Source organism: Chelonia mydas, chromosome 1 (genome assembly GCF_015237465.2).
Source record: "Chelonia mydas isolate rCheMyd1 chromosome 1, rCheMyd1.pri.v2, whole genome shotgun sequence".
Classification (NCBI taxonomy): Eukaryota; Metazoa; Chordata; order Testudines; family Cheloniidae; genus Chelonia; species Chelonia mydas.
This window is the reverse complement of record NC_057849.1, coordinates 183251727-183379583: the sequence shown is the minus strand read 5'-3', so window position 1 is coordinate 183379583 and position 127857 is coordinate 183251727. Positions and strand designations below refer to the sequence as shown.

The window sequence follows — 127857 nt, the reverse complement described above, 5'->3', positions numbered from 1 at the left end:
ACAGCACCACTCAGAGAGCGCTGAAGGGAAACTGCTGTTGTGTGTTCACACTGTCAGCTGTCCGCACAATAATGTATTCACACTTTCAGCGGTATTCAGAGCAGTGCACTCTGGGCAGCTATCCCACAGAGCATCTCTTCCTCTTCCGCCACTAATAGTTGTGGGAAGACGGAGGGGGTCATGGGTCATCCTTGGTCCTGTCCCAATGCCCCATGATGCATTACTTCGCATCCCAGCAATCCCTGTGCTTCCGTCCACATTTGGCGCCATCTTTCAATGGTTTGTGTACTGCGTGCTCTGCCTCTTCGGTCTGCAGGAGTCGATTCTGAATTGTTGACCAGTATGCTGCTTGCTCTGACTAACATGTCATGAGTGGCACTGGAGTTATTCCTTAAACTACAAAGGCAAGAGGAGTGCAACATTCATCTCGCCATGCGTACTAGCTACGAAACGAGATTGCTTGTGGCATTCATGGGGGTGCTGACCACAGTGGAATGCCGCTTTTGGGCTTGGGAAACATGCCCTGAGTGGTGGGATCACATCGTCATGCACATCTGGGATGAAGAGCAGTGGCTGCAGAACTTTTGGATGAGGAAAGCCACATTCATGGGACTGTGTGGTGAGCTTGCCCCAGCCCTGTGGTGCAAGGACACGAGAATGAGGCTGCCCTGCCGCTGGAGAGTCACGTGGCGATTGCACTGTGGAAGCTGGCTACTCCAGACTGCTACCGATCGGTTGCTAACCAGTTCGGAGTGGGAAAGTCGACCGTTGGACTCGTGTTGATGGAAGTGTGCAGGGCCATTAATTGCATCCTGCTCCGAAAGACCGTGACTCTGGGCAACGTGCGTGACATTGTGGATGGCTTTGCACAAATGGGCTTCCCTACATGCGGAGGGGCGATAGATGGCACACACACAGGCGAGTCTCATCTTACGCGGGGGTTTCATTCCGCAGTCAGCACGTAAACCAAAAATCACGTATAGTCAAAATTATATTGAGTGTAATGGCAGACGGAATCGCCCACGCTACAGGTACAGTATTTAAATGATTATTTTTCTCTTTTTTTTATTTTTTGTTTTATTTTTGCCGACTGCGCAAAGCTGAATTTGCGAATGTTAAATGCGTGTAAGATGAGATTCGCCTCTATTCCAATTCTGGCACCAGATCACCTAGCCACCAAGTACATTAATTGGAAGGGGTATTTCTCAATGGTTCTCTAGGCGCTTGTGGATCACCATGGGCGTTTCACAGATATTAACGCAGGCTTGTCTGGAAAGACGCATGACGCATGCATCTTTTGGAACACTGGCCTGTTCCGGAAGCTGCAAGCAGAGACTTTCTTCCCGGACCAGAAGATCACCATAGGGGAAGTTGAAATGCTGATTGTGATCCTGGGAGACCCGGCCTACCCCTTAATGCTGTGGCTTATGAAGCCATACATGGGGCAACTTGACAGCAACAAGGAGCAGTTCAACAACAGGCTGAGCAAGTGCAGAATGACTGTTGAGTGTGCTTTTAGCCGTTTAAAGGCCTGCTGGTGCTGCCTATATGGGAGGTTGGACCTGGCTGATGACAATATTCCTATGTTTATAGCCGCGTGTTGTATGCTCCATAATATTTGTGAAGGGAATGGTGAAAGCTTCACTCAGGGCTGGACCACTGAAGCTCAGTGGCTGGAGGCTGAATTTGAACAGCCAGAGACCAGGGCTATTAGAGGGGCTCAGCACGGAGCCATAAGGATCAAGGATGCCTTGAGGCAGCAATTTGAAGCTGAAAGCCACTAATATTTGTTGCTATGCTTGGGAGTGCAGTGCTTGTAATGCTAGGAGGTTATTGTGATTGGTGCAGACTATGCAATATTCAGTTTAAGATAACTGTCTGTTGCTTTGTAGAGCTCTGTTTGCTTTCAATTAATAGAATAAAGATTGCTTTCAAACCAACACACCATATTAAAAACCATATGTCTTTTATTAAAAAACAACAATTGGAGGAGAATGTCAAAGAAAAAAACACATCAGCACTAAGAGGGATGGGAGAAGGGAAGGTCCTAGGAGGAGGTGGGGTCCCGGGACAGCTAAAGGTTTGTGTATGTCCAGGGATCATATCCAATCTTCTCTTTTGGAGTAGAGTGCAGTGGGTACTGTACTTCAGCAGGGCCAAACTGCAGAGGGATGGGTGTTGAGTGCAGTGGGTACTGGGAGTCCGCAGGGCTGGACTGTGATAGGGGAGGAGTGGAATGCCGCAAGTACAGACTGGAGCCAGGAGGTTGATAAGAGTGTGTTGTCAGTGTCTGGGGGGCGCATGGGAAAGAGTTTTGCAACAGTGGCTGCAGGGGAGGGCTGGGTGTGGAGCTGCTCGGTTTGCAGTGCTAGTATCGCCTGGAGCGTGTCCGCTTGGCGCTCCATAATGTTTAAGAGCCGCTCCGTGGCTTCATTTCTGGCATACTGCGTTCTCTTTTCAGTCCCTTTTCTCGCTGTCCCGCCACTCCTTCAATTCCTGTTTTTCGGCGGCAGAGTGCATCATAACATCACGCAGAAAGTCCTCCTTAGTTCTTTGTGGCTGCTTTCTAATTCTGCGCAGCCGTTGAGCTGGCGATAACAAAGAGGGAGGCTTGGCTCCCAAGGTCATCTATGTGAAGCCAAAAAGCAACATTTTACAGAAGCAGTATTGTTTGCAACACACAGAACACTGATTCAGTGGTTTAAAACACAGCCAGTATTCACATACCTATCACTAACTGGCTGACCCCAGGCAAGCACACATGAGCCAGAAGACCCCCAAAATGGTGAGTAGCCCCAGAGGCAGGGTAAATCAGTGTTCCTGGACCCTACTGTACACTGGGCATGTGGCTCTTGGGGAGAGCCAGCACTTTAGGGGGAGGGCCTGATAATGATTCCTGTCCCCACATTTTCCACAGGCTATGTTCATTATGGAAGATATCTCATGGCTGAGGGTGAGCAGGGAATCAAAGGAGGGTCTTCTCTAAGACTGCAGCTTCCACCCTGGCCCTTATGCGGCTCAAATGTGTGCAGCAATGGTCCTCCCCCTAGCCCTCCGTGACGGCACAGTGGTGCGGGAAATATACCATTAATGGAGCAAGAAACAAAGCAGCTCTGCCAAAGAACCTGCGACAGCGGATTGCCCGGTATCTCCATGAGAGTTTCCTGGAGATCTCTGAGGAAGATTCCCGTGAAGTGAGGGAGTCAATCAACAGCCTGTTCTGCCACTCAGACTAGGCATGTGGTGGTACGTGCATCATACAGACACAACCCTGCTTTCTGCAACCCTCCTGCCCGCAACAACTCGCTTCAGCGATTCCCAAAACCAAATCCACTTACCAGGGGCCTCCTCTCCTGTTTGCACTTCGCCAAGATTCGACAGCTGTGACTGGCTAGCCTCCTCCGGGGTAGAAAAAAGCTCCTGACTGCATGCATCTCTGACCTCCGAGTCATCCTCTGCCTCTGAGTCCCCCTCCTCCTCCTCTTCCAAGATCTCCTCCTGGCTCAGTCCACTCTCAACTGGCACACGAACCACCGAAGTATCCACAGTGGCCTTCGCAGTGGAGGTGGGGTCGCCACTGAGTATCACGTCCAGCTCTTTGTAGAATCGGCAGCTCATGGGCGGTTTGCCTCCTGAGCCTTGTGATAGGTGTTCCACAGCTTCTTCACTTTGACCCTGCACTGCAGTGTGTCCCGGTCGTGGCCCCTTTCTGTCATGCATTGTGAAATCTGCCCACAGGTATCATAATTCCTACGGCTGGAGCGCAGCTGGGACTGGACAGCCTCCTCTCCCCAAATGCTGATGAGGTCCAGCAGCTTGGCATTGCTCCAAGCGGGGGCTCACCTGGTGTGTGGAGCAGGCATGGCCACCTGGAAAGATGTGCTAAGACCACTGCACGCGTCACCGAGCAAACAGGAAGGGGACTTTCAAAATTCCAAAGGAATGGACGGGGTGGGGATGACGGTTGGTCACCTAAGGGCAGGGCAGTAGAGTTCAAACCGATGAACAGAGAGGCAAGAACAGGTATTGTGGGACGCCTCCCGGAGGCCAACTGCAGTGCTGTAATTGACCAGGGTATCTACACTGGCACCGCAGTGCTGTACCCCCAGTGCAGAAAGCTGTATGCCTCTCATTGGGGTGTTGTTTTTACAGCGCTGCAACTGCGCAGTTTCTGCGCACTAAGTGGCTTGGCAGCGTGTACACCTCGGGAGTTACAATGTAGAAAGCCGTTTTACTGTGCAGAAACTTGCCAGTGTAGACAGAGCCTAAGTTAGGAAGAATTAAACCACAAGAGCATTTTGCTAAGGTCTCACTTTCCATACAGATTACAGAAATGTCAACTAAACAAATTCTTATCATGCCTGTTTTAGCAGCCCTCATGCCCATGCGCCAACCACAGAATATTGATCCCCATTTACAGAGATCAGTGCAGAGGATCAGATTCCCACCTACAGAGAAGAGTGCAGAGGAATTTGGAAAGACTTTTTTTGGGGGGGGAGGGTCAATTGCAGGGTCTCCATCCTCCAGAGCTGGGAAGTGACACAACCCGCTGGACAGTCCTGTTTCATAACTCTGCCTCAAGGACAGGTGAAAGAAGATTTAAAAGTATTTTCTGAAAGCCAGGTTCAAGATTTAAACCTGACCATCCTCATGGTTGTGGTGATGTTAGCCACCTAGATGCCATCAAAGCATAACTATATGGCAGGATAGCATACTTATGTCTTGCCCTATTAAAGTGACTGCTTTGCATACAAACCCTCTTATTGTTTAGCAGATCCTGGAATAAAATAGATTTAAGTCATGATATTTTTACCTCTTAATTACAGTATTGATGAGCGCTAGGCTACTCTGTGACTCAGAGTATGTCTACACTGCAATGTAAGCCCAGGATTTGAACTCAAGATCAAACCTAATACTACTTCCATCCAGACACAATCTGACCCAGGGTCCCAGGACCCCACAGAAGTGGAGGGTCCAAGCCTGAGTAAAGCCAGGACCAGGGTTCAAACTCTATTGCTTTGCAGTGTAGATGGAGCCCCACTGGACTCGTGTTCTGGGAGACCACCAAAAGTATGTCACAATCCTACAGGCCAACTTTCTTTGTCTTGCTAAGACAGTCAAATTTTCCCATACTGCACCATGAACAAAGGGCTAGAGCAGGAGGGTGTTAGGAAATCTGCAATATGATTGGTTGGACTCAGGTCTGCGTACAGCAGTGTGGACGCTAGAATCTCAAGTTCAGGCCCAGGTTAGAAAATTCCTAACCTGGGGTTGACAATCAATGTAGATGCTCAAGCCCTGTGTTCTGTAACTCAAGGTCCGCTGAATCGAGTTCCACTAACCCTAGGTTTACATTGCAATGTAGACATATCCTCAGCTACCATCCAGCAAAAAGCTCTCAGAATGGGTGCTCGAATTGCCATGGGCTGGTCCCAAATCTTGCAACTCACTGGATAGTTAAAGAATCAGCCCCGGTTTGTTTTGTGACTTGATTTGAGTTTTCAGGTCATGGCACTGTCAGCATGTGATAATACTTTCACTGATGCAGTGGGAAGACGCAGGACCAGATCCTGGGCAGTGCCTGGCAAACACAGGGCCGGCTCTAGGATTTTTGCCGCCCCAAGCAAAAAAAAACACCACCCGGAATGCCGCCCCTGGAATTGTGCTGCCCCTTGGTTTGCTGGTGCCTAGAGCCGGTCCTGGGCAAACAGCTGACCCAGGAACAAGGATGTGCAAAGCATCAGCCCCAACCTGCACTGTACGTTCTTTGGGCAAAGTAGAGGATCTGGCTTATAGTTGTTCCAGCATGATTATTTGATCCTGGTACAAATACAAATAAATAGCAGCCATACTGTTTCACTGTCACTTCAGATGGCAACATACCTACAGGTATTAGTAACTTAAACTCTAGATATAATAATACTTAGTTCTTTTATAGCGTTTTTTATCAATAGATCTCAAAGCACATTCCAAAGAGGAAAGTATCATTCACAACAAATACACTTCACTTGAATAACACACACAAACCATAGCCATACACTAACAACTGTAAATGCAGAGGGGATTGGTGCCATGTGCAAAATGCATTGGTGGTCTCTAGTCACTAGGTAGTCAACAGTGTGACAAGGTCTGGGGTATTAACTGGTTCCTGATGAATAAAAGATTAACTCCAGCTCTGCTTCCCCCTTCCTTTGCACAGGTGGTATGGGGGAAGTGCTAAAACAGAGGTTGCTTGGAAATCAGGGAGGAGAAAGCCCATGGGAAGGTATGTCTCCACCCAGCAGAGGGAATAGGACTGGGTTGCAGCACGTTTTCTGATTATTTTAATATATTTTAGTTTTTTCATGCAAATACTGCTTCTATCCTTCCAGAGTAAATATAGGGGGAAGAGACTCTACTAACTAAAACTGGCTATTGGCTGGTGAATCATTCCATTAGCTCATACCTCCATATCACAACAAACCACTAATGCTACAACTGGAAGCCTCAGCAAAGAGACTAAGAATTGAACAGGATGTTGAGACTCAACTCCCCTCTTACTCCTAAATGGTCCCTTAAATTGGCACATGCTTGCAACTTAAGTTGGTCCCTTAAGTTACCATTGATGGAGGAATGTAGGGGGGCACTTTTGCTGTTCTTGCTGTACCCATTCTGGTGATAGCAAGAGGACTTAATCCTCCATGGATTTCAATGTGACATCTTTCACCTGGGTTTGTTGCTGAGAAGTCTGTCCAATAATAGGCCTTCAGAAACCACACTTCTCACCCGAATATAACAATTGCTTCATCTCACTGAGGCTCTATTTCAGCGTTATTCTTTCTGGTTTGAGGGGGATGTGTATTGCAAGAGGGTGTTTTTCTTCTTCACAAAACAGGGAGCGGAAGTTGCCAGCTGAGGTCTATGAAAAAGGAAACGGTTAGGCAAAGATAGTATCACTTCAGCCGTATTTTCAAAGTGAAGATAGCTGCAACTGCCCAGTATCAAGTCTACTTTGTTTGCCTTCTGTAGTTATCCCTGCAACAAACTATCACTCCACAAGGCAAATACTGGCCCTTCTCTGGTCTTCCTACAAACAGGATTCCCAAACAGCAGTTTAAATGCAAATACTCTGAGCACAGTCCAGCATCTTCAGTATAACAAAGAGAGGGTTTTCTTTTTGAAGAAGCAGAATCTGAACATGTAGAATCCTGGTGGACGTTGAAGTTTCAAGACTGGAAAATGTGAAGTATGCTCTTGTTCTAGAATCCCTTGTATAAATGGAGGTTTCTGGATTGAAAACCACTAGAAAATCTGAGCCAAACCAGCCACGCTCGTTAATTCTGTAAAGTCTTCTGGCAGAAAGTTTGGGAAGGGCAATTATAGGCTGTAGGGTAGGGGAAGGCAAGGGGAATTGTGTGCCCTTACATACTGCATGTGTGAAGAGGCCGACAAGTGAAAGATATCCTTGTGTGTACCTATCTGCCACATTGTGTATCTATTTAGTTATGGATCTTCTCAGGGTACAGTAGTGTTTCCGGGTCTGTCTGATGTGTTTGTATATAGAAAGGAGCATGTGAATCTTTCTGTTTCTGTTCTGTTCAGCAGAAAAAAATCTAGCTGTCGCAAGTATCATGAAATCAGACTCTGGTGAAGAGGGGTTAGAAAATAATTTTGTTGTGGTCCATTTGGGCTTTGTAGCTTCCCAGCTGATCAATACTGCAGTGGGAGAAGGTCAGTCCAGAAAGCTCACTTAGGGCCTAATTACTGCTGTTCCTGTAGGAGTGCACAAAATGTAGGGGAAAGGGTGCAAGGAGCTCCTTCCTTCCCTCCCAGGACACCCATGGAGGAGGCAGCATAATTAGCCTAGCTATGCTCAGGAACACTTTGCACAGTGTTTGCTGGCCTCCTGGGATTTTGGTTATTAACCCTTGAAAGGAGCTCATATACTGTGATGATGGGTACCATTATAAGAACCTGGACAGATAGACGATATGCAGGGATATGACAATTCTATATTCAGAGACTATCTAAGAAGGAAAGCGTCTACATTTTGAGTTTATCTGTGAGACCCTGTGACTTAGCTGTGTATGTCGGTGCAGCTATTTCATTTGGGTGTGTCTGTGAGGGCAGTTAGTCTGGGAGTATATGTTTGTGAGAGTGGTGAATTATTGTGGGGGATAGGGGTGTCTGTGTGATGAATTTAGGAAGCTGTTTGTTTAGGATTTGTAGAAGCATTTAGTTCAGGATTGTGTTTTTGTATTTGGCTGGCTATACACACCACTTGTCAGCAAAGTAGAAGTTGTGGCCAAGTTTCCTTCTGAATCTCTCCTGTTCCAACCCGAATGTTTAAGTCTCAGCAGAAGAAAAGGCGATAGTGCAGTCATGGAAGAGACTGCTTTTCATAGCTTAATCAACTCTAAAAGCCAACATCCTGTTTGTATGTAGGGGCTGTGTACATCAGTGCCTGTAACCCTTTTGTGACAATGGCACGTTGACAGGAAGCAAATGTGAACAGCCTTTTTATATGGGACCCTTGCTTTTTTAACCTTGTGTCCTGCTAACTGTGTCCCGAAATCTCTCTCCCCACTCACCCCTCCAAACCCTTTCCCATCCCTCACCAGTAAACTAACAGTGCAAGCTCCAAACCTCACCCTCCTCTTCAGGGACTTATCTGCAGGAAATGAAGTCAGCTGGAACGCTTTGTACTATTGACATTTTTGCTCTATTTCTGCAGCTGCACTTAAGCACATTTGAGCACACACAAACCCAGCACTAACTTATTGCTCAGGATATCCAGGACCTGCTGGAATTGATGGGAGAAGGGGCAATTGAGGCCCTGTCACCACTGAAGCTCAAACTAAATTAAGGATGTTTAAATTTGAGCTAAACATGATTCCAGCTAAGCTGATTCCTAACACATTCTGACTGGCCCAAGAGCGCAGGACTTTACTGAGTTTGTAGCCATATACAAAATAGCTAACGGATGGATCCTAACCCTGTGAGTGTTTCAAACCTTCCTGTGAGCTGGGCTGTAATATGATTGTCAGGCAGTATCTACTAACATGGTGGTTCTGCTATGCAGAGGCCAGCACTGTGTAACCAGATTAGTCAGTTTTCCTTCCTAACTCTCAAGTTCTTCTGTGAAGAAGAGTATCCCCAGAATATACTAGGAACATAGGAATTGCCCTACTGACAATACTTGATAGGGAGTATTTCACCATATGAAAATAAATCCACAGTTGTCTGCTTTGGTTTTAGAAACAGTATTACATTGCAAGATGTCTTTTCCAACAGCATTGCACTCTCTAACACCAGGCAAGGCCTCAGTATTCAGTGGGAAAGAGTGACATTGTGACACTTCCCAGAGGTACCCAGGGCTGTGAGGCACCTCGCTAACACCTGCCCATACTGCGAGGAAGCCTTGTCTGTGTCTGCCAGGGGTCAGGTCCCCAACTCCATCAGCGACAGACAACACAAGCACTCCCTTTTCAGCCCAGGTGGGCTCTACTGTTCTTCATGAATGCTAGCAATAGGCACACTCCGTCCATTGAGCATTGCCCTGCAGTGTCCAGCCCCTTATCCACTGGAGGGGTGGACAACCTGAGCCTGAGAAGGAGCCAGAATTTACCAATGTACATTGCCAAAAAGCCACAGTAATATGTCAGCAGCTCCCTACCCCGCTCCCAATGCCTCCCACTCACTGGCAGCCCCGCCGATCAATGCCTCGCCCTCCCTCCCCAGTTAGCTGTTTCATGGTGTGCAGGAGGCACGGGGGGGGGAGGGAGGAGCGAGGGCATAGCAGGCTTGGGGAGGGGGCGGGAAGAGGTGGAGTGGGGGCAGGGCCAGTGGCAGAGCCAGGGGTTAAGCAGTGAGCACCCCCCGGCACATTGGAAAGTTGGTGCCTGTAGCTCCAGCCCCAGAGTCGGTGCCTGTACAAGGAGCCTCATATTAACTTCTGAAGAGCTGCATGTGGCTCCAGAGCCACAGGTTGGCCACCCCTGCTGACTGGACACTCAGGCCGTGTCTGCACTACCCGCCAGATTGGCGGGTAGTGATCGATCTATCAGGGATCGATTTATCACGTCGAGTGTAGACGCGATAAATCGATCCCCGATCGCTCTGCTGTCGACTCCGGAACTCCACCACGGTGAGAGGCGGAAGCGGAGTCGACGGGGGAGCGGCGGCCGTCGATCCCGCGCTGTGAGGACGCGAAGTAAGTGATTCTAAGTCGATCTAAGGTACGTCGACTTCAGCTACGCTATTCTCATAGCTGAAGTTGCGTATCTGAGGTCGATTCCCTTCCCACCAGTGTAGACCAGGCCTCAGAATTATCAGATCCTCTGTTCCCAAAGGAACAGTACACACAGCTTACCAGTTACACCTTAGAACACAACTCTGCTGAACACACAGCCCTTAGATTTTATAGAGAAAGCAAGTATAAGTTTATTTAACAAAGAACAGGGATTCAAATGATAGCAAACAAGTATTGGAAACAAAGGGTTACATATAAAATACATTCATAACACGCATTCTAGAGCCTCAACTCAGCTAACAAGATGTCCTCTTGTCTGATAAGGTACTGCTTACCCCAATGTCCTTCTCACAGCGTTTTCCAACGAGTAGCTGAGACCCTCTTTTCAGGAGAACAAGCCCCACTGGCAGCTTGTCTTCCCCCAATGAAGGAAGCCAGGGTATCTTTCTGCATCCCTAGGTATACTAGACCAGTCCTTTGTTCTTCACCTCTAAAACAGAGTCCCGTCTCCCTGCTGTTTACCTCTTTTTTTCCTTTCTGAAGTCTCAGCAATCTCTTCATTAGCATTTGACTCAGTATGCTAATAGACTTCTATTGTAAGACCCACCAAATGCCATGGTCACCTAGGGGTACAAAGGTTTCTCACCTCCTGTCTGGTGGAATCTGTCTCAAGGTATACTATCTCTGGGTGACCCACCTTTAACTACATGGCCTTAAGACCATAGTATCTAATATATATACATATCTCCTTACATAGTATCCACACATACATTTTGCAAAAATTATGATGACCAATGTGGCACAAGCTTTCAGGAGAAACCTTACATGACAGTCTTTAGTGAACTAGTATGTGAATACTAGACCCAGGGATTCTTGTAACCTTTATGCATCCCTGTCCCCTCTGCCAGTTGGCATCAGGAGGTCCTTGGATCACAGAAACACCGAACTGCCATTACTGTCTCTTACAGCACCTAAATTTCTTGGGAGATCTCCCATTTCAGAACTGATTCAGCTATGTCCATGTAGCATGAGAGAACAAAGAGAATGGGAGCACAAAGTGGTTAGGTTGCAAGCATATGCTATACTGTACAAATACAGTCACTGGACAAGCTCACCACCAGCACAAAACTCATCCTGTCACTGGCCATGGCAAAACTGTTCCAAATAAAATAAATCACCAGTTTAATATACAGCAAGCCTTAATTTAGATATCATTTAAAAAAATACAGTCAGAGCCCAGGAGCTGGGCTAATCTCTATATATTGGTACCAGATGTCAGCATGTCTCTGAATTTGGTGCTATCAGGTCCAATTCCTAGTGGACAAACACCAACATCACAGAAACTGCAATCACAACTGGCCTCTTTTTCGGCTGTTTCAACAGAGAGGCCAAGAACTGATTGGATCTTGGAGACTGAACCACATGCTCAGTCCCCTGAGGTGGCCCCTTCTCCAGGAGAGGGCTTGGGGCACATGGGTAACTGTGAGGACGAAGTTTGTAATGCCATTGCCCGTGCTATGACTCTTGTATGGATAAAGATGACTTCAGGCTCTCTGACTGTCAAGCTGGCACTTTTAACCAGCACTAAATTCACTTTAAAAAATGTTTAAAAAGCACGTCACTGGAAGCTGTGTAAGTTAAATACACATAGTTTGAACTGGGACCTTTTCCTGAAAAATAAATACAGGCTTATAGTTCTAACATGCAATATTTTTATGTTGCAATGTTTAGGGTAAGTTTTATGCAATTTCCTAATTGTAACAGAACAGGAATTGGCTGATCTGTTGGGGCTGTTACCTGACAAACATTTTTAGTAACAAATTTGCATGGAGGCTCTCACGTGGCTTTGAGTGGCTGGTACTTCAAACCTTGAATATTTTAGTTTTCTGACAGAACTCTATCAGAGGTCAATCTTTTCTGTCGTACACAGCGGAAAAGTGACTTTAATCTCTCTGCTTGTCACTTGAATGCACAGAGCTGGCTCAGCTCACAGACTGACCATTATCAAGCAGAGATTGCATAGCCCTCAACAAGAGTTAGCCAGACAAAGAAAGGGTCCTGTTCATGGAGAGACTATATGATCTAGACAGGAAGCTTGACCCAGCTCACAGCTAGCCTGTGGTATCTGAAGAGAATATTAGTCTAGCCCACAGAAAGGCTAAGAGTGGCTCAGTGCAAAGATGGACTGTGTTATCTGCAGAGAGGGCTGGTTGTTCCCACAGACAGACCAGGTAGGATGGACAGAAATCTTGCCCGGCTTATAGCTAGACCGGGGTGGCCAACCTGTGGCTCCGGAGCCACATACGGCTCTTCAGAAGTTAATATGTGGCTCCTTGTACAGGCACCGACTCCAGGTGTGCCAGGGGGTGCTCACTGCTCAGCCCCGGCTCTGCCACAGGCCCTGCCCCCACTCCACCCCTTCCCGCCCCCTCCCCTTCGCCTGCCATGCCCTCACTCCTCCCCCACAGAGCCTCCTGCATGCCACGAAACAGCTGATGAGGAGGTGCAGGGAGGGAGAGGGAGGCTCTGATCGGTGGGGCTGCCAGTGGGTGGGAGGCACTGGGAGTGGGGCGGTGTGGGGGGCGGGGAGTGAAGGGGAGCTAATGCGGGGCTGCTGACATATTACTGTGGCTCTTTGGCAATGTACATTGGTAAATTCTGGTTCCTTCTTAGGCTGGCCACCCCTGAGCTAGACTATGCTATCCAGAGATAGACAAGGCCCAAGCCCAGCCCCTGGAATGAAACCAAGACTAATTCACAACAATGTTATCTGGACAGAGGGATGGCCCAGCCCCCAGGGGAGTAGATTATCTGGACAGAGGGCTGGACCAGCCCATGGAAAGACTGTACTGCATATTTGTTATTTTTACAAAGGGGGTAAGAATGTGAGTTAAAAACAGAACTAGCAGCTGGCAGTGTTCCCTCAACCTCATTATGCAAGGGCTTTGGAACCCCAAGCTCCTTGTGGAGCAAGAGGAAGAGCCCTTCTCCTTTCTCTAAGAAATATTTGAGGAAGAGAGAGAAGCCCAGATTTATTTCAGATGAGCTGTTGATCTGAACTGGCTGGGGCTAGGGGTGCTAATGACGCATCAACTGGCACTGCAGCCTCCTCTTCCTGATGTTGGGACTATTGCCATTGCTTTTTGACACTTTCAGCAAACAAGCCGTCAGTAGACTCACACAGTAATTGTCCTTGCCCACCGAGTGCCCAAAGTGACTGCTCATTAAGTGTCTGCCCCTAAGGCCAAAGTTCAGGATATTTTGCCAGCATTCTTCAGTCCAATATACCTTATCCAATACAGTACACTCAGAAAGCACTGTGCAAGTATGAACCCCGTTGGGTCCAAACTGGTACATTCTGGAAGCACTGTTCAGCCTGGTAAATCCTATTCAGTTCAGTACGTCCAGCAAGTAATGTTCAGCCTGGTACACTCTGTTCAATTGGTATACTGTATCCAGCAGTCTCTCATTCATCTAGTACATCCAGGGAACGATTCTACAGGCTCAATCCATTTAATTAACTTCTGCAATTCAAACTACCAAAGCTGAAAGAATAGCACCCTCTTGTGACTAATGGGGGGAAGCAGAATGAACATTTCAAGTTTAAAGTAAGATAAACATTCAAAGAAACCTCTAGACCAGAGGTGGGCAAACTACGGCCCACGGGACCGTCCTGCTCGACCCCTGAGCTCCTGGCCAAGGAGGCTCGCCCCTGGCCCCTCCCCCGCTGTCCCTCCTCCCCCTCAGCCTCAGTGCGCCACGCCGCCAGCGCTATGGCCCGCTGCTCCTGCTGGGCAGTGTGGGCGGTGTGGTTGGCTCCGGCCGGGCGGCGAGCTCCTGCTGTTCTGAGCTGCATGGTAAGGGGGTGGGTGGGGAAGGTTGGATAAGGGGCAGGGGGTCCTGGGGGCCAGTCAGGGGCCAGGGAGCAGGGGGCGGTTGGATGGGGCGGAGGTTCAGGGGGGACAGTCAGGGGACAGGGAACAGGGGGCGTTGGATAGGTGTGGGAGTCCCGGGGGGGCTGTAAGGGGGTGGGGGTGTGGATAGGGGTCAGGGCAGTCAGGGGACAAGGAGCGGGGGGGGGGGGGTTGGATAGGGAGTGTGGTCCCGGGGGGAAGTTAGGGATGGGGGTGTGGATAGGGGTCAGGACTGTCAGGGGACAGGGAGCAGGGGGAGTTGGATAGGGGGTGCTGTCCCAGGGGGCAGTTAGGGGCGGGGGTCCCAGGAGGGGGCAGTCAGGGGACAAGGAGCAGCGGGGATTGGATGGGTCAGGGGCTCTGACAGGGGCAGTCAGGGGCCGGGAAGTGAGAGAGGATGGATAGGGGGCAGGGGCCAGTCTGGGGAGGCACAGCCTTCCCTACCCAGCCCTCCATACAGTTTCACAACACCGACGTGGCCTTCGGGCCAAAAAGTTTGCCCACCCCTGCTCTAAACATTTGTTGAAATTGTCATGTCAGGAGGATGCTCCAACACCGCCTTTTCCATTTATTCCCCCTTTTTAAAGAATGATATAATTAACAATAGCTGCAGATTTTTATTGCACCAGTTTCAGGATTTATAATGGAATCGGTAGCTTGTGAGAGCAATAGAATCCAACAGGGTCAGATGGCTGGGCACAAAAAAATCCCTAGAAGTGTGTGTGAAATACATAATATACTTTACACACTTCTACTCCTGGGATAGTAGTGAAAGGTTCTTTTAAAAATACTGCTGTAGACAGTTTTCAATGGCACTTATTGCCAGAGTGGCTGAGCACTTTTGTAACCAAACACCATGATTAATGGGAAGTTGGCAATTGTTACTTTTTGAGAATACACTTTTGGTCTAATAATTGAAGTAATAAAACATAGTAGGTCTCCTTGTTCTCCTCCTTGTATCTCCATTGTTCACCTTTTCCCTTCCTTTGCCCCATTTGTTCCATCTACTGTATTTTAGTTTTTTTTCTTCTGTCTTCTTCAACTGTCTGGTTTCCCTCAATCTAATTTTTCTATAATACAGTAACTCCTCACTTAAAGTCATCCCTGTTAACATTGTTTTGTTGTTACGTTGCTGATCAATTAGGGAACATCTCATTTGAAGTTGTGCAATGCTCCCTTATAACATTGTTTGGTAGCCACCTGCTTTGTCCACTGCTTGCAGAAAGAGCAGCCAGTTGGAGCTAGTGGTGGGGGCTTGGAACCAGGATGGACCAGCAGTCCCCCTATCGGCTCCCTGCTCCCCTAAGTTCCCTGTGCAGCAGCCACCCAGCAGGCTATCAGTTGCCGGGCAGTTCAGCTGTCCCTCCCCCCACTGCCATGTGCTGCTCCTGCCCTCTGCCTTGGAGCTGCTCCCAAGAGCCTCCTCCTTGCTGTGCAGGGGTGGGGGGGAAGAGGGGTGCTAATGTCAGGGTGTCCCCCTTCCCCCACTCCTTTACCCCATTAGGCTATCTGCACAGAGCAGGGGGGGAACACGACAGGGCTCAGGACGGAGGGAGCTTGCTGGCAGCAGCTGCTGTCTCAACTAGCTGATCTACTTAAAAAGGCAGTGTACTTAGAGTATGGTCAGCGTACTTAAAGGGGCAATGCACATCTCTCTCTCTCTCTCTGTCTCTCACACAAGGTGTGTCTCTGTCTCTCTCTGCCATGCTTTCTCCCCTCCCTCCATTCGTGCTGCCTTGTAGAGTGAGAGGCTACATTAACAAGTGTTAACCCTTGAGGGCTCAGCCGAGTGCTAGTTCATCATTTAGCAGTAAGGCATTCCCTGGGAAATATCCCACCATCTTCCAGCCTCTGACTTCACCACCTCAACCAAGCTTAACAATCATCATTGCTGTGTACAGTATTAAATTGTTTAAAACTTATTCTGTGTATATATAGTCTTTTGTCTGGCGAAAAAAATTTCCGCGGAACCTAACCCCCCCTATTTACCTTAATTCTTATGGGGAAATTGGATTCGCTTAACATCATTTCACTTAAAGTAGCATTTTCCAGGAACATAACTACAACGGTAAGTGAGGAGTTACTGTATTTAATTGCTAACTCCCTCTTTCCTTCTTTCACTTCCATTCCTCTCTTTCCCCTCCCTCTCTTTTTTCCCCTGTGGTGTTCTTTCCTTGTTCCACTGGTCTCCATTACTCCCTATCATTTTTTTCCTGTCCCAGTCACTCTCTCCCCTGCTCACTAACATTCTCTCCTGTTGTGAGCATCATTTATGGTGGAAAGGCTTTCTCAAAGCAGGTTTTGCAATGTTTCCTAAAAATGGTCCGATTCTGGATTCACTTGATCTTCTCTAGAAGTTTTCTCTGTAGCCAGATCCCGTCGACTGAGAATGCTCTGTTCCCAGCTCTCACCTGCTTCATTCAAGGTTTTGTGATCTGCATTGTTGTAAAAGAGTGCAGCTGTCACAGTAGTTCACAGAGCAAATTCAGTCTTTTATATAGCTGGGGTTTGTATTATTAATTGATGTATTAAATGCCAACTGGGACTTGAACAGAGAGGCGAGAGGAAGGAAGTTTTGAAGGAAATGCTGCTTAGAACACTGCTCTGTACTCAGATTACTCTGCCTATCTGTTCCAATGGTATGTTTGTACTGCAATTACAAGGTGTGAGTGCAGCTCAGCTAGACAAACCTCAGCTAGCTTTAATCTAGCTAGCTCAGGTCCCAAAGCAGTGAAGCCAAGAAACCTGGATAATCACCCACGGGGCTAGCACATGCTGAAGCATGCACTGCTGCAGCTCCACTAGCTAGATTAATGCTAGTTTTGGTATGTCTAATCAAGCTGCAATCACCTTTTGACTGCAATATAGATATAACTAGAGTAGGAAGGTAGACTTCTCTCCAGTCTTTCAGCAAAAGTCAGGGAAAACAAGACTTAGCATTCCTGATACATATTGCTGATTTTTTAAAAAGGGTCCAGAGGTGATGCGCAATTAGAGGCCAGTAAGCCTAAATTCACTACCACGTAAATTGGTTGAAACTATAGTAAAGAACAGAATTATCAGACACATAAATGAACATGATATGTTGGGGAAGAGTCAATATGGCTTTTCTAAAGGGAAATTATGCCTCACCAATCTGTTAGAATTCTTTGAGTGGGTCAACAAACATGTGGACAAGTGTATAGAGTGTGGACTTTCAGAAAGCTGTTGACAAGGTCCCTCACCAAAGGCTCTTTAGCAAAATAAGAAAAGGAGTACTTGTGGCACCTTAGAGACTAACCAGTTTATTTGAGCATGAGCTTTCGTGAGCTACAGCTCACTTCATCGGATGCATAGCATATCGTGGAAACTGCAGAAGACATTATATACACACAGAGACCATGAAACAAAACTTCCTCCCACCTCACTCCCCCGCTGGCAACAGCTTATCTAAAGTGATCCTCAAGTAGAGCCATTTCCAGCACAAATCCAGGTTTTCTCACCCTTCCCCCCCCCCCCACACACATACAAATTCACTCTCCTGCTGGCAACAGCCCATCCCCCTTTGAAACCCCTCTTTATAAAGGGGTTTCAAAGGGGGATGGGCTGTTGCCAGCAGGAGAGTGAATTTGTATGTGTGTGTGTGGGGGGGAAAGGGTGAGAAAACCTGGATTTGTGCTGGAAATGGCGGGGTTTCAAAGGGGGATGGGCTGTTGCCAGCAGGAGAGTGAATTTGTATGTGTGTGTGTGGGGGGGGAAGGGTGAGAAAACCTGGATTTGTGCTGGAAATGGCTCTACTTGAGGATCACTTTAGATAAGCTGTTGCCAGCGGGGGAGTGAGGTGGGAGGAAGTTTTGTTTCATGGTCTCTGTGTGTATATAATGTCTTCTGCAGTTTCCACGATATGCTATGCATCCGATGAAGTGAGCTGTAGCTCACGAAAGCTCATGCTCAAATAAACTGGTTAGTCTCTAAGGTGCCACAAGTACTCCTTTTCTTTTTACGAATACAGACTAACACGGCTGTTACTCTGAAACCTGTAATTTAGCAAAATAGGCAGTCATGGGATAAGAGGAAAGGCCCTCTTACTGATCACTAATTGGTTAAAAGATAGGAAAGAAAGAAGACGAATAAATGGTCAGTTTTCACAGTGGAGAGAGGTAAATAGCAAAGGGTCTGTACTGGGATGAGTGCTGTTCAACATATTCATAAATGATCTAAAAAGGGGGTAAAGAGTGAGATTTCAAAGTCTGCAGTTGATACAAAAGTATTCAAGATGGCAGTCAGTTCTGGATTTAACTATGAGTTACAAAGGGCTCTCCCCAAACTGAGTTACTGGGCAACAAAATGACAGATTAAATTTAATGTTGATAAATGCAAGGTAATGCACATTGGAAAACATAATCCCAAGATAATCCAGCATGATGGGCTCCATCATCTAAATTAGCTGTTACCCCTCAAGAAGGAGAGCTTGGAGTCACTGTGGATAGTTCTGTGAAAACATCTGCTTAGTGCGCAGCAGCCATCAAAAAAGCTAAGAGCAGCTTAGGAGCCATGAGGAAAGGCACAGACCATGGAACAGAGCCTAGCACAATGCCGCTCTACAAATCCATGGTGTCCAGGGAGCAGCTCTTGCAAAACCAGGGGGCAGCCCTACCCCCTGCCGTTACGCCACCCTGGCAACAGCCGTGCAAAAAATCCTCGAGGGGGCAGGGTGCTTGGGCCAAACCTGGGGCGCTCCCCCCACAGCCCCCGGCACCAAACGGCCCCCGTAGCCTGGGCCCGAGGGCTGCGAGGAGAGTGACCCGCAGCAGCTCGCGCCCGCCGCGGCCTGGGGAGTCAGGGGCCCCTCCCACCACGTGACCAGTTTGTTTATGTTTCACCTAACCAGTAGCAGCGTGTGAGTGCCACTCCCTCCGCCCCAAGCCGCTTTAACCCCGCCTCCGCCCGCCCAGGGCGAGTCGTTATTGGAGGAGATTGCGAAGGGGCTTTATTCATTGGCTGACATAGGAGCGACTCCTTCCGCCGCACAGAGCCGCTGCGAGAATCGGTTATGTTTACCAGCGATGGACTTCGTGCCCATTCGCCCCGCCCTCTGGCAGAGCTCATTGGCGGACATGAGAGGGCGGTGTGCGCCCATTGGCTGAAAGCAGAATGACCACGCCCCACTGAAGTACTGTTCCGCCTCCAACGCGCCCTCATTGGTGGAGAGGGCCGGGTGGCGGGTGCCCATTGGCTGAGAGTGGCGTGGTCCCGCCCCTTCAGGAGGAAACCGCCTGGCCACCCGCGGCGAGCAGAGTTAGTTACGCTCTTAGCTATGAGGCAGCGGGTGATTCTCCTCCTCCTCCTGTGGGCGCTGGTGGTCGGCGCGGGGGCCGGGATCCCGCCGCATGAGGACGCGGCGCGCGTGGCCCGCTACGTGGCTCACCAGTGCGACTGGGGCGCGCTGGCCACGCTCTCCGCGCGCGAGCCGCTGCGGGGCCGCCCCTTCGCCAACGTCTTCTCGCTGAGCGACGGGCCGCCCGGGCCCCGCGGCAGCGGCGTCCCCTACTTCTACCTCACCGCGCTCGAGGTGTCCGTGCAGGACCTGCAGGTGAGCGCGGCGCCGGGCCCTGCTCGCCCCGGCCGGGGAGGGGGCGGGCCCGCAGGGTTGGGGCTGGGCGCAGCGGGCGATCGCTGACCCGAGTCCTTGCCGTGGGGTTCGCGTGCGTGTCACTGGACCCCCCCCCCCCAACGCCGGGGCCATCTGCCCCCGGCCCGGTGCCCCTCAGTGAGTCAGTGTCTGGTGCTGGTGAAATGCTGCACTCGCTGTGGGGGGCGTGTCCCGGCCGCATGTGCCGTGGGCGAGCTCATCTAGGCCGGTGTGTCTCGTCTGTGCCCCTCAGAGGGGACATAGCTTGATCGAGCAGCAGAGGGGACTGGGTCTGCTATTTCAGGCCACAGGGGAGCTCCTGATGAGCATGCCCTTCCTCCCCCATTTGTGAGTGGTGTCATACCCCTGCTGCGATATCCCGTGCACACACATCGCACGCATGCCAGTTGTGGTACGCGTGAGAGCTCACACTGAACGGGGGCTCAAGCATCCCAAGATCCCCAATTCCTTTTGAAGAGTAAAGGAAGTTTATTTTGAGATCAGTCTTAATTTGGGTGTTACTAGCAAACATCCTTGGCCAACAAGTTTCATAATTAGTGATAATAAGCAAGTTAATAATCATCTTATGGTATGGTATGGTATGGTATGTGGTATGGTATGTGGAAATGGCGAGATGCATCACTCCTTTATTGCAATTATCCTTTCCTTAGCATCCTTGCAAAAGCTGCAAATATTAGTGTGTGCAAATTTGAAATAAAAGTAGGGATAATGGTGTATGAATTAGCTCAGACATTTGAAAAAACAGCCTAACTTCCTAATCTATTTGCTGCTAATATATTTGTAGTATGTGATATTTTCTTCAGGAGTTGGAACATTGTTTGCTCTGCGACTACTATGACTTGAGTGCTGATTAATATAGCCATTATGGAATACAGCATCTGGAGACATCAGAAGTATAAAGTGAAGACAGCGAAGCTGCTAAATGTATAGAAGAGGACTGGAGTGTTACAAGCAGCCAGAAAAGTAATCTCTAGGCAACTCTCCTCAAACATGTTATGGTCATCTATGACAAAAATGCACCAATAGATGAAACTGCTGAAGCTCCAAGAGGGGGCACTGAGTAAAGAAGCAGAGGACTTCAAAAAGAGGAGGGTGGGCACCAAATGAGCCACACGGGACTTGGGAGCTGAAAAAGTGGCTCTGTTGGGCTAAAGCAACCAAGGGTGTGTCTATACTTCAGGAAAACAAAAACAAAAAAAAACCAGGCAGCTAGTCTCGGAGCCCGGATTGACTGAATTGGGCTCACGGGCCTTGCACTGTGAGGCTAAAAATATCAGTGTGAATGTACCCACTTGGTCTGGAGCAGTGGTGGGCAGCATGCGGCACATCAGGGTAAGCTGATTGCGGGCCGTGAGACATTTTGCTGATGTTGACCGTCCCCAGGCACAGCCCCCCGCAGCTCCCAGTGGCCGCAGTTCGCTGTTCCTGGCTGATGGGAGCTGTAGGAAGCAGCGGGCAGACTGATGGGCCTCATGCGGGGCGCAGGTTGCCCACCACTGGTCTGGAGCCTGGGCTCTGACTGGGTTTGAGAGCCCGAACGGGAACATATACACTGCTATTTTTAGCCCTGTTCCATGAGTCCAAGTGAGTTGGCATGGGATCTGAGATTTGCTGATTCAGAGTCTTTTGCAGTGTAGATGTGCCTGAAGAGCTTCAGAGATGCTCAGACCCAAATACTTACTAAATTCATTTACAGCTGAAACAAAAGGCATATGAGAGCAGACTGAGACAAAGAGTCAAAGCAGCAACCACTGAAAGTCCCTAACCAGCTCCTGCCAAACTTCTTTTCTTGGCTTGGTGAAGAATGAACTAACTAGACTGATTTAGTGTGCTTAAGGCGATAGCAGCAGTTGGTTGTATGTACCAGGGCTTTGGAGCTGTGCTCTGGCTCCACTTCAGCTCCAGGCAAAAACCTGCAGCTCCACTGCTCCGGAGCTGCTCCGCGCTCCAGCTCCAGGCTCTACTCCAAAGCCCTGGTATATACAATGCAGTAGTGGAGGGGACGGGAGAGGTTTTGAGCACTAGTCACTGCTACTGTTTTCTGTAAAGAATTTTAAAAGTAGTAGAAGTGTGTCATGATTCCCACTGGGGGCATGAGATCCAAGAATGAGGAACCAATAGTGATGGTATTGTTTAAAGAAATCATTAAACTATGTAATACCCAGGATGGTGCTACTTATTTTTACATGTCTGCACACACTCAAGTCCCTGCTGAAGAGTGCAGTCTAAAAAACACAGATTTGGAGGAGAATCCAATACATGATTTCCCCCTCTCTTCACTCCTGTTTTCCTTGTAAAGAAAACTAAAACGTGGGCAAAACACTCATGAAGTTTTGTTTTAGCCTTTGCCTATATAACTAATGTCAATTTGCCTCTTGAATTATCTGTCTGTAGTCCTCACCTGGTTGGTCTGAATGCTTTGTAGTTACCATTTTTCCCTTTTAATTTCTATTTGTAATATTTCATGTATGAAACTATTTGTTTTAAGAAATATGGAGGTTTGATCAAACACTGCATTTTATGACCCCTGCCTAACTGTTTTGACACTGTTATAGATTTTACTGTTTCAGTAGGCTCTTTCCAATCAGAAAGCTCCCCCACAGATGATGTATTCTCTTATCTATATTCTGCTGTTGCAGCACAGAGGTCAACTGTTTGGTTCACCATCACATAGAGACCTGTGCCAGCAGATAACACCAAATAACTATGATTCAGCTTTTTTTGGAGTTGATCAACTTGAGCATTTGCACTGTCATAGTCTCGTGGTGGCTGTAGTTCCATAAATGCAGTGGGAACTTGTATAATGCTTAGGTCGCTTAAATTTTTTTGCTGAAATAAGCTATTCTAATGGAATTTCCCAGATGCACATTGAACTCTTAGTTGTGTTTTGAGGGGAAGGTGTGAAATATAATGTCAAATTATATAAATAATCTAGTGTTTTGAAAGGAGACTTCAGATTCTGAAATCAAAGAAATGCACAAGAAAGTTGGAAACTTATGCAGACCTACATAAAGTTTGTGCAAATATCCTTCCTTCTCTGCCTAGCTAAAAGCTCTACAGATCTTTGCAGTTACAAAACTAAATTCATTTGGGAGCTAATTTAGATATGAAGCTTGTCCTCAGGAGATAGAAGCCTTAATAATTTCTACTTTATCAGTTAGAGGACCAGAACTTATTTAAATTTTGCCCTTTTCTGAAGTCCATTACTGCTAACCTGGTAAACTGAAACCAAACTGAGAGGAATGAGGTTTATCTTCTATTATTGGTTAAACAGACTTGTAAACAAACATGAGTCCTCCACCATTGGATCTGCATTGACGAACTCTTGTCCCTGTGTGGAACCCCATTGACCAGTAGGGCTTTGCATGGGTGTAAGGGGCTACGCGTGTGATTTGACTACAACACTGGGGGGAGGGTGTTATGGTCTTTTAAATATTGAAAATGAAGAAGTTCATGTGACTGTTCACTCCATGATGGGAATGCAGTTCTCTGAAGTACTGTATTCCCCCTCTGGCCCCACTTTGGAGGGATAACATTGGTTGAATTGTTTGTTTCCTGACAAACACTTAGGGCCTGACTACGCTAGGAGGCCTTTGCACTGATATAGATGCACTGCTCCATTTTAAAGCAGGGCTTGCATTATTGCAGTGTGTCTTGGTTTCAGATGCAACATATCTATACCAGGAATTTGTATCCATGTAGGTAATGTGGTCAGGCCCCATAACCTGTACCTTAAATGCATACTGACTTTTACCTCCTCCATATCTGGCTTTGGAAGAAACTGATTTTCCTAGTCTGGATTCTTACTACAAAACCTTCTATGTAAATTTCTTGATGTTTTCAACAAATTAATTTTTGTAAAATTTAAAAAATCTCCATGCATGTGTTGACAACTACTAAGTGTGACAAGTTTCAGAGTAGCAGCCATGTTAGTCTGTATTCGCAAAAAGAAAAGGAGTACTTGTGGCACCTTAGAGACTAACACATTTATTTGAGCATAAGCTTTCGTGAGCTACAGCTCACTTATGCTCAAATAAATTTGTTAGTCTCTAAGGTGCCACAAGTACTCCTTTTCTTTTTAAATGTGACAAGTTATAGTTAAGGCATTCTCATCATATCAGCTTTTGGGCCTTTCTAACTTATTCTTGGACAGACGCTTGTCATGCTTATTTTTAGGCGAAAAGGGATTTTTGTTTTTTAAACTAGGTAGTAAGTCTTCCAGATATGTTTGTGCTTCCAGAATGGAGTTGAGTGCTTTTTATTTTAAACAGTTGAAGTTGCTTTCAAATAGATTTTTACACTCCTAACTTAAACTGGATTTTTAAAACTAGCTTCAAACGTTAATGGAGTTGAGAATATATAGATCATACATTAAATTCAGGTGTTAATAAGGCCCATTTTTTGAGGCCTCCAATTGTACGTTAGACAAATTTTCCTGTTAGAACCTTCTAAACCAGGGGTCTCAAACTCAAATGACCACGAGGGCCACATGAGGACTAGTGCATTGGCCCAATGGCTGCATCACTGACACCCCACGCTTGCTGCTCCTGGCCCCTCCCCCACTCCACCCCTTCCCCGAAGTCCCCACCCCAATTCCGCCCCCTCCCTGCCCCCAGAGGGAGCAGAGGGTGTGGCGGGGGCTCAGGGCAGGGAGTTGAGGTGCAGGAGGCATGCAGGGTACAGCAGGGGGCTCAGGGCAGGGGTGTGGGGTGCAGCAGGGGATCGGGGTGCAGGGTGCGGCAGGGGGCTCCGGGTAGGGGGTTGGGGTGCAGCAGGGGTGCCGGGTGAGGCAGGGGGCTCAGGGCAGGGAGTTGGGATGCGGGGTGCAGAAGGGGTTCGGGGTGTGGGCTCTGGCCTGGCGCCACTTACCTAGAGCAGCTCCAGGGTGGCAGCGGCATGCACCGGGGCCAGGGCAGGCTTGCTGTCTGCCTGTCCTTGCCCCACACTGCTCTGCTCCGCTCCAGGAAGCAGCCAGAACCATGTCCCTGGGGGTGGGGGAGGGGGCACACGGCTCTGTGTGCTGCTTTTGCTGCTCCTCCAGGTACCTCCCCTGAAGCTCCCATTGGCCGCGGTTCCCCATTCCCGGCCAATGGGAGGTGCCTGGAAGCAAGAGTTACGCATGCAGCCCTCTTCCTTCCTCCCCAGGGCCGCAGGGGCATGGTTCCAGCCGCTTCAGGGAGCGGTGCGGGGCTCGTGGCACCACGGGGTAGGCAGAGGGGCGCGCGGGAGCTTGGTGGGCCACACGAAAGAACCCCGCGGGCCCCATTTGGCCATGTGTTTGAGACCCCTGTTCTAAACTGTGTGGTCTTTCAGACCTATTCAGAGGCCATCTATCTAGGGCAGTAGTCTCCAAACTTTTTTGATTGCGCACCCCTACCAGTAAAAAAATTTTTGAGCATGCACCCCCAATATATGTATATTTATGTATAAATTATATACATGTACTACTGTACTAATATATTATGTAAATTGTAAAACATACACAAAAATAGAAATTAAAAGACGAGATAAAGATGAAATAAACAATATTTTCAAAAATTTTAATTTTACCGGTACAAAAAACCTTTTTGCTCTCACTAAAAAAAAGTTATTAATATTTGTAGTGAGAGCAATGTGATTGAATATGCTTTATTATTTTTTAAAATGTTGGTTTAACACTTTGTGATACAGCGGGTGCTCAGGGTGGGGTGTGGGGTCTGAGAGGGAGTTAGGGTGTGGGAGGGCGCTCAGGGTGGGGGTGCAGGAGGAAGCTCAGGGCTGGGGCAGGCAGGAGGTGCAGAGCACTTACCTGGGGGAGCTCCTGTTTGGTGCAGGGGGTGTGCAGGTGGCTCTGGGCCGGAGGACTCAGGGCTGCCCCTCCCGCCCTCTGTAGCAGAAGACCAGCTTTGATGTAGTGGATAGACTGAGTCCATTCCTCAGTTTTGAATGGATATATCCATAGTTTGAAAAGATGCATTCTGAACTTGCTGGACACTAATGCAATTATTTTAAACCGGGTTTAGGCTGGTATTCACCAGCACCTGGCATTTCCTGGGAAATTGACAACCCTGCAATCAGTTTATTTTAACAAACTTAGTTATGTAATGCATTGTTTTGGGACAGCTTTGCCAATTACGTTACTGCTTGTATTTCAGGTGGATGCAAATGCCTCCCTAACAGTGTCTTTGGCACAGACTCCTTACTGCAAGAAGAAAGGGTATGATCCCCAGAATCCCCTGTGTGCCCACGTTATCTTCTCTGGGACTGTTGATAAGGTAAACAACTGAAAGTCTGCACTGAACAGGATAGTATTGTGTACAAAGCAGTACTCTTTAGTGAACAGAGAATAGAAATCTGTACAGAAGTGTAACATTACATACTTGACAGAAAAGATTCAAACTAATCGAATGATTCAGGCTAAGCCCTTTGACGATATAGCAATTTAGCTCATAGTTTGCTTAGTAGATTAAGTCACAACTTCTGACCAATACTCAAAGTATCACTGAGAGTCTCTAGAGAGAATTCTATAGAGCTGTTCTTGGCAGAGCTACTACAGTGAGGGAAGTCTCTAATTTCTGTGGTTCTTTTTTTAAGAACTAACAAATCTAAGCCAAGGTTCAGTCAGTACAAAATAACTTAATACTATGGTAAGTGCTCAGTCCGGTTTTAATGACCTGAATGATTAGGCTTCTACCACTTTGCTTGGTTAACAGCTAGTATGAGGCATAAAATTGTAGGAGTTCAAAGATGGAAAAAATATTGCATCATCTGTTGATCTTCCTGCCAGTGCAGTACTGTATTGTTTCCTGCCATTTACTAGTGCTTTTTTCAATCTAAGTTAGTTTTATCAGCCTTCTGTGGGACACTAGACACACTTTGTCATTCAGCCTGAATTTTTCCCTTTAGTATCATCTCATTACTGATAATTATTCCCTCTTAGCAATACCCTAAATAATTCCTTACTTGGTGTTTATGCCCTTCAGATATGAGTACATTATATTTTCCCAACCCCTTAATTCACTGTTCCCACATTTAGCTCTCAATCTTACTTTGTAAATCTGTTCTTCAGTCCTGCATCATTTTTATTACTCATTTGAGCTCCCTCCAGTTTAATATGTTTTTGGTAATTAGGTGCCCAGAAGATACAACTGCACCTGGAATATTGCATCAGCCATGTAGAAAGGATCAACTACAGTGGTGGGCAACCTGCAGCCTGTCAGGGTAATCCGTTGGCGGGCCGTGAGACAGTTTGTTTACATTGACCATCCGCAGGCACTGCTGCCAGCAGCTCCCAGTGGCTGCGGTTCGCCGTTCCCGGCCAATGGGAGCCGCAGGAAGCGGCGTCCAGCATGAAACAAGAATAAGGGAGATGGCCCCCAAAAAGATGCATGATAAACTTGTATTTAATACACAGTACATTATTGAACCACTGCAGAACTATTTACAAAAGACAGTACCGTCAGGCTGCAGTTTGCATAAATGAATAGCTAGTGTTGCTGGTTACTCTCTCTCCAGACAGGGATTTGACATCTTTTGCCAGAGTCTCTTAGTTTTAAAGGAACTAATATAACTTTCTCATTTTTGCTGAAACTTGCTTGTTTATCCTAATAATGAAGCTACCATCCCTGCTCCCTACCCTTTGTTTCCTAAAAATTGTTTTTGTATCAATATTAAGTTATCTAGTTGAGAAGTAGAATTAAACCAGGTACTGCATCATTGAGACAGTCACCTTTTTCAGCTCTTGTAGAATGTGCTCTATAGAGGTGTCATTTCTAAAGCTCACTGATGTGATGTACAATAATTGCTCCACGTAAACGTTGCTGGTGTGCTTTAGTGTAGTGCACATGAATAGGTTCTACCTGGACCAATTAACGTGCAATACGTTAGTGTGCTTTAGAAACCGTACCTCTGTAAAGCGCAGTGTCCCACAATGTAGTCAAGCCTTTGGCTACCATTAGCTAGTCTTATTAGTGTCTCAAAGATTTACCTATGATTTTTCCCAAACAGTGCAGTTTCAGTCTGGGGCCAATCTTTGTACCCAAGCAAAATTATCTCTTCATAAATATATTACCTTACTATTCTTTGTCTGAAACTAGCTTTTCTCTTATGGGGGAAAGAACTTAATCTGTAGCTGAAGTAGTACTTTATTGTGGCCAGAAGAGCAATGGGAATATCAAATGTTCTTAATTTCGAAAGAGATCAAACTAGTAAGTAAACAAGTGTCAATGATATCCAGTAAACATACTCAAGAACGCTCCTCTTCTTCAGGTGAAAGAAACTGTGTATCCTACAAGGAAACTTGCAAAGCTGCTATATGGCTCTCTCTCTTACTTTTTACTCACTATTACCAAATGATTGGTCTCTTCAACAGATATAGTCTTTGGCATTAGTTGATATTTTAAAGAAATAATATTGAATAAATGCAGACTTTCATGGGATTTATCTTTCTCCTCACTTTAAATTGTCATACATCACTCAGGGTGCAGTGCTTTTCTATGGATATTATTTCTCTCTTTGGATAATATTTAATTATAACAGTTACTGGTTGTTAATTTCCAGAGGTGATACTTAGAATGGTGGATATATCCATGCTAGAGAGGAACTCCTGTTGGTACATGTATCTAGCTTTCTGGGGCAAACCTCAATCTGGTGAATCCTCCCTGTCTGGGTGGATGTGGGGTACTATAATTTGGGAGGGAAACTTATTTTACTCTCATGTTAGTAGAATATTCTTATTGGCAGTTGATTTTAAATGCCTCTAAATTAGTCTTTTACCAATGAAGTTTACATCTTTTGTAATATGTTGCTGGTTACTTGTTAGGTGAATGATACAGAAGCTGTCTTTGCAAAGTTATCGTTATTCAGTCGACACCCTGAGATGGCAAGCTGGCCTCGAGATCATAACTGGTTCTTTGCCAAATTCAACATCACCAATATCTGGGTCCTGGACTACTTTGGTGGGCTGAAAACTGTGACTCCACAAGAATATTACAATGTCACACCTTTAGTAAGTCTCTAAGTTTGTCATATACTTGTCCATCTCATACCGGAAAACTGCAAACTTAGTCTTAGAACAGCAGATATGAACGGTGGTCTTGGGTGGTTTTTTTTTTTCCTTGTTGATGTCTTTCCCCCAAGTGATTTATTAAGTGGATGTTCGTCCCTAGCGTAAAGAAATTGCTATAATGTGAATATTCCTGTTGATCAATCCCTGAGAGACAAAGCTTTCCCTTCAATAGTTTGTTTCCTTTCACCCTTCTGTATGCACTTTTTGGTATGTGAGCAGGAATTCTACCCACTTGTAACCTTAGCCAGAGGTGTATCTACTAAAAGTTGTGAAATACAAAAGTTTGGGACACTTTCCTTTTTAAGAAGGATCATTATGGACAGCTGTAATCGTACCTCTAACTTAAACATAATTTCCAGAGGGAAGGCTCCTTTGGAAGGAGCACTGAGAGACAGTGCTGTCTCATTATTAAGTGCAGGATGGAAAGATATCTTGTTTGGTGTACTGGTTAAGAATTGTGAGAACACTCAAATGCACTTATGCTAGGATGTGGTTCTTATTGTTTGATAGATCATTTTACCGGTTGCTGGATTATTCTCAGGCAGAATACTCAAGAGTCATACACAACGCCTAAAGTCTCTTATCACAATACTGGGTGTCTACAAGTCCTGCTACATAACCTTTGTTCAATGGGACAGAAGGCTGCAGAATGAAGTTCCAAAATTTTTCTTGATATAACTTTTTACCTATAGATTCAACTTAATAACTCTTCTTATTTTTACCTTCTTGTAGGTAGAAGAAAATCCTGGATATTATCGACATACAAACTAACTTCCTGGCCTTTCGCCATGCTTTCTGTTTCAAGAGAAACTATCTTCTCATTTGCTCCTAGAGCTCAGTTAATATGGCAAAAAAAATCACAGATGTGCTCAATTTTTAATGAGCTTGCTTTGGGTATACTTCCACCTGTTTGTATTCACATCTCACAAACATTTGTGTGATTGAGCTTGTACTCGCAATCATGATGGTCACAAAAGTGAATTTCCAAATCTCATGTGAGTATGCCTGTTGAGGAAAATATGTTAATCAGGGCATAGCCATGGGTAGGCCACACCCAAGTCTACACATATCTGAGCCCATGTGAATCCCCTCCCTCCCCTGTTCCAGGGAATGGAGAAGGAAATGGAAAGCCTCTGTTCTTCCCTCCTCTCCTTAACTTTTCTGGATTGGATAGTAACTGCCTCCCCCAACAGGGAGGGAGGGGGCCTACTAGAAGGGGGAACACAGCTGCCCTGCATGGTCATGTAAAGACACATTATACCCCCCAGGGATTGGGGAGGGTGGAGTGCTGTGCAACCAATGGCATCAGGGATCGGCACCAAGTGGTGTCAGCTACAGAACAGAGAAACAGGCTGCTGCTTCTGCTGTGTGAAGCCCAGCCAAGCTCTCTCATCATTGCCCATCTCCATAAATTGGGGCCCAGTCAAATTTCTGTTCCTAGCTGTGCTACTGATGTTAATCACAACTAATCAGCACAGTTTAAATCATATGTCTGAGTACAAACAGTTTTGCAAATATCAATCTGTATGGTTTTAAACAATTATGTCTAATAAATAAGGCTAAGATTTGGTCATGGGTGTTTTTAGTAAAACTCAGAGACAGGTCACAGGCAATAAACAAAGATTCAGGGCCCTGACTTGTCCATGACTTTTGCTATAAATTCCCCTGAGTAATTCTTAGCTGTTCCTAGGGTGCCGCTGCTCAGACGGCCCTGGGGTCAGTCGCACTGGCCGCTGCAGCTGTGGATGTCATCCACAGAATCTGTGACCCCTGTGACAGACTTGCAGCCTTACTAATAACTCGGGTTATGATTTGTTCTGGATTGTCCGCATGCAGAAAAGGGCTAAGTTTATCTAAAACTACTTGAGTATTAGCTCAGTTGTACACATTTCTGTGCCTTAATTAAATCATTACTGTTTGTGGGCTCTCTAGAAAGAGAGAACTTCTTAAAATATCAGTTATGTTCTGGGTCATAGTCTTTGGGGCAGAGTAAACTGTAACTAGCTACGTTCTGCAGTGTGGCCCAGGGCTGACATTATCTAGAATATGGAATGAACTAATCACATCAAGATGGAGAGTGAATTGGTGCGGACCTGAAGGCTCCAGGACCCGCAATTGAACATTATTGATGAGTACAGCTGCAGTCTGAAACACTTTCTGTTTAGGTACTTGTATAGCTCTCATCATTATGACTTCACTGCGGTGAGTCGACAGCTGACGCTCCCCTGTCGACTCTGCCTGCACCTCTCTCTCCGGTGGAGTACCAGAGTTGACGGGAGAGCGCTTGATTTATCGCATCCAGACTAGATGCGTTAAATCGACCCCTGTGGATTGATCGCTGCCCATTGATCCTCTGGGTAATGTAGACAAGCCCTCATTCGCCTGTCCCCTACCTAACATTTGGCTTGTGAGTTTAGTGTAGGCACTGTGAAAAAGGGGTCCATTATTTACTAGTAGCGTCTAACTTCTGAATCCATGAAGAAAAGTCTTTTGCTTTATAAATCTAATAAATTGATAGTTGAACAACTTTATTTTCTCCCAACAATAAAACTGGTTTGTGAGGCAGGTATTTTTAAGCATATAAGGAACTTTTCAGTGAGTAACCCAAAAGTGGGGGAGAGGTTTATGAAATGTAATATAGCTGTTTCATCCTTTGAAGTGGTCTTAGTTCACATTAGCTAATGAAAACACTTATGAAAAACTTAGTTCCTTGCTCTTTAAAAGTGTCCCTTCGTCAAGCAGGATTGAATTACAGAATTAAGCCTCTATTTCTGTCCTAGCTGATCTCCCAAGTGCTAAGTTCACAGGAAGTGTCAGAAAGGACCACCTCAGCAGATTAAATTGAACTCATAATGAGGAAGTATTGTCTGGTGGCTAGAGCAAGGGACTTGAGAATCAGGATGCCTTAGTGAGTCAGTAGCAGGCACAGAAATAGAACAGTGTGCATAGTTAAATTGTGTAACCTCTCCTTTTCTCTATAGTGTGGCTGTATTACTGTTTACCTTATAAAGTGTTGGAAGATTTGTAAATCACTTTGATTATCTCTGATAAATTATCAGTCTGTTGTAGGTAAACTACTCCCTTCCCTTCTATGTAAAGGGAAAATCTAGCCAAGTTACTACATTTTGAAATACTTTTGGTAAACTAATTGGGAACTGAGGAAGCTTGCAATTTGGAAATGGCTCGTGTTGGATAGATAATGCTGAATCTAGATGCAGAACGAGCAAATAATTTTATGTTTAAATATATATTTTAAAAAATTGGAGAGCTCTTAAGTGACTCTAAATTGTCAGAAGGACTCGTTGCATCCATTCTAATGGAAGTCCTTGGATGCTCTTCTTGTGCTTCAGGAGAGTGACTTATGACTCAGTATATTTTATTCTGTGTGAACAACCTCTGGTGCTGGGTATCCGTAACAATTAAAATCTATTTTTATGGTAAATGGTGTTTGGTTTAGTTATTTCACAGGATTTACTAATTTTTTCCACTCTTCCTCCTCTTCCCCCCTCCCCGTTCTTGCCATGTAGCTGTGGATGTGGATTGCCAGAAGGAATGGGGGATCTGCTCTGTCAAAGCCTGGCTTGCTCTAATCTATCCGGCTTTATGCCTCCATCTTCTTTATTCCTTCCCTACATTAATGCTGTCACTTTGTGGTAGTCTAGAGAGCGATCTGATCTTATCTGGAGGTGGGGAGAAGGTTTCATTCACATAAACCAAGACCTAGAGATGTTATACTATACTGGGGAAAGGAAGGACTCTTTGGGTCAACACTAGACCTAATAGGCAACAAGTCTGATTTGCCCATTCCTCTTTCCATATTTTACCACATCTAAAATTATTCCACTGATTGTCCTTGTTGCTGACATTTTCTTGTTTTCATGACTTTGTTTTTCACTTAAACCCATTGCTCTGTATTTTACTAGTAGTGATCAAAGTGTATTCATCTTCCTCCTCTTGTATATTAACCCTGTCAGTGTTTTGTGTAGTTCTGACCCCCTAAATGTTTTTTTAAGACTACATTTTTCCATGTAAGGGATCACTGGGGTTGTTCTTACTGTCATTTTAGTTGATCACTGAAATGGGTCACTGACTTTCTCTTTAAACCTTAAATGTGACTATCCTCCTGAGTGTTCTCTGTTAAGGTCTGTAAGCAGTTATACTCTCTCCTTTGCCCCTGCCTAGCATGACAGTCTCCTTATATTAGTCTTTTCTCCTTGCACAGATTCCTTTGCTGTTCTGTGGGTTGGGGTGGAACCATTTGTTACTACCTTCCAGTAATATTATACAATTATTTAGGATAAATTGGAATATTTTTTTCCAGTAGAGTCTATAGTAATGGAATTTTGGCCTACATTAGCACTTGGGGCAGAATACTAGGATGAATGCTTCTTCTGGAAAGAGTGATATGACAACCAGAAGGATCTGGCCACATATGCATTCTTCCTACCAAAGGTGCCCAGTGTAGGCCTCTGAGCTTCCAAGGGCCTGGATCTTCAGGACTAGTAATAGAATTTAAGACCAGAAGGGAACACCAGATCATCTAGTGTGACTTGTATCTCACGAGCCACTAACAGCACCTGCACTCTAAACGAAATTACCAAAATTAGAGCGAAGTATTACAGGTAACAGGAGACTAAACTATTATATGCTACAGGCAGAGACTAGGTAGGACCAAGGCTCCTGCAGTGGCAGGGAATCTGACCAAATAACCCATACCCACATGCTGTAGAGGAAAGGAAAAAACCCCAAGGTTGCTGCCAGTCTGATCTTGGTGGAAATTCCTTCCTGACCTCACCCATATGGTGATCAGTTAGACCCTGAACATGTGAGGAAGAACGAACAAGCCAGAGAAGCACCTGAAGAGGGAGAGAGAGAGAGAGAATGCTTGGTGCCACCTTAGAAGCCCTGACTTACTTCATCCAATGTCCCATCCCCAGTCTCTGATGCTCCAGAAGATGATCAACCCTCCTCCTCCCGCAGTACATTGGGAGCAGGACAGATGGGGAAGAGGAATAATGAAAAAAGCTTTCTTAACCCCTGCAGGTGACTGGCTGAAGCCTTTTAGGAACATAAGATAGAAACCAGATGGGAACCCCCCAGCTGAACTTAAGAGATCCTAGCTTAAGGTGCTAGTGTGGCTACAGGACTTGTAGAATATTTGGATTAAAAAGCTTTCACCAGGTCACTGTTAAGATAGCACAGTTGGCTGGAATCCAAGCTAGTATAAAATTTTTTTCCCCCCTGAAAGTAGTACTACTATCAGTGCTAATCCAGTAAAACATCTGACTTCCTTTGCTAAGGGATATGTAGTGGGGTGGTCACCCTGCTCTGGCCCTGAAGGGGTTAAAACAGCCCTGGAAGAGCCAATAGTAAAAGCAGCCCTGGAGAGGGCTACAGCTGGGAAAAGGGATTAAGACCAGCTAGAGGAAGCTGGCTATGTAGCTGACCACAGGTGTGGCTGGCTTAATCAGGGCTGGCCCTTATAAGAGGGCTGTGGGCCAGAAGCTGGAGTCTCACTCTAGCCCTGGAGTGGGAAGGGCTAGCTGCCTGATAGCGAGGTACCTTAAGCAGAGCAGAGTAGTGCTGGGGAAGGGCAAAGGGAGCTGGGGAGCTCTAGCCTGGTAAACCCCCTGGCTACAGGCCTTGGTAAAGGCCCAGGAAGGTACTGGGGCTGCAGAGGGGCAGCCTGGGGATAGGCAGAGGCAGCTGGTCCCAAGTCCTTACCAATGATAAGTGGCCATTACACTGCAGTCTACCCCAGCGAGCGGGGGTTAGATGACTGGCAGTAGCCACTGACGCAAGGTGGGTTTAGAGGGTTGGGGGTTCCCCAGGGAGGGGAGACCCAGAGTGTAGGGGTGCTGCTGGGGCAGAACCCCAGGGTAAAGGACACGGGGGTCTGGGAGGGACATGAATGCTAGGGGCAGGCGAGACACCAGCCTGCAGAGGGTGCGCCGAAGGCTGGAAAGAGCTAATTCCCAAGATGACCAGCAGGAGGCGCCGGACTGGTGAGTCTCACTTCAATACAAAGTGGTGGAGAACGTGGGCATAGGTGGTCCACCCCTGATAGTCCTTGCCCTGTCCCTTGTGTCGGACTATTGCCTGGATCAGAGACTTGAGCGACCAAGGGTGGAGAAAAAGGATGGACTATTTGGTTTAGTTATTTCTCAGGATTTATTAATTTTTTCCACTCTTCTCCCCCCTCCCAGTTCTTGCCATGTAGCTGTGGATGTATCTTATTTGCCAGAAGGAATGGGGGATCTGCCCTGTCAAAGACGGGCTTGCTCTAATGGAGCCTGTGTGGAGAGCCTGTGTGGCCTGGCTTGCTGAGCAGCAAGCAGGACTGCTTCAGCTGCTGTGGTGGAGGGCACGTGGACCTCATTAGGGGCCTGGGGCTGGAGGCTGGTGCCAGGCCTAAAGACTGTTTCGCCTGTGGGCGACCGGGACACTACAGATGTGAGTGCCCCTACTCGGATGGAGCAAGGAGGCCTCACCCAGAAAACACAACCTCTGTGAGGTCAACAGGGGGGCTCCAAACTTGTTGGGCCTGTGGGGAGCCTGGGCACAGGAAGAGGGAGTACCCCTATGGAACTCATAGGGCCCAGGCTAGTCCTGATGTGGCCAAAGAAAGGCACTGGATGTGCTTCCTGTGCCACAAGGTGGGCCAGGTAAGATGGCCTTGCCCCCAGAGAAAGAGGGGGAGGCTGGAGGATCGGGCTGGGTCGAAAACTGCCCCAAAGGAGGGAGTGGTGAGGACCAGGGCCCTAGAAAGGAGAGGGTCTGGGGCAGAGGGGCCCCAGATCAAAAGGGGAATCCATGTGAGGGCGAGACTTCACTGCTACTTTTGTTTTCCAATCTGTAAGATGAGGTCATATTTATGTAGCTCATAGATGTGATGTTTTAACTGTTTGCAAAATGCTCGACAGCACCTTTCATTTGAGGATCTAAGAACTGAAGAGTATGGGGTAAACATGTCAAAACAGAAATGGAACAGAATAACTGTGTTAGTTTTGCAGTTTAAGTTACGATGTTTGAGGCAATGCTGTACCTTTGATCTTAAACTGCTATACGTAATATAGTCAGTCTATTGCCCAAAACAATAAATAAATCCTAGCTGAGTCTTTCTTTAGTCATCTAGTTAATTGTCATGTTTTAGAGTCATGCTTCCCTCCCTAGAGACTATCTACCCAGCAAAACATACTCATTGGAGCTGTTTACAACATTGGTGTTTCCTGTCCAGTAACAAAAGTGGGAAGTACCAAACTCTAGTAAATTGTCACTGTTGGCCACAAGAGGGTGCCATAGACTTTAGTTTCTTGGGTTGATACATTTTCAAACTATTACCTAAAATAGATTGATTTTGACCTGTTATAAATCCAGCTTAGAAGAATGCTGGGTCTGGGGGTCGAATACGTAGAGTTCACTTCTCTAGCACTTTAAATTCTGTATACTCTTGTCCACCAAAAAAGGCATTCTATTACAGCTATCTAATAAAACACTCATTCTTTTGTTTTTGTCGTTAATTTATGTTGTGAAAGGTGCTGGATTAGCAGCCCTGAAAATTAAAAGTTTTAAATTCACACTTGTCTAGCAGAGGTGGTGGCATCACAGATTTTCCCACACCTGTCTCAACCTTCTCCGGGAGAAACCACCGCCAGTGGTTGACAGGTTTCCTTGTTCATTCAGTCCTTAGCACTTCTGTTGAATGCAGACAAACGCTGCTGACTGTCGTGGCGGTTTTGTCATGTGGACACTTGTCCACTAGCAAATGGACTGAGATATGTAAATCTCTTTTCCTAATGGTCAAATAGCCACTGGATAATTAACCTTTTTGTTTGCTGTGTATCTGGACCAGATTTGAACAAGTAGTCTAGAGTGTTATGAGCGGCTTGTGGTCAATCAGAGCAGGAGTCAGAAGTCAGGCTGAATCAGGTACCAGAAAGTCAGAGTCCAAGACAGGCCAGAGGGCAAACCAGTAATCAGTTGTCAGTAGGCATGAAGCATCTGGTTACTGGAAGTCAGAGTCTGAGATAAGCCTGGGAATAAACCAAGAGTCCAGCAGGTCAGAAACCAGAGTCTGGGATCTCTCTCTGAAATCGCAGGCAGTCTGTATTGTTGCTCAAACAACTCTCTGGCATAGCTTCTGGCTTAAGTCCTAGTCCCAGCCAATCAGTGGGCTGCAAGGAGCTGCCACTCAGGTCCTGCTAGGCAGTACTTCCTGCTGGGCCCAGCCTCGCTAGGTCCTCCTGTGGGAGCCTAGCCTACGCCTCCTGTGGTGATGTGGAGGAGTCAGCACCCAGAACTCCGATGGTTCCAGGCTTTAGCTGTGCAGGCTCTTACACAGAGGAACAGTATTCAAGGAGATAGACCATTCAGCACTTGAAATATTACTGAGACCTTGTTAGACTAGACGACTTCTTGTTTTATGTTCCATCATGGCTGAGAAGCTCAATTCATCAGTTTCTAAGGTTAAACTCTTGGAGTTGGTCCAAAGGCTTCTCCAAAACAAGAACTTGTTTCAGGTCAGTATAATAGGTAGTTGTATCACTTGGGTTTGTGATGGGATGAAGGCATGTAGGTAGTAAGAGACCAGAGAAGTGATAATTCGCTGTCATTGGAGGCTGGTTTATTTAATTTTTAACGCAAAGGGCCTAGTTGCTGTGATGATGGTTAACCTGCAAACCAATAAAAGTAATGTATTTGAAAATGTTTGTTTTAAAAATTCTCCCTGTTGCTAATCCTACATCTAGAGAGCCCCAGTCATCCCCCCAGTTACCCACTAGATTCTAACTCTCATTATCAGCCTTGAGCATATAATCTTTCCAGTTTAAATAGAATGGATGAGACTCTCTGGAACTTCCCAGTGAAGCTTCTTAAGCAGCTGCTGAGTGAGAGGAGGTTGTCCCTCAAAAATGTTGCCTGGAGGGTAGAAAGGAACTAGACGTTAGGACAGGGGTTCTCAGGACAAATTTTTGGTGGCCTTAGAGTGCGGCCACTTACTCTTGCTGGTTGCCGCTCTCTCACTTTTTCCTAAAACACTTAATTAGCTTTAGGAAAAACAAATAAATATGCACATTTACATGTCCAAATCATTGTAATTTATTTATTGCTAGCTAGTAAGTCTGTTGTCAAAAGTGATATTAACAAACATACTAGTATCATTTTTCACAGCAGACTTACTCAGCCCTGCCAAGCCTGGGGACAAATTAAGCCCTGGATGTGGCGGCCAGGGGAGGCATCAGGGGATTAGAGCCTGAAGCCTTGCTGCTGGAACCTGGGGCCTGTTGCTGTGCAGCCAGAGCCCGGGACTGGAGCCCGAAGCCCCATGGCCAAAGCCTACCACCCTGCTACCCCAGGGCTGAACCCCAAAGTCTGAGCCCTACTGCCCTCTGGGAATGTAGAGAACTCACTGGGTGCCTGCTCCTCCAGTGTTGTGCCCCAGGTGTCTCCAAAGGGGGGCAAGGCCCAACCCCTGCTGGTGGCCCCAGCAACTAACACAAAGGCAAGGCATCCAGGAGCAACGGGGGGAAGGGGCTGCTACTTTGCCCCTCCTACCCCAACCCAGGAGGCTGTGGCTGCAAGAAAAGTCCCTGTTGGCCACATGCGGCCATGGTGGTCGCATTTGAGAGAGGCTGTGTTAGGACTGCGTGATTTCATTTGTGGTTCTGCCACTGACTTGCTTTGTGACCTTAACCTCTCTGTCCTTCACATGCTCTGTCTGTAAAATGTAGATAATACCTACCTCACAGGCTCCTTGTGAGACTAATGCTTGTAAAGCAGCTCAACATCTTTAACTGAAAGATTTATTATTTTTTTTTAAGTCGAACTAATAGGACCTGTTCTGACTACCACAAAAACATGGTAAGCTGACAAAGCCCAATAGAGGAGTGTATAAGTTTGGGTCTTTGCCCATGGTCCCCATTAAAGATCACTTCATCCAGTGCTACAATCTAGCTACCTGTAGGCCAAAATGCAGCCTTTGTTTAGACAAGAAATAGAGAGATGATTCTATTAAAACTTCAGTGGCAATTTTAGTGTGCAATATGGTTTATGCCTCTTGGCATTTAGTCAAGACCAAGTTACATAATCAACTGCTAATTGGGGCCTTGATTTAAAAAAAAAAAAAAAAAAAAAACCACTCATTTTAATGTTTTAGCCCTGCAACTAAATATGTGGAAAAGCTCCTAAAAGAAAAAGTGAGAGAAACAAGGAAGAGAACCTGAAATGGAGAAATGCCTCACAGATCACAGTAGTGTCAAGGTGTTCACCATGACTTTATACCATAAGCTAAACTAATGCATAATAGCTAGTGAGGTCTATATAAATGTGGGAATAAAGTACTGAAGTTGGTTCACACGTTGGGAGTGTGTGCTTTGAAAAGAATTATGGAGTTTTCCTACATACAGCCCAAGGGACTGTAAACCTGTGAAACTTGTGCCAGCAAAATAGGCTATAACAGAAATCAAAGTGGAATTAACAGGTCAAATCATTAATAACCAGTAGGATTGCTTATTTCCCTTTCTGTAGGTTAATGTGATTTGCCTACATCTTACATTCTCTCATAATCAATTAGGTTCTCCAGAGAATTGTGGTCTGAACAGGTTGTTGATGGTTTTAGAACCAGCTGCTGCTTTTCAATGTCAGGCATCTTGAAAGTGACACTATAGTGCTTGTTCAACAGGCTGAGAACTGGTGCATGTTCATAGGGGCCCCACATTAATGTTGTTCTAATGTCTTAGATATATTTCTAACACCTTAATCAGGCTGAACACTTAAAAACAAAGCAGAAACAGATGACTGCAAATCACAAGAAACTAAGCAGTGGATGGGAGTTTTCTGGTATAATACACAGATGCCTGTTTATTTCCCATGGGACATGTACATTCACGGACATGTTTATCTCCTGTGTTACACAGGTGTCTGTTTTCTTCTATTCTACAGTAGCCTGTCACTTTAGATGTGGCAGGGCTTCTGTTTACACTCTGCAGCTGCAAGGGATACTGGCAGCTGAGTGGGAGGCCTTAGGAAAGCAATATTTTCACTCCCCGAGGGGAGCAGCTGTAGTAAGACAAACTCCTCTTCACTGTCTGTTGGCAGCATCTGAAGCAAGAGCAGAAGCCAGGAATTCTTCCTTATACTTTTCCTTACAGGGTATTGGCAAATGTGCAGAGGGGGAGGAGATAATCCCCTTGGAATGCAACAATTAATACTTGTGCAATCATTGCTCCATTTCAAGGGGATTAGCACATAGAGGCAATTAGGGCAGAGTGAAGCTTCACTATAAATTCCAATGCACTAAAATGCAGAGGCGCAGTATAGGACTGCCTCTAGATCAGGGGTTCTCAGGACAAATTTTTTGATGTCCTCAGAGTGCGGCCACCAACTCTTGCTGGTTACCGCTCTCACACTTACTTAATTAGCTTTAGGAAGAACAAATAAATATGCACATAGTCAGCCCTGCCAAGCCTGGGGACAAATTAAGCCCTGGATGGGGGACTAGGGGCAGCATTGGGGGGCTAGAGCCTGAAGCCCCGCCACTGCAGCCTGTTGCTGTGCAGGCAGAGCCCGGGACTGGAGCCCGAAGGACCACGGCCAGAGCCTGCTACCCCAGGGCTGAACTCCATAGCCTAAGCCCCACCGTCCCTGGGAAGGTTGGGGACTCGCTGTCTGCCTGCTCCTCCAGCATTGTGCCCTGGGGGTCTCCAGAGGGGGGCAGGGCCCAACCCCTTCTGGCAGCCCCAGCAACCAACACCAAGGCAAGGCATCCAGGAGCAACAGGGACGGGGAGGGGCCTCTACTTTGCCCCCAGTTCTTCCAGCCCAGGAGGCTGTGGCTGCACTTGAGAAACGCTGCTCTAGACTACGTTTTGTCAATGTAAGTCACTAGCTTGCATACTTTAAACAGTGATATGCACACTTCTCTTTTCTTTGCAGTGTCTTGTGCATGAATGGCAGGTCCATCTGTGGGCTACAGCCTGCTCACCATACAGAACTTCTACTGTCTATTCAGTATCCATTATCTTTGTGTGAATATCTCCAAAAATTGTTGTAAGAGCTTGGTGTTGAATTAGTTTTTGGGGACTACAATACTACCATTTATTGCTGAAAATAGGCCAGGCTCTACAGACATTGACTTTCTCCAATGTCTTCCAGATCCTCTAACAGGTGACAGAGGTATTAAGTTTGTCTGCGAATACTAACTGTACTAGGTAGGATCAGGAGAATCAGATCTGCTGATAACAGATCTGCCCTTAATCCCAGCAGTCTGTGGTGATGATTATGGGTAGGGTCTCTGGGGTAGCAGTGCATGAGCCAGAGGGCAGTGTGTCATTATTTTTATCCCCAGCTTGACTGTGGAGCAGGTTCATTTTTAGTTTTCATTTATTTCCTGTTTAAACTCCAAACCCTGCTGCTTCTTTATACCTCAGGCAAGCACACCCAGCCTGAAAACAGGCTGCCTTTGGGGGATGAATTAGCCTCCTGCATCAGAGAAGCTTGTGCGAGGCCTGCCTGTGGCCAGAGAGAGAGAGAGTGGCATATTGACACAGCGTCTGGTGAACGTATGCTTTGTGTACTCTAGGAAATTTACCAATCATAGACAACAGGTGCCAGAAACAGGTGCAGCTTAACCACGCTGAGCACTGTTGAAATGGAAGTGTACAGTATACCAAACTGTTCAGTACAGGTCCAGAAACCATGATTAACCCATCTCCCTCTGCCAATAATGGGTAATTTCCCCAACAGACATGGTGCTAGACATATAGTCAAGGTAGCTAAAAGCTTCTCTTAACCCTTCAGAGAAGGTCTGCTGTCTCCACTGTGTACTTGACTCACTATAAAGTTGCAATATTTGACAACATTGCATTGATGAGCATTTTGTCCAGTTTTGTTATAAATATTCTGAGAAATGGAGTTCCTCACCACTTCCTGGTGGAGACTCTGCCATAACTTAATAGATCTCCTTGTTACGAAGGTTTTTTTGGGTATTCAAACTAAAATTTCCCTTTCTTAATTTCATCTCATAATTCTTACTTACCTCCTTTTGTACCAGCCTAAATAATTCTACTCCTTTTATCGGCCTGTTGCTGCTCAAGTCAGTGGTAAAAAATCTTATTGGGGAATATTCAGGGAGATGTGTGCTCTGACCACCCTCTGGCTCCCATTGCTGTTCCTTTTGTCCCTTTAAAAATTCTGGGGCCTCATGCCCCAGAGTGCTCTGGACTCCTGGGTTTTATTCCCAGCTCTGCCTGCCTTGGCAAGCTAATTTCTCCATCTACATACTGGGCATAATAATGCTTAGCTGCTGCATCAGGCATGTTTGTGAGACTAATTTAATTCTTTGAGCTCCTCAAGTGAAAACACTGTGAAATAGCTCAGTATTATTAACACTGTCAGCCGACAACAGCTAGCCAACTGACTAAGAGAAGAGCCCTGGAGAATGAAATCTACTAAGTTACTGTTCACTTGAAATAACTCTTCTGTTACTGCCTATATAGTTTGCTAAGTTGGAACTGGGCTACTAAAAGGCGCCTCAGTAGTCCCCCATTTGAGTCTTTTATTTTGAATTGTATATTAAGTGCTGGTTGAAGGTGTTAGTTTGAAAGCCCCAAGGAGTCCTATTAATTCCCAGAGCATAACTGTTCTGGTAGAAGCAGGGCAAACATCCCCGACTGCACCCTGCTAGTGTGTCTCAACGGCGTCACGGAGGGACCGCTTCTAGGGATGAGAGGGTTGTTCAGTCTCCTGGCCCACTCAGGCCTTTAGTGAGAGGAGATGTGGTGTATGTAGCTCGGACACTGCAATGCCATTTGTTTTAAAGGTACTACGCCTTTACATTTTCTAAGAACTCTCCCTCTGTGCGGAGGTCAGCAGCCATTTTATTCTGAGTTGTGGCAGCCTGTCCAGGGGGCGCCGACTGCGTCTCTGCGGGAGAGTGCACGCTGTGCGTCTCCTCCCCTAAAGGCTGCAGCAACTCTGAGAACAAAATGGCCGTTGAACTCTGAGGCGAGAGAGGCTGTTCTTAGCTATGTAAAGGAAGGGGCAGCACCTTTAAAACAAAAGGCATCGCAGTTTCCCAGCTACCTACACCCAACAGGGGCCTGTTAGTTCCAAATTTCATGGTGCTTTCCTGTCATGTGGACGCTTGTCTACAAGGAACAAAATTGAGACCAACTCCTTTCACTCAGGCCACCGAGTAGCCGAAAGAGGATAACAAGTTGTGGTCACTGGTGGCCGGTTCTGGATTTAAATCAGTGACCCAAGATGAAGAGCTCCGCCAATCCCCTGAGCCATGTAGTTGTCCGAGGATGAGCGTGGTATGCCCTGAGTTGTGTTTTCACCTCTGTTTCTGATTTACTGTACTATGAGTGAATATCGCGCCCTGCGTACTTTATAGGCTTCTTGTAGAAGTTCAGCTGCTGCTGATTTAGAATTTCTGAGGCTCTATCAGAAAAACTAATAAAAGAGGGGAAAAAAGAGAACCCCAAACATCAATACCAAGAATATGAAACCAAACCTCTAAAGCTTCCTGGTTGTGAAGCAAAAGAAGGAGCGTGTGTTTCAACCACACTGCCGGCAGGTGGACTCTGAAAGATCTTATAGACCTCGCACTTCCTGTGGAGACAGCCAGAAGAACAAAGCCAGTGGAGGTGCCTTTTCTCCTCACCATCCCACTCTCTGATAACTCGCGGCCTCCAGCCCCTCAGTGCAATCCGGGGGAGCAAGATGAAGTGGAAGGGGATTGTTATCTCTGCTGTCCTGCAGGCACAGCTCCCAATTACAGGTATGGCCAGCTTTTCATATTACAAGGAACTATTTTAAAACCTTTTTGAGGTGGGGACAGAACACAACGTTTCTGTCGGATCCCCGCCCTTCTGGTAGCAGGAGGGCATCTGCGTGTGAACCTCTAGCATGTCTGTCCTCCTAATTATGACTAGTTATGCACTAGTTCAGAACCGGCAGCTGCAGGACTTTCTGAAAATGAAGTCTTTGCTATAAAGAAATCCTTTGGAAGGTGGGGAGGGGCAAATGAGGCAGCAGCAGCAGCTACCTACCATTGATGAGGCCTGCCTTTGTTGTGTCACAGTAAAAGATATGACAGCTGAATAACATCTTGTAATTAAATGGGGTTTCTAACCCTCCCCCCAACAGTTCTCTCTTTGGGATTTAAAAAATGAAAAGTTGATATGCTGAGTGCAACCACCTTCAGTATGCTGCCCAAGAGATACCTTTAATTTAGCTGGATAGAGTAAGCACTGCGTTGATCTTTAGTGGCACGTTCAGTGCTTGGTTTCCAATAAACGTCACACCCTAGCAGCTCAGAAGCTGCTGTTGAGGGATTAGAGGAAGGGTAAAAAAACTATGATTTCCCCCCATCTTTTTCTATACCTGTACATTTGCTTTCAGCAGATGTAACTAATCAAAATGAATGAAGTTTCCTTACCTTATGTGTGTGTTTGGTGGGTGTTTATAAACCGACTCCACTCAGGCAGACAGTGGAGTGGGTTTAACATGCAACCATCCACGATTTAAGTTAATTTGGGGGAAGATGGGCATACATTTTAATAATCCGTAAAATCAAGGAAAACTAGATCAATTTAATTTGCATCTAGAGAAGGGACAGGAAAAGGCCTGAATTTGAGTAAGTCAGCAAACGTGAAAGACAGTGAGGCCACCTTCAAGTGTATGTAGAAAATCCATATGAAGAGTTTCATCGTTTTCTCTAGTCAATGTACACAACCAATGCACCATAAACAGCGCTTTTACATGAAGTGTTTTGGGGACCTCAATAAACTTTCAGATAAACAAGGTTTTTGGTGATTAGGGAAATGACCCGAAGCATTCACTGCTGCTGTGCGACATAATCATGTTCTAGTTAACCTGTGTACCATATATTTCAACAGGATTTTAAACTAGATTTGCATTCTCCGCAGTAAGTACTCACAGCTACATTTATGTTAATATTTAACAATAATATATCCATTTGGGATATTAATGTGTTTCTACATACATTGAGCTGTGTGTGCACATGCACAAATATAAGATGTGTACCAAAAGTAGGAAAAGCATTTTTTCTGTCCTCTTAGAATATTTTCAAAATGCACAAAGGCCTAGGATGTCTGAAGGAAAGGTGATTGTACTTATAAGCACATAAAGATTTAGAAACTACTTAGGGTCAACATTTGTTTCTCTGATCCTTCTTCTTTCATTCTTTTATAAAACATCAGTATCTAGCATGCTACAGGTTCTTGCTCTTATTTGTTCTTTTTTTAGCAGAAAGGCCGTACTGAAAAAATAGAGCAATTTAATCAAATCTCCTAATTACTAAAGTATCAACTTTATTAAGGTCTCTCTGTTCACACACCTTGGGGATAACCACGCTCACAGGAAGAGACTATTTAGCTATGACACACCCTGGACCAAATTTTGCTCTATGTACAATTCCTGTTGATTTAAATGGAGATGGTTGTGTATGTATATGAGGGCAGAAGTTCTGGCTGGGTAGTTGCAATATTATGAAGACCTTTTCACATTTTGGATTGAATGTAGGGTAAGAGGAGGATGATGCAGATTCCATGGAATAATTCAAATGGTATATAGATACACTAACAAAGATGTGAGCTCTTCACTATTAATTTAGTCTAAACATATTGCCAGGCAGATGAATTTTTGGGGTCAAAACTAAGAACCCTGAATCCGGGACCTTCCGTTATTTAGAGTAAATAGGAGCCCTCTTAAAACAAAGTATATTTTTATTTTTCACAGAACATGTTTGCTTTAAGCAGACCGTCACTAAGTGGAATTGCAGATGGCATTTTACAATGCATTCGTACTATGGCGCTCAGGATTTTCAATCTTCTTCGCTATAGGAGTCTGCTTGTTTTGTAGTTAGTCCAGCAAAAGGTGCTGGCCCCAGGAATGGTAGCTGGAGAGCAACCATGCATTTTCTTTTTGCTCTCAACAGTGTTGAGCCAAATACATCAAGCACCAGAAACTTTTTTTAAGAGTAGTTCAAGCTATGGACTAAAGCCGCAAAATTCTGATTTAGCCATCGACCCCAGCCCACAAATTTGAGGATGTTCTGAGTTGGGGTTTGAGCAATAAAGCGAGAGGAGCTGCTGGAGAAATTCAGATCCACGTTTGGATTTTGGAATGCTTCCCCTTTCCAAAGTTCAGCAAGATTGGATCTAGAGGTCTGGTTCAGGCCCTCCTATAAATATTTCACTAGAAGGAGTTTATAAAAGAAAATAAATATGCTCTGAGTCTCTGAGCAGAGTGATTTTGTTTATCACGCTGTATTCTGCTGTTTAGGGAAATTCTGTTAAAAGACATTTCTTCTGTCGGTCCTACAAGAACCGCCCCCAAAACAAAAAAAACCCTAAAAGCCCTGCAATATGCTGCAGTGATGGACACAAACCGTTGCAGTTTCCAATAGCAATATGGCAGTGTTTGGGGCAATACTGCCTTTTTTTCCTGGCGGGGCAGGGGGGATCAGCTTAATATGAGAGCCATATGAAGACATGCAACAGGGTCCTAAAGGGACGAATTCTCACGAATTCTCAAAATCTCCTGTTGAATTGAACCCTGCACTGGATTATTTGTGTTTGCTGTAGGGAAGCTAGAAATGTCCACCGTGGAAAGACATCACTCACACCGTGGAAAGACATCACTCACACATTTAGCTGCCCTATGCAACTGCTCCTTCTACCCATAGGGTAGCGTGCAACTCAGGAACGATTTGCTAATCACCACATGGGTAACAGGAAGAAATGGGCAGCGTTGTGTGTTAAGGGTTCATTTGTTCGTTCCTTCCTTAAAATAAGTTATTTAGAAGATCTACACTTTAAAAAACAGAAAAAAAAAATCTTGTTTACAAATACATCCTGGACACTTCAAACAAATGTAAAGAGAATATTTTTAGGTGCCACCCTCCATATCATCTACACTGTCCTTGCTGTATTCTTGGCACTAACGCAAAAATCTACCAGGGACTTAATTTAATAATAATTGTGCTTCTTTCTACTCACAATGATTCATTAATAATTCATGATAAATACTCAGAAATGGGACGTTTGCGCATCAGACAAAATGTAGGCAAATATAGCCCTTCTTTATAACGGGGTATTTATTAAGCTCCTACAGTGCTAAATTCAGTTTCTTTAGCGATCATTATATGTTATATCGTAAGCGCTCTCTTAAAACAATACCATGTTAAATTCTTAATGAGTGAGGTAACAGGTTAATGATTCACTCCATCTGACTCCCCCCATGCAATAGGGAGTATATTTAAAATGGAAGGAGCCATTTGAAAATGTATAACTATATTTCCTGTACAAGTCTATCCTTGTTATACTGTTGGACTATGTAGATAAATTGAAGAAATTGGGTAGGTTGCTAATAACGGATGCAAATTCATACAACATGTAGTTTAGATACCCATTATTTGTGGAATCCATGCACACTGTTAAATTATGATTTTGAAATACAAAATATCAAACAAAAAGGTTTAAATCTCAAAAAATAACACCCCCCCCCCAAATTTTTTAAATTCTAATTAACTCCATGTTTACAGCAGTAAGAATTTTAAAGTCCTTATCATTATATAACTATAGCCAAGACAACATCCCCGGCCACCATCTAGAACTTTAAAATGTGTCCGTGAAGGAATAGATGGGGGCTTGTTAAATAACAGATATGGTACATTTGCTCATTTAGGAAGGCATGGGCAGAAGACACAGCATTTAAAAAAAAAAAACAAAAACCCGAGAAAATGTCAGGCCTGCCAAAAGCACCTCCTCTGTCTGTCTGTGTGTGTTGAAAATATTTCCGTGTCATATGTATATAACTTGGATCAAAACCTACATTAAAATGTTGTTACTCCTTTTATTTTATTGCTAAGAAAGTGTCTCTACTTACTGAATCTTGGAGAAATTGGGCTTTACAACCTTTTTTTTGATGTGCAATAATGTGTTACCTGATGTTTGGAGACTAGCTCTGACTGTAGATCTGTTAACTACATTTATTTCTCTTTCTTTAAAAAAGTATGTGTAATCTGTATCCCTTAGGAATGAGGTTTAGAATCAAATTTTTCAAAGAAGGGGATAAAAGCTATGCTATGTGAAATCCCACATTGCCATACACAGGTGACTAGTATTCACATATACAAACCAGATAACTGCATACATATGAGTAGTTGAGTTTGCAGTTCCTCAATTTGCACACGCAAATACTTGTTTGCCGAAAACTGGGAAGAAAATGGGTGTGTGAATGTTTAGCTGTGTGCAACTGGTGTGTGAGCACTTGTGTGTGTGCAAGGGGTAAATGGAAGTGTTTGTAGGTGCACCATTTGCTCCCTCCTTTGACAATTTAGCCATTTAAAAACAGAGACGAAAGACCATACCTAGCCACGCTCTTTCCCCAAACCTTAAACACGCACACCCGTCAGTGCGTGCACAAGTTTTGTTCAAGGGCGTGGAAGCTGAATTTTAATTTTAAATATTTGTTTCAAATATTTAAAAAACCAAAATTGCTAGAAACCACCCACTGCAATTTGAAAGCCCTCTCTGCTTTTTGTTTTGTGATCATTTCTTATAAGATTAGTTAGTTAGTCTACTGAATTGGAAATGACCACAGTCAACTTGGAGAGAAAAAGAATCCTAAACCAAAGGAAGAAAGACAAAATGAAAAAGCTGGTACACGGCCACTTTCTGCACCACTGTTGTTATGCTGTAACATGGCTGAAAGCAGGTTCCTGAGCCAATTCAAATATTATTGTGTACAACATACAGCCTACTTGTTGTTGTTTTGACATAATCACAGTGAAATAATACTTGCACATCTCCACCTGTCTCCTGATGCTTTCTGAAGAAAATAGTACTGACTGATCTGTGAAATTTCTGAGTGAAGGAGAAGCCACCCGAATAACGTTATGCTCTTTGGAGGCACAAATACTACAGTATAAGAACTTAGAAGTGGTGGAGGAAGGGACTGTAATATTACCAAGCAACTGATATAATACAAGGCACGGTAGAATAGAATGGGAGTGCGCAGGGGGTAGCAGTGTTACCAACTCTCATGTTTTTTTCTCAAGTCTTGCAATATTTGGTGATTTTCTTAAAGCCCCAACTCCTGGAATCATGGGATTAGGTGTGAATCTCAGCTTCCATTAAAAATAAAAGTTTTCAGCCCTCAGGATTGCAATTCAAAGCCAGACAATGTGAACCAGAAAGGCTCAAAAACCAGAAAGCAAATTTCCTCCCTGAATTTTTTTTTTTTTTTTTTTTTTTTAAATCTCATGATTTTGAGGGGACCTGATCATGATTTTTGAACACTATGGATTGGCAATATTGAAAATTCATTCTTTGACCGGAAAGCTATTGAACTTTTAGAGCCAGGGAACAGATAGTTTAGCGCATCCTGGGGATGCGAGATGCCCTTTCTGGGGGTGCGAGACGTGCCAGATTTTTTTAGAAGGTAAATCATCGAAAACACAAATTAAGTACCGGCACATAAATACAACTACTTTGTTTCATCAAACCTATGTATTTATTTAAAAATGTATAATGTTAACTATTACTGTAATATACAAACAAAAATATATCTAGGTTTAAAGAACTGACCTATTTCAATGATTTTTGATAAGGAGTGCAAGAACATATTTTGAGAACAAAAGGGGTGCAGGCTCCAGTAAAGGTTAAGAACCACTGGTTTAGAGGGAGTGGGGATATCCATAGTTTCTTCCAGTGCAAATAAATCTCTGGAGCCTGTACATTAAGACACACGGTTCTTAAATGAGAGCTGGAAAATGGCTACTCTCAGTAACCTGCTCCGAGTTTTAGAAAGACACCCAAAAAGCCTACTCTGATGAGAGAGTGACAAAGGATTTAGTATCAGGACAGTGTCTTACGCCAACATTACCAGGGCAAAATCTATTGCCAGTGTCTTCATTCTGTGTTTGCCCCCCAACTGAGAGTAGTGAAAACAAGCAGACAAAACCACCTTTATTTAAAAAAAAATCCCAAAACCTGACCCTACGCTGGTCTACAAGGACTGGACCCAAACACTGCACTAATGGTATTTTAAGCCTTAGTGTTTTGGTAACTTCGGGGTAGAATATTGATATTTTTTTTTAAAAAGTGATTATACAACAAAACTGGGTGAATATTGCACACTTTTAAAAATGGATAATCATTCAGATTTTGTAATGAATTTGCTCTAGCCGTACACATGCCCCTTTTGTGTTCACTTCCGATCAACATTAGAGTGGTGGAGTTTTATTGTATAAATGCAGCAACCAAACTTTAAATCCACTTGGACAAACATTCATGCCACAATCCCACCAATGCTTGCCCACCAATCCAGTCATGGATCAGAAACAAATGTATTTGGCTTAGATGATAAATCCCAATTAAACGACACAGCTCGGCTGTCGTGTATTGAAGACTGGCAGTAAGATGTTTGCGATCAATCAATCCATACAGTTAAAACAATGTTCTTGAAAAAAACAACAACCTGGGGGAAACTCTGATCCGCTGCAAACATTCCACAAGCGGAAAGCTAAATTAATGAAGTATAATGGTTCACTAAATTAGACGCACATTTTTTTCAGCATAGATTGGACCTTATTTTTTAAAACCTCAGTCATATAATATTTCTCTCCCCCTTCTCCCATCCTTTGGGACAAGTTTCTTAATGAGATGGATCACATTTCTGATCTACATTCTGATCCACGTGGGTGGATCCCTATGTCTGTGTGGAGACCTGTTGAACTTGGCCTATGTGGATTGGACAGTAGGTTGGGAGCCTAAAGTCATGGTATTTGTACTGTGCATACACTCATCTTGGAGAGAAGTATTTTAGCAGATAATCCTCAGAGGACTTTGCTATTGATTTTAGTGGAAGGTGCTTAGATAATATGGTGATAGGCAGCAACTGAAAACCATAAAATTGGTAGAGTTGGAGAGAGAGAGATTACTTTCATACCAAAAAGAAAAGGAGGACTTGTGGCACCTTAGAGACTAACAAATGCCACAAGTCTTCCTTTTCTTTTTGTGGATACAGACTAACACGGCTGCTACTCTGAAACCTTTCATACCAAAGATTTCCATTTTGGATTTTATTTTTGTTTTGATTAGTATTACCCACCATCAGGATATCCAAGAATGTAGCTTTTGTGCGGCAATAAATGTATGCCATCATATCTAAGTCCTTCTCTTTTCGGGGTTTTAAAATTCAGCTGTAAATATTTGCTGTGAGCTGCAACCTGCAGTATATAATTTCAACCCAGGAATCCAATGTATTTAGTCCTTTAAAAGATGTCATACAAACCATCCAGCTATTTTTGCGTTATAATCGTCAAAACAAAATTAGGTTCTATGACTAGAGAGCTTTAGTCACCAATGTTATCAGGCTGGTATCTTTCACTAACACACAATTCACTGAAAATGCTTAAACAGTGATAATATTGCACGGCATAAAAATGGAATTTTTGTTTTATATTGATCTTTCAAAATCACCCATTTTGCATTCATTTTTATCACTAATCTTTACCATGCATTGTACAGTAATTAAACACAAATCGTATTTCCATACTAAGTAACTCAGGCTATTTTTTTGTAAATATGAAATGTGTGGCCTGAAACAAATCACTAAGGGCCCTGATCCTGGAACCAGATCCATGTGGACAGACCCTTGCATCCATGTGGAATCCCACAGGAGTTCTGTGCAAACACAAGTATTTGCCCTTACACATCCCATTGCAAGATTGGACCTTATTCTGTCTTTGTGAGCCTCAGTTTGCCCATGTGTAAGATGTAGATAATCATGCTGATCTTATAAGGAAATTGTAAGGTTTGATTCATTAAAAAAGTGTGTGTGTGTGTATACATACACACACACACACACACACATATAAAACATTTATTTAAGAGTTTCAGAGGAAAGGTGCTATACAAGTGTAGAGTGTGTGTATGTATAATTTTTTTCTTTGATCTTTTTTTGGTGGCATCATTTCTTATTTAAATAATTCCAAGGGGGTATATAAATGGCTGCTAGTCTTTCAATCCACCTTTCTTCTGCATTTGATTTAACTTGTATCTGACTATTCAAATCTGTAAGTGTTTTTCCCCTGATAAGGATCAAAATCATCTGTGCTGCACATCCATTGACTTCAAGAGGTGCGCCTCATGGATAAATTTGGCCCTATACTCTCTTTCTTTCAGCTTTCACCCCAGGTTCTGGGTCACATTCTCACACCACTAGTAATGGACCTTTTCTGATCATTATGATTCCTGAACTCTGGACCTCCTTCTGAAACTTTTTTAAGCCTGGGTCCTGAAATTTGTGCACATGTTTTACTGGGGCTACTCACATGAATAAAGTTAAGCAGGTGCATAAATCCTTGCAGGAGCTGGGCATTGAAAAGTAGATTAAGCGTTTTCATCACCTCTGCTCTGGTTTCCTTTCCCTCTGCAAGAGGGACTGCACAACACCCACGTCAGTCATGATTTGGCTCATTTTTCACTTAATTTTTTAAGTATGGAATTTTAAAATTTGATTTTTAAACAAACATGCAGAGCTCAGCAGATAGGTATTGTTGTGAAAACGACCCCTCAAAGTCCAGTGAAAACTGATAGGCTGGTAAAGTTTGATCTTTCACTGAAAGTTGAACATCGCACTCCAGGTCACTTTTGAAGTGGTTTCTTAAAAGCAAAATTTATTATTGGATATAGGTGAAAAGAAAAGTCCGTTTTCACAAGCCCATTTGACTGTAATCACTTTTAAAAATAAATACAGACCTATGAATATCTCTAACCCTGCTTCAAATAAATGTCTGTTCTTGTGCTGTCGGAGGGGGACAGAAAAACAGGTCTAAACTAAAAAAAAACTTGCACAGTTAATATGAGACAAGGCAAGAACAGATAACAATTAAAGGCTTCTTAGAGTAGGGCCTGATCCCATCTGGTCCTTAAAAGTTAGTGGGAAATCAGTGGGGGTTTTGCCTGTATATGAGCGCAGCCGGATTGCACCAAACATAGTGGAAAAACAAAACAAAACACCCATAATCCCTTGCAGGGTAGCTTGAGGATGCGTAAGTAATAGTGGACTGTCATGGACAGCCACATAGGTTGGGCAGTTACCATTCTAGTATAATTACAACCCAGCTGCTTCCCCAAGCAATTAGTAGCAGTGTCTCAGGGTATAACCGGAAGTTCTGATGATGAATGCTTGTAACTTTGAAAGTATTGCCAACCCTAACCATTCCAAAATCATGAGTCATGCCCCAGAAATACATGAAATTGGCTTTAAAATTATGAGGTTTTAGAAATAAATAAATATGGGATTCTTTATTTGCCTTCTGGTTTTGAGCCTGTAGGGTTCATTTAGGTCGCATCTTCCAGCTTTTTTTCTGTAATCATGAGAGCTAGAAACTTACTTAACTTTTTTAATGAAAGCTGGGATTCTCATATAACCACTTGTCTCCAGGAGTTGTGGCTTTAATAAACCATCAAATATCACGGGACTCGCAGTAAAATCAAGATAGTTGGCTACATTGCTTTGATCTCCTGCTTTAGCATTTGAGGTGGCCGGAGCTTATGTGAAGTGGACAGAACTGGAATTTTCTGTTGCCAACCTGTTCATACAGCTAAATTAATCTCTTAGGTTGAATAACCTCAGTTGTTATTTTACTAACCTGCATCTAGACCCAACATTGCTAAAATGTATTTGTTGTTGCTGTGGTTCGGTATGTCTGCATTGGCTGAGGAACAGTAACAGATTTTCAGGCTTCACATAATTCTACTTTTATAATTCTCTTAAACAAGTGTCAGATGTAAACCTATCTTGCTGTAACATCTTTTCCAAGACATTTTTATCTGATTTTATCTCTCTCAGCTGCAAAGAAGTAGCTGGCAGGTTTGCCCTCTTTCTCTCTTCTTGTTCTTTTTAGGTATTGAAGCCACAGGCCTGTTTGCTAAAAGTGATGGCTTAGTCTACATATTAGGTTTAAAATACCTGTATTTGTTAGATCAGGAACTACAGGTTCAAACCCCAGCAGGATTAGCTTAGTTCTTTCAAAGTAGATTAATTAAGTGCCATTGTAAAGCCGACAGACCCCAGTCGTTGCGGGGTGGGATTGAACCTGGGACTTCTGGAACTTAGTGCATGAGCCTCTACCGTGTTAGTTAAAAGCCAACTAGCTGTTAGCTAAGGCTGTAGAGCAGACTCATTTTATCTCCCTCTCTAAGTGGTCTTGGTACCACTAGATGGGACAGAACACCACACCCAGAAGGCATGTAGGTTACATACTTCCCCTAGCTGAGGAAGCGCATCCTGAGCTTTGGAGTCTTCCCAATTGAAATCCCAGACGAGCCCCTACTTGTAACGCCAACAGACTCTGGTTGTCGGCGGGCAGGATTGAACCTGGGACCTCAGTGCATGAGGCTCTCGACTGCATGAGCTAAAAACCAACTGGCTGTTAGCTAAGGCTATAGAGCAGACTCATTTTATCTCGCTCTTTAAGTGGTCTCGGTGCCACTAAATGGGACAGAACACCACACCCAGAAATTGTGTGGGTTACACCATGCATTTCACTGTTGTTCTTTCAGACAAGGTAGGACACCACAGTCTTGCCAGTTCTGTATGTCCTTTGGGTAAGGATCGTTTTTTGCCCTCCCCACCTCAGTGCCTTTGCCCAAAAATTTCCCTTTCCACTGATAGCTACCCTGCACTTCAGAATTGACTGCATTTCATCAAGTCTGGATTGCCCAGCCAGGCTCTGGCGTGTGGGAGGTTCTGGAATGGGCCACAGGATAGCTGCTGCTCTCTCCCACCTGCAGTACAACAGAAATATGAATATTGCTGCCATGTAGTTAGCTGTTACTGAACCCTAATCTTTCCACTCCTGAAGCCATACTTGCTCATCCCTTGATCACTTAGGCCCGGTTCTCCAAACTACTGTGAGATGCAGGGGAAAGTGCTAGAGTCCAGGCCAGCTCTAGTACCCAAGGGATACAGATAACAGAGGGAGGGAGATCGAACACACTCTGAAGTTAGAACACTGCCTGGGGAGTGCTGCTGCAGCAGCAACAGAGCTGGGTGCCCACCTCTCTAATCTGGCAGTCCTGGGCAGCTGCAAGTCTCCCGATAAGAATAATGGGCTTTATTGGAGAAAATGACCTGGGAGCCAAAAGCTTGGGGTTCAGTTCCTGGCTCTGCCATACACTCTGTGTGACCAAGTAACTTAATCTATCTGTGCCTCAGTTCCCCATGTGTAAAATGAGGATAATGCCTCCTTTCTCTCATATTTGTCTGCCTATTTAGACTGTAAGCTTTTTGCAGCTGTCTCTCACACCTTGTACAGTGCCCAGCATAATGAGGCCCTAATCTTAGTTGCAGTTTGAAGGCAGTACTGTAATACAAGTAGCGATAGGGCCTGCTGCCTATTCCCCTTTTAAATGCAACACACGGAATTCCTCAAGGCTCATCAGCAGGCAGGATTAGGGGAAAGGCCACAGATCAGGTCTCCAGAAAGGGAGTTCCCTCCAAGCTACCATGCCCATATGTAAAGTGCTTAGCCCTGTTTAGGGCTTTTCAGCCATACAAAGGAAAGGAAAGATCATTTCATCTTCCCATTTTATGGGGGGAGGACAAGTTGACGCACAGATTTACCCGAAGTCACCAGATTAACTAGGAATAAAACCCAGGTCTTCTAATTCCCAGGCCCATGCCTAGTGATCAAACTACATTGCCTCTTATCTATAGACGGTTCCAAATTCTAATACTTTGTGGTACTTCTTGAGTTGGTGGTGCAGGCTAGGAGACATCATCTGTGAACAGCAGGGGTTCTGCTTCCATTTTGGGCTATAAAAGTAGAGTTCAACTAAACTATCCGTCTTCTCCCCCACCCCTTCTAGTGTGTGGTGGATAAGGCAAGCAGTGGTAGTGAGTGGTTATGAGGTGCAGATGTGTCAGTGGATAAGCTTGGGCAGCTGTGTGGCATGTCAGTAAACAGGAATTAAGAGGTTAAGGGAGCACAGTGCAAGAATGTGTGGAAAGAAGAAAAGTTGGTTTAGGGTACTGTAGAAAGAGGGAATGATCATATTGATATGGAGAAATAGAAGTAAGAGAAAAGATTGAAAAAACATAGGGGAAAGATGGAGCAAATAGAACTTGGAAGGAGAAAACAATAATTTTATCATAGCTGAAAAGCTAGTCTGAGGGGAAAATGATTTCAGCATCTATCATAAAAGGAAAGGAAAAGAACTTGCTGGGGGGGAAGAAAGAGAAAGAAGAACAAATCCAAGAAGGGAAACCTAGTAAGTTAAAGTGTTTTGTTTTTTTAAAAATATACAGTGAACTAGGTGCTCTAATATTACAATGAAATGTAAGTAAATAATACTAATTTTTATATTCCTCTTAGAGAGAGCAATTCAGTGGAGCCCCTATACACATTTAATTCTTTCTCTGGAAAGCCCAAACCTTTCCTCCACTTACCTTCCCAAAAAATAAAATTGTGCTGCCCTAAAGATATTCCCTGAGCTGCTTGTAACAATGGCTGGGATGGGCTGCCTGTGTCTTCTTGTCTGACCCTAGTGGTGGAAGAAGTGATTTCCCCCCCATATAGACTATTTGTAAACTGTAAGAAACTGTTTGCTATGCCATTCCTCATTATAATTTTCATACCACTAACAACTTGATGGGCAATTTATAGCTAGATACAAAGACTGGGTCTCTGCTTTTATGAGTTTATAGCCTAAATAGGTCTAAATATCTTCTGACAGTTTAAATGTTGGAGATGCTCACCACTGAGTGATGAATGTGACACCAGTGAAAGGGTTCATTTGAAAATGCTTGCAAGTAGGTAGAAGCAGTATTCTCCTCTCACAACAGGGTGTGATCGGTCAATGGGAGCTTGTTGTGCAGTTGTAATGTTTTAACTTAATTTCCTTCTGGAGATCTTGGATGGGTGAAGTTCCCATGGATCTAGAATTCTCCCTCTCTAGCCTGCTCCTGCAGTTTCACTTATGTTCAAATTATTTAATGTCCTTTTCCTAAGGAAACTCGGTTGTGTGTTTTCTAATATGCCACATTCTTAATTATTCTGCCTCCACTGAAATGCTGACTATTCTTTAAAGGGCCTTGTGCTGACACCCTTACCACTGGGACTACGCTGCTATTTTTGGCATGCTAGCTTGAGCAGCGCTAGCATGTCTGTCCATGAATGTTGGGACTCACCCTTCCGGCTGCTGTGTAGACAGAAACTTGGAAGCAAATCCTCTTCCACTCCCCACAGTCAATTTTTCATCCCGCCCCTCCCCCGCAGGAACATAAGTGCTTTTTAGCAGGCGTTGTGTAGTACCATACATGTACATGCTTAGTGAAGTAGTGTAAAATCTCCTAGCATCTTGCAATCACATCTCTCACATCTGCCTAGTGTGAGAAAACATTGGCAGGGGGAGAGCAATTGCCTCCCAGCTGGTGCCCAGAGGAGCAGAGCAACAGTTCACTGCTAGGTCTATGCACCTTGTTCAGAGGCTACCGCTACTGCTGCCTCTTTCTCCATTCCTCCCTGCCCCCTCTTCCCTTGCACGTCTTCCCTCAGTTGTGTCCCCTCAGACACTGCTGCTCTGTATTTGCTCTCCCACTAATGGGGGTGTGAGGTGATAAACTTCACCACCAGCCCTCTGCACAGAAGAGGCATGTAGCAGTAGAATCCTCTGCCCATCTACTGCAGGTCTAAGAAATTATACAATGATTTTTGTATTAATCCAAAGGAGCCTCGTGAGACTATTTGGAAGTCAGGAAATCCAGGGGTGCGATCAGCAAACAACCTAAATCTTTCCCTGACCACCTTACACTTACATCCCTGAACTATCCTGACACCTACACAATCTACCTCTTCTGTATTTTCAACATGTTACCTGCTCCCCACTGTTCCACCCCACCCTTTACAGACTGACGGGGCTACCATCTGCCCACCATGCACCCACTACACATGTTGCCTCCAATTCTCACTCCCTTTTGAACCAGTTAAAACTTCTCACCTCTTATTCTCCGTACACACATCAAAGATCTGTTTATTCCCAACCCACTTCTCACTATAATAAAGAAACCAACAACACGTACCCTCTTTGACAGTCGGCTAACATCTCTTCTATCCACCCACCCACCCTTAGGTTAGATGGGACTTTGCAGTTATTTCACCCTTTTCACACAGGTAGAAATGTCCCTATACTTCTCCATCCTTTCAAAGACCTTGCTACCCACATAAAGATGTTCACTTTGACCCTATCCATTTTACAAATAGTATTTGCAGATCCCCAAATGTTAGGCTAACTAGCATTTTACTTTATCTGGTCCACATATGGAACAGAGTTGACTTGTGCATATACCTTTTATTGTTAGGAATTTTAAGATTTGGAAAGCTGTTGAAATACTTAGATGTGTATCTACTTTATACAAATGATTTGCTGGCCTGGTCTACACTACAAAATTGTACTGTATCGAAATCCTCTTGGTAACAATCACGTTAACTGAATGAGGGTTCAACACTGTATCCTGGTCAGTGGAAACCAGGACAAACAGGCTACTAAACAGCATTCAGCACATAGACAGCTAACATGATTGATTGAAAAAACATGTTCAGATGCAGTTCAATTTTATAATGTAGACCAGGGCCACAAAGTTACAGGCATGGGACAGCATTATGTTTGTCTGTGGAACCTTAACTCCAAATTTCTTGACCTTCTCAAACACAAGTTTGTCAAACTTCAAAAGTCTAATCAATGTTGAAAGTCTACTTCTTATTTAAGGAATGTGTATTTTAGCCTTGACTTGTGATGAAGGTTTATTTTGGAATTAAAGCCTCACAATCTCTCTGTACAGTCAACATTAGCATTATTGTCCCTGTTCTGCATGTAGGTAAATGGCCGCACAAAGAGTTCAAACATCTTGCTTCGCATCTTGCAGTGGCAGAGCTGCGAATAAAACTCTGTTTGTATGACTGTAAAAGGAATATAATATGGTATTTACCTATCCCACAAGGTGTCATGAGACTTAATATTTTTGTTGCTAGAATGTATTTCATTAGATTGTACAGAGCATTTTGTTGGGGAAATACATGAAAGTGAGAATATGTAGGTGATGTCTTCCTTTCACCGAAGCTGCTCCTGTTTTTTTTTTTTCTTGTGATGCTTTCTTTCTGTTCTGTCCTCTTGTTCCGTTGATAGGTGCTTTATTGTCTTTTAATTGGCTTTGTGCACCCTAGTCCCTAAAACCTGGCACTATACTTGGCAGCAATTTTGTTTTATGGCGAAGGAGCTTGCTGAAATATTTATAAAAAAAAAAAAGAAGGAAAAATAGCCAGTTAGTCAGAGCCTCTGCTACGTCCAGAGAGCAGGGAAGGCACCTGCTAACAGGACAAAGCTTTGTAGCTGGAAATTTTGAGGCAGAGAGACAGAAGAAACACACACACACACCCATTAACATGGAGAGCAGAGCTGCGTTAGCTACAACCAAATGTAAACACAAGTCTTGCTAGCAGCCCTCTCGCATGTTTTCCCCAAATGTCGGAGGTGGGGATTTTTTGTCTGTTCTAAATGGGCTAATTTTTTTGTCTGTTCTAAATGTTATAACTGTGTGCTCTGTGATGCACTGGACCTATATTCTGCAGCAGAGCAAAGTTGAAATCTGCAGTAGAGTGATATTGTCTCTGGCAGCTACAATTAAATTCAAAGCAGGGTTTGCTTTATTAAAATAGAAAGGAATGATATAAGTGCACTACTCTGTATTTGTTATTTCAATAAAAATCTCCCTTTTGGAATGTCCCTACCCAAAATTTTCCATTTTTAGCATGCTGCAGAATCTTGTTCTGACAATCTATGAAGAACTGCACCATAGAAAATGATGTGGAGTGGGAGTGGAAGATGGGCGGTTTTAACGACAGGATAGGGTGCATCTGGGCAAGGAAGGGAAACAGATGAGGCATCTGAAGATTTTTAGAAGCGTCATCTCTGCAGTCCTTTTTCCCTGTCCCCTTTGCAGGCAGACATAAAGGTGACTTAAAAGTTTAGGCAGGGGAGTGGGAGAAAGGGACTCGAATTCCTAGTTCCCTACTCCACATACTGACAGAAGCCAGTAGCCCTAATGTACCTCCCCAATGCTCTCCCCTGCAATATCTGCTCCCGAATCTAATGACTATGGATAAGTATGTTAGCTGACTGACTCTATTAAAATGATTAGCGGTGAAAGAGTTAACAATGTTAACAGTGAAATGGCCATTAGGTTTCAATGTTAATATCTCAGTTGGGATGAATGGGGGTAGTTCATGTCTCAAGGCTACGGTTTCAGGCTGGCTGCTCGTTCAGGAAGATGGAATGCTGCCTCAGTTTACATTCTGTTCAGGTGAGAAGATTTTTCTTAAACTAAAGGGCAAGAAACATAACTTGAGGGGAAAAAAAGAAGTGATTCCTTCAGCTGGAGAATTCTGTGACCACACAATTGTACATACATGGGAACGATGGCTGTAACCATGCTGTTGACTGTGTAAAGGTGTTAATAAGGGTTGGCTCTCTGGAGAGGAGGAACTCCTGCTCATGCTGGGCGAGGAAACCACCACAGAACCTTTATAGCTACAAATGCTGTAGCCAGCATCCTGCAAAGATGTACACTTCTTCTTGGAAAAATATTCCACTGGTGCTGCTTTTACAGAAGCTAGCAATGGTGGTGCTAGTGTAGAGCTGCTGAGTCAACTAGTCCTCATCTGAACAGCTCTAGACAATATGGGGGTTAAAGTGCTGGTGGCTGGACCATGCCACTGTTCTGCCATTGCTAGAACCTGTGGAGAGCTGCACCATTCTTGCAACAGTATATGGGAGTTCTTCAGAGAAAACCTCAGAGTTGACTAGGCCCAACTGTGAAGATGGACAGAGAGAGAAGTCACATCTACATTGCAAAATCAACCATGCAGGTATACCCAGTTACAATGTGGTTAAAGCACAATTTGGTCTTGTAGCATAGACAGGACTGAACTGTGTCTTAACCATACCCCTGAACCATGCTATAGCCTTTTACTTCAGCTGGGCTGTCACATGATTTGGGAACATGGCTTGGCACCATCTATACTGCAAGAATGAACTGTGTTCTAGTGCAGGATTTAGAAACTGCCATCTTATAATCGGATTTTCTTCTCCCCCTCACAGTGTGGTCGTGTGTTTCTATGATTCCGTGCTTGCCACTTATGTTACTTTGCATTTATCGAGTGATTGTCTGGCTTCTCAAGAACTCAGTGCTTTGCAAGCACCAGGCCCTCTCAGGGATCCAGAGAGGCCCAGGCCACTTCCAGCTTTTGAGGCCGCTAGCCATAATAAAAATAAAAAGTAAGGCACCAAAAAAAGAGTGAAACATAATTTGAAATTTTTTTTATTTAACAAATGCTTTTCTAGCCTTTTTCTGTGCAAATGCACTAATTATTGAGGAAAAATCTAGATTTTGTGCAATGTCACAGTTGATATTCAGCATGGCGAGCCCATTCAAATGCTCTTGTCCCATAGTTGAACGGTGATAGTTCTTTACCTGCTTTAACATGTTGAAGGTGCATTCACCTGAAGCCACTGATGCAGGCAAACTGACAAAAATATGCAATGCAATTGTGATATTAGGAAAAATTAACAAGTGTCTAAATTTGAGGCCCCCTTTGAGCTTGAGGTGCAGGCCAAATGGCCCTCCTGGGGCCCCCTCTGATTGGCCCTGGCAAGCACTAATTAGCCCTCACAACTCTCGAGGTAGATATGTATTAACCGTCTATTATAGATAGGTAAACCGAGGAACAACACAGTTACGTGACTCTCTCAAGGTCACAAAATGAGCCAGTTACAGAGCCAGGAATAGAACAATCTCCTGTTCTAGCCTCTAGACATACTGCCTCTCCAAGGACTGTGAATTTTTGACTCTCAGACCAACAGAATGGCACTGGCTAGAAACTATTGGCTCAGAAATATACTTCGGGATCTTTGTTCATAAATCTTCGTCTGAAGCAGGGTGGGGGTTGCTTTTAGCAATTAATTTGTATGAAAAACAGCGCTATAAATAGAAACCCATGCTGAGATAAGCAGAGTCCCACAAAACGTCCTGCTGTAGCAGGAAAGATCGTGAAATACAATGCCAAAGCAAAAGGCAGCTGAATGGTGAGATAAAGCAGCTACAATTCAAACCACCAAGACAGCAAAAAAACCAAGCAACAGGCAAGGTAGAATCTGATGGTGAATGGATTGGGAGCAAAGGAAATCAGAATCAGATCTCATTACAACAGAGATGAAATGATGCGCACTTTGAATGAGATGTTTCCAGGGGTAAGTGCTGGGACACAGGTAAGAGTATGCTTCAGGTCTCTGTGATGACTTCAAGGCCTGTCTGCAATGTTGTTATGCAGATGGATGAGGTCAACCAGGGATAAGAGCCTAAAGTTTCAGAAGTGACTAGTGATTTTTGGGAGCCCAACTTGAAACACCTTCAAGGGGCCAGACCATTCAGGGAATGGATGTTGAACACTCTCTGGAAAATCAGGCCCCTTCAAGGTATCCCAAGTTGGGCTCCTAAAACTACCAGGCCTGAATCTCCACAAGTGACAAGGTACAGAGTGATCAGGGAAGGGATCAAAGAGAGCCCTGTGTGATATCAATAGAGAGGGGAGAAGGAGGAACCACCACTAAAAGTAAAAAAAATAAGAGTAGTTATTAAGGGAGCAGAACTAAGGGAGGACCTTTGCTGTTTGAAGAAGAGCGTGATCAACTGTATTGAAAGCTGCAGAAAGATCATGGAGAACTGGCACGACACCTTGGCAAGGGAAGAGGCCTTTGGAAACCTTGGAGATAGTGGATGCCAGAACAGAGGGGATCCAAGGCAGTGTTAAAGGAGAGGAAGTTGGGGCAGGATGGTAAGTGACCTATTTAAAGTGCTTGGAGGTGAAGGGAGATGAGATGCTAGTTAAATCTACAAGTTGGGTTGATGGGGAGGGTGGGCAGTTGAATGAGCATCTATCAAGATGGAGAGGGTGAGAGGGAGCACAGTAGTAAGACAGATAAACAGCTGGGAGGAGAATGTGTCCAAAGGACAAGTGGAGGGGTTTGGAGGTAGGAAGTAAATGAGACTGGTCAGTCAGATACCATGGTAAAGCAGGAAGAGGGATCCTGGGAGGGGAAAGTCCTATCTGATGTCAGATACAAAGCTCTAATGGACACTACTAACAAGGGACTAAATACGGCTTTGTCATGGGAAGGCCAATCTTGGGTGGGAAACTGAGACCTTGAGGCTTCAGAGTCTCAGTCAAACCATCCAGTCAAGGACAGTTGGGAGTTGGCATCTGTTTGGGAGTTCTGGCCATCTAATCCCAGGGATGGTATCACCATTGTTGGGAAATCCCATGGAATGTGTGGGGTTCATAGAGAGTTGGAAGAAGCCCAACCATCCCCCTGGCAGAACTGCTCCCTCACCAAATGTGATGTTGAGGCCGTGCTGGTCACCCTCACCTCCCTTACCCTCCATCGGGGGTTGACCGTATGCAGTCAGAGTTGGTGTACAGAGACATTAATAGCATCAGCATAACCTTTGGGCAAAAAGTGGCAGGGAAAGGCTGGCCCTGAATACTAAAGGAGCTGCTACAGGTCTGAGTGTCACATCTGTATCAAATTAGAGACTATATCAATATTAATGCTAGGGTAACAAATACCGTCCAGGCCTGGTACCAATCTCCAACAAGGAGCAGGCAGGTGGTGGGTGTCTGAGTTAGTCAAAGAGTTGGAATATGTGTGACATACGAGGGCACAATCCAGACTAGTGGGAGGTTGTCACCCCTGCCCTGAAACCTGGGGTGCCTTACAGTGCCTTGTTGTAGTAGCTCCCACATGGGTCACTCAGAAACATCCAAACTGCATGAAAGCCATGCCCCGAATGTCTGTGTGTAACTGCAACCTGCCAACTACACGCTGGCTCTCACCAGCCTGGATTATACCACAGGGTGACCCCAATACAGGCCCAGTTTCTCATCTTCCCCCAGAAATGTATGTTTTGCACTACCCAGTGCTTTGCTAGACAGTACAAATATATTAAGTCTATTCTTCCTTTTAAGGGTATAATATGCCAGTCTATTGTCTTAAATGGAGTTACCCAGACACTTCAACTTAAACATACTGGATAAGATAAAACAGTCAAACGTTTACTAACTACAAAGAGATTTTAAGTGAACACAAGTAATGAAGCATAAAAGTCAGAAATGGCTACAAGAGAAATAAAGATAAAACACTTACTAGTATCTACTTAAACTATTTTTAGTTGTAAAGCAAACTTCTCACCACATGCTCCAGCAGACTACTGACCAAACTTTCAGGTCAGGAACCCCCGCAGAGTTCAATGTTTGTTTCCTTTTGTCCTCTCAGGTGCAGAGAATGAGGTGGCCAGGGAGAGAGAGGGGGATGCCTGTGCCTCCTTTTTATATTCTCAGTTCCTCTCTTGAAAAAATATTTCCAGCTGAGACCCAGGAGACAGTCTATGTGGAAAGATATTCCCTGATGGGCTTTCTCCCCTCCCCTCCCCTCCCCTCCCCCCCCACCTATTTGACTTTTCTTTGTTTTCCCTTCCTGCTTGATGACTCTGTTTACTGCTTAAATGAAAATTAAGGCAAGCACATAGTCCTTTGTTTAGGACAGATCTGTTTGCTGACTTCTGCTTGGGCAGGGCTGTGGGGTTTGGAACATGTGTTAACCATACAGGGGAAATTTAAAACTTCACATAGAGTGTTGACACATTTTTGTCAGGACAATACTGACCAGCAAATTATGAGTTTTCAAATGATCCCTTACAAGGCATACTTTGTACAAAGATTATTACAGTAGTGTGGAGGGTGTGCATACAGGGGTGTATTCTGTCACAGTATGTCATGAAATTTAAGTGAATAGTACAATTTTTTTTTTCAAGGTGTTGAAAAGGACTGTAGAGGGATAGGAGGCAAAGGAGCCATCACATTATCATAATCTGAATTTCTTCCAGTTTGGGAGAGGCTGAAATCAAATATCTTAAATGTATTACTTAATAATTGTTTGGCTAAATTAACGGTAGGAACTGGGGAGGTTTCCAAGTGTGTGCCGGTTGGTGTTGAAAATGAAAGTATGGTGAGGCCGCAAACCTTTAAAATCATATAGTGGAAACCCTGAATTTATAAATGAGGTCTAGGGTTGCCACATTAATTCTCTTGGTGTAGCAGATAGAGAACTGAACTGGGAGAACTGGTCTCTATTCCCAACTCCGCCAGTGATCTGGGCAAGTAACTTCATTTCTCTGTGCCTGTTTCCCCTACCACCTTTGTCACTCTGTGAGTAGCCCCGTTGATTTTACACAGTGCCTAAAGTTAAATGGATTATTAAGACTTTGCAGGATCAGAGCCTAAATAAGCAAGTGACAAAGGGAGGCTGGGGAAACAGACACAGCGAAATGAAATGACTTCGCCAGGGCCATGCACCAGGTCAGCTCAGCAGATGCATGAGTCTTTGCAGGTGCAGCACTATACATTTTTAGAGATGGGGCCTGTCTTATTATGCATGTGTACTGGTTCTAGAACAATGCACCCTGATCTCTGTTGGGGCCTCTGGGATCTCTGTTGGGGCCTCTGGGTGCTATTAAATAACACTACCAATAATCACAACATAAAATTGTCATTCCATGGGAGCCACACACACATATCAAAGGTCAAAACTTGTCTGAGGTTGAAGCCTGGAATACAAGGTGAAGGGAAGACAAATGGCCACGTACACTGACAAAAGCCAGGAGCCAGCCTATGGCAAACTGTACTCAGTACATCTGGAAGAAGGTGTCCTTTCTTTTCCGAGGGTGTTATTTTCGTTTTCTTGCTAAAAATAACTCTCACAATCTATGCCTCTTCCGCTGGTGACTCTCCTTTGGTGCAAAGAAGGGGGTTTCACCAATGAGGAGGCTGACCCCTTTGTTTTCAGTCTCTTGTTGTGCACAGCTTTTGAAATATGCAAGTGTCTGGTTGCTTTCCCCACAACTCAGCGGAAAACATTAGTGCCACCAATCTCTGTGACAGAACAATGGGTGACAAACTGCCTTGTCATTTCAATCAAAGCCACCCGCACTTGTCATCTGATTTATCCAGGGTTAAACCGTTTATTATGCGCCAGCTCAGGCTGCTCAGGGTAGCTGTTTTTCTTAATCTCTTGTCATAAGTGTTGTTGGGTGGAGGTCGGAGTGAAAACTGCTGCTGGTTGAAATGACAGCTTCATTCTGACAACCAGGGATTCTGTTAAAAGAAAAAACAAATGGGGATAAAAATGCAGCGCATGCAACTTTGCAGGGTGGTGCCTTCTGTAGAAATACAGTTATTTAAAAGAAACTCTAGCACAGTTCTTGTTGCCTCCTCCTCCTCCTCCACCTTAACGCTCTCCTCATCTCCATCTCCCACCTGAAACTCCGTGTCTCCTTTTGGTGTGTTTGTGTGTATCTATGTGCGCTAAGAGACTTTATGCTTCAAATCCCTCTTCAGAATTCACCACTTTCCACCAGTTTACAGCGACTAATTTTTGCTCTGGCATCTACCTTCTTTACATAAATGCAAAAGGAAAAGACAAAGCAGAACCAAATGGTATAATCTGTCACCCATTGTTACAGTGATCACCCAAATGCATTTATCTTCCCATCTCTTCTGGTTTGTCATTTCTCAGTGTTTTAACTCTCTCTCTCCTTTCCTCTTTGCTTCTAGTGTGATCCAGTCCAGTGCTCCGACAACTGGGACTTGGGAGACCTCAATTTAATTCTAGGTTTCAGAGTAACAGCCGTGTTAGTCTGTATTCGCAAAAAGAAAAGGAGTACTTGTGGCACCTTAGAGACTAACCAATTTATCTGAGCATAAGCTTTCGTGAGCTACAGCTCACTTCATCGGATGCATACTGTGGAAAATACAGAAGATGTTTGTTTTTATACACACAAATCATGAAAAAATGGGTGTTTATCACTACAAAAGGTTTTCTCTCCCCTCACCCCACTTTCCTGCTGGTAATAGCTTATGTAAAGTGATCACTCTCCGTACAATGTGTATGATAATCAAAGTGGGCCATTTCCAGCACAAATCCAGGTTTTCTCCCCCCCCCTCCCCCCCCCCAAACAAACCCACTCTCCTGTTGGTATTAGCTTATCTAAAGTGATCACTCTCCTTACAAGGTGTATGATAATCAAGGTGGGCCATTTCCAGCACAAATCCAGGGTTTAACAAGAATGTCTGAGGAAGGTGGGGGGAGGGGGGTTTAGGAAAACAAGGAGAAATAGGTTACCTTGCATAATGACTTAGCCACTCCCAGTCTCTATTCAAGCCTAAGTTAATTGTATCCAATTTGCAAATGAATTCCAATTCAGCAGTTTCTTGCTGGAGTCTGGATTTGAAGTTTTTCTGTTGGAATATCGCAACTTTCATGTCTGTAATCGCGTGACCAGAGAGATTGAAGTGTTCTCTGACTGGTTTATGAATGTTATAATTCTTGACATCTGATTTGTGTCCATTTTATTCTTTTACGTAGAGACTGTCCAGTTTGACCAATGTACATGGCAGAGGGGCATTGCTGGCACATGATGGCATATATCACATTGGTAGATGTGCAGATGAACGAGCCTCTGATAGTGTGGCTGATGTTATTAGGCCCTGTGATGGTGTCCCCTGAATAGATATGTGGGCACAGTTGGCAACGGGCTTTGTTGCAAGGATAGGTTCCTGGGTTAGTGGTTCTGTTGTGTGGTATGTGGTATGTGGTTGCTGGTGAGTATTCGCTTCAGGTTGGGGGGCTGTCTGTAGGCAAGGACTGGCCTGTCTCCCAAGATTTGTGAGAGTGTTGGGTCATCCTTCAGGATAGGTTGTAGATCCTTGATAATGCGTTGGAGGGGTTTTAGTTGGGGGCTGAAGGTGACAGCTAGTGGCGTTCTGTTATTTTCTTTGTTAGGCCTGTCCTGTAGTAGGTGACTTCTGGGAACTCTTCTGGCTCTATCAATCTGTTTCTTCACTTCCGCAGGTGGGTATTGTAGTTGTAAGAATGCTTGATAGAGGTCTTGTAGGTGTTTGTCTCTGTCTGAGGGGTTGGAGCAAATGCGGTTGTATCGCAGAGCTTGGCTGTAGACAATGGATTGTGTGGTGTGGTCAGGGTGAAAGCTGGAGGCACGTAGGTAGGAATAGCGGTCAGTAGGTTTCCGGTATAGGGTGGTGTTTATGTGACCATCGTTTATTAGCACTGTAGTGTCCAGGGAGTGGATCTCTTGTGTGGACTGGACCAGGCTGAGGTTGATGGTGGGATGGAAATTGTTGAAATCATGGTGGAATTCCTCAAGAGCTTCTTTTCCATGGGTCCAGATGATGAAGATGTCATCAATATAGCGCAAGTAGAGTAGGGGCGTTAGGGGACGAGAGCTGAGGAAGCGTTGTTCTAAGTCAGTCATAAAAATGTTGGCATACTGTGGGGCCATGCAGGTACCCATAGCAGTGCTGCTGATTTGAAGGTATACATTGTCCCCAAATGTAAAATAGTTATGGGTAAGGACAAAGTCACAAAGTTCAGCCACCAGGTTAGCCGTGACATCACTTGGCCCCCACCTGCTGTGTGACCCTGGGCAAATCACTTCGCTCCTCACTATTTTGGTTTCCTCACCTGTAAAAAGATATTTCTGTGCTTGGTTTGGGTCACAGCTGAGAGTGCCAAATTCTGGGCAGACTGTAGGAAACAGGGCAGACACACCCCAAAACAAAAGTGAGCTCCTGTGTCACTACACTAGTTAAAAAGGAGCTAAAATAGCCCCCATAGACAATCCAGCCCCTATCACCACCCACACAATTGGACTTTTGTGATGTAAGGTTATTAAAACCAAAAGCACCACATATAAGGTTTTTCCAGTTCCAGAGAACCAGCCAAACATCCCAGGTCAACATACAGTTCAGATCTTACCCAAAAATCATGCAGGTGGTCAATTCCTTTAGTAAACTAAAGAGTTATTAATTGGTTCAAGGAATCCTATACATCACAGTTGATTTCAGAGTCTGTAGGTCAGGATACAGCTGTGATGGTAATTCTGCTAGCTTTCAATAAGTCTCTCTGGATCACCCAAGAATCGGGTGAAGATTGGGGGTCATCAGTCCTTTGCTCAAAGCTTCCCTTTGTTAGAAATCATGGTCCGGAGATGTGGAGCAGGAATGAAGACCAAGAATGATGTCACAGTCTGCAATTTATACCACTTACTCCAGGTGCATGGAAAGTTACTGGCACAAACATGGAGTCATTGGTCACGTGCCTTGCTGAGTCATGAGGCATTCATTGGCTATGTGCTGCCAGAAGAGACCTCGGGAGGGGTCCCTGGAAGAGCTGATTATCCTTAATGGGCCACCAAGCAGGCAGGCTAGCTCTGATGTAAATCTGTTTTGGGGTGTTACCCAGAAAGGCAACAGGTTTCTGTTACTAACACATAGCAACGTTCCATATCTTCATATATATTGATGATTCCTGAATATAACCAGGCTGGTCATACTTAGCTGACTAAAACTTTTCCAATGATGCCTTACATAACATATTTTGTACAAGATTTATTGCAATGGGGGTAATACATCAGTGTTGATACATTAGTGTAAACATTGTCACCTTTCTTTAGTACAGCTTCATTTTGTGAAGTACGTGGACAACTATGACTGAAAAGCGCTAAGTGAGGAAAAGTCAGGCATGTGGATGGTACCGTATAAATTACGAAAAGAGGAGCCATGGCCAGGTCAATTCAGGGTAATTGCTTCAGAGAAGGCGTGATAGAAGAAAATAAATTGTTTAGATGTTTATTTTTAAAAATATATACACTTTTTTGCATAGTATTTTTCTTGCAAGAGTATCACAAAATGCAGTACAGATTCAATAACAAAGTTACAGAATGAAATAACAGAATTAATAACAGACATACAGAATTACATAGTACAGCTATACATGGCATAGCTATAGAGTACCAGAGGGAGAAGGGAACTATTTAAATAATCTGTTTTTCCAAGCCACAGGAAACAAATTGCTGCAATTCAGTTATTCAGAATAAATACCCTCACAGCAGACTCTTTGATTGCATAAAGTGTACTACAGGTGAAGATTTAGCTTTGTATGATTGTGTTTTGGCAGTATGCTCATGATCATGTCATGTGGTATGTACAGTGAGAGTTTATACAGAAAATCACTTATGTGGGGGAAATACTGCCTGCTAACTTGTTTCCATTAGACAACTTCTAACCTTCCAGGGACCCAGCATTTTAAAAAAAAACCTGCTACAAAAAGTTTCCTTATTTCCATTCTCAAATACTCTGGCTAAAGGGCCGTGATCTGTAAGAGAATAGGTTTGAGGTTTAATATCTCAGGACCCTGCACACTAGCAATGGGAGTTCAACCTATATATAGACCATTGTAAAAGCTGCCCATTGGAATATACAGCACTTAGTGTAGGTCCTTGTGATACTAGTTCACAAAACCATGGCTTCATTCTATATAGAAGAGCTATTTATGGGTAACTTTTTTGAGACTTCAGAAGCTGTATTGTATAAAAGGTGCCTCTCTTTATAGACAGGGATGTGGGAAACAGTCAATAATTTTTAAAAGCTTTGTAAAATAGTTTCTCTGTAACATACGTGCCTTGTACCGAAGACATGATGGTGTGTGGGTAGGGTGACCAGATAGCAAGTGTAAAAAATCGGGACAGGGAATGGGGGGTAATAGGTTCCTATATAAGAAAAAGCCCCCAAAATTGGGACTGTCCCTATAAAATCGGGACATCTGGTCACCCTATGTGTGGGGGATACAAAAGTTTTAGTGACAATCACTTGGGAGTAGCTGCCCAGCTCACTTTTGGCTTCACCACTCCTGAGTAATGCACCTACCCCAAATCTTTACACCACATCATATGTACTCTCTCTGTATCCATTATGCACAGGTGCTACTGTGAGTAGGTGTGCATGTAGGGCCCTCAAATCGTGGAGGAGTGGGACAAAGCTGGACTATGAAGAGAGTGTTGGCTCCATTCAGGGGCCCAGCAACAAAGTGGGCTCCAGAGTAGTCGGGAGAGCGAAAGAGGAGCCAAGTAAGAGGTTGTGGCTTGGAGAAGGCTGCAGTTTTACTCCCCTTAGCCATAGAAGGGGTTGTGGGGGCTACAGCTGAATGACTTGAAAGATGCAATGCATGGCTACAATAGCCCTTTTCCATCCTATGGGCGCTAATTTGACCCCCTTCTTGGTTGTCTCAGCATCACAAGGCCAATGACCGAATGGACCGTGGAGACTGATTTGTGCTTTCATCCCTAGATGTGGGTCCACCATGGCAGGTTTGAGCCCTATCGATGAGGTGGTGTGAAAAAGATTCTGAATCTGTCCCATGGCTCAGTAGGGGATTCAGTCTTCAGGACTGTCAGTGCAGAACCCTCCACCAGCACTGATTTTCACACTGAAAAAAATAGAAAAAGAGTGTGAGGAGGAAAACAAATGGGTAAGCTTGGAGTGTCCTCCTCGCCAAAAACTCAAAAGCTAATAACAAAATGTTTAAGTACATCAGAAGGAGGAAGCCTGCTAAACAACCAGTGGGGCCCCTGGACATCGAGATACAAAAGGAGCACTTAAAGAGGATAAAGTCATTGCGGAGAAACTAAATGAATTCTTTGCTTCAGTCTTCACTGCTGAGGATGTTAGGGAGATTCCCAAACCTGAGCCATCTTTTGTAGGTGACCAATCTGAGGAATTGTCAGAGATTGAAGTGTCACTAGAGGAGGTTTTGGAATTAATGGAGAAACTTAACAGTAACAAGTCACCGGGACCAGATGGCATTCACCCAAGAGTTCTGAAAGAATTCAAATGTGAAATTGCAGAACTATTAACTATGGTTTATACCCTGTCCTTTAAATCAGCTACTGTACCCAAAGACTGGAAGATAGCTAATGTAATGCCAATATTTAAGAAGGGCTCTGGAGGTGATCCTGGCAATTACAGACTGGTAAGTCTAACGTCAGTACGGGGCAAATTAGTTGAAACAATAGTAAAGAATAAAATTGTCAGACACATAGAAGAACATAAATTGTTGGGCAAAAGTCAACATGGTTTCTGTAAAGGGAGATCATGTTTTACTAATCTATTAGAGCTCTTTGAGGGGGTCAACAAGCATGTGGACAAGGGGGATCCAGTGGACATAGTGTACTTAGATTTCCAGAAAGCCTTTGACAAGGTCCCTCACCAAAGGCTTGTACGTAAATTAAGTTTTCATGGGATAAAAGGGAAGATCCTTTCATGGACTGAGAACTGGTGAAAAGACAGGGAACAAAGGGTAGGAATAAATGGTAAATTTTCAGAATGGAGAGGGGTAACTAGTGGTGTTCCCAAGGGTCAGTCCTAGGACCAATCCTATTCAACTTATTCATAAATGATCTGGAGAAAGGGGTAAACAGTGAGGTGGCAAAGTTTGCAGACGATACTAAACTGCTCAAGATAGTTAAGACCAAAGCAGACTGTGAAGAACTTCAAAAAGATCTCACAAAACGAAGTGATTGGGCAACAAAATGGCAAATGAAATTTACTGTAGATAAATGTAAAGTAATGCACATTGGAAAAAATAACCCCAACTATATATACAATACGATGGGGGCTAATTTAGCTACAACTAATCAGGAGAAAGATCGTGGAGTCATTGTGGATAGTTCTCTGAAGATGTCCACGCAGTGTGCAGCAGCAGTCAAAAAAGCAAACGGGATGTTAGGAATTATTAAAAAAGGGATAGAGAATAAGATGGAGAATATCTTATAGTCCTTATATAAATCCATGGTATGCCCACATCTTGAATACTGTGTACAGATCTGGTCCCCTATCTCAAAAAAGATATACTGGCTTTAGAAAAGGTTCAGAAAAGGGCAACTAAAATGATTAGGGGTTTGGAACGGGTCCCATATGAGGAGAGATAAAAGAGACTAGGACTTTTCAGCTTGCAAAAGAGGAGACTAAGGGGGGATATGATAGAGGTCTATAAAATCATGAGTGGTGTGGAGAAAGTGAATAAGGAAAAGTTATTTACTTGTTCCCATAATATAAGAACTAGGGGCCACCAAATGAAATTAATGGGCAGCAGGTTTAAAACAAATAAAAGGAAGTTCGTCTTCACTCAGCGCACAGTCAACCTGTGGCACTCCTAGCCTGAGGAGGTTGTGAAGGCTAGGACTATAACAGGGTTTAAAAGAGAACTGGATAAATTCATGGAGGTTAAGTCCATTAATGGCTATTAACCAGGATGGGTAAGGAATGGTGTCCCTAGCCTCTGTTTGTCAGAGGGTGGAGATGGATGGCAGGAGAGAGATCACTTGATCACTACCTGTGAGGTTCACACCCTCTGGGGCATCTGGCATTGGCCACTGTCGGTAGACAGGATACTGGGCTGGATGGACCTTTGGTCTGACCCAGTATGGCCATTTTTATGTTTTCCTTCCTGCAAATAAATGGGGGGAAGCAGCTGTGACGGGAGCATAGCAAAGATTACATGGTATTTAAAGGGAGACATGGAAAGTTACTGTGGGTGCTGCCAGACAAATACTAGGTAGTTTGTAAGGTGCTAGCATGTGAAACTCTTGGCCTGATCCTGTGAGGTGCTGAGCACCTACAGCTCCCACTGAAATCCATAAGAAGAGTAGAAGATTAGCAGCTCTCAAAAGCAGGCTCTCCAAGATCAGAGACAGTGCTTTGGTCATTCATGTTCCATTTTCAGCTTGATGTAATTAATGCTTATCTTACGAAGGGAAACTGAAGAGCTTTTCTGTGGGGGTGGGTGGGTGGGCTGGTGGGAGAGAGATGAAAAGAGTGAGAGAGGGAGAAAGGAGAAAAGATCATGAATAAGGTTGGAAGGAGAAATTATGCTGTAAAAGGTTAAACTTCTTGTGGAGGCAACCAAGATGGGAACAAAAGGGAAGGCATCAGTTAGTGGATCAGAGGATAAGAAGCAAAGTACTAGATTAAGGGGGAGAATTGAAGACATGATGGTCTGGTAACTTACCTTCATGTTGTCCCCTTCATGTTAGAAATGATCTGTGGAAGCCAGGCTGTGATTCAGGGGAAAAAATGCAAATCAAATATCACTTTAATCGTGACCTCTGAGGCAATGATAGAATTGCTCTTCCCAAATCTTTGTTGCCAGCAATGAGAGTCAGCACAAAATCCCAATGAAAGCTTTGAAATCCTCTAGTATTTAGCAAATATGGTCACTACTGGCTGAATTTCTCAAAGCTTGGGCGTTTTTTCTGTTCAACTATGCTTATCCAGCCTTAATCTGGACTATCCAGGTTTATGGTGGATGTGCACCAGGCCTGAGCTTTCTCTTTTCTAACACATCCCATCCTCAAACGCCCCAGCCATCCCTAGATTAATCTTCAATAGTTTTCACTTATTTGACCATGACTGACTCTCTGATTGGGGGTGGCTTGGTGGCCCACACCACAAGTGAGGTGTCCCCTGGTGGGAAGCCTTCTTTTCAGGCAGTCCCTTGGATGGCAGTTCTTCCTCACCTACTTGTTTTTAAAGGCTTCTTCCACCACCCCCCTTCTGACCTTTCCTGGGGAAGCCAGGCTCAGGAACTTGCACAGAGGCCAATTTATCTTTGTTTTTATTTAATTTAAAAAAAAAAGTGTGTGTGTGTGTGTGTGTGTTGGGGGGGGGGGGGGGGGGAATAGCAGCACTCTGCGGCTTCCCTGCAATTTATGCCCCAGACTGTATTGTGCAGTTGTAAATGAGTTAGCTCACGAGATCACCTTGCCCCTCCTCACAGGAATTGCTAACATCACGGAGGGAGATTAAGAAGAGGGCTGTCAGTTAAACTTCTCTGAATTTCAAAAAAGTTTTGGCCCAGTTCTAGGGGTAGCTGAAGAATCACTGTTGTGGGGATTATTTTTTTTTTATTTTAATTGAACCAGTTCATTTGTCCGTACTATTATTGTGTCTCACATCTGCTGCTGCATTTAATGCAGTGTTGAGGCACTCGGATCAGTGCATGTCATCTGACATGTCAGAACCCTCCTTCAAATGTCTTGAATGTGTTCTCTAGTTGTAGGATGTATTGTACTTTTTGTTTTGTTTTGCCCTTTTTTTACACTGAGGGAATGAATGGCAAAAGTGCTTAATCTTAATGCAACGTTTTGGCTGCAGCACCAGCTCAAAGCTGTTTCCCCCAACAGCAACTATAATCAAACGTATTGCACATTCAGTTACTTCTAATGTATTTTAATTAACATCATATAAAATGCAGCTTAGGTTAATTAAGAATGAAATACCCTTCTCAGCATCATCTATAACACAGCTACTGGAAACATGCAGAAATATCAGGGGTACATGTAGGGTCTGAGCCTGCTCCTGGAGCTTGCCTTTGGCTTCCTTAGGAGCAAGACTGGGCCTTGAGAGAATTCATGAAGACTGATGACCGCTCTGGTGTTATGGTGTTGTGTACTATGAGCTCAGAAGGTGCATGGCTTTCCAGAGAACTGTACTGAGACATTGCTCTTGACAGAAAGCTGCTGATGCGGTTTCCCTGCTTGCTTACAGGGCAAAAGGACCCTAGGGGTGCGAATGGCGAATTACATATCGCTACGCAGGCTAGAATCTCCTTAACACGCTCGCCGCATCCGTGTTGCCAGCTCACATGATTTTTATTATGGTATTTGTGGCATTTCACATTTTACTTAGAGCCCTGCTCCTGGAGACTGTTGATCTACAGGAGAATTTCAGCTTTTTTATTTATTTATTTTAAAGCTTTCATCGTTGCGGAGCAAAGACTGAAAACATGACCTAGGACTAGAACCCTAATTTTTTTTTTATCATGATATCTCGTTGTTTGCAGTGTTATTCACAGGATATTAGAGAGAGAAGGTAGATGAGGTAATATCTTTTATTAGTCCATCTTTTGCTGGTGAGAGAGACAAGCGTTTGAGCCACACAGAGCTCTTCTTCAGGTCGTATGTTTCCCAGAGCTGAAGAAGAGCTCTATGTAAAGCTGGTGTCTCTCGCCAACAGAAGTTGGTCCAATAAAAAATATTACCTCACCCACTGTCTGTCTAGGATCTCATGACTTTTGAACTTTAGAGTTAGTAATACTTTGGCTATGATGATCTGCTTTGGTTCATATCCCGAACAGCTGGGCACTATTTGTGTGCTCTGCTAAGCAGCAATCATATCCTATCTTACCCCTCCAAACACTGACTGCACTTTTGTGGTGTGTGTGTGTGTGTGTGATGTGATTCCAGTTTGTGTAAATGGCTGAGAGTTCCTTTGGCATGTATTGGAAGTTCATTAATTAATGATTATTCCATCATGTATTCTCTGCTCTCACCTTAATACACACTGCTCTAAAACTTCAAAAGATCATTCCTGTGTCTGGGCAGCTGTGCTGACTAATAGGAAAGCCTGGTGTTTGCGGTGGCGCAGTGTATACTGACTGACAGGTCAGACTGAAATGGTGGAAAGCCTCGGTGACTGCAGATGATCAGTCAACAACTTGAGTTGTCATAGCATCAGCAAGTTCTGCACAGACCTCCGCAATGGAACATATGTAGCTAAGCCATTGAGATTAAAAACAAACAGGAAAAAAACCCCACGTATGGCCAGAAAGACAATGACTTCTGTGAACCATTGTGCGTGCATGTGATGCTGGCTCCCGGGGGTCTGTTACTGCCTTTTATTGTAAATTGTAGCAGCATGCCGCTGAGTCGGCTCTTGCCAAGCAATGTAAGCCACAGACTGCTGCCCTTAAAGGTCAGAGCTCAGCAATATGCCAAGCCTGAACTCTGACAGGATGCCTTTATATATCATCTGTTAAATACTGACAGCGTGCTCAGTGCTGTATAAGATGCAAAGGTGAAGGCAGTCCCTGCCCCAAAGAAAGTAACCTGCTAACTAAGGTGGAGCGATTTTTTTTTAAATCAGTGATTTTTAAATAACTGAATTTACTTCAATTTAGACTTTGTAAAACTAATCTGAAAATTGTGCTATTGCAACTCTAGATTAAAATTTATAATGAACTGATTTACAAATGCTGTTTTTGTTTTAAATGGAATTACAGTTAGGGCATCTTATTTGAATCTTATAAAACTGCTATAGGCAACACCCTCTCCCTAACCCACCAAAATATTGAAAATTTAAGACTGATCGTTCAAACACTTGCACAGGTATGGAAATTCATTCTCACACAGTCTCATGGATTTCAGGTATTCATGTGCTTACAGCTAAAGGCTAAACATGTGCATAAGAATTTGCAGTATCAGAGGCTAAGTTTCAAAATAAAACTTCAATGTTAACAAAAAACGTAATTTAGATGTTCAATAAATTAAAAAGTTCACAGTAAGTCTGTTCACACATGCCTAAAGTTATGCAATAAAACCCATATTTAGGCACCGAGAGATGTGATTTTTTTTTTTTTTTAAGCACCAAAGTTATTTAGGAGCACAAGTCCAAGTGACTTCAAACTGCAAACTCCTATGGAAGATTATAGCCTGGTCAAAGCACTTCAGCTTTCTTGACTTCTGGAAATTTGGATTTATTGGAAGATGGGTGGTGGCGGCAAATATTTGGTTATCAGTTTGGAGTTTGTTGTATTATTGCAACAAGGAAGTTGTCTCTTTCAGCACAGATGAGCATTTCACGTGTGAAACTTCTTAGAATTTCAGATGTTATAGATATTTTCTCTAACAGTTAAAAAACTAATTAATTACAGACACAAATACAAAACAAATCCTATTAGTGATTTAAAACTATAAAATTGAAAGAAAGTGAAGAACTAGCAACATGTAAATAAAAATCAATTTAAAAAATCATGCTTTAAATAAAATTAAGTGACTTCTATCCATCCTGCTGTTAACAACATTCAGGGCTTAACAACACGCGCTACCACTTATGTAAGTATAACTTACGTTGCTCAGGGGTGTGAATGAGCCAGCTCCCTGAGTGACATGAGTTACACCGACCTAAGCGCTGGTGGACAGTGCTGTTAGCTGGAGAAGCTCTCCCGGCCGACATAGTTACTGCCTTTCGTGGAGGTGGCTTTATTATGCCGATGGGAGAGCTCTCTCCTGCAAGCGTACAGCGTCTTCACCAGATGTACTACCGCAGCACGGCTGCTTCACCGCTGTAGCACATCTAGTCTAGACTAGCCCACAGTCCCTATTTTTAAAGTGCTTTACAAACATTAACTATGTGTGTGTGTGCAGTCCGTCAGTTTGACGATGACATTTTCATGCATCTCTTTTTGTGGGTTCTGGAGTGACTCTGAAGTCCAAAGCGTGATGCACATGCTCATGAGTAGATTGGGCAGACAAAGTCATCGGTGAGCATCTTGGTATCTATAGCAGTAGTATGATGCTTTTCCCTTGCAGCTAACAATCAATTATTTCTGTCCTCTTCAAAGGCTTGGAAAGCTCTGAGTGTTGTGTGTTGCCATGCTGATGTATTTAACGCAGCCTTCTCAAGATCATTCGGTTCCATTGCACCAAAGAGTATACCGTTCTTGATGCTGTCCTTGTAGCACTTTCTGGGGCGGCCTTGATTCCGATGTCCTTGTGCCAATTCTCCACAGAAAATTTTTCTGGGGAGTCAATAGTCAGGCATCCTAATGCCGTGTCCAACCCAGCGTAGTTAGGCTTTTAGCCACATGGCCTTGATACTTATGGCATTTGACTTTTGGAGAACCTCCAGGTTGGTAATTTTGTCCTGCCAGCAGATTCCCAAAATGGTTCGCAGAGACCGCATATGGAAGGCCTCTAGTTGCAGATCAAACATTAACTAACTATTCCTGATATTGTAAATTTAGTTATTTTTGTTTTCTGTGCGATGCAACTTTTAAAATTCTAAGGGGTGTAGCGTCTGCAGAGGTGGCGGCTATTTTGTGATGCCGTTAATGCATTATATGAGAAAAGAGATAAATTTCACTCTCCCAGAGAGACCTTGCTTTTTAGTTTGTTTATTCTCTTATAGTCACCTTGATTGACAGTTCTGACAACTTGGGGAATCTGTCAATGTATAAGTCATGAATTCTGGTTGATATAATGAAGCTGCTATTTTGAAACTGCAATATCATGGAATTTCTCTGTGTATGTGGAATCCACCATTTGCTGATGGATGGGGGAGGCTGTAGCACATCACTGCCAGGCCAGGGACAATGAAGGGGTGTTACCTTTAATGACTATGCTCGGACTGAACAATGGGTGTGCTGAGGAGGGTACCTGAGTGGGGAAACCAGTTCGACTAAGTTTCTCTTCGGGGGGGCTGGTGGAATAAGAGTGGAAAATGGCCAGCAACATAACAAAGACCCCAAGTGTTGGTAGGGAGACAAACTTGGGGGACTTGCAGAACAGGAGACAGGAAGCCTGGGGCAAGAGAGGGGAAAAGATGGATAGCAAGATGGGTCTAGCTTTAATTGTGGGACTAATCAGGGTCAAGGAAATCTAACCAATCTAGAGAAGCTCTTTGATTCTGAAGACAAGCCATGGGTTGTAGGGGAAGGATCCTGGGCACCCCAGAGAACTTGGCTCCAGCCCAAAGTTCTCTCCAGTGGTAAGGAACTGGAGACCTGGTAGTGTGTATAGGTGTGTTGTTTTGTATAGATCTGTGTATTGCTTGTGCTATTCAGTAAAGAGCAGTGGTGTTCGGAATCCCCCATGCTGAGTCTGTTTGTCTGGCTCTATTTTGTTTCACCTGTCATGTGCCCTTGAAGAGTTAAACTATAAATCCAGGGTGCCCCTCTGGCTGGAGGTCTGGGAGAAGGTGTGCTTAAGTTAAAGGACAGTGAGGGGTCAGAACCAGTCCCAGGGGCTAGGCCATTTGAGTGCAGGGTCTCAGCTCTTGGGAGAGGGTGCTAGAGAGGGTCGGCACCTCCAGAGCATGCCTAGAGAGCACAGCGAGGGGTGGTGTCTGCACTTTGTTCAGATTTGAGGCTTAAAGAGCACACAGGCAGAACCCAATGAGAGAGGCTGGCAGCACAACAGTTTGGGGAGCCTCCAGCCAGAGAGGGAACGCTACCAGGGCTGTATGTGACAGAAGTACAGGGCTTCTGTGGCTGCAGTGATCTGTCTTAACAAGTGCACAGAAGCTAAGAGCAACAGAAATAAACAGTTTGGAGGCTAATTGTGGATGTGGGAATAATGGCTGAGTTTAATAAAATCATAATTGAACTGAATATATTGGAGAAGAGGACAATAAACCTGGGCTTTTGCAAAATCCCACCCCAAACTCATCTGTAGGCTACTGAGTGATAACATGCTGCTAAAAGAAATGCCAGGTTAGAAGGTTTGCACTGCAAGAACAACTTGCTGGCTCTACTCCACTCTCATGATTTCATCCCACGTCTCTCAGTATTGGGGTTTTTTATTCTTAAAGCCCTGGCTCCTGGAGTCATTACCTGAGTACCTGGAGATTACCTGAGAATCTGGTGTATCGTTTTCAAAAAAGTAAGTTTCTAGCCCTCATGCCTATGAGACAAAAAGCTTGAAAACATGAACCCTAAAGACTCAAGCCAGGAAGCAAATGAAAAAAACCCCAATTTAAAAAACAAACAAACCAACAACATGATTTTAGGTGGCCTGAGTCCAGCTTGTTTGAATACCTGGAGCTGACAATACTGGATGATGCTCAAAGGGCATGCCATTATTTGTAACATCTCCTCCTCCACATTAACCTTTCCATGGGTGTTGCACATTCCACCCTGGGGTACTGCAGCAAGCCTGTGGGGTTAGTGACATATGGCTGGGTTACCCCCAGCTGGTGACTGTGAGGAGCATAATAAAGGCGGCTTCTACCCTGTATGTGTCTCTGTCTGCAACAAAGTGCAGGTTGGTTAAACTCTGCCAACTGGATCTGGGTCAAAAACACTAGCTCGCCCAACCTCACCAGTGCTCCTAAGGCTTTTGGTTAGTGATCCATTGGCAGCTTGTGCCGTGCTGTGATAAGCAGTACGTCTTGGCAGCTCGCGTGTGCCCTAGGGACGCTTCCTGAATAGGAGGCAGAACTTGGTCACTGAACGAGCTCTGGCCAAAGCAGAGCAGCAAATGGCATGTGAACGTAATGGTCTAACTTTCCTCCATTCTCTTTCCGTGCTTCCCTATTTTCCTCCTCCCATCCTTAAATACTGTCAGCTGAATTAAAAATAAAAAAATGAGTTTGCTGCTCTGCAGTAATCGCTATGCCTCAGACTGGAAATGAGGTGATGGTAAATGTTCAGTTTTTAATAGAACCTTCTGTATCCCTTATCCTCCTTTTCATAATCCCACCTGCCCTCTTTTCCCCCCACCCCGCTTTTATCCTGTTCTTTTTCACCCTCCTATAACTCCCTCTGACCCTCTTCGTCTAAGCAGTGAGACCAGTCTAACTGAGAGTGATGTGGCAGGAAAGCTGGGCTGTGTTGATGATTAGGTGCTTTCATGCCGGCGACAGGCACTCTTTTCCAACCCAGCGTAGAAGGGAGAACCTGGTAAGGGACCCTGCAGAGAAAATCACGTAGGAGGTCTTAGCACTGCACTAACTGCAAGAACAATTACAAAGGTGATGTGACTTTCTCTGTGCTGTGGCTTCAATGTTCCTTCCTGCTGGGGTAAGGCAGGGGGTTCTCTATCAGAAAAGGAAAGCCAGGCTTGTTACTGAAATGGTCTTGTTGTCACACTGGCGCGTGTGTGTGTGTGTGTGTGTGTGTGAGAGAGAGAGACAGACAGACAGACAGTGGGCCAGATTCATGCCTGTTGAAGTCAGTGTTGTTACACTAGCGATTTGTTTGCCCCAGTGAGTTGCATTCTGTGCTGTTGAACACAGTGAACCTGGGAAGGAGAATTTGTGCAGATTGGGGTGAGGGGAGAAGTGAGGAGAAGAGGGGTATGTGTGAGCGAGCATTCACACTCTGTGGTCTTCAAGGAGAAAGTAGTAATGGCTGAACCCTAAAGGCTTGGGGGGTTGGTTAGACTCTGAGAAACACCTAACAATCTTTCTGAATTCTATGGTTCTGAAAAATCTCTCCAGACTTCCTACTGGCAACATGATGACAATGGCATTTCTGCCTGTCTCTGCTGGTCCCAAAAGCAGGACACACAGAGGCTACATTAAAAATGGGAAGTAATGGGGAAGGGAGAAAATGAGCAGAATATTTTTGAACTACAGATGTTCAGCGAAGGCTTGATATAGCCTTACTTCATTCTGACTGGTTCTCCAGTCTCTCAGGATGGGATGACAAGGTTTGGATTAAATAAGAACCCACTGAACTTTTGTCCAAAGTGAACTCTTTCTGAAGTTTGAAAAAGTTCACTCAACTTTTGTTGCAATGCACTTCTACTCGCAAACTAACTCTAGAAGCCCTAAAATATTATGGGAATAAAACATGTCTTGTATTTCCCACTTGACTAAAATTGGGAAATACCAGAATTCTTGCAAGAAAGTGTGATCTCATGAGGTCTCCTGACTAAGCTATCAGGATATGAATCTGAACTTTCAGATGCTTATTCAAACAATGTCTGAACGGTGGTGCATATAGCTATGTAATTGGAAAACGATGTTTTTCTGTCCTGCATCTTTAAATTTCCAAGAGTCTGCGACTTTGCAGAGGCAGTGGCTGTTGTGTGAGGCAGAGCTGATGCAGCATGTTACAAAGTGCACAAACAGTGCTCTCTCCTGCTCTCTGTCGTGGAAACTTTACTTGTTGTTTTTCCCTAAATCTACAATAGAAGTCATTCTGACTGAAAGCACGTGATTGCTCTTTAGATATGGAAAAAACATCGCATAAACTTTCGGAACGTCCCTGATCGCTATTGTGTGTATGTGAGGAGAAGATAGCCTGTGTACCAGTAATCAGACTGAACTGATGTGAAATTGTATAGTTTCAATTTCCTTCTGGCTGCTTCATTTCTCCTCAGCTCTGGTATCCTGGCCAAATTCCCACAAAGGTAACTAACTATCTTCTGCCTCCCTAAGTGAACCCAGCAGCTGCAAATGATACAAAATTCTTCACTTCCTGTTCCAAACTGAACAAGCACCCAGTGCTGGCCAGTTTTGCTTTGTGTAGTTAGGCAGCTGTGATGATCCACTCCAGAAATGGCTGTGTAACTCACACTGTATGAGTGTGGTTTTCTGTTTCTCGCTAATAGCTGGACCACACTGAGGTTTGAGTGTTTTTAGCTCAGGCTGGTGTGTAAGGGGCAGCAGATGCCGCTTCTGGAGTTGTAAAGGAGCCAGATGTGTCACAGGAATTCCAGGTCCAGCTGCCAGCCCCTCTGTGAAATATACCTTGCTCTGTGTTCCCCTTTGGCAGTACAGACTCATAGAAATGTAGGGGTAGAAGGAACATCCAGGTCATCTGGCCCATTCCATGCTGAGGCAGGATTAAGAATAGCGGCTCTGTGACTATATTTATGTTAGTCAGGAGACTGTACTCTTTCTTCTCTCCCCCAGAAAGTGAGAAGCCATAGATCAGAAGTTACTGCTGCTTCTTGCAACATTAACTTCCACGGGGGAATCTGTCAGATATTACATGGCTTTCCTGGGGACATATGCTGCACCCAGACAGCTCACTTTGAAATCCGCAAAGCCCCAAATGCACAGTATTCATAGGAGGAGGATGTTGATGACTGAGATGCAAGAAAAACCATGTGAATTTGGCCATGCGTTAATGGAACTCTTGGTTATATTATCTCATACTTTATAAAAGGACCGGAGCACTAAAAACCACCCAAATAACATTTTGGCCTAAATAAAGGCCCATTCTATATTTAGTTTTTTCTGAGGTAACAATTTCTAGCTCAGGTATTGCAGCTCTCAGCTACTTTGTGTCCTTCCTCAGATAAGCTTGGTGTTGTCTGTCTTTGCTAACAAACTTCTCAGATGTGTGTTTGCTAGGGCGGGTAGGTTGGGGGGGTAGATTAACATCTGTCTTTAAGGAAAGCGTAGTGACTCACTTTGAGGTTTCAGAGTTGCTAGGGGGGTGCTAGTGGGGGGACAATGAGCATGTGTCACATCTTATATACTGCTGCAGGGAACTAAATTAAAAGGACCTGGTGGTTACGGACATTGTGATTTTTGTGGTTGGTTGCTACAGAAGCTCACAGTTTTCTGTCTGCCAGCAATGGGAATAAATCTCAGAGGTCAGAGCTGTTGGTTTCACCAACGGGATTGAGAACCATCTTTGCAACTGGGTTGCAGAAGTGTCATGAATGATCTCATGAATCAGCTGGCCTTGAGTGAGAAAGAAAGAAGAAAGGCTGAAAAAATGGATCAGGAAAGTTCTTGACCTTACTGGCATTTAAAATATTCCTGTCTTTGGTCCCCTTTCTTCCTTCCAATTTCATTCAGGGTGGCTCTGTGAAAGAAGGCAGTTTGTGCCACAAGAGCAAAGTGGAGTACAGCTGGAAATGGGTTCGGAGAGCCTTAGAGAGCTCCTGGAGCCAAGGGTACTCTGCTGGTTGCACTGCGGGCCTGGTGGGGAGTATTAGCATGCAATCTGTGGAGAAGCCATTTCCTGAAGGCATTCATGAAAAGCAGGGTTATATTGACACTACCTTAAGGGGGCATGCTAGGAAGAGTTTCCCTCAATTGGAAATGAGGGAGAATTTTCCAAAGCTGGATTGGCGCGTAGTAGCAGGCCACTGAGGTGCAATGCCAAACTGGCATCATTTTACCACCTTCAGGAATTCCAGCACTCATGGAATCAGAGTTCAGGGTCAATTTAACAGAAGGACAATGGGCAGGGTATAGCTAGAGATAACACCTGACCTTGTTGCCTCTGTGGCTGCTGGCAGGTACACACTCCATGTGTCATAGCATGCAACTTTTAATCCCTGGGAGCAAGCTTTCTCATGGTAGGCAGGCAGAGGTGTGTGTGTTCATGTTCTTCCTTCGGTTTATTAAGCACACTGTTAGATCTTTCTAATAGTGCCTGCCATGTTAGTGATCCTCTTTGTGATGGTGTATGAGTATATGAACCTTGGGAAAGTATGGGCATAATGCAGATGAGACAACGTATCAGCTGGTGTTCATGAACACTTCCAGTTGGTAGCTGTGTGCCAGCATAGCCTTTGGTTCTTTCTCCTTCTGCAGTTCTGAAAATATGTTCCATCAAAGATCAAGAATCTGTTTTTAGCTTGCCTGCTTCTCCTTACCTTTAGATGTCCTCGGTGCCATGTGACTGAGGGCCCAGACTTCTACTGGAGGAAAGGAATATCTGGGATGTTCAGGAGTGATGCTGTAAGGTTCTGAATTGACCTAGCCCACCTCCAGGATCAGACCCGTGTTCTAATGTGCAGCATATACAGAATTTGGTAGAGGAGAGCGGGTAAAGAGAAGGAGGTTTCCAAAAACTTTGTAACACCTAAAGCAGTGGTTCCCAAACTTGTTCTGCCACTTGTGCAGGGAAAGCCCATGGCGGGCCGGGCCAGTTTGTTTACCTGCCGCGTCTGCAGGTTTGGCCTATCACGGCTCCTAGTGGCTGCCGTTCGCTGCTCCAGGCCAATGGGAGCCGCTGGAAGCAGTGCAGGCCGAGGGACATACTGGCCGCCGCTGGGAGCCGCAATCGGCCGAACCTGCAGACGCGGCAGGTAAACAAACCAGTGCGGCCTGCCAGGGGCTTTCCCTGCACCAGAGGCCAAACAAGTTTGGGAACCGCTGACCTAAAGAAAGATGAGTGCTTACTAGCATAGAAAGCAATTTTGTAAAAGGAAAAATTAATAATAAGGACAGAGAAATGTAACAAAGAGCTGAACACATATTAGTATTAGAAATGTGAAGTTCCCGTCTGAAGAAGATAGTAATATATTTTCTCATAGTAATACACCTACAGAGCAATTAGCTAAACCAGCTCATGAGACTGTTTAATGTACAATGCACACACAGGAAACAGTGAACATGAAACTATCCTCTATGTTGAAATCCCTGCTGTACTTTTGTCCCTTTTCTAAAATATCCTGACAAGCATTAACGAATTATTCAGACTATGAGCCGAAGAGTTTCATTTATTTAGATCCCTTTGATAGTAGAGTGAAAGTCAAAAAACTAGGAGAACTTCCTCAACATTCTGTGTAGTTGCAGAAAACAATTTTAAATATTCAGGCTATTGGTTTTCTGCAGATACAAATTCTCTGTATAAAAATTGTTTCTCCTCTAAAGGCCTTATGACAAGTATTCACAAAGAATATCAGTAGTTTGGGAAGGATTGCTGAGGTTAAAACTGTGTAAATATATTTTTATTCCTACCTATAAACATTACTGTATGTTCTTTTATCAGAATTAATAAGAGAAGAAAAAAATCTTAACTTTCATGGAAGCAAGATTGGGCCTCCAGGGTGTACGGCACCCCAATATAGATATAGGTGTATGAAAAGAGAGACCGTTTCTTCTCACCCCAGGTATTCCTGAATATTTGGAGTTACCTGCCCCTAGTTTTAGAATTCTGTTCCATAATATAATCTTTGCCCTATTAGGTAAAAACATCTATATTTTTTTTCTCTATTTTTGTGCTTGGATTGAAATTGAACGAGCAACGACTAAAACTGTTGTAAGCATCTGCCGTGAGCATTATGGACATCATGGACCTAATCTTGCGCTCCTTTGCACTGAGGTAAACCTGGAGTCAGTGGTGTTACTCTGGATTTACAACAGTGTAAAGGAGAGTAGAATATGTCTCCATATGTTTATAATTGGATCTTCTGAATACCACTAATAATAAGTTGGCAATGGAGGTTGAATGGACGGTAAGATTTAAACTGCTCCTCTATGACTAGTGCTTGACTGTTTGTAATACAGAGTATATCATGAGAGAGTTAATTCACCCTACTTTTGCATTAAAATCTGAAATGTGAAACATGACCTTGATGAGAAACAAACTGTCTCCATTCATCTGATATACAGGCAAATGTGTGACTTTCAGTTGAATTGTATTAATTCTAATATTTAAAATTATCTTAGTAAATTATGTCATTTCTAAAGTATAGGCTCAGAGAAAATATAATTTAATGACATGGAATATTGGAAGAAGAGCACCACTAACTTTGAAATAAGATCTCATTCTTTTTTTTTTCCCCCCTTTGTTAGCTACTCAGGTCTCAAATTACAAACCCATTGTATATGAAATATAATCTTGCACTAGATCTGATTGTGTTCATTCAGCCTATTGCTCTTTTCTGCAGGTGGTTTTGATAAGTTAATGGAACCTCTTAGAATATGTACTTATTCTAATCTCGGAACAACCAGTCTAGAAGACGTTTATTTCTAAACTGCAGCCAGTTGAGAACTTCAATTGTAGCAGAGTATTCAGTGCCATAGTTTCAGCTGTGATACATGGTTTATAAATCTCAATATAAACCTGACAGTCTCTAGCTATTCAGAGAAACGGAGTGTGCAGCATATTACGTAGGAGAGAGCTTTGTCTAGGATTTGTTAAGCTCTGGGTAAAATATTTTTTTCTGTTTTTAAAATTCATCAACCAATGCTTGGTAAGAACATATCTTGCTCTTCGTGTGTATTATCTTTTTAACAGGCAAAAATGTTATTTGTGGGAGGCATGGCCAGGAGGATGGAATGTTGATACAAAGGTGATGAACCGTGTCCTAAAACAGTATAACCTGGGTCACTCATCACCAAACATGCTCATCAAATAACTGCATAGAAGCTTCCTCTCACCTTTCAACTGGCTGACTTTTCTCCCCTAGGGACATTAGTATTACATTGATTATAGTGTTGTGGCTGTGTACTGGAGCATACTGAAGCTCCTACCAGAGAAGGAGAGCTTTGGAAGGTTTGCAGAACCGTTTCAGTGGAACGAGGTACATCTGGCTGTGTGTTTATGTGCTTGCGTGTGTATGCCGATGAGAATTTGGGGAAATCAAACTTTGCTTTTATTTCTCCATTGCAGAGCTCTTTATTTTGGATAATACCTGCGTATGAAATAAAAATGCGTTTTGCTGTGCGTTACGTTAAATTGGTTTCTAGCCCTTTTAATCTGAAGGTAGGGTGACCAGATAGCAAGTATGAAAAATCTGGATGGAGAGGCAATAAGGTCTATATAAGACACAGCTCCTAATATCGGGACGTCTGGTCACCCTCTCTGTGGGTCTTAAAGTACTTTACAGAGGTAGGTGTATAACTATATATGCAATCTGTTAAGCAGTGACATTTATTGGTTTTGTGTCTAAATGATGCAAAATTGATGGAGAGGATACACATATCATGATGTGATTTCTGAAATCTATAATTCTGTTTGAAATAGGAGCAGTTGTTCCTGGGTTATACTGAGGGTAACTGTTTCATTATTTAACACATCCAGAACATGTCTGCAAGTATGTGTGTGAGATTCCCAGTGAAATTGTTTGAAGAGTCATACATGCAAAGGATCAAATTCTGCCTTTGAAATGAGCTAAACTGTCTGTGTCTTCTTCTCCTCCTCTGGTTTTGCTCTCCAGGAATAAACCCTGCTGATGCAGTTCCAGCTTTTGAATGATAATTATTAGAACCGTGCACACTGGGAATTTATTTGCACAAAAGTGAGGCAATTCAGAGTTAAGGTCCTGCAGTAACTTCATTGCTGACCTCTGGTGCATATGCTTCTGAAATTACTTGTTTTATAACTGATTGTAGCCTTAATCTGAAAACAGGGCAGGATTGGTAGAAACATCAGACCCGTAGAAGAGGGGGAGAAAAATAATTTTGCAGGAAAATCTGCTAATCTTCATAGCTTCCAGAACGCAACAATGACTTTCCAGTAAGAAACAGCTTCTTGTAATACTAATCATAACTGATGTGAAACATGCAATATAAAATTAAACTTTCACACTGTAAGTATTTTTTCAGAGCAATATGAACAGAACCTGTCATGCAGTGCCTACAGTTTTTTGGCTTAGTCACAGATGGGCCCCAGGAACTTTAGGCATTAGTATAATATTCAGAACATTATATATATTCCAAAATAAAGTTGTTTTTTTTCCTCTTTTTTTTTTTTAAATGCTACTGCATATCTCTGTATTACTGCATGTCTTTCTGTATTCCCTGTGTGGCTTATGCATATTCGCTTAGAGCCCAAACCTGCTACTTCTGAAGTTGATGGCAAAATTTGTTTTGACTTAGATCTTTATCCTGCAGTTAGATCCATGCAGGTGGATCCCTGTGCCCTTGCCAAATCTCCTTAAACTCAATTGTGCTTTGCATATGTCTGCTCCGACAGAACTGACTGCAGGGATGGGGCCTTAGATGAGAATGGCATTGTGTCATTTATTTGCATTCACTTGCATTTCATTTGGATCCAATGGACCTGAATATAATCTCCCTTTCATCAATGATATTCTAATAACATTACCCCAGCATGGGTGAGATCAGAATTGAGCATCATAGGGTCTGTAAATAGTTCTCAAATTGTGGATTTGAAATCATCAGCATTCATTTAAAAATGGATTATTCTGTGGAATGTATTCTGATTAGCACAAAATAAAGCAGACTCTCTTTAGTGGAAAGAAGAAATGTAATGTATAATAGTAGCACTAGGGTTTTCATGTGGGATAAACAGCCGGCAGGCTCAACAGAAGTATAAAAGACACCAGAAATCCTGTACATGCTTGAATAGTTTCTGTTGTATAGACATTTTAATTACTCGCCACTGGTATAGTTTTGTAATTGTATTTTTATTGCTTGTAGTTTTTATGAATTAAAAATAGTTAAAAGCTGTATGAAACAAATTCAGACCGATCAGAATCACATTGGTACTTTAAGACAATTTCAGTTGCATTTAGAAAATAAGTCCGCTTCCAGCCAGCCTTTTTACGTAGTTCATGGTCCCAGAGGTGTCCCAATATGGTGGATTTAGAAAGCTTATGTATCCAAATAAGTATCCCATCTGTATTGTACAAACTCTGGTTACATGTTGCTGACTGTAAGTTATTTCTAGAGTAAAATATAAAATATGGCCACAGAAATAACCCCAAAAGACAAAGGTATGGAGCAACAGAAATTCTACAGTAAGTCTCATCTTAGTACCTTATCAACTTGGACCCAGTGTTAAAGTCCATACAAAAAAAATGGTTCCCCACCCACCCCACTCATCTGTTTTCCAGGTTAATAGTGGTACAAACAAGGATTCTACAGTCACAGAATTAAACTGAAAAAAGATACATAATGAATGTAATTTATTTTAAGTGATCACTTCAGGGCCATGCAATAAATGGTCATCTAAGAAATTAAAGGTTGAACAAAATTGTTCTGGAATCTATCTTGGGCACAAACACGTACTGATTATACAGGCGAAAATGCCATTAGATTGATGGAGTTTTGCCAGCATTAGTAATATAGGATCAAGCTCACTGAGGTACTTTTAAAGCAGTCTCTCGAGACGGGGGATTGATCCATAGAGCAGTCTTTGCAATATGAAGAGTCTGACTATGGTGGAGTATCTCTGATGTTTCTCCTGCAATTATGGAGGAGGTGAATGCATATACGTATATGCAACCAAAGCAGGACTGGGCTTCTGGAATTTCTCTCTGCAGTGTTTTTCAGATAAAATATCATTTCCCAGAAAGGTCCAAAAGAAAAACAAATACATTTTGAATGCCATACTCCACAGATCAGATTGTTGTTCTATAGAACAACAATCACCTTCCCATGCATAAACTGTCATCCCTCACTGCGTTTGTCTGACCTGGTCAGAGAGACCTTCTGGGAAAAGGATACTATATTTCTAAGTGATCTATAAAGTACCATCTATATATAGAGCTCCATCAATAAGATAATTGTGGGTTTACAGTGCTTTTTGCATAATTTACTGTGTTCTGCTTTCATACTCTTGTAATTCAGTCTGTTAATTTTGTTTAGGATTTTTTGTATTAAAAATAACAAGTTTGAAAGTGTGCAGAAGATTCTCCTGCTATGAAGATTTATCCTTAATAAAACTACTATAGATAAAAACCCTACAGTATTCCTAGTAATGGGATGACATCAGCCTCCAGTGCTATTGCTCCAGTAGTTTAATCATTATGGTAGAATATTGTGGTATTATTTTCTTAAGGAATATTTTTTATTTTAAATGTCAACATGTTTGTTCTCGGAACATATTTTTCTGACTGAGGTCAGAATATCTATAAACATGTCCCCAATTTATTTTTCCATCTTCATTGTGTGTGGCTTTTTTACAGCACTCCATTTCCTGACTTGACCTGGTTCTGCAGCTGTTTTTTGCGTAGTTCTTGTGACAGATAGGGCAACTTCTTGCAATATCTTCGGGAAATATTGAGTTTAGATACCCTTGGAGTCCCTTGTCTTCCATGCGAAGGTTAAGTATTATTGTGGGCCTGGATGATCAAAGAACTATATTGACCAATATGGCAGACAAGAATCAACTTTTGGGACGATACGTGTGAAGTGGATTTCCTGGGAAATATCTAGGAGGATGTGAATGCAAGTACCCTCACTTCATGCTCTCTCCCCCCCCCCCCCCCCCCCCGGTTTTGCAAAAATCCAGCCCTTTGAAGCTACAACCTGATGAGAGGGCTATTGTCTGCTGAGTATCTGTTCTCAGGGTCCCAATATCAAAGGCCCAAACTGTATAAATTACTACTATCCATTAGTGTTGATAAGTTAATTTTATTAGTAATAAAAATTGATACATGCAATGAATACCAACATTTGGTTGATAATTCGTGCAAACTAATATTAATTTTTAACGTACACATATTGATATGCTTGTTTACCTGAAAGTCTATCACCAACACTGTCTGACATCAAGGACAGATCTGGGCCCTTCTGGTAAATCTAAAGAGAATTGCCTTTTCCATGAGATAGAGATAGAACAATAGCTAACTTTTTCTACAGCAAGAGCATTAGAGCTGGGCAGGAAATAGATTTTTCATTCCAGGAGAACTTTTGAGATTTCAAAAATTTTCCCATCAACAACTGGGAAGAAAAATTCACTCAGAAAATTTGCAAACCAAAAATCTGTAAGAAAGAACGTATTTAGGTCCGTTTAAATGTTTCATTTCAATTTCAGCTTTTTAAAACATATTTACTATAAATTAACTTCAATTTTGAAACAAGTCATTTTGAAATCAGACAATTCAATTTTTTTCTCAATGAGAAATTTGAAACCAACCCACTTCCCGCAAACATTTTAGGTCTTGACATATCGGCATTTTTCCAACAGAAGTCTAGTCAAAATGTTTCTGACCAGCTCTACCCAGAACTGAAGTATCTAAGCATATAAAAATGCTTAGCACTTGGTATTTTGAGAGCACTTCAATGCCCAGTTGAGTTAGGTGACTAAATATTGTTGTTCCCAGTTTATGGATGAAGAAATGAAGGCACAGAGGGGTGAAGCACCTTACCCAACACCGCAGAAGTCAGTGGCAGAACTGAGATGTGGGTATTTCTGCCCACCGGTCTTTTCATGTTACTAGAATTCATTATTTTGTAGCAAATTTGCCAGCTCTCAATAATTTAAAGTCGCAAGTCTGTACATTCACACATACAACATTCCTTGTTTATATACCATACAAGTAAGTACATCACAAAAATTTGGTAAATGTAAAGTATGACGATACAAATAAAATGACACACTAATCTGAGTTAGTGCCCTCCAAAATTGGGTGCAATGCTCCGTTTGTGTAGCAATATTTCATTTTGATTTTAAATTGAAGTCTATAACAAACTGTTACACTGTGCACTGCAAAATATCGATGGCTATCTGCCCCGGAGGAAAAGATAATTTGATTATTTGTGGGTGAAGTGATCACTGTCTTCTCAAAGGACATTTGTGAGGCTTAACTAGTTAGTATTTGCCAGACAGTCTGAGGTACGCAGATGAAAGGCTCTTAGTACCTCTAAAGCACGGTTGGTTGGTTGATGTTAGTTTATATATATATTTTTAGTTATTTCACAGGCTCCTTTGATACAATGCTTATGAAATGCCTAAATGTTCAAAGTTACATTCCGGTAAAGAGGATGAGATGCTGGGAGAATGTTGAGGGGAGAATGTCTGAAGGCGGTAACAATAATAATAATAATAATGAAGAAAACCCCACCCCAACGTTCAAACTCAACCTGTCTCTTTACTCTGCATTTACTGTAGCTGCATTTTATTCTGGCCACGTTTCTCTTTCACCACATGAGCAGGGAACAGCGGCAGGGGAAGTGACACAAATGGCTGTTCATTAAATGGGTCAGCAGCAGGGGACTGAATGTAATGGGAAATCCTGCTTTTAACCTTCTGCCTGCCTGAGACATAGATACAGAGCCTCAGACCTTATGACTGGTGTAAACTTCTTTCTGCCTGCTCCCTCCTCATCAGGATGTTTATCATTCTCTCCCTGCCTGGCACCATGCTTCATCTGTGCCGTTGCTCGTGCATCTACACCCTTGACTGTAAACGTACAAAGAAGCCAGCTTGCAAGTATATATCTATACTTAAACAGATATAAAATCACCTTGAGTCACAGCTCTTTCAAATCAATGCATACAGTGCATTATGACACACAATGCAAAATAAACCCACTGAACTCCCCAGCAGAAATCCATAGAATCTCTCTCCACATGCCGCCGCCGATGATGATGGTTAAAATCTAATTGCTAACTAGGTGGGAATGTGTCTGAGTTAGGTAAATGCTACTGTTGCAGGTATTCAGATTCAGGGCAGTGAGCAGAAGAACCTGCTTTCTGGGTAGCACCCTCAATTTCGGGGCATTTCTGAACGAATCCAATCATTTCTCTTGATTATCACTTCTCCCTCCCTAGTAGATGGCAGTTTCATCTAGTGGTTGGAGCAGGGGGCTTGGAGTCAGGGCTGGCTCTAGGCACCAGCTAAGCAAGCTGGAGCGTGGGGTGGTGCTGCTGAAGGGGCGGCACTGCGGCTGTTCTTGGGGTGGCACTTCGGCAGCAGCCCTAGTGGCAAATTCAGCGGCAGCACCTCTCCATGGTTTCCCGCGGCGGCAATTCGATGGCAGCTCCCACCAATGTTCCTGTTCTCTCCAGCGGCGGCGTATTTGGAAGGTTGTTTTTTTGTTTTGTTTTGTTTTGTTTGCAGCTTGGGGCAGCAAAAAACATAGAGCCGGCCCTGCTTGGAGTTAAGACTGTCTAGTCCCAGCTCTGTCACTGACTTCCTGTATGACCTTGCACAAGTCTCTTAACTCTTTGGTACCTTCATTTACTGACTCATGTGTAAGGGTACTTCGCTATACCATAGGGGTCGTGAGCCTTCATTAATGTTTGTAAAGTCTATTGAGAACCTTGAACGATAGACACCTTACAAGTGCCTTTATACTTTAATCCAAATTTGGATGGCTTTGAATGTCAAGTGGCTGTGCCCCCTACTATGAGGTAAATGAAGGGTCTGTATGTGCCTTTGCTCTCTGGCATGGGCTTGACTTGGCACTCCCAAGTGGTGTAGAAAGCAGTTGATTTCAGAAGAAGAACGGGCTTCATGCCAGCAGGATGGGGTGTGTTTTGCGTGCAGCCCGACCAGGTCTTTCAAGTACTCACCAGCAGCAGCACCTGCAGCTGCGGCAGCTTTGATCCCCGTTGACTGCGTCACAACAAGTTGTTCATACGTTGTAGCTCTTGCTCGTGTGCCACTTCCACGCTGGTGACTGGAGTGCCCCAAAAGCATGTCCATAAAACACTTGCTGCTGTAGTTTCTCCTCCTGTCCCTGAGTCCCAGTTTGCATGATTTTGGAGTGCTGAATTGGAATTCCAGAGTTGGCATTGAGCTCAGGGGAGAAGAGTAGTGTTTCTTGCACAAAGCCAGTGAGCTCTGGAAGCCAGTGTCTGCCTGAGCAGAGGTCGACGACCGGCGTGAGAGCAAGGCTCTCTTTCCATCCCCCAAAGCCCACTTGGATACCCTGGCCAATTGTCCCTCAGTTCTGCCATCGAGATCACTTCTAGGCATGAAAGAGTCATTTGGGCTCTGTGGCTGAGATTGTGTTTTAATGGGCTTCTTGTTAGCAGTCCAAATATACGGCTCAGTTTTGACTATTTGAGCACAGGTAACATTATTACAAAATCATCCAGCTGATGGAACTCCCCATCCAAGGAATAGGTATATGCAGTATCAGTAAGTTGAATTTTACAAGATGGAGATTTGCAGGGTTGGGGTGGTGGGGAGAGAAGATACCAGTTAGGTTATCCAGCCCAAGACTGTTCTCTATACTATTAGCAGTTCTTCATTTGTGTTAAGCACTAGCAGGAAGCTGGGTGCTCTACCAAGCATAGTCCCTGCCCCAAGCTGCTTGGTGCTTAATACTTAATATCTTTCTAATACATTGTTTTGTTCAGTCTAACTTTGACATTCCACGTTGGTGGGACGCCCATCTCTCTTGGGTGATGATTCCACAGTGAAAAAGCCTGATGCGTTTGCCTTCTTGAATGTGGCTGGATATGTGCACAATAATATATTTACACTTGATCACTCTTGTGTCATCCTTTCCCCAACTCCTCATATTTTGTCTTTCTCATTGTCCCAGGATGCTATTTCTGATAGGGGAAAATTTAGTCTGATTTTCTTAATGTCCTCTGATTATTCCCAGTTCTACATTAAATATTTTCTCTTCCTTCTTTGTTTACACCCTTTACAAGTTTGTTGGCTGTTATCAAGTTTTCCCCCTTACCCAAAATACACAGATTCAGCTCTTTTTTTAAATCATCCAATTGATTGTCAAGATGAGTTCTACAAATTGAATCTTAGCTTCTAAAAATGACAAACACAATTCTAGCAATTCTGCAAATATAGTACCATATTTAGCTGCATATCATTGCAATAATATTGCTTATTTCTTGATATGACATATGATCTCATTGTCAAGACTTGATTGCAAATGTAGGGGAAATTCTCTTTCCAGTGGCGTGTGAAATGTCCTTCTAGACTAGCAGCTGGAAGAATCTGTAGCTACTAAAAATTTCCGTGAGCGTAGGCTTTTTTGAGGGGATGGGGGCAGCGGCTGTCTAGTTACATATTGTCGTGTGTGTGTGTGTGGGGGGGGGTGTTGTTTTGTTTTGGGGTTTTTTTTGTTTTTGTTTTTTTTTCATGATCTAGCTTGGTCATTTATTTAAGAGCCTTATGCTTTTGCCTTCTTGAATGGTGGATACATGTGCAAAAATATATTTGCAATTGATTGTCCTTGTCATCCTTACCTCACCCTCTCATGTGTTGTATTGCTCTGTACTGGTGTGGTTTTTAAACACACAAACTCCAACAGAGAGGCTGCTACATTAGACGTTTGGTTGTCTGGTAGGGAGAGCTGAATTTGGGTGAGGGAGGGGGCCAAAGGAGGGACAAAAAGCTACCACCCACCAAACTAGAAGCAACCTTTAAAAATATAATACAATAGTGATGGTCCTCGTTGCTACAGTTTATCTATTGTAATCTGTAGTACTTTAGGCATTCCTGCAGAATACGATTTTGGTTTCCACAAGGGGACTTGAAAGCTTCAAACAATCTCTACTTTGCAGTCTATGCAATCCGTTTGATTTGGGCTCCTGACTGTAAACTCTATTAGTCTGTAAAATAATTTCCCAAGGGAAGTGGTAGAAACTGTCAGTTGGGGGCCCTTAAAATAGATTGGACAAAGCAGTAGAAAATATACTGTAGGGAACAGTCCTGCATTTACTAGATTTGACCTCTAAGGTCTCTTCCATCTCTGAATATGGTTCTGTGCTCACTCTAGAAAAACAACACCTGTCTAGTCTAATACACCTCTAAGAGCTGAAATGGGCTACGTAGCTGATGTCCGTGTCCTGAAGCCGCTGGATCGGAGGGTTCTGATGGCATTATTGCTCAATTTGCTGTCACTAAGAGCCTTAATCAGGTTTGTTTCAGGAAAGCCCTCTGTGCAGAGTTCTTTCATTTCTCAGTTTTGCAAGCAGTTGCTTTTTCTGAGAATGACTGACTGTTTTGATGAAGGTAGGAGTCCCCTTCAAGAGATGAGCAAGACTCTCCCTCCCGTCTGCTTCTGACGGAGGATCAGGAGACATTCAGAGATGAGGATGGTTACCGTGTTTTATGGGTATGTTGAAAGTTCATCTCTTTTCTCCTCCCCCTCGTCTCCCCCACGGCCCTTCAGATTGGGAAGGCAGGTGATTTCTCATGCTTGTGAGTGTGCTGAGTCCCCTTGAAATAGCTCAGACAGCTGGGAGGAGACTCTCTTGACTTGCTTCTGTCACCATACACTGGACCTTTTTATCAGTGGTTTTTATTCTGTGCTGTGGTAGGTAGGGCTCAGATCTCTGTGTTTGTAATAACACCTTCCAAGCTGTGGCCATACCCATGGAGGAAAGACGGTGCTCTTTTCTCCTGTTCTTGAACCCATTGCTTTCCTCATGAAACCTTCCCATAAGTGTCTGCCTTAAGCGTGCCTGAACAGTGGAGCTCCTAGGACTTGCTAGGAGCCTGAGGGCTGCACAAAATGGCAAGAAATGGAGCTGTCTGTACCTTCCTTCATCTTCCATATGGAAGTGTAGCATGTGGAGACTACCAGCATGCAATTGTTTGTCTTTATCTAAGCAGCCTATCAGGCTCAGAAAGAACATGGGCCCTGCAGTCTGTCTGTCTGGGCTGCCCCTCCATTTGAAGGATGAGAGCAACAATGGGCCATGTTGTAGAACTCCATGGAGTGCCAGCTGCACTTTGGTCACTGTGGGTTACGCGCATGGGTGGTGATGAGCTAGTAGCCAATACAGAGTTCTTCCTGAGCTCTAAAATACCACCTGGGAAGGGGAGATCTTCTGCTGCATCATCAGTGGCTTTTGGACTCATTCACTTGCTGGTTTTGAAAGTGTCTGGCTTGAAAAGGCAGAGCTAGAAAATCTCTGTCTGGAAACACATTCTGCAACTCTCCAGCTGCGGTGAATGATGTGATTGCTCACATCTGCACATTGTAGACCTTGCACATACACAGGGGGGAGCCTCCTGAACTCTTATTTCCAACTCTGCACAGGAACTGTTTACTTTTGTGATTACTCATTTCCAACTTCCTAGCATTATTTACTAGACCCATAAACAATTCTGCACTTGCTAACTGGAGAGGTGAGAGGTAGCCAGTCCCTGTGTTCATTCCCTTCTTGGCTCATTTCCTTCACACTGCTTCATCAAGGTGCGTAAATTCTGGCCTAGAGGATTTTGCGCCCTCCCTCCCCCCCGGCATCCTATGGTGAGAGGGGTATTTGGTCCCCATGTTTGTTCAGTCCTGGGTTTCTCCACAATGTACACTTCAGCCCCATATTTTTGGGGCCTGTGATATTAAGTGAGCAAATAAACTATGCCAATAGCTGATGCCTGAACTGCTTTTTCCTTCACAAAAGCAGCTCAGCACTTAAGGTCAGCAATAGACATAGGGGTTGTTCCTGTCTTTTCCCAAAGGAAAGGAAGCATGGGCTAGCGAATGGAGTATATGGCCAGAGATCTGGATTCTGTTCCCAGCTCTTCCAGTGCCTTGCTGAGTGATCATTGACAACTCCTATACAGCTGAAATTTCAGAGTTGGTCACTATTTTGGGTGCCTCAGATTATAAGCTCTCTGGGACAGGGATTCTTTTTATTGTGTGTTTGTACAGCACCTAGCACAATGGAGTCCTAGTCCATGAATAGGACTCCTAGAGGCATTAGTGTACTATAAATAATATTTGATGCTCAACTGCTGAAGAGTCAGTCTTATAACGTCTGAAGTGCTGAACGGCTGCAGTTCCTGTTGACTCAAATTGGTGTTTGTGAAAGTGGATCCCAACGTGTCTGAAGTATGGAACTCAAAATAGTGACTATGTTTGAAAATGTTGGACTTAATTTCTGTGCTTCGACTTCCTTATTTGTAAAATTGGCCTAATACTAGCCTTACAGTATAAAAGTGCTGCAGGCCTTAATTCCTTAATGTGTGTAAAGCAGCTTGAGTTCCTTGGATAGAAGTTGCTATGAAACTGCAGAGCGGTGGTGGTCTAGAAACAATGACTCCTTTATCCAAAAAGAAAAGGAAGACTTGTGGCACCTTAGAGACTAACATTTATTTGAGCATAAGCTTTTGTGAGCTACAGCTCACTTCATCGGACGCATTCTTGGCTTTCTTGTTTTCTTGGCTTGGAGAGAAGCCCATAAAATCCACCATCCTGGATGAACGTGCCAGATCCCATAGCACATTCTGCACAAGGGGTTTGCCTTGGTGTCCTGGCCAATGCCCTTCTGCCCTTAGGAGGATATATGTAAGTTATGAAATGTCTGAATAGCACCTCTTGTCTCAAAGCACAACCTTAGAATAATGGGCTCAATTCTGTTAGCGCTCACCAGTTCCTAGGAGACACTGGAGACCAGCATTCATGAAAACTTTCACAGGGTTGTGAGGCTGCTAGTCTCTGGCTCTACGTCGAGGGGAGGGGGGGAGGTGCGGGGGTGTGTGTGTGCTGCGTGTATGTGTACATCGAATAGATAGATGACTGGGAGATAAGCCCCTGGGATTGCAACATAGCACAGGAAACCTCGCACTCAAGAGACACAGCTGTCAGCTCTGAGAGGAGGGGTTGAAACTGCTCTCTGTAACCACACCGAGCACTCGGGCTGTGCTCAGAGCTGAGCTCTGCGTTGACTTCAGCATGGCCCCTCTCTCTCAGGCCCACAGGTTTCCTCTCCTTTAGTTCTATTTCACTCAGTTGTCACTAAGTAGTGTGGTGGTGTTTGGGTTTTTTTCATTTTCTTTTCTTTTCTTTTTTTTTTTCTTTTTAAGAAAAAGGTGCAGTGGGTTACCCTCATGGGAACTGGGAATAGTCTATGACGTTCCTGCTCTGTGGGGTATAAACTACCAAGTTCATGGTCCATTCTGATCAATTTCACAGTCATAGGATTTTAAAAATAATAAATTTCATGATTTCAGCTATTTAAATCTGAAATTTCACAGTGTTGTAATTGTAGGAGTTCTGACCCAAAAAGAAGTTGAGTGGGGGGAGGGTTATCATAGAATATCAGGGTTAGAAGGGACCTCAGGATGTTATCTAGTCCAACCCCCTGCTCAAAGCAGGACCAATCCCCAATTTTTTCCTGATCCCTAAATGGCCCCCTCAGAGACTGAACTCACAACCCTGGGTTTAGCAGGCCAATGCTCAAACCACTGAGCTATCCCTCCCCCAAAGGAAGGTACCGCTACCCTTACTTCTGTGGTGCTGCTGCTGCTGGCGCTGCCTTCAGAGCTGGGCAGCTGCAGAGTGGTGGCTGCTGGCCAGGAGCCCAGTCTGAAGGCAGAGCCAGCACCAGCGCATAGTAAGGATGGCATGGTATGATATTGCCACCTTACTTTGGCGCTGCTGCCGTCAGAGCTGGGCCGTCGGTCAGCAGCCGCCACTCTCCGGTCGCCCAGCTCTGAAGGCAGCAGCGCAGAAGTAAGGGTGGCCTGGTATGGTAATGCCACACTTACTTCTGCGCTGCTGCTGGTGGGGCGCTGCCTTCAGAGGTGGGTGCCAGGCCAACCGCTGCTGCTCTCCAGCTACCCAGCTCTGGAGACAGTGCAGAAGTAAGGGTGGCAACACTGCAACCCCCCTAAAATAACCTTGCAGCTCCCCTGCAACTCCCTTTTGGGCCAGAACCCCCAATTTGAGAAATGTTGGTCTCCCCCGTGAAATCTGTATACTATAGGGTAAAAGCACACAAAAGACCAGATTTGCACAGAGGGAGACCAGATTTCACGGCTTGTGATGTGTTCTTCATGGTCGTGAATTTGCTAGGGCCGTAGGTATAAATACGGAGGGGGATTAAGGCTGCCTCAGTTGTATTTGGACTCCAGAATCAGAGGGGATTTGGAAGTGGTAGTAAGTCTGCAGCAGAGCAAAAGAATGGCTGCTTCCAGCTGACCACTTGCTGTGGAGGGTAGGCTACTTCACTTGGGAGGAGAGTCTATCTGTGTGAGGGGGCTGGGAGGAAATTTCTCAGGGAGTTAGGCTAGGCTGGGAGGAAGTCTGGCTAGCGATCTTAAACACTAAGTGTGTTTCACTGTGTAAAGTTCAAAGTTTGTGTTACAAAGTCCTACAGGACTCTGTCCCTCCTGCTTATCCACCCTGTGTCATTCCATGTCTCCTCACATCCCTCTGCTCTGCCTACCGTGCCAGCCTCATCAACCCGAGTGACTGCTTCTTGTGCATTGTCCTTAGGCTGCCACTGAGCAATTACATAGATGATCAAAGCACCGTATAGATCTTAGCTAATCCTTGCAACGCCCCAGTGGGTAAATATAAATATTATTATTAAATATTATCCCTGTTATACTGGTAGAGCAGCTGAGACATAAAGTTGCAATTACTCACCCAAAGCCACACAGTGAGTGGGGTAGAGGCAGAATTAGAGCTCGGAACCTCCCAAGACCTAGCCTTGCTGCCTTCGTAGGTGTGGAACATCTGCCCGTCCTGAGCTCATCCACAAAGCCCTGACCATCTTTGCATTTAAGTTCCTCCTAGAGACTTAATTGTGTGTGATGCCTAAGGTGAACTTGCTGACTATCTGTGACAAGTTTCAGGAGTAATCTGGAAATCGCTTACTAGTTTAAAATATTAAGATAACAGTACCTTCTCTCCCTCCCCTCTCATTGCCTATCTTTAATTTAAGTTCCTTAGGGCAGGGATTGTGTTGTGGTGTTCTCTGTTCAGAAAACACCTTGTGTTACCTCACCCCATTTGGACCATCACTAGTGCTTGAAGGTAGGACCTCCTGCTTGAAAAACGTTAGTTGTCTATTGTTAGACTCATCTCGCTGGGAGCAGCAGCAGACTCCTAAACCTCTATGGATTGGCCGAGGGAACATGTAATGCTCACTGGACAGTGAAGTACCCACCACCAATGGGCACTACTGCAAATAATCATTAATTTTGAAGGAGCTCTGTGTGATTTTTTTTTTTTTAGGGTAAGAATCATATAGGGGGATTATTAAATTAAAAGTCTTTATTTTGTTAAAAAGAATTTTCACAGATTTTAAAACGTGTGTGTGTGTGTGTGTGAGAGAGAGAGAGAGAGAGAGAAAATACTGTCCAAAATGTGTGTCATTGTGTTTGTATCTTAGTATGTTAATGTATGACAGTGAATGGACACAGACACTTTCATTGTCGTCTTGTCCACAGTGAGCCACTGATGAGTGATTATGCCTTAAAGCAAAAATATCCCCATCCTTTTAAGCCATTTAAAATAAATATAGGTAAGCATAAGTCTGCAGCGTCTGTGGTTAAATGAGTTACTGGTGTGTGAATTATCAAAGCCAAAAAAGCCCATTTATCAAAAGATAACGATAGCGCAGAGCCTGAGTTACAAAATGAGAAGCCATTTAAGAGGCCTGTGCAGGGTTTAATTCCTTTTTTAACTTCAAAATATCTAAATATATATTTCCGTGTTCACAATATACCACAGATGCTGTAGGAAGTATGTTAATATACACAACAATAGATGGTTCTCCCATAAGGTTGTTCTGGTCTACTTGTGTGACCTCTGGGGAGACCTCTTGTCTGGTGGTCTGAGCAGCTCTGTGGCAGGTTCATTTCCTGGCCCCCCTCTTTTTCCCTTGGCTACTCTGGGTTTTGCGGTCTGCTGTGGGGGAGGGTGGGGCTTGAGGGGGAGTGGAGGAGGGGTGAGTAGGAGCAGGCTCTCCATGAGCAACTTTCCTATTGCCTTGTCAGGCTAAGTTATGGTCACTCCTTGCCTGTCATTCGCATTGTCCCAGCTCATCTCCTGCTTGTCAGTCTTGAGGCCCAATTCTGTAAACCCTCACTCACAAATATTATCATTTTTATTTTGGTAGCACCTTAAAGGCGTTGGTTGGGGCTCCATTGTGCTAGGCACCATACAACCATAGAACAGAAGATGGCTTCTGCCCTGAAGCACTTTCAATCTAAAATAGTCCTATTGAAGTGACTTGTAGGACTAATAGCAGAACTTTCCTTATTCCTTATTTCTTTATTACAAATATAAGGAGTACAGTAGAATCTCAGAGTTATGGAGGTTGTTCATAACTCTGAAATGTTCGTAACGCTGAACAAAACGTTATGGTTGTTCTTTCAAAAGTTTACAATTGAACATTGAGCTTAATACAGCTTTGAAACTTTACTGTGCAGAAGAGAAATGCTGCTTTCCCTTTTTTTTTTGGGGGGGGGGGGGTCTCTGCTGCTGTCTGATTGCGTACATCTGATTCCAAATGAGGGGTCTGGTTGACTGGTCAGTTCATAACTCTGAGGTTCTACTGTACAATGAAAAAAATGGCTTATCTTTGGCCAAGGATTCAGCATATACTTGATCTTAAGTCTCCATTTATAAACCTGTTTTATTTATTTTTATATACCCTACTCTTTAACAATGAAGCAAGAAGGTATCAGGTTCTTTGTCATTCTTGAGTTGGCAAGGATCAAAAGGGTTTAATCCGCTTGAAAGAGAAGCAGAGAGGATTTAAGCACTGAGGAGGCTGGTCTGGCCCCTGTATCTTTTAAACGGGTGGCAGGTTTGAGGCGTGGAATTATGTGAATGGGGATTTCCTGGATCTGGCATTCTGGCAAACGGTGTCTCCCAAAGTCAAGTGCTCTGTGCTGCTATACACCAGGTGTGTGCCTTGAGCTAAGGCTGCACAACAAAGTGTGGCCTACTGAATGATTAGAACAAGAAAATGGGCATTGGGACTCTCAGCCCTTGTCTACACTACGAAATTACTCCGATTTTACAAAAGTCAATTTTTGGGAACAGATTGTATAAAGCCGAGTGCATGCGTCCACGCTAAGCACATTAATTCAGCGGTGTGTGTCCACAGTACCGTGGCAAGCGTCGACATTCCGAGCGGTGGTAGAGTGTGCATTTGACCGTTTAAAGGGTCGCTGGCGCAGTTTACCGACTCGTTCAGACCTCAGCAAAACCAATATTCCCATTGTTATTGCTGCTTGCTGTGTGCTCCACAATCTCTGTGAGAGTAAGGGGGAGACATTTATGGCGGGGTGGGAGGCTGAGGCAAATCGTCTGGCCGCTGAATACGTGTAACCAGACACCACGGCGATTAGAAGAGCACAGCAGGAAGCGCTGCGCATCAGAGAAGTTTTGAAAACCAGTTTCATGACTGGCCAGGGTACCGTGTGAACACTTCTGTTTGTTTCTCCTAGATGAACCCCCCCGCCGCCCACCTTGGTTGACTCTAATCCTCTGTAAGCCATCCGCCTTCCCCCCTTCGATCACAGCTTGATTGCAAAGGAAATAAAGTTACTATAGTTTAAAAACCATATATTCTTTATTTATTGATTATAACAAATAGGGAGATAACTCACAAGGTAGCCTGGGTGGGGTGTGGGAGCAGGGTAGGAGGGAAGGAAAAGGCCACTTCAAAACTTGTTGAATGACAGCCTTCTGTTGCTTGGGCTGTCCACTGGGGTGGAGTGGTTGGTGCCCAGAGCCTCCCCCCACCGCGTTCTTGGGCGTCTGGGTGAGGAGGCTATGGAAATTGGGGAGGAGGGAGGGCAGTTAAACAGGGGCTGCAGCAGCAGTCTGTGATCCTGCTGCCATTCCTGAACCTCCACCAGATGCCAGAGCATGTCCGTTTGATCCCGCAGTAGCCCCTGTGTTGCATCCTGCCTCCTCTGAACTTCCTGCCGCCACCGCTCATCTCGATCGTCCCTCCTGTCCTCACATTCATTGGCTGCTTTCCTGTACTGTGCTACTGTGTCCCTCCACACATTCTGCTGAGCTCTGTCAGTGCCGGACAACTGCATGAGCTCAGAGAACATTTCAGCGCACGTGCGTTTTTTTTTGCCACCTTATCTGAGATAGCCTTTGGGATGGAGGAGGGAGGCTTGAAACATTTGCAGCTGCGGGAGGAAAAAAAGGGAGTGAAGTATTTAAAAAGATACAGTTTACAGAACAATGGCTATACTCTTTCACGGTGAACAACACTATTCGCATTACATAGCATATGTGATTTCGGTACAAGGTCGCATTTTGCATCTTATATTGAGTGCCTGCAGCTTTGGTATTAGAGATCACACACGCAGTGCCGGGCAACAGAATTCGGCTTGCAGGTGGCCATGGTAAGCCATAGTCTTTCAGCTTCTGCTACCTTCATAACAGAAGCGCCCTCCTTTCCCATACCAAGCAAAGCCCATTGAGCTGGCCATTTAGTGCTGTGGTTTTCATGTTAATGTGCAGCAACAGAAACCAAACTAACCCCCCGCCCCATCCAATTCTCTGGGATGATTGCTTTACCCCTCCCCCCACCTCATGGCTGGTAGCAGGGAAGATCACTGCTAGCCAAACGTGAACAGCTCAGTGCCAATGCCCCCTCCCCCCACTACTTGGCTAACTGTGGGAAGGATTTCTTTTCAGCTACAGGCAAACAGCCCAGTAGGAACGGCCACCTCTGAATGTCCCCTTAATTAAATTCCCGTATTTCAACCAGGTTACCATGAACGATATCACTCTCCTGAGGATAACACAGAGAGATAAAGAACGGATGTTGCTTGAATGCCAGCGAACACCGGGACCAATGCTGCCAGGCTTTGTCATGCAATGATACTGGATTACTTGCTACTAGCATGGCGTGGTAAAGTGTCCTACCATGGAGGACGGAATAAGGCTGCTCTCCCCAGAAACCTTTTACAAACGCTTTTTGATTACTTCCAGGAGAGCTTCATGGAGTTGTCCCTGGAGGATTTCCACTCCATCCCCAGACATGTTAACAGACTTCTTCAGTAGCTGTACTGGCCACGAATGCATCCCAAGTCCTCAGGGCAAATTAATTATTAAAAAACATTTGCTGTTAAAACATGTATTATATTTAAAAAGGTACTCACCAGAGGTCCCTTCTCTGGCTTGGTTGGGTTGGGAGGGCATTTCAGTCAGGGTGATAAAAAGATCCTGGCCGTTAGGGAGAACGGTGTGCTCTCTGCTCTCCTCAAGCTCGTCGTCATCCTCCTCATTTTCCCCGTCCGCAAAATCCTCAGGCATGGCGGAGAGTACCCCATCATCGGAGTTCACGGACAGGGGTGAGGTAGTGGTGGCGGCCCTCCTAGAATTGCATGCAGCTCAGTGTAGAAGTGGCATGTCTGGGGCTCTGTCCTGGAGCGTCTGTTTGATTCTTTGGTTTTCTGGTACGCTTGTCTGAGCTCCTTAAGTTTCACGCGGCACTGTGTTGCGTCCCTGCTGTAGCCTCTCTCCATCATGGCCTTGGCGATTTTTTGAAATGTTCTGGCATTTCGTCTTTTGGAACGTAGTTCTGAGAGCACAGATTTGTCTCCCCATACAGTGAACAGATCCAGTACCTCCCATTCGGTCCATGCTGGAGCTTTTTTGATTCTGGGACTGTATGGTCACCTGTACTGATGAGCTCGCCTGGCCAAGCAGGAAATGAGATTCAAAAGTTCGGAGGGCTTTTCCTGTTCACTTGGCCAGTGCATCAGAGTTGAGAGTGCTGTCCAGAGCGGTCACAATGGTGCACTGTGGGATAGCTCCCGGAGGCCAATACCGTCGAATTGCGTCCACACTAACCCTAATTCGAAACAGCAATGTTGATTTCAGTGCTAATCCCCTCGTCAGGGAGGAGTACAGAAATAGATTTTAAGAGCCCTTTATGTCGACAAAAATGGCTTTGTTGTGTGGATGGGTGCAGGGTTAATTCAATTTAACACTGCTAAATTCGACATAAACTCATAGTGTAGACCAGATTCTGTTCCCAGCTGTGCCATAGATTTACTGTGGGACCTTGAGCAAGTGACTTAACCTCTCCTTGCCTCTGTTTACCCTTTTGGAAGTGGGGTATAATCCTATATCAGATGAGTGTGGTGGTGAAGATTAATTGATATTTGTAAAGTATGTTGAGTATCCTTTAAAAGGCATTTATAGAAGTGTTAGGATCATATACCACTTTCTTTCCCTAGGCGTGACAGTGCAAGGAGTGGAAGAGTAGCCACCCTGAATACATACCTCTCTAAGATGCTACACAATTATTCAGGGTGGCTAGCCCCTCCTGCTGCAAACACTGACACGGCTATGTTAGTATGCTAGCTCCGTCAAAGCTAACATGGGTGTGTCTTCTTAAGCTGGATATTACTCCCCTAGCTCGAAGTGTAGACATACCCTGTAAGTGTGCGGTTTCTAATCACATGAACTGTTTTGAATTGAATGTCAATTCCTAGTTTAGAAAAATCATTTTATGGTATTGACAATTTCGTCTGCCTCAGTGTAATAATCCCTTCAGTTTAAACACAACTAACAGCAAACATTTGTGTCCTGGAATAAATACTGGTATAGTGTCCACATTAGAATTTGCAATTGTATTATCAAGAGTTAAAACATGACTAAAAGTTTGAGTGTACCCAATCTCTCTCTATGAATACAGCTCTTTAAATCCGTCACCATTAACTTACTGGACACTTTGATCCTGCAGAAGGCAGATTTCCTCACATCGATGTGGCTGTTATAGAAAAAACATTATCTGCAAAAAGCTTTTTAGAATGAGTGGCCTGTGTGGGAACACCAATCAGAATAGAGATCCAGCATATAGAACGTTCTATTCTGTAAAGGTTCCTATACCACCCTCACCCACCGTAATATCAGCGTGTGTTCCAGTAATGCATTAAGCAACGTGACTAACATCTGTCATGTGTGGTGCATAGGAATTGCCAGGCTGCGTCAGATCCAAGGTTCAGCTAGTTCAGTATCCTGTCTGACAGTGGCCAGTAGCAGATTGTAAAGAAAAAGGTGTAAGAACCCTGCAGTAGCAGATGTAAGTCTCATCCTGATCTCTAATAGTTAGAGGTTGGCTTAGACCCTGGAGCATGAGGTTTTATACCCCTTCCACAATTTTTATAATGAATTATGGTAATTCTGGATATGTTTGAATCTTGCTAAAGTCTTGGTCTCAACAACTTCCTATAGCAATGAGTTCTATAGTTTAATCATGTTTTGTGAAAAAGTATTTCCTTGTATCAGTTTTGAATTTGCCACCTTTTTAATTTAATTGTGTTATGAGACTGGGAACTGCTGTTCTCCCTGTCTACCTTCTCCACACCATTTATTATTTTATGTACTTGTCCCTTCTTATTCATCTCCTTCCTAAGGCGAACAATCCCAGACTTTTCATTCTCTCTTCATATGAGTTTTCTGTACTCTTGATACTTCTTTCACCCTTCTCTGAATTCCCTCTAATTCTGCAATTCAAATAACCTGTTACCTTCCTCCGTTTCCCGGAAAGGTGATCTTTCTCTGCTTTTTAGATTACACTGTAACCTTTCCTCTACAGATGGTTCTGGACCTGAACCCTCGATCTAAGACTGCTCCAACTTCTGGACCTGAACTTTTGGCTCCACAGCTGAATTTCTCTGCTCTGGCTCCTCTTTTTAGTTCTCTGAAAAGGTGTAGTCATGACTGTAATAGGTGCCACTGGAGTCAGGGCATTCTGCTGCCTGCCATAAGATGGGATCGGGAGGTAACCTTAACCATATCATCTGACTGGGTCCAGGACATAAACACCAACACTTAACAGCATTTCTGTGTCACAACTTCTTGTTGCCATGACTCCCTGCAGGGGATAATATTGGATTCTAATGACCGACTTGATGGGTAGTAGTTGTCTATGTCAGGCATTCTTCAAATAACTGCATTGTAGCTGATCTTTGACCATAGATATGCAGATGTCCTAGTCACCAGCTAAAACTGTGCACACATGCCACAGGGAATAGAACCTGGACTTTCTGCTTCATAACAGTCATCTTCAGCCTTTTGTGCTAAAAGAGTCTTCCTTTACTGCCAGTTGCCTTAGGGCTTGTATGTCCTTTTGTAGGACTCCAGCCGCTATGGGGGTACATAATCACACAGACTGAAGTGGCTGTTGCTCTGTTGAGTAGAGGGCAGCAAAGCCATATACACGCCAGCCTGTATATTATAACCCAGATGACCTTGTTTTTATTAATGTCCTTGGTATTTCTGTACAGATGCTGCACCGGTTCCGGGACTGACAGACCCGAGACTGTGCTACATACTGGATGGGATCCTCTTCATCTATGCAGTCATCATTACGGCCCTCTTTTTGAAAGCTAAGGTTAGTCTAATTGCCACAGTGTCTCCTCAAAACACTGAACCATTAGGTGTTTGTCACGTAATCCAGTCTGTCTATGGACTGGGAAGTGGTTGGGGGAAGATCAGATTTTCTTGGATAGTTGCCTGGCTTGAAAGTTGGAGTATAAGCCTATGATTGTTTGGCTCCCATTGCAAATGAGAAGTGCTGGGTTTGCAGTTTGATCGTTGTGATGTCTGAGAGCCTGTTGCTAAGCACTGGGATCTGGCGGGAGTGAAAGCAGTTCAGTATTTGAGCCTTGAAGATGTAGGGAAAGCATGGTAGGATTATTGCAACTTCCTTTGTGGTAAGGCTTTTCCTTTTCTGAAGTGGGCTGTGAGCACCCTTAACTGATTTTGTTTTTCCAGAGCAGGGCCCAGAAGTGCACGAGTCCCAAGCATAAAATGCAAAATCTAGCAAAACATTGCAGCTGGTGATCTGTATTGGTGGGTTAATTAAAAAGAAACAGGCAGTGCTCCTTCAAGAGTCGCACCCACTCACCGCCAGAATATGGAAAGTACAAGGGGGGGCCTGGGAGCTTTCAGAAAGTAGCCAACCTAGTCACTGTGGGTGATGGTGGCAAGGTTCCCCAGAGTCCACATCCTGTGAGGATTCAGCATCTGCAGCCACACGATCTTGAATCCAAAATGCATTTCTTCTCTCTCCACCTTAGAACTTGCGGGTGATTTTTGGCTCACGCCCTACCTTTGGCCTGGTCTTTGGACGAGGTATAGACATAAAGAACAATGCCAACCAGCCCCAGCCTGATATTGCCTCATTCAAGCCGTGGTCAGAGCTCTTCCTGCCTTTAGGCCATATGGCAGTCACGTGATAATAGTTCAGCCCTGAAGGCTCAGGGACCCCAACACACCCTGACAACAGAGCAAGGAATTGTGGGTCTGGTAGCCATTGTGCGCACGTTTGTTATTGTTGTGCCATGGGGCCCAGTCACAGTAATGAAAAGACAGTCCCTGCCTCAGAAAGCTCACTGTCTCAACTTACGACAAGACAAAATGGGTGTATAAAACAGACAAACAGGAGTGGGGATGGGGGACAAAATAACAGTAAAATGTGGATGCTTGTGCAAAATAAACAGTAGCCTTTCCTTGCTGAGGCATTCTCTGCTAGTGGTGTTTACAGGCGTCATAACAGAGGAAGAATTTGAGGAAGGATAAAGCAGTGGGCCTACCGATTTTGTTGGGAATTATTTTTTCCTTCTGCACAAGGCTTGGTGTGGGAGAAGTGGGCAGTGAAGATGGGCATTTTGCCAGAGAGGAGATGGTGTCAGAGGGGTGGATGGAAACTTGAGCACCAGTAGCTGGGGAACTCTAACTGAAGTAGCCTCCATGCAGTTCAACTGTACCCAAACTTCAAAAGTGACGAGTGATGTTGGCTGTCTCAGGTGAAAACGCTGAGAGACAACCTTTCCCTGAAGGGGAGGAAACCTCACATGATAGATGCCAGTCTCCTTGGCCCAGAGCTGTAAAGGTATTTAGCCTCCTAACTTTCATTGGCTTCAACGGAATGAAGCCGAAGTACCTTGGCAGCTCTGGGTCCTTCTTAACTCTGCACGCTGCTCTGATACTCCAGTGGTGGACACAGTACCAGAGGCTGCACAGAATAGGTAGGAGATGCTGGGTCAGCACTGTGAGTTGGTTTATGCCTCTTTGAAATGAAGAGACCGTGATAAATGGCGAGAGAGGAATACCTCAGGAACAGGGTCTGAGCACTTAGGATAAATCCCAAGCTAAACTGTGTTTAAAACCACCACTCTGGATGTCGAGTGGGGGACAGGTAATGGATACATGGAGTCTTAGGAGGCTTGGCTCCGGCTGGGAGCTGTGACAGGGGTAAGTGGGCAGTGATGGGCTGTTCAGTGACTCATGAAGGGAGTTGGTGGCTTCAATCCAATTCCCCCCAGAGGCCAATGTGAGGGGGCCGGGGAAAAGCACAACCCCTGCTTTATGCTAAAAGCAGAGGAGAGCGTCCCTCCTCTCCCTGGCTTAGGCAAGCAGCCCTTCCCCAGCATCTCCACTCTGACTGGCGAAGTGAGAAATCTCCCTCTGGTTTCAGTCTACTCTAATCAGTGGGTTCAGCCCAAAAACCCACTCAAAACAGGCACCTTCCTTGTCAGCCTGCAGTGGAGAAGCCAAGGATTGAATAGGCCTGGAACTGGATCTCTCTTCTCGCGGGTACTCCCAGGCAGGGCGGAGGTGTGCTAGTTGGGGCTGGCAGAGGGGAAGTTTGCCCTGCAGCTGCTGGCACTCATCTGTTCCACAGATAAACAGTGTCCCAAGGCAGCATATGCAACACAAAAATCAGAAGGAAGAAAGTTTTAGAAGAAATGAATGGAACTCAGCAGAGGCAGGAAGGAGTTGTGGGTTTTTTTTTTTTTTTTTGGCTGCCGTTATAAATCCAGATGAAAGTGCTGCTCTAGGACTGCTAGTCTGTGTGAGCCTGCCAGAGCGAAAAGACAGACGTACAGATGCCCCTCCACGCACACATTGTACTTGACTGCAGGAGTCATGGACCTGTCCTGCTGTTGGGGAAAGAGAGCGGTCATTAGGGACAGCTCAGTAAAATTGCCCAGGAGCTTGTGAACCTGGAGCAGCAAGATGCTGAAGCAGGGTTGAACTAGCCCAGCAGTTGCTTGTTCCCAGCCCAGAACTCCTCTAAAGTGAGAGAAATTTATTCCCCTTCTAAGGTTAACAGATTTGCAGGGTGATTTGAATATTGGCAGCAGGTGCATGTAATCTACTTGGAGATGTCCTAGGTAGTGGATTTTACCCATAGGAGATGGAATAGCCTACCTTCTGCAATGTGTCTAGCTGTTAACTGAATGTGTATACAGTAATAATTCAGTGATAGCAAATAACTAAGTTGCTGCTTCAGAGGAAGAGGCAGGATGACAAACCCATCCCTGGTACCACTCCATTTATTTAAGATAGAGCTATAAAATTGGAGTCTGCAGCCTTCCCAGTGTCATGATGGGGAGAGCAAAGAGGAGCTGTTCTGATTCCCCTCAGCAAGAAGAGTCTGTACACGCAAGTGCTGTCTACCTGGTGTTCTTCTCTCTAGAAAGTGGTGTCTGTATACAAAGTTCTGTACGTACGTGCAGTGCAAAGCCCTTGCCTAAATTCATAGGTTAGGGCCAGAAGAGACAGTCAGATCCTCTAGTCTGATCTGTATATCATAGGCCACTAAATTTCTCCCAATTACCCCTGTATATAGTCTCAAAACTGCTCTGTGTAGACAAACCCTCCATCAATCTTTTGCTATGTAAGAATGTCTGAGGTAGAAAGCTTTTTGTGTAATGCCTTCTTGTGTAGAAAGTTGGCTACAAAGAGGCTTTGCTGAATTCCCCAGGAGACACAGAGCAGCTTCAGTGCAATTAAAAATGTAACCATTTCCCCAGCAGATCTCATAAATTACTAGAATAGAAGCTATTTTGTCTTGTGGCATTTAGAGGCTCTGCATGTCTGTAGAGCTTGTCAGTTCTTTGCTTTAGCTATTAGGCTGTAGAACTGGTACCTCTCCTGGCTGCTGCATAGGCAGAGGAGGCCTTCAAAGAACTGCTAGCTATCTCGTTGCCCTGTAATGGAATTGTATATAAATGAATTGATAATGGCCCCTGACAAGCCATCAGCCTGCTTTGGCAGGGTCTGTGTGACTACAACTGCTCCAGCCCCCTTTTAAGCCTGCTACAGGGGCCAGCAAGCACCTTCAGACTGCAGAGGTTATGAGATCCATACTGATTGCTAGAGCCCACTCCACACCCATGCAAGGCTGGGGTCACAGAGATCTTAAATGCAAGTTCTGAATGTGCTGTCTGGGGTAATGCTTTAGCTGTAAGTGTGGCGCTAACGGGTCTACAGCAATGCCTGTGTCCCTTCAAAGTAGTGGAGTTTGGGGGGGGGTACCCCAACATGGCAGGCACAGCTGCTCCACAGAGGTGTGCTTGGAGCCAATGTATTGGCACTGAGTCAATGTCCTACTGTACCTGGTTCAAAATGGCATGGGCAAAGCACCTGCCTTAAGGAGCTGTCACAGCTTGTAGGGATCAAACTGCACTAGCAGACGTTGTAGGTTTGGGACCTAGTTACCCGAGATTGTCTGTCTTCCCATGAATATGTACTATGCTAGTCAGGATCAGCAGAGGCTGAAATGGCGTGACCACTATAAAAGTGAGGAGCTGCGAGCAGGGAGCTCTCTGAGGGTCCTCTATTTTGAACCCCACTCCACAATCTGTTGGAGCTCAGACTTTTTAATCTTCCAAGCATGCAGCAAAGCTTGTCTCTTCTCTCTCTTAGTAAGTCTGCTGAGGAGGGTGTCATTTGACGTGGATATATTTATGGGTGCACGTTTGTCTGCTTATATTGTGATGAATGTATGAGACAGAGGCCCAGAGCACCAGATGGGCCCCTAGAGATGCATCTTTTTAAAATGAATGAATATAGGCAATGCAAACTGACCTTGTAAACTCCATTGTAGTAAGAAGGGGGTTTAGCAGCTCTGTAGCCTACAGGGCATGCCAAATATTCAAAGGAGGCTATGCCATTCGTGTGGGGGGGGGGAAAAAAAACCTAAATGTCAGACTAAGTTTACATTTCTGGAGTCTGTCTGCTAGTTTTCAGTGCATAAAGCAAATTGGAAATGTTTAGGCCAAGCTCCTTTTGAGCTATGAGAGGTTAAAACACTTGTAAAAATTTGGTGGTTTTTCACTTTTTGAAAAATCTCAGAACTCAAATGGCTGCTCTTTCACACCCCCCTCCCCCCGAAAAAAAACCCAACAACAACAAACAACTAAGCCTGGGCAGGCCAAGGAGAAGTGTGTGTGCGGTTGGTTGCAAGAGTTGTGCAGATGGGAGCAAAAATATTCAGACTTAAGAGGAAAATTTTCAAACACCCCTCCCCCAATCTATATAGCACCTTCTGCCGCTGCGCAGCCTGGAGACTTAAAAGGTGTCCTTAGTCTTTTAGAGCTTGATCCTGCAGGGCGGGACCCACGAAAGACCTGGCATTAATGCTAGCAGCCCTTGCCCTCATAAGAGACTTTCCAATAACTGGCTTGGAGCTCGACGGTGACCCTGCCATAGCATGCTGGTGTGCACGTGCACAGTGGAGGGGAACATTCAGTAGGAAATCCTGTCTGTGTTTCAGCTTCCAAAGGGCTGTTATAAAGCACCATTAAAAGGATGACCAATCCTGAGGGTGGACTGAAATACAAAGGAAAGCTGCCTCGGAGAGCAGGGCAGGAATTTGTATAGTTTTTTGGCCCTTTTGGGCACCCCAGATGGCAAACTCTTGATGGCACTGGCAGGGCTGTTAGTCTGTAGGTTCCCCACCTAAGGTAAGAATAACTCCCCCGGGGGCTGTATCTACTATGTGCCGTTGCCAGGTGCTCACTTTGCTGTCTCTCTCTTTCAGTTCAGCAAAGCTCCTGAATCCCAAGCTCTGCAGGATCAGAATGACGTGTATAATGTAAGTGACTGCTGCTCTTATGTCAACATGTTTTTAATTTGCTCATCCAGACATGCTCTCTCCTCCTGCTGTCCTTTGAATGAGGTGACTTTCTTCTGGCCGGATGGCCCTCAGGATGGGCTAGATGAGGCAGACTAATGAGGAACAATCACAAGTGGGCAGTGTAGTAGCTACAAGAGGAAGTGACTTCCCACTGGGGCGAGCTCCTAATGGCTCACCACGGGGGAACTTCCTTCTCACTCACCTGTTACCAACACTAGGACTCTGGTTTAAGGCTTGACGCTGTTAATGTGCAGGAGGTGCACTTGGCATGTCCATTCACCAGAAGGGCGGGAACAGTTAATTCCAGTATTGAGCCAGTGCTCTCCAGTTGGCAGATGCAGCCAGTCCGATACATGCACAGGAGCTGGTGTGTGGATCACAGAGTGCTGTCTGTAAGTCCATGAAACACACATGTGCCCATCAGCGTATGCTTTCCTCTACAGAGGGCCTGACCCTGCCGTACTGCCTCACACTGAGTAGTATGTACGTATTTGAGTAGCCCCATTTAAGTCACCTGTGTCTCTTCACTGCTCTGTGCGGTAGGGTTTAGAATATGGATATCTGGAATGCAACGCTTTAAGGGTCAAATGTGAACTCTTCCCAGGTTATTTATTAACGATGGCTTGAATGTTGCATTGTGGGTTGCTGGAAAGAGAGTAGACCATAGGTTGTCTGTAAGGTACTAACCCTAACCTCTATGCTCATAAAGAGTACTCTAGTAATGGACCAGAGCACTACACTTGTAATGGCTCCATATGCTTGTACTATCACTATTAGACACTTATTTGTAAAAATACATAATATTGTATGTCTTTTAAAAAAAAACAAACAACCCACAATGTCTCAATGTGCTGTTGATCTCCTGACAGGAATTTATTTTAGATTTACTAGAATTTTATTATTTTACCTTTAGAAATGAGGGAGGGTGATTAAAGGTTTATAAACTAATATATTTACACTGATTGATGTTTTTACCTGTTCTCAGGTAAGGAGGCTAGCTAATGCTCAGAGATCTGTTCAGTTATATAGCTTTTCTTCTACACACTTGCATCCTGTCAGTTTCTCCCTTTGCTGATAGGGACAATATGGCACAGCACAGTGGCATGACTATCTTCCATTTAACCATGACAAGGCACTAGTATAGTAAACTCTTGGGAAGGGGACAAGAGAGAGAGTTATGTCATGCTACCCTTGCTTAATTAACCAGAATTCAGCATCAGCCCTAGAACAGGAATATGCTTGTATTGATGTTTTAACCTGCCTCTCAGGCTTGGTGAGACCAGAGTAAGTGGAAGAGCCTACTGGTCAGAAACTGATCTTGTCTTGAGCTGCAGCAAATGGATGAATTTCAGTGTAAACTGAGACTCACTGACCTGCTGGGGTCCAGATCTAACTTCAAATACCCCCAGAGGTAACATTTGGGGGTTATATTTTTATTTGACCCTGACAGCTGTCTGGGTCTGAATTTGGATCCAACATTAGAATCCAAATGGTGGAAATCTCACTGCACCATGTTTGTTTTTTTGCTTGCTTGCTTGCCCTCCCTCAACCCCTGTTCCCCCACATCCTCTCTGTCAATAGGTCCCCCACTTACTGCTCCTGCGTTTTTTTGAATGAGGCATCCACAAACCCCTTCCCATACCTGGCTCCTAGGTACTTGGCGCTTTGCAAGAGCTAGTAATTGACTTGACCCTCTTCTCCCCGCTGAGGGCAGCCAGGGGCAGCAGCAGCAATGTCTGCTCCCTGCTGCGGGTGTGCCGCACAGGAACTGCACACCCAAAAACCTTTGTGTAGTCCCTGAGGTGGCTCCACTCTAAAGAGCCCAGGAAGGGTGGAGGCTTGTGGCTCTTCCTCCCAGAAGACAGCAAGGGTGAGCGTGGAATCTAGTGGGGGGCTGGGGGATCTAGGCAAGATCAGAATTAGACCCCAGAAGTAGGAACTGTCCATTTCCAGGTTTGGGATTTGAATGGAAGATGGGGTGGGATCAGACATGCAGAATCTGAGCACTACTGGGGCGATTCTGGTTCTTCTTTAAGTAACAGGGATCACTTTATCTCCTGTGGCTCGAGTCACCATGTCTCCATTGGTCTAGTCATGTGACTTGCTGTGTATCCTAGAACATGGGAAGTACCACACTGGATCAGATCCATGGTCCTTCTTGACCAATATCCTGTCTTTTATAGTGGCCAGTATCGGATGCTGCAGTGGATAATACGAACAACCCCACAGTAGGCAGATGTGAGAATCTGGTCCTCATGAAGTGTTTACCTAGCCCCAGATAGACAGAGATTAGTTTAAGATTTGAAGCATGAAGGTATTAGATTTCTTCCAATAAACTTTTTAGCATTAGCTATTAATCTCTGGATAGTCTGATCCATATAAATGTACAGTCTTTTTGAATCTTGCCATGTTCTTGACCTCAACCACATCCTGTGGCCAAAGGATCATCTAATTGTTGAATGGATGAAAAAGTATTTCTTTTGTATGTTTTGAATTTGCCATCTTTTCAAGTCCATTGACTGTCCCCTCATTCTTTTGATATGAGATGGGGAGAACAGAAGCACCTGATCTATCCTCTTTTTATATCATGCCTAATTTTGGGTACTTCTATCACAGCCCTCTCATATTTGTCTACTTTGTAAAGTAAACAGTCCCAATCAAGAGTGAGCTCAGGCAAAGGGTTTCCTGAATTTACTGAATGCAAATCAAGACTCTTTAAAAGGGGGGAAAAATCAATGGTGTAATGTCATGGCTGATATAGATATGGTATCAGTGTATCTTCTGTTAAGTACAATCAAATCTGCTCCAGTGTATGAGTATACATCCCCAGCTACTAGAGGGAGACAGTATAAAAACCATAATCCTATTTCAACTAACTGTGATTTGCCTTTAGCTCTAGGGTCAGGAAGATCTGAATTCTAGTGGATAGACTAGCAAGCAGGGTGGCTGATGCATACAGCCCTAGATCATTAGTGTTGATTATTTTTCTTTTAAAACTACTTTTTGGCTTATTTGTCAGTTATAACTTGTGCAGTAAATTGGATGTTGAACTGGAATTTCCTTCTAGTGTTAACTAATCCAAGATCTAAGTTGCTTATTAGCACAGTCTTTGTCACTCTGACTTCTTTTGCTTTTTCATTGCAGAAATTGTCTCGTACAACCAGAGATGACTATGATGTTCTGGGAACTAAAAAGAGAGGCTCTGACCTTGAAATGGGAGGGAGAAATCAGGTAATTTCCTCTCACCTGCATCTTGTTTAACTTTCCTTCCTTCCTTTTGTGCTTACCCTCTCTCAAAGATGTGCATGTACCCATTCACACAATGTCCTAGCTAACATGTACCATTATCCTCTGTTAGCCACACATGTCTGATGTACCATCTATGCTGCCCCTCAGGACTTGTCCACAACCGGAGTAGATGCCTTAATGCTGAAGCAGGTTACTGGAGATTCTCAAGTGACAGTTCAACCTTAAGCAGGCTTTTGCAGCTGGCACGCTGCCGTGGTGTGGCTAGAATTGAGGGCTGCTGGATATAAACTGACTTGGTTGTGGAAATCCTGCACCAGCTCAACCTCTTGTGACAAGGGTCCTATATGCCCTTAGCCAAGTGGGCTTAGGGCTAGACATAATTCACATAACCCCCTGAAACCTTTTCCTGGCATAGCTATGTTGGTGAGGGGGGTGTATGCGTTTTTTGTTTTTTAAACCAGCGGAGCTGGGCTAGCACAAACTGTACTTAACGGCACTCTAGGTTGTTTGTTTGTTTCAGGGAACTGACCTAAGCTGCGGGCAGTTTTGGCAGCATACCTGTGTCCATTCTAGGAGGGCATTGCTAGTATATCTCTAATGCTTTTTTTTGGTAATCACCTCCCTAACATAGCTGTGCCAGCAACGATCTTTAGCCTAACACTGCCCCTTGCAGGGGACTCAGAACACCCTGCTAGCTGCTCGTGTTGAAGACTCTTCAGGTCTCTCACAAGGCAAGGGACGACCTTGGCTAGAGACAGAAGAGTCCTAACACAACACAAGGCTGGAGTCTTTGATGTGCAGACAGTAAAATCTTTACCCATGCCTTTCTTAGGAGCTCACAACAGCCCAGAATAGGAAATCACACACCATCTCAAACCCAACGGATGTGGGGGCAGGGCATACAGGGGCTGAGTGGCTCACTGTAGATCTGTGTGACACTTTGACTCTTATGTTACTTCACTGGCACTTGCTAAAGTGACTGCACTTGCTGAGACCTCACTGCTGCTGAACAGGGAGGGGACGCCTTCCCCTTGTTCAGTGTTTCCCTGTGATGCAGATCAAGGGAGGAAGGATTAGGCTTCAGTAAGCATAACAAATAAAAATAAACAACTTCAAAGCAGCAGCTCTTCTACACACATCTGTCCAGGTGCCAGACTGGAGAGCCGTATGTGGAAAAAGATGGCAGTAATATGCGTCCACTGTATACATATGAAAATGGCATGGTTATGTACTGCCATGTTTCTAGCTATGGCTCATGCACAGAGGTAAAGGATGCTGACACAGTGCTGTGTACTCAGCTCTTCCCCTTTTTTTTTCAGCAGAGAAGAAAGAAGCCTCAGGACGCTCTTTACACTGTGAGTAAAGGAAGGAGCTGCAGAGTGCTGAAGGCAGTGTTTGATACACTCTCTCACGCAGCAGTGTCTCTCTGTGCTGATGTTGTGTGGGTCAGGTTTGGATATGTTCCCCGGGCTGTCACCTTTCCCCAAAATGAGCTAGACTGACCCACTTCATAGGGCGAGGATGGGGACTGTAGAGAGAGATACTGCCCACCCCCAGCACTTACTGCCCCAGTCTGTGGAATATTTTTGCTTCCAGGTGGCCCCCTGCCTGATCTCTCTGAAGCAGAAATGGCAGAACTTCCCTTGTAACTAACTGCATCCCCAGAAGCATCTTACTGAGGGTACTGGTTCATTACCACTACCACAGTGAAGGGGAACAATATCCTACCCTGAGGGGTAGCAGACAGCCATAGTGACCTGGAGAATTAGCACTGGAGTCCTGCTCAACTTCTCCCTGGGTTTTCATCCTGTGTTGGGAATTTACAGCTGCATGTAGGAGTCCATCGGTTTCCCTTACAGACTTTCAGCACCACCTGAGTTAGCACAGGTTCTGATTGCAGCAGGTCCCTGAAAGTTAGTAAACCCCTTCCCATAGCACAGCCAGGAGGACATCCTCTTCCTCTGACGTTGCAGAGCTCCTTTCTCTCCCTCCCTCTATAGCCTGAGCAGTACCCTGTGCCTGGCCCTCAGTTCAGCTTTTCTCTCGAAATAGGGTGCCTATAACCCCTGGTGATATGGTCATCACTCTACAGCCAGAGGAGCTGTTCTGAACCTTGGTTGACCCTGGGATTTTCTAGTGAAGGAGCCAATTACCAGTTAGTTGAGATGGTGCTATGAAGAAGTACTGGTAGAATAAATAGTCCGTTAGATTCCATCCATGCTGCATATTCATTGGCTTGTCCCATGCAATGTGCCACACAAAAACCAACTAGTCTGAGCTATAGAGGACAACCCTGCACATAGTACTAATCCATCTTGACTCTTCATGACCACAGTCCAAGAAAAGTCATCTGGTGGTGTATGAGAATGAAACAGATGGCTGAAGGCTAGCCAGACTCATCCAGGATCTGTATCAGGGTTACCACAGTTAGAAGGCCATATGGAGAAACTGAACAGTCTCTAGTAAGAGTTGGAGTATACCATGGCTTGGCAAAAAGTCCCTTATTATTTACATGGGTGCTTAATGCACTCACAGAAAACAGCCAGAGTGTAGCACCCTGCCGCATGCTTTTTGCAGCTGATGATGTGCTTGTGGGGGAGAGCAAAGAGGAAGTGGAAGAAGATTTCAGAGATGGAGGGGCATACTTGAAAGAAAGGGCATGAAAATCAGCTGCAATAAAACAGAGTATAGGGGCTGTTGATTCGATACCTTGCAGGAAGATGCCAAGACTATGTCTGGAGGGCAGCCATTACTAACAGGTACAGAAGTTCAAGGACCTAGGTTCGATAGTAGAGGATAAAGGTGAGCTCAGCAACTAACTTAAGCAGAACAGAAAAGGCATGGACTAAATGGAGAGAAGTGAGCTGAGCGCTCTACAATAAGCGAATGCCTAGCAAATTGAAAACAAAGATCTTGCAAGACAGTAATAAGGCCTGCACATTTGCATGGCTGTGAATGCTGGGCACTGAGGAAAGAGAAGCAGATCTTGAATACAGTGGAAATGAATGCATTAAGCTGGATGCTTGCAGTTAGAAGGATGGAGAAGAAGACTGGAAGAACATATAGGAAACAGGATGATACCCTCCATTTTTAAGTTTAAGAGAAGGGTTGGAAGACTGAGCTAAATGTCATACAGAAGTATTTGATTAGTTGTCAAATTTCCAAGAAACTGGTTTAAGAGAGACTGGACTGGAGAAGGTCTCAAAGAACCAACCTCATATATATGGAACTAAGGCTAGGAGTCGTCTGAGGGAGGGGAGGGATTAGAAGTGAAAGGGAGGGAAAGGAGCAACTCTGCAGTGGGGCTAAGGATATCAGTGGGGCTAGCACGGCTTCTTACACTGCTAATGCTGTTCTCTAAATTTGGTTGCCAGTCTTTGCAGAAGGACAAGATGGGCGAGGCATACAGTGAAATTGGGAAGAAGGGAGAGGTGAGTGGTACCTTTCTTTTCAAGAAGGGCAGGTATAATGATGCAAAGAATTTTCCATCCCATATAAGAGGTTCCCACTACAACACACATAAAGTTAATTCCCAATTTAAAAAAAACCAAACCACCCCACTAAAGCAAGAATTGACTTCTCCCAGTAGCAGCCGCAGTCTACTAGTGCTTTCCAAACAGCTAATACATTAAATATTGAAGTGCTTTGAAAGCTACTGATAAAAGCATTTGATAAAAACCAGGTCTTATTAATGTAACTTTTACTTCTGTTCATGACTTGAGTGCAGCCTTAGAGGTTAGACAGAAGGTAGTATCCCATCGATACTAGAAACAAATGGTTACACCACTGCCGTTATGCTGGGCATTCAGTTCTGTGCCTGCAGAATAACTTCAGGGAAAAAATTAAATGTGCTGATTTTTAAAAACTATTTATACCAATTTTCTTCCTTCCCAGCTTAATTTAAGTTTCGGGGAAAGTCTGAAGAAAAGCGGTGCTGTAGTTTCAAAGTTCTGAATGTTTGATGCCAAGTGAATTTTGGACTATGTGTCAGTTTGCAAACATCACTGGGAAAAGTCTGTCTTGCATGCTTGGTGCATAGTTTACAAGGGCTCCAGTTTCCCCCCCTCAAACCAAATAAAGGCACTCATGGTTCTGGGTAAGGATCATACCCTTGCTGAGTTTCAACTCTCAAGCATCTTTATGGTAGTTCTTGCTAAAATTGCGTAGGTAGACTTGTTTTTAAAAAAAGGTAAATACCCCTTTCCTTTTCCTGTCACTCAAACAGGTATGGGCCTGGGCCCAAACAAAAATTCACCTTCAGAAAAAGACAAATTGGAGAATTTCATCTTCAATAAGAGTATTTTGTTTCAGAAAGCTGTGAAAACCAAGGGTATTTAGTGTAAACTTTAACTTTAGTGGGCATGACAGCTGATAATGTTCACCTAACCCCCTCAGATGGGGGTGTGCATGCAGCTTGTCAGCTCACCCTTTCGTACATACATCGTAGTGCCTAAGGACTGCTGCAGCCACTCTTTGAAATGTCACACTTGGTTCACTTGGAAACCTGCATCTTGCATGATGCTGTAGTCAGCTGGTTGATCTGACAAAACACCATTCCAAGAGAAATGTTTCATTGATTGGAATCCAGGTGATAAGGCCGGTTTTTCTTCTGAAAGCCGAGAGAGACCGACAGCTTCTGGGGCTATTTATGTGCATGTCATTTTACTGAATGCTGTTTGAGTTTGTTGTTTCCTAAAGGGCCCATGAGTGCTTCCTTTGCATCATAGGCTGTTCACAAAATTAACGCTGGGTGAAGAGCTGAAGGTTAGGAAACTTACTGCATTGTCCTCTGTATTTAATGGAGTGCAGAGTCACTTGGCCCCCAGGTGGCATGCAGCAGTCACCCCCTGAGAAATGAGGACTGTTTCTTAGTTGTATCTGGCCTATAAAATAGGAGGCACTTTTATGAACACTACATATTGAAATACAGTAAATCACAGCGCCCCTACTACACAAAGCAGTAGTGGCTATTAATCCATGGCTTCTCTTACTTCCCAAAGCACCAGAGGCGGCGAGGCAAAGGGAACGATGGCGTCTACCAGGTAGGGAGTGCATACATATTAATGTTCTCATCTAACTCAGTAATTGGATTGCAGCCCCTAACTGTATGTCTAACCTTTGTTTGCTAATGGATGATGCTATGGGGTTTTAGAGTGTCTGTGTGACCAGAGGCGATATGCTGCTGCTACTTCAAAGCTAAGAACACCCCGCTGTAACCCTTTGTTAAAAGTAGCCCAGATCATCTTAAATGTCCCTATTTGTATTTTCCAGCAGGAGAGGGTGGTGCTCGACACTAGTCCCAAAACTCTGGCAACTGGACTTCCTAAAACAATCATTTGCTCCCTCTGTCTGCTCTATAGTCCCTGATCCAGATAGGTCAGCTGTAACATGTAAAGGATAAAGAAAAGGAGTACTTGTGGCACCTTAGAGACTAACCAATTTATTTGAGCCTAAGCTGTAGCTCACGAAAGCTTAGGCTCAAATAAATTGGTTAGTCTCTAAGGTGCCACACGTCCTCCTTTTCTTTTTATGAATACAGACTAACACGGCTGCTACTCAAACATGTAAAGGATGTGTCTGGTTGTTCTTGAAGTAGCTCGACTTAGCTGCTGCCTAATATGACCAACTGTTGGTTAAGGGCTGCCTAGCACCTGCAGTGACTCAAAGGTGAAATCGAAAACTTAGTTCTCCTTAGCTCACCACCAGCTACAGTCAACAAGCAGCTTTCGTTATCTCACAGTATGAACAGGCAGGTTCATCGGGGGATTTTCATTTTCTCTGGCACATGTGGCACTGACCACTAGCGGAGAGGGTAGGTTAGCAGCAGGGAGTTGGACCAGCGCTGCAGCACCCGTTCAAACTGGTGTTTTTACCTGAACCGGAACTGAACTGGAAGAAAAAAGGTTGGGTGACGGGTTTAAAATAAAGGTTTGGCATTTTTAAGCCCAATATTTTAAGCTACTGTGAACTTCTTTCATGAAACCACCCCCAGGCCTGGCTTGAGGCTTGTCTACACTAAAGGCTGTAGCACTTCAGTGGAGACGCTACCCACGCTGACAGGGGAGCTTCTCTGGTTGGCCCAGGCACTCCAGCTCCCGGAGAGGCCGTACCTATCTCGAGGGGAGTGCCATAGTACTGTCCACACCATGAGTTAGGTCAGTAGAACTGTGCTGTAGCGACGCAGTTAGACCAACCTAAGTTGCTAGTGTAGACCAAGCCCTAGTGTAAGGAGAATAGAAGGAGGCAAGTCCACAAGCATAGGGAGGGAGGGGGCAGCTCAGGACTGTACACCAAATGAGGCAGCCGGGGGCCCAGAGCTAGATGAAGCATTGCTGGATATTTGTATGTGCCAATAAAATCCCCTGGCAGAGAGTCCCAGAGCCCAGGTCAGCTGGCTCAGGCTGAAGCCCAGCCTTTGAGACCGATTTCAGAACCAAAACATCGACACTGCTATTTTTAGCCCCACCACATGAACCCTGTGAGCTCATTGACCTGGGCTCTGAGACCCTGTGCCATGGGTCTCTTATTGCTGTGCAGCCATAGCCTCTGAGGTTCCCCTGGAGGGAGAGAAGAAGTGGAATGCTCCCTGGTCCCAGGAGTTAGTAACTTTTCAAGTCCAAGGGAAAAGCTCTCCATCCCCGGGGCAATGCGTTCCTACAGATGCCCCCCCCAAGGCAGGGCCCATGCCCTAAACTCACTTATCCTTTCACCGCAGAGGTCCCATATAGGAAAGAGCAAATGGATGAAGATGTGATCTGAGGGAACTAAAACACAGTGTTCTTAAAGTTTAACAGAAAACACTATGAAAACTCATGTTAAAGTTGAAAAATAAATGGTCAAAATAAAAAAAGCTTCAATTGTAAGTTTTAACTCTTTGAGTTTACTTCCACTAAGACTGAAATTTGATGTGAATCAGTTCGAAACAGTAACCAAACGTTTTTTTTTGTTTTGGTGGCTTGAAGCAGAACTGAACCAAAATATAGGCTTGACCCTGAGCCCAGGTGCCCTACTCCAGTACTGAAGTTTATTTGGAGGAGCCTGGCAGATGTATTAAAGGCACTGAAACTGAGATGATCTTCTTATATTCCCTAGGGAAGTCCCTCATGGAGAGTCAAGGTGGGGGACGTGGGGAAAAAAGTTTTTTTTCCTTCTCTCCTACACTTAACTTTCGGTGAGCAACTTTGTCATGGTGGTCATAGTTGTAGCTGAGGACTGAGTGGGATCTCCCTGTGACGCTTTCTCCACGAAGGCCTTAGTTGCAGGCTTGATCACTACAGATTCCCCAGTAGGAGAACAGAACATTTCTGGTGAAGTGGAATGGAGACTGACTCATGCTACAGCTGGGTTGTTGGGTTACTGGCTTGGGATGTGGGACACCCAGGTTAAAGTCTCTACTTGGCCTGATTTGGAATGTGTTGGGGTAGGGAAAAACCCTCTGATCTCAATCAGGCAGAACAAAGACTTGAACCTGGATCTTCCACATCCCCAGTAAACATAACTTACGTACCTGAAAAGTTGCCATGAACCTGAATGGTCATCGGCTGATCAGCTCTAACCAGCCGCAGTGATTTTGTTCAAAGCCGGTTTCAACTAGGCCCTTGTGAGATTATAGACTCACAGAAAGGTAGGACTGGCTGGAGGACCAAGTAAACCTATGAATGTTCAGTATCAGCCACTGAGCTAAGAAACATACCTTTAAAGCGGCACAGAGCATCTTGCTTTTAGCCAGTATCTACAGCCTGCAGGAGTCCCAGCAGCTCGTTGCTCAGTTAGCTGTAGATGGAGCCTTTGGGCCTCAAGTACCCCAGAATCTCGTGTGCTGGTTGTTCATCACTTTAGTATACAGTTGCAATCAGTGCAAAGGATGCTGGGACAAGTAAAGTAAATAAAGCCATTTGTCACAGCTAACTGAGTGTTGCCAAAGACCATTTTGGAATAGAAAATCAGAGGGGCTGGGGTGGACTGAACTGGGGAGAAAGGGATTGATGAGTACTCTTCCATCTGCAGTGCTGCCATACCAAATGCACCAGGCTGGTGGCAGAAGTTGGTGTTAAACTCAGGTGTCCTGTCCAAATTCCTACTTGGGTCAGTGCAGAGGCAAATTTAGGGAAGCAGAATGCACTGTCAGTTAGACATAGCTTATTGTGGTGCATAGCTCTGCCTCGCTGACACATTTGTCCACTGTTCAGACACAGCCACTATGTGAGTGAATGTGCTGCTGCTGAGGCTAGTATTGTAAAGCACTGTGGAGCTTTCAGGGTAAGTTACTATAGCGGTGTTTTTCATTAACCCGTATTCAGCATGCATCTTACCTTCAGGGTAACTGATGGCCATTGACCTTTCATCTTCAAGGGAAATAGTGATCTGAACAAGTGCCTCTCATTACTGCTACAGACCAGATTAGTGTGCTGAACTAAAGGCAGGCGATTGGTCCAAGGTCTACCTCATCCACCTTACCCTCTCTTTCTTCTTTCAGGGACTCAGCTCTGCAACCAAGGACACATATGATGCCCTCCAGATGCAGCCGTTGCCCCCTCACTAAGTGGCATTCATGCAGTGGATGGGCAAGACTGAGAAGTCCAGATGCTTTGGGGGAGGAGAGAAGGGAAACAATCATCAATCCAAAAAGGCCATTCAGTTAACACCCATTTTTTCAGGACTGCAAATTACATATGCGCGATTCATTGCACGAAGTAGGACAAGTCTGGATTTAGTTCCCCTCCTCCCTTCCCCCCGTCAAAACTATACAATCTCAAGCTTTAGCTTTTAAATGTACATATCTGTAAAACTATTCCTAATGATCGTGGCTGTTTTGTACCAGCAACTGTTGGGCAGGAGACTAGGACTTTGGGTTCTCTTCCTCCTCCTCCTCATTGAGCCAGTTTCTCTGGCTATTTAAAAAGCAAAACAACCCCCCCCCCCAAACTACACTCCACCTCACAGGTGGCTGATGTTTAATTACTGGCTAAAGCACTTTTAAGGTCCTCGAAAGGAAGGTGCTATAGCTACGCCCGGTATTATCTACAGGAAGAATAATCTGCATCAGCATAACTAGGGCAGTCTCGCGCCAATATTTTTCTGCTGTAAATTTAGCTTTATTTCTAAGCTGGTTTTAGCTGTGGAGAGCTGTTCTTACTGTGGATGACGACATGTTCCTTGAGTGAAAGACAAATGCTAAAAGCAGGCTGAGGAGGAATCAGTGCTCGGCTGCAACAAGCTATCAAGAAAACAACATCCCAGTGTGAACAGCTCTTGCAGCACATGGACGGCATCCAGAAATGCTAATGGAAATATATGAAAGCTAGGACACCTTTACCGGCGAGGTAACAGGAGTGGTGCAGCATACAGATTTTACCACCTCCATCATCCATTATGATGTGAGCCAGGGGACTAGGCCTCTGGAAGGACTGACATTTGAAATAATGCTGGAGAACACTGGGAAAGTTGGGATTTAATTAAAAAGGGAAGTTTTTAAATAGACAATCCAAAACTTGACCTCTCTCTTCCCTCACTGTTGCTCAAGCCACACAATTTTTTACGGGCTATTCCTTCCCCACTTAAAGTACAGCACCAAAGTATGTTCCTGTTATATAAAACAATGCCAGCAAGTGATGAGTATATTGCTAAGGAAAGTGTACAAAAGCCGAAAGAAATGTAAGAATTTGTAAATACCTTGCAGGATAAGTTTAAAGATGAGCAAAACAGATTCAAGACAAAGGTGATGGTGGCTCAGCAATTCAGACGGTTTCTGATAAGGTAATAAAATTGATGGGGAAGCCATGGATGCGTAAATGTGTTTCCCTGAGCCTTGTGCCATTCCTGCCGTTGCTATCCCACCACAAGGGCTGCCTGCACCCACCTGAACTGTCACAATTGCGATGTCAAACTAAGCAAGGCTGGACAGGGTTAGGACTTGCTGGAAGGCTTCCATCGAAGTATTGCTGAAATCTCTGCTGGTGGCAGCAATAGCTTCCGGCCTGGTCTGTATGTAGGTGTTTTTTTGCACTGCTTTAATAATTATATTGGTTTAGAAACAGGGACATTCACTGAAATGAGCGATACCAATATAAGCACCTTTCATAGTGTTATCAATGCATCTGCAGTAAGGTGTTGGTGGTTCTACCACATTTTTTTGTGCCACCTGAACTATACAGTTTCTAAACCAATACAAATACTGGCTGTAGACAAGCCCCTT

The 127857-nt window shown here is 44.3% G+C and overlaps 2 protein-coding genes and 1 long non-coding RNA gene across 5 annotated transcripts; all 3 read left to right on the top strand.

Moving 5' to 3' along the window:
- Positions 1-19127: 19127 nt before the first annotated feature.
- CREG1 (cellular repressor of E1A stimulated genes 1) lies at positions 19128-32265 on the top strand. Its single transcript, XM_037906705.2, has 4 exons — positions 19128-19717; positions 25912-26031; positions 28578-28763; positions 29556-32265. Exons 1-4 carry the CDS (start codon positions 19442-19444, stop codon positions 29592-29594), a joined length of 621 nt encoding a protein of 206 aa, XP_037762633.1. The 5' UTR covers positions 19128-19441; the 3' UTR covers positions 29595-32265.
- A 154-nt stretch (positions 32266-32419) lies between these two features.
- On the top strand, positions 32420-127442 carry CD247 (CD247 molecule). Of its 3 annotated transcripts, none has more exons than XM_027820050.3 (8): positions 32420-43601; positions 108769-108875; positions 114318-114371; positions 117558-117644; positions 118982-119017; positions 121037-121093; positions 122663-122704; positions 126139-127442. In XM_027820050.3, the coding sequence occupies exons 1-8, from the start codon at positions 43544-43546 to the stop codon at positions 126202-126204; spliced, it is 507 nt and encodes a 168-aa protein (XP_027675851.2). In that variant the 5' UTR covers positions 32420-43543; the 3' UTR covers positions 126205-127442. The 3 variants fall into 3 exon arrangements, with proteins under 3 accessions (XP_027675851.2, XP_027675852.2, XP_043394384.1); XM_027820051.3 differs by having other exon boundaries at positions 43344-43601; positions 118985-119017; XM_043538449.1 differs by lacking the exon at positions 32420-43601 and adding an exon at positions 86992-87334.
- LOC122464126 lies at positions 87360-91423 on the top strand. Its single transcript, XR_006288030.1, has 3 exons — positions 87360-87664; positions 87754-87972; positions 91016-91423. It is a non-coding gene; the product is annotated as an uncharacterized LOC122464126 (long non-coding RNA).
- Positions 127443-127857: the final 415 nt, after the last annotated feature.

What these genes read in the sequence shown, in the direction of transcription:
- CREG1 (XM_037906705.2), top strand. Translation starts at nt 19,442, where the DNA reads ATGAGGCAGCGGGTGATTCTCCTCCTCCTCCTGTGGGCGCTGGTGGTC. An exon ending in TGTCCGTGCAGGACCTGCAG is followed by an intron (nt 19,718 to 25,911) that starts GTGAGCGCGGCG and finishes CTTGTATTTCAG; the next exon opens with GTGGATGCAAATGCCTCCCT. An exon ending in TCTCTGGGACTGTTGATAAG is followed by an intron (nt 26,032 to 28,577) that starts GTAAACAACTGA and finishes GTTACTTGTTAG; the next exon opens with GTGAATGATACAGAAGCTGT.
- CD247 (XM_027820050.3), top strand. Translation starts at nt 43,544, where the DNA reads ATGAAGTGGAAGGGGATTGTTATCTCTGCTGTCCTGCAGGCACAGCTC. An exon ending in CCCTCTTTTTGAAAGCTAAG is followed by an intron (nt 108,876 to 114,317) that starts GTTAGTCTAATT and finishes TCTCTCTTTCAG; the next exon opens with TTCAGCAAAGCTCCTGAATC. An exon ending in CTCAGGACGCTCTTTACACT is followed by an intron (nt 119,018 to 121,036) that starts GTGAGTAAAGGA and finishes TTTGGTTGCCAG; the next exon opens with TCTTTGCAGAAGGACAAGAT.